The following is a 119,945-nucleotide window of genomic DNA, read 5'->3' as shown; positions in this document are numbered from 1 at the left end:
AGATCCCTCCGGATCCTTTCTGAGCCCAACCATGGACCCCCCACCCCACATGTTTCTGCTTATTCTCTTTATTATAAGTCTGAGTTACCAAAGATTTGAATGATTTTTTTTTTAGATAAGTGAATCATAAACATGAATTTCATCTGATTTTAATTCATATCCAACAAGACACAGTGGCAATCTTCATTTAGCCTTCTGTCCAACATCTGGTCATCAATTTAATATAACATTTAGATCCAAAACTTTGGAATGACTTGAATGAGTCGCTGAAGTCGACATTATCTTTTACCTCCTTCAGAAAGTTATTAAAGACATCTTATTCTGTCTTAACCTTCAATGGGCCCGATTTACTAAAGGTTTGCGTGTGTTAAAACGTGTGCAAACTTGACAGCACCCGCAAACCAAAGTGCCAGCTGATCTACTAACATCGTGCAAAGACGACTGCGTCTCTGAAATGAGCAAAATTGCACACGCAATTCAGTTAGTACTTTTGCCCTGATGAATAATCAATATGGGGCGTACCCGGCAGAAATCCTAAATACTGGGAGGGGAAGATGCAAATATGTCCATTTACCACGCGCAATGAGATTTACCAAGCCTGAAAGTAATTGCGCGTATTGTGATTGCGTCTGTATTTAATACGTTTGAAAGGAAGGTGCAAATCTGCTGCTGCTGTTATTGTGGCAAGGAGGCGACATCCAAAATCAAAGAATACGCAGAGAGAGAGTCTTTATTCTGCTGCATGCTATTTTAAAAATGGTTGCACAAGTTTTATTAAAGGCCACTTTTTCTTTAGTTCTTCGCCTTATATCTTGCCACCTTCTCTTAATGTGCCCCCCTCCACTCGCCCACAAGCAGGCCAAGCCTTTGTGCCAAAACTTTGTATTTTATTGATTACTTATCTTATTGAACGTGAAATCATCCTTCGTAAATTACATTTAATTAAAACCCGTGCTTATTAATCACAAAACACAGGTTAAACATCATGACCAAATCCGCTCCGACCCGCTGTGTCAGTGATCAGCGCAGACAGACTGCAGCTTCGCCTGAATTATGGTTCTGCGTTAAATCGACGGCGTTTATTTGCCTCTTCCACTAATATCTCTAACTCCAACTCGTTCAATTTCATTTTGCGCTTGTGACTTGTGACTGTGCATTCCATCCACTCTCCATGGCGCAGATCTGCGCTCGCAAACCTTAAGACACGCAACTCCTCATTTAAATACTGCTGTTTGCACCTGTTATCAATTGCGCAGGCAATCTTAGTTGATCACCCACAAACCACACAACAACAGCACGCGCAAACTTTTTCAGTGCACACGCAATTTAGTACTCTTTATTTAGGATCTTAGCAAATCGGGCCCAATGTCTTTATCTTTAATGTGATCCAGAACTTGTATCCATGTTGTCTTTTACGTTTATATTTATAATTTAAAAAGAAATGTGTGCTAAATAAATAAATGAAATGAATCCTAGTGAGGTTATTCACAATTGTTGACTTGCACTTTACACAACTTATACTGAAAATCTAAAAAGTCATTTTCTTATCAAATTATGTTTATTCAAAAACAAAACATATTAGTTACAACGACGTGAAACTGCTTCTAGTTTACAGGACGTGTGCAGATCTAGAAAAATGAAGAAACCGTTTCATACTTGTGTCACTTTGGTCCAAATGATTACTAATAAAACTAAAACCTTTATTTTCTAACAAAACAACAAAATCCCTTTGAGTTCCACATAAACAAAAGCACGCAGTAATATTCATAATTACAAAGTTTTCATGAAAAAGCATGTTTTACAGCATTTTACTGAAAAAAAGGGGGGGGGGGGTCAAAGGTATTTTCAACGTAGCCTTACAATAAGATGTTTTGTGTATAGTTTAAATAATATGTAATAGTATGTATTATTGAATAATACATTCAATTTATTTAAGGTGCCTTTCAGGCCACTCAAGGTTACTAGAGGAGCTAAATAACTGCTTTGTTAGCCCCAACAAACCTGAGCTCCTTCACTGGAAATTCTTCCCGTTTTTCTGTTTTAAAAGCGTGACCCCTCCGCCAGGATGTTTCAAGGTAGTACAGCATATTAGTGAAACAATACTTCACTTTGGTAAAAAAGCATAACATTTGGCACAGATTCTCTCCAAGGTCTACTCTTTTGGAAAAAGGCACATGCCACTCAAAATTCCAAGATGGCGGCCCCTAAAATCCAAGATGTCCACCCGAAAACGTGCTTTTTCCTTTATAACTCGAAATTCCTTAGTTTTAAGCCCCATAAATACATTAAAGTTTAATATAAAGTGGGGTGTTGTGGACATTTTGGTACCAAGTACATGTCTGTATCCAATACAGTTCTTGAGATATATACCCGGAAAGTGAGAATTTTGTAAGATTGATTGTTGTTACAAGAATATGGATTTATGCAAATGTTACTCTCATAACCTGATACTATGCACAAGGACTCCAAAATAATCCAAACACTAATCCAAATAATCCAAACACGCAGGTTTAACTAAGCCGGATAGGCAGACAAAGCAGCGCACTGGTCCAGGTTGAGGGTTGAAAAAAAGGCCGCCATCTTGAAATTTTGAGCGCCATGCACCTTTTCCCAAAAAGTAGCCCTTAGAGAGTATCTGTGCCAAATCTCATGCTTCTTTACCAAAGTGAAGTATCATTTCACTAATCTGCTGTACTAGTACTATACAACAATCAATCTTACAAAATTCTCACTTTTCCGGGTACAAGTTTCTATATGCTGTATCTCAAGAACTGTGTGCTGATTGCTGTTTATTGGTATCCCAGGTGTGTGGGCTGACGGTGGCGGCTGATGGAAGTGAAGATGATGCGATTCATTGCACAGCAAAATTACATTACATAAAAAACCATCGGCATCTGTAAATTGTTCAATTTGACTACATGAAACCTACTCTCGCACATTATGTTGTTTTTATTTTTATTTGTTTAATTTACATTCAACTGTCTTGTTCTTTATATATTATTTTGTTTATTTCTTTTCTATATGGGGCTCGAATGTCTGTGTTTGTATGTTACCCTTGTTCTTAATTTTACATTGTATTTTGAGATTTAAATAAAGAATTATAAAAAAAAAAAAAAAAGATGTCGCTGTTTGACTGAACCACGTGATCCGAAGCAGCGAGTCCGTGGAACGGATGGATGTTTGGTTTCCACATGTTTCTAAACTTTGTTCTAAACATGACAGATGTGGTTCTGACACTGCAAACTTATGAATAATTATCAGCAGAGATTCTACAGCAGAGCTACAACCAGGGACTTTCTGATGGAAATAAACAGTTAGGAGCAATGAACACACACGCACCAGCTATTTATGTTCAATCAATGTTTAGGCTACTAAAACTCAGTTTACAGAGTAAACATACATGTTTAAAATATCGGAATATCATTCATATAATAGTTTAAACATGTAATCATTCAAATTGTGTTATTATATTAGTAATATTTATATGATTACTTTATAATTATTCTCCTTTATGTCTTCAATGTCTGTAACATATTGAACATAAAAGTCATTTATTTGCCAAACAAAATAGGTCCAGTTTTCCTACAAATATCCATCCAGAAGTGCAGCTTGCTGAGCCCGAACAGAGAACCAGATGTTGTGGAGAAAAACACACGGAGGACAGAGATGAAACAAAGATGTGAGTGAAACAGTGGAATTAAAGAAGACAGTGAAAAGACCTCAGAGTTACATGAATATACAGTTAAATGACCCGACTGAAGACTTCACTAGACAACAGGGCGTCACAGAGTGGGAGAGAACTTCAGACCATTAAAAACTTAGTTACGCGGTCACTAATCCTAAAACAACACAAAGTCAGAGCAGTTCAGCACCACGGATAGCGACGGCATCATTTTGACACTCGCTTGAACTATTTCAGCTCAGTTTCTGCATCTGAATTTTTCCAGATAAAATGAAATAAAACCGTATTTATTTGTTTAATGACTGATGCAGGAGTCTCCAGTAGTTTGCAGAGGTGTCAAGTAACGAAGTACAAATACTTTGTTACCTTACTTAAGTAGAAATTTTGGTTATCTATACTTCACTGGAGTAATTATTTTTCAGACGACTTTATACTTTTACTCCTTACATTTTCACACAATTATCTGTACTTTTTACTCCTTACATTTTAAAAACAGCCTCGTTACTCTATTTCATTTGGGCCTTTAATAAAAACTATCCAGTTAAATTGCTCCATCCGGATAGAGTGAATTTGGTTGTGGTTGTTTCAGATGTTCTTGTCCAGTTTTGTTCTTACATCCGTTCCCTCAGATTCCTGCAACTAAACTTGGATGTACATTTCAATAAAGGTTAGGATAAATGATAACACGACTCTGAAGTTTGACTTTTTGCACCATTACAATACTTATAGGCAACTAGTCATCATATCTGCTGCTCTCTGAAACACATGTTAATGCTCAATAGTACACATATATGCTTCTTTAATATATTTGCATTATACTAAGATGCATTCATTTTCAATGGCTTTTGTCCTTAATGGCTTTTTCCCCCTTACATTACTTTTACTTTTATACTTTAAGTAGTTTTGAAACCAGTACTTTTATACTTTTACTTGAGTAAAAAACTTGAGTTGATACTTCAACTTCTGCAGGAGTATTTTTAAACTCTAGTATCTATACTTCTACCTGAGTAATGAATGTGAATACTGAAGACACCTCTGCTCCGTACCACCAAAAGATTCAGTGCCGGGAAAATAAACACACAAATTACTGACAATAATCTTCACATACAGCGGGTCTCAAACTCTCAACCTCGCACACCCAAGACTGCAACACTGACCACTCAGCCAGTTATAGATATTTATCACAAAGACACAGCTTAAGAAGTAATCTTCCATTTCAATGCACACATTGTAAGAGACATTTTGAGACATTTTACTCATCATCATCTCTTCTTTCATTTATGTGCCCAATGTTCTGAAAATTCAAAGACAGAGACTTGTTAACTGTTCAGCTGCTGATGACTTTAACTGTAAATTTATTCTAATTTGAAACAAAACAAATTATTATGATTTTGAAAGTTTTGTCAACATTTACAAAATATTCTTTGACAATTCTTGGTGCGGACTGGCCTTTATTTACACAATTTAAACAAATCATTTGCTATAGGCCTAAAAATTGAATGTATGTCCAGGGATGAAGAAGCTGGAGGTGGAGGAGAACAAGCCATGAAGGTTGGGCTCGTAGTACCAGCAAGAACTTTAATCTACTTTCACCCCTGGTTAGGACAAGGTGTGAGAGGTCAGACAGGGCTCTGATGAAACATTCTGCCTTCTCACCGTTGGATCTGTTGGTGAAAACATGCCCGTTCCTGGATAATATTTCTCCTAAAAAGTAAAAAGAAGTCATTAAACTTCCCCATGATGATGACAGAGTCTTCCTCTTGAGCAAACGTGAAGGACTTAACAATGTTTCTGCCTCGTTGTCCACGGCAGAAACCAGCAGCTCACTGGAACTTGTCCCTGGTCCTTGTGGAGTTTTGTTGTGACTCTATCGCTCTAATCCTCGTCTCCACTCGGGCCACTCCGTCCTAAAGTTTTACGGAGGGTTAAACTTCGGCATTTCTTTTCTTCTGTCCGTCTGTCTTCTTACTTTGTGTCTTGATCGTTGGTTGAACGACTTCTGACACCATGTAGAATGATCGAGGGTCGGCTTGATCCCTAATATTTATTTAATGACGAGCACAAAACATCTAGCTAACCGGCATAAAAAGAGCGTCTCAGTAACTAAGGCAACAAGACATTAACTACCACTCAAAACATTCTACGTTACTATTTAACAGTTACCGTGGAAACGTTAGTTCTGCTATATGACACAGTTGTTGGTTCTCTGTAAGTTGTGTTAAAAGTGGACACAAAAACAGTTTGTGCAGCGTCTGGGATCCTTCTTGGGACAATTGTGATAAGAAATACAACCAACACAGAACTGGACAAGCTTTTACATTTCATTTATTTGACATTGATTCATTCCAGACACGTCAATAAAAAATTGTATAGAGCATAACAACGTTTACGCTAGTATGACTCTATGTATCTATAGATAAATAGACATACAGGGGGGAGAAAAAGTATTCAGTCAGACACCAGTTGTGCAAGTTCTCCCACTTAAAAACATGAGAGAGGCCTGTCATTTCCATCATAGGAAACTTCAACTATGAAAGACAGAATGGAGGAAAAGAATCCAGGATTTGTTTTATTTTAGTTTACTTTAGTTTAGTTTAGTTTATTTTCGGTCATGACACGAAAAAAAAAAAAAAAAAAAAAAAAAAAAAACAAAGAATAAAAATGACAACAAGAAAACGAATACACTGTACAAAGAAAACATCACAAAAAAGTTTCCAATATACAAATAAACAATTCACATCTAGACTGAAAAAGGTGTAGGCTGAAGCAAAGCTTATTATTTGCCTACCCTCAAAAAGATGAATTACATTAATGAAATAAAAGCAAGAAGTAAGAGAAAGACTGCCAGTAAAACAAATTGCCTCCATGGGAATAACAAAAATTCCTCAAGAAACAAAAAAGATGTTTAAAATAAAGGTGCAGTCTACATGTTTCCTTCATCCTTAAAAAATCAAAGCAAATCACCAATTAAATAAATACCAAATCAACATAGCAAGCCACTCATTAATTTAATATAAGGAAATCATCCTTCTTTTCAATGTTCTTCTAAATAAGGTTAAGGATCTACATCATTTCAAATCTCTATCTAATTTATTCCAAACATCCACCGCTGCCGCTGTAGCATCTCAGTTTGGTGTTGGTTCTGAATTGTAGGATTTTTACTGAATTCATTGGTAAATTCCTGGGTAAAATAAGTATTTGGTTTCCTACAAACAAGCAAGGTTTCTGTCTTCCACAGACCTGTAAGTTCTTTAAGAGGCTCCTCTGTCCTCCACTGGTTACCTGGATTAATGGGGCCAGTATTAAGTGACCAGTCAGAGGGTTTTATTCCTTCTAAAAGATGCAGACGTTCTGACTCAGAGAAGAGTTTGATGTAAATGTCACTAAAACATGTCACTGATGCTTCTTTCACTCGGGATTAAAATGACCCTGGGATATTTATGTAGGGATCAAGTGAGTAGCTTCTAAGTTTGAATAGCTATATTGTTGAAGTTATCTCTATTTAAATAGTCATGTCCTTATGTTTCTGCTCTGTAGTTTCAGGAGTGCAGATGTTCCATGTTTCCACCACTAGCTGCTGCGTCTGGAGTCAAGCACAACTTGCTCTTTGTGTTTAATACACCTTTGAGCCGAGTTTATTCCTATTAAAATATGAGCGTGACAAAAGAGCTGTTAATAAGTAACCCAAAAGATAAGCTGCCGCGCCTCGCTTACTTTTTACAACATTAAGTGAGAAAACTCAGATACTTTAGTGAAGTTTCGTCTCACTTTCTCGTGGACGGGTTTCTGCGCGGGGAGCTCCGTGTGAAGGAGATCGGAGCAGTTTTTAAACTGCCAGCAGCTCCGTTTCTGGACAAAGATCATTCCCGTTAACGGAGTCACAGCTGGAACTGAAGGACGAAGGAGACGACGGTTCCACGTGTCCAGATGTTGGAGCGGAGTCGGTGGATGAGAGCAGAAGTTCAGGTACAAAAAATGGGAATATATATATATATATATATATATATATATATATATATATATATATATATATATATATATATATTAGGGCTGTCAAACGATTAATTTTTTTAATCGCGATTAATCGCAGAATTTCAAAAGTTAATCGCGATTAATCGCATTTTGAATTGCATGTTTAAAATTCTGTTATTTCGCATTTCAAGGCAGTTTTAAGCCCATAATGTAAATCATTTCTTACCATTGTGTCTTAATTGGGAATCAAATGAACACAAAGAAAGAATTTCCTTTTTGACCTTTTGTATTTTCTTTCAAAAAAGTGCCATGTAGACCAACTTAAAACACTGTCTACTTCAAATACAGTTTTTCAAATTAAACAAAGTGCCATATAGACAGGGCTGCACATAATTATTTTGGTCTGGTGCTCAGAGGAGCCCCTGGATATGTGACTTGGGCCTCCAAAAACGCAGTGACCCGTCTCGCCGGATCGATAAAAGAGGGATGCAGGAATAAGTTATAGGCAAAACGATATTTATTCACTTATAAAGATGAATGGCTCAATATGGTCCTTTACAAAGTTAATTTATTTCAATAATTCAACTAGAATATGGTGTAACAGTTAATTTATTTCAATAATTCAACTAGAATATGGTGTAAAAGTTAATTTATTTCAATAATTCAACTAGAATATGGTGTAAAAGTTAATCTATTTCAATAATTCAACTAGAATATGGTGTAAAAGTTAATTTATTTCAATAATTCAACTAGAATATGGTGTAAAAGTTAATCTATTTCAATAATTCAACTAGAATATGGTGTAAAAGTTAATTTATTTCAATAATTCAACTAGAATATGGTGTAAAAGTTAATCTATTTCAATAATTCAACTTAAAAGGTGAAACTAATATATTACCTAGTCTTATTACATTCAAAGCAAGATATGTTGAACCTTTATTTGTTATAATTTTGATGATGGAATTGTTTATTGATTTCATAAAATATTCTCTAATTTATTTTTTATTTGGGGTTTTCATAAACTTTGAGCCATAATCAGAGCAGCGTCTTGCTGGCGCAGGTAACTGCTGCACGCAGTGACGGACGCTGGCTGATTTATGGTTCCGCGTTGCACCAACGCAGAGCTTACGGGGTAGGATACGCGGGAGCGCGAACGTACGGTGCGCGTCGCCGCGTAACATCATGCAGCCACTTCTCGGCGAACACACGTTTTCTGTTTCTATCCACGGGTAGTGGTTCAGTTTGGCGTCTCTTTGTAGTTGGTGGTGGTGGAAGTTTACTTTAGGAAACAACAAACATGGCGCTACAGAGGAGTCTTCTTCTTCTTGAGGTTTATTGGCGGTTGGCATCCAGTTTTTTCCGGTGCATTACCGCCCTCTTTTGGATCATTACAGAAGAGTCGACTACGGGTGAGTAGAAGGGACAAAAAGGTTTGCGATTAAAATGCGATTAAAAAAAAATAACGCATTATGGATTGCATTAATCTAATCGCGATTAACGCGTTAACGCTGACAGCCCTAATATATATATAATTAAATATATTAAGTTAAAAGTTAAAAATACAAAAAGACATCGTAAAAGCAGCAATAGACAGCATAGAAAAGAAAAAGTAAATAAAACACTAAATAAATAAACTGGTGAGATTTATTGCATAATGTCCGGTCAGAGTGAATGGGCAAGTTTGAACAGGTGAGTTTTGAGTTGAGTTTTGAATGTGGTGATGGAGTGTATTTGTTTTATGTGTGGGGGGAGGGAGTTCCAGAGTCTGGGTGCCGAGCAGCTGAAAGCTCGGGCACCCATGGTGCTGAGGTGTGAGGTGGGAGTGTAAAGAAGTCCAGCAGAGGTTGAGTGGAGGGTGCAGGAGGGAGTGTATTCTTGTTAAGAAGTCCAGCAGAGGTTGAGCGGAGGGTGCAGGAGGGAGTGTATTCTTGTTAAGAAGTCCAGCAGAGGTTGAGCGGAGGGTGCAGGAGGGAGTGTAATCTTGTTAAGAAGTCCAGCAGAGGTTGAGCGGAGGGTGCAGGAGGGAGTGTATTCTTGTTAAGAAGTCCAGCAGAGGTTGAGCGGAGGGTGCAGGAGGGAGTGTATTCTTGTTAAGAAGTCCAGCAGAGGTTGAGCGGAGGGTGCAGGAGGGAGTGTATTCTTGTTAAGAAGTCCAGCAGAGGTTGAGCGGAGGGTGCAGGAGGGAGTGTATTCTTGTTAAGAAGTCCAGCAGAGGTTGAGCGGAGGGTGCAGGAGGGAATGTATTCTTGTTAAGAAGTCCAGCAGAGGTTGAGCGGAGGGTGCAGGAGGGAGTGTATTCTTGTTAAGAAGTCCAGCAGAGGTTGAGCGGAGGGTGCAGGAGGGAGTGTATTCTTGTTAAGAAGTCCAGCAGAGGTTGAGCGGAGGGTGCAGGAGGGAGTGTATTCTTGTTAAGAAGTCCAGCAGAGGTTGAGCGGAGGGTGCAGGAGGGAGTGTATTCTTGCAGAAGGTCACAGAGGTAAGTGGGGGCTAGGTTGTGAAGGGCTTTGTGGGTGAGGAGGAGGTTTTTGTAGATGATACGGTATTGGACTGGGAGCCAGTGGAGTTGGATAAGGACGGGGGTGATGTGGTCCGATGACTTGGTGCGGGTGATGATCCGGGCGGCCGAGTTCTGAATGAGTTGCAGTTTGTCGGTGAGTTTGGTTGGGAGGCCAGTGAGGAGGGCGTTGCAGTAATCGATACGGGATGTGACGAATGAGTGGACCAGGATTTCAGTGCTGGATTGGGACAGTGCTGGACAGAGTCTGGAGATGTTGCGGAGGTGGAAGAATGCAGTCCGGGTGATGTTGTGAATGTGAGGTGCAAATGAGAGTGTGCTGTCCAGAATGACGCCGAGGCTCTTGACGTGGGGGGAAAAGGAACCGGGAAGCTGTCGATGATGATGGGAGGAGCGGGAGAGGGTTGTGACTTGGTGAGGGTGGATTTGGAGCCGATGAGAAGAGCCTCAGTTTTATTGCCGTTGAGTTTTAGGAAGTTTTTGACCCTCCAGGTATTGATGTCGTGTAGGCAGGTGGTGAGGGAAGTGGGAGGAATGGCAGCGGTGGGTTTGGAGGAGATATAAATCTGTGTGTCATCAGCGTAGAAGTGAAAATGGACCCCATGATGACGGAGAATTGAACCCAGGGGTAGGAGGTAGATGGTGAAGAGAAGTGGACCCAACACTATATATATATATATATATATATATATATATATATATATATATATATATATATATATATATATATATATATATATATATATATATATTAATGAATACTTTATTACAGACTCAATAGGTTCCATATAAAATACATAAAAATTTCAGGTCACACATTAAAATACATGCAAACATCTGTTCCAATGTTTCCATAGTCCAGATGTGAACCTTGTATCACTCCGTTTGATGTTAGTGAGTGCAGTTATTAGACCATTTTCTGACTCATGGAGTGGACACATAAATGTAAACATCAAATTCCTCAGCAGAGCATGGAAGGCGGGGACATAACAATGAACAAATAAAGTGCTTGCACTTGTCCATGTTGGGAGCTGAAGGAGGATCCTGAACGCATCATTCTACGCTACCTGCAACTTGTTTAGCTTGGCTTTGGTGGTTTAATGACACCAAAGGTGAGCTGTGTAAAGAGGTGGACAACAGCTCTGAATAGATGTACTTTAACATCAGCTGTGCACATGTGGAATCTACGGGCAGCATGTTGGCCTGAGCAGAGAGCTGACAGCATCATCATCACAAACATCCTCATTTATCATGTCACCAAATACCCTACTCTCTTAACAACATCTAAGGCTCACACAGTAAGAATGGGGGAAACTGTTGTTTCTGATCCTCCTTAGCTTTAACAATCACAATATTAAACACCGTGTCATACTGGACTCCATAGCTAGAGCACTTTAAGCAGCTGCTGCAGCAGCACCGTATGGAGACATGACGACCATCAGCAGATATGAGGGGACGAATAACACTCTCACCATCATACATCCACTCTAGCACTGTATATATATATATATATATATATACAACGCTTCATATAATATTAGTTCACGGATCCACCAACATGCGTGAAATGCAGTGGAATTGAAGTAACCACTTATCCAGTCCTACCCCTGAATCTGACATACATTCTTACATAAAACAAGACGAGTTTCAATAACTGTTCAATACAGTGATAGAATACTCAATTATATGTAAATATAAATATAGTTAAAATCAAAGCAAATCAAGGCAAACAAAAGAAAACAAAACAAACACCAGCATTAAGTTGTTACTATGTATGTATTTAATAATAGAAGTAATTATAATGTATGGTATTACATTATCATTACTTTACTATAATACTATAATATAATAGAGAACAATAGACAGCAATGGTATAACAATATACTTGAATAACTATATAAGAATAGATATGCTATATATACACTGGTTCATATATTTACCTTCAATTATATACATAAAAATAACTATAAATGTATATATCGACATATCTACATATAACTAAAAATCAGTATATATTAATAGAGATATAGATATTTAAATACTGTACGTATAATACAACTCAATATATCCATATCCATACCTACATATAACATATCTATATCCATAATATACTTCTATGTATCTACATATATGAATAAATGTTGATACATGTAGATGTATAGATGTATATTATGGATATAGATATGTTATATCTCAGTATGTAAATGGATGAGCCGCTGCCCGGAGACGAGAAGGAGCTCAGTATCAGATCATGATTGTGTTTGTGGGGGAAGAAAGAGCTGCCGACCCCAATAGATCAGAAATCTGAGGAGACTAACGGTCCAAGTTCAGGTTCAGGCCTAAAAGGAGGAAATGAACGTGATCAGAAACTCCTCCTGGGCTCCATCTCGCTGGTTCCTGGGGCTTTCTTTTTTTTTTTTGTAATTTACTTTTTATTGGTTTTGATTTACATGTAAACAAACAAACAGTCAAACAATCACCATGAAGACGTATAAATCTGTACAAAAGTACAAAGGGGAAAGTAAAAGCTACATAAGGGGACTGGTAAACACCTCCAGAAAAAAAAAAAAAACTAAATACATAAAATAATATTCTGATATTCCAGTCTGAAGTCCAGTCTTATGGTAAGGACATATGTAATCTATTTTTGCAAATTATCAATAAATACCTCTTTTTGTGTTCTTAAATTAAAAGTAATTATTTCCATTAGATGATGCTGTAACAATATTCATCCATTCATCTACAGCAGGCTCCTCCCTCTTCAGACATTTCTTCCTTATTGATTTCTTACAAGCCACCAGTTAATATTCTCCATAAATATTTATCTTTGTTCCTCTATTCCAGTTCCTTTAGATACATCAAGTATTACAAATTAAAGCAGAAAGTTATTTTAGTTGAAAACACAGTCTCAAGAATGTGATGTACTCTCAACCAGAATGGGATCAACAGGACAACAGCAGAATATGTGATAGTGATTCACCTCTTTGCTTCCGCAACATCTCCAACATTCTGTCTGATTGGAATATGATCTCTCTTGATATGGAGGGAAAAAATAGCTGATGACATTTTTCCATGTACATTCTCTCCAGAGTGGATCATTTGTTCTGTTGCAGCAACACAGGGAAGTCGGTGCCTGGGGGGGCAGATTTGTGTGATGAGGGTCCGTTAAGGGGCCAGTCCTCTCTTTGTCCTACGAACTAACTGCTGTTGTCTTCAGTAGTTCCAAACACATGTATTGTAAATATCTCTTTCTGAACCGTGGTGAAGTGTGTTCTCAGAGTTCTGACCCCGGACCATAGCGGTTAACTAAAGGTGGTGGCTGCAGCTTCTGCCTACTGGCTGTTAAATATCCATCCATCCATTATCTATACCCGCTTTATCCTTTGCAGGGTCACGGGGAGTGTTAAATATTAATCTAATAAACAGCTTTACTGCAGTATGGAGGACAAAGTTCAGTGTTTCTGCAGTTGGAGACATTAGCGTACTTCATGACATCACAGCTCAGATTACAGACTAACTCTCATCCAGAAACATTATATTTAGTTAACATAAAATAAACCATCTGTACATTAATACAGCTCAGAATGGAGCGAGGACTCATCTGGATGAAATGTTTCTGACTGTGAGTTTTATTTCCCTTTTCCTACTTTTGAATGTCAGTAGTTTAATAACTGCTAAAACATCCATCATCTAAATTATGTTTAACATTGAAGATACAACCTTATTTTTTTACTCCTCTTTCGGTGTTTTGAACCAGACTGTACATTTTGAACAGGGAGGTCAGCGACCCAAGCACCCAAGCCTGCAGTGTTATAGATCTATGTGTTATAGATCCATGTGTTATAGATCCATGTGTTATAGATCCATGTGTTATAGATCCATGTGTTATAGATCCATGTGTTATAGATCCATGTGTTATAGATCCATGTGTTATAGATCTATGTGTTATAGATCCATGTGTTATAGATCCATGTGTTATAGATCCATGTACACCCAAGCCTGCAGTTATAGATCTATGTGTTATAGATCTATGTGTTATAGATCCATGAGTTATAGATCCATGTGTTATAGATCCATGTACACCCAAGCCGGTGTTCTGCAGGTTTCCTACCTCGGCAGAAAATATTACCGTACCATCCCTGTTTCTTTTATCTCAGTTTGTTTTCTTTCAAAGGCTTTTTCAGGCAAATAGACGATTTAACAGCAGGAAGTCAGAAAGTGCTTCACATAGATCTATGTGTACGACGCTTTGCGGGAGAAAATACCCCGTCAGATCACGCTTCCACATAGATAAATGTTGATGTCTATGTGGAAGCGTGATCTGACGGGGTATTTTCATCTGTCAATCATCCTACCGGCCCGGCGTGTCCGCGGTGCAGGACACGCCGGGCCGGTGTCGTGCCAAAAAGAGATTTCCTGCCAGAATCTGATTTCTCACCTGAAAATGGGTCTTTTTACCTGCCAAAAATTGATAGAAGTCCAAATACAGTTAATGAAAATTTGTTTCTGCCTAAATATGATTTTATCTGATTCTTGAGCTTCATAATCTGAAAATCTGACGTTTCAGCGCTGTCGCTCAACGGGCTGCTGTGCGCGCTTCCGCCTGCCAGAATGTGATTTCCGCGCCTGCCAGAAATCACATTCTGGCAGGCAATCACTTTTTACTACTGTGACCACAAAATAATATGGTTTTCCTGGTGGTTTTCCTGGTGGTTTTCCTGGTGGTTTTCTTGGTGGTTTTCCTGCTGGTTTTCCTGGTGTTTTTCCTGGTGGTTTCCCTGGTGGTTTTCCTGGTGGTTTTCCTGCTGGTTTTCCTGCTGGTTTTCCTGCTGGTTTTCCTGCTGGTTTTCCTGGTGTTTTTCCTGGTGGTTTTTCCTGCTGGTTTTCCTAGTGGTTTTCCTGCTGGTTTTCCTGCTGGTTTTCCTGCTGGTTTTTCCTGGTGGTTTTCCTGTCCTCCACCTCATCCACAACATCTCCATCTCAGTCTCCGTGAAATTTAGTGTCCCGGTGGCTCGACACGTCTCATTCATGGTGACGCAGCAGAAACAGACTGCAGGTGGCGCTGCACATGCTCAGCAGGATCATTCATATGCAAATACAGTCATGAACTACTTTGCATTGACCATTCTTGGTAAAAAGTGGGCGTGTAGAGGGCGGGATATGAGGAGAATTCACCTTCAACCTTCCAGCTGGACTGGGATTTATAGAGAGAACATTGCGTGCAAGTGTGTGTGCACACGGTTCTATAAATCAGGATTTTTTTTTGCTCACGCCATTTTCAGCTTTTGGGTTTACGTGCACTTTTAGTCTGAATCCTACACACTCTTTTATAAATGAGGCCCCAGTTCATTTACTCAATAATTTAATTGAAATTCATTCACAACCTTCAATATAAATGGTCACCTTCGTTTTTTAAATTCAGCCAGATTATTTATGAGACTCTTCCTCCTCCTCCTCTTCCTCCTCCTCCTCCTCCTCCTCCTCCTCCTCCTCCTCCTCCTCCTCCTCCTCCACCTCCTCCTCCTCCTCCTCCTCCTCCTCCTCTTCCTCCTCCTCCTCCTCCTCCTCCTCCTCCTCCTCCTCCTCCTCCTCCTCCTCCTCCAGCTCTGTCTCATTCCAGGATCAGTTCAGTTGCGTCTCAGTTGGTTTTTCTTCAGACTGCAGAATCTTCATCTTCAACTCTTCTGACTGTTTTTAGAAACTGTAAGTTTGAACTTTTTCTTCAGGAACTTTCCTGTTAGTTTCTGCTCCGTCGTGGTTGGAGAAGGTTTTCACTGCAGACTTTGGTCATTCTTGTGTCTGAAAACAAATCTACATGATTGTTAGATGACGATATTATTATTGTATTAATTCTTTATCTGTTGGAGCCGTTTTGCATCAATGTGATTTATGTTTAAGAGGATTAATAACTTTTGTAAGACTTTGGTTTTATATTTGTTCTAACCAGTGATTAGTCACAAAGCAGAATACTGCATTTCTATTGGCTGCTGTATGTAGAATAAATATACGGTAACTCAGTGAAAGTTTACAAGTCACTGGACCTTTGAGCGACACAGTCTTTAGACCAGCATACTTTATTTTATTCATAAACGTTAAGGATTTGGTTCTGTATTTAGTATGATTTTTCAGTTTTTGAAATAAACATAGAAAAGAAAATCAAGACACACCCAGCACTCTGGACTCTGAACTCTGTCAATCATCACACCTCATATTACATTTATTACTCGTTTGCACTGGATACAGCATGTTTATATCTCCTTATATTTGCACATTGAACCTTTGTCTCTGCAGATAAACCTCTGAGCTTCGTCACGTTTACAGTAACAAGATTTTCAAGTTTCTGTAGTAAAAACTCTGTTCACAGAATCACCTCATTGTTGTTTCACACTTGTTCCAGCTAGTTAGAGCATGATAGTCCTGGTGGAGGACAGGCTGATTACTTTGGGGCCCTTTCCAACATTTGGAGGATAAAGAAATAAAATTAATTACAGCTGCAAGCAGCGATGAACGGCCCTCCACCCTTGTGCACGTTCAGGCTGCAGTGGAAGCTTGTATGACTTGATGTAGATTCTTCAGAACTGGACATTTAGCGGATGAAACCACCCACGACTCTCTATGTCAAACCATTCAAAAGTTAAGGCAGAAAATAGGGACTATCATATATCGACCAATCAGAAGAAGGGGCGGGGCTAATTTGCACCAATTTTGTTCAAGAACTCAAAACTGAGTCCGATGACACCACCCACGACTCTTTATGTCAAACTATTCAAAAATTATGGCAGAAAGTAGGAACTATCAAATATGGACCAATCAGATGAAGCGCTGATGATTTTGCTGATGATGCTTTTTTGCGTCTAGTGTCGCCACAGTAATGCTTTTGACTGAGAAAAGTAAAGCTCGTCGTCGCAGGTTGGAGACGCACATTTTGATGTATAACACACCTGGGTGCACGTTTCGGTTCGGGCGAAGAAGCGGCTGAAGAAATGGCATAAATTGTGGCAAAATTACACAATTAATTGAAAATGGCCGACTTCCTGTCCGGTTTCGGCCATGGTGCCAAGAGACTTTTCTTTAAGTTGTGACATGATACATGTGTGTACAGTACGTGGATGTACGTCAAACCGTATTGTGGGGCTTGAGGCACAAAGTTTTCTAGGGGGCGCTGTTGAGCCGTTAGGCCACACCCATTAATACAAACCATTAAATATCACATTTTTCACCAGGCCTGGCTTGGTGCAAAATTTAGTGACTTTTGGGGCATGTTTTTCGTCTGAAAAATAAAAAAGAAAGAAAGAAAAAAAAAATCCTACAGATACAATAGGGCCTTTGCACTGTAAGTGCTCGGGCCCTAATGATAGAGCCAAGTGACGTCTACTGCTCAGTAGAAGCAAAAAACACAAAAGAGGAACAAACCAGAGCAGGATCAGCTGGTCTGTGTGCAGCACCAGTGATGTGTGTTTCCTCTGCAGATGAAGGTGTGTGTGTGAGCTGATGTGGACGTGAATTCAGCAGAATGGACCAGTGTGAGGACGGAGAGGACGGAGTCCTTCCCTCTAAAACCTCTCTGTGTGGGGAACATGAGAGTCGGAGCAAAGCTCAGAGGTGAGATGAGCATCTCTAACTGTCCCTGACTCTTCTGCATGTCAGAGCTCAAGACTCACATCACCAAACATCATTATTACAGGAACCAACCTGGACCTGGACCTGGACCTGGACCTGGACCTGGACCTGGACCTGGACCTGGACCTGGACCTGGACCAGGACCTGGACCTGGACCTGGACCTGGACCTGGACCTGGACCTGGACCTGGACCTGGACCTGGACCCAGCTGTGTGTCCTTGAAGAGCGACAAGTCAATGGAATATGTTATTACCTTCAAAGGAGACCAAGGTTCTGCTGTAATGAGGTAAGTATATCCAAACTCTACCAATGATTTATGTTTAATAATTTTTTAATAGACTAAATATTTGTATCTGTATAACTTATTTTTCATTTAAATAGAATATGTACATTTTGAACTTTTGTCTTCTATCAGGGTCCATCAGAAAGGAGACTCTCTTGAACATGAACCCAGCTGTTTGTCCTTGAAGAGCAACATGTCAAATGATAGATATATTGAATTTAAAGGAGACCAACAGTCTTCTTCAGAGAGGTGAGATTTATTTAAACACATTAAATGTATTTAAATCAGTCCTCATGTTAGGAAATGTCCACATGTCCTCTTACTGATCCTGGTGATGGTCCAGAGTTCCTCTTACTGATCCTGATGATGGTCCAGAGTTCCTCTTACTGATCCTGATGATGATCCAGAGTTCCTCTTACTGATCCTGATGATGGTCCAGAGTTCCTCTTACTGATGATGGTCCAGAGTTCCTCTTACTGATCCTGATGATGATCCAGAGTTCCTCTTACTGATCCTGATGATGATCCAGAGTTCCTCTTACTGATCCTGATGATGGTCCAGAGTTCCTCAGCTGCTTCATGTCTCCATCAGTTGTCCGTCTTCTTGATCTCGTAACTTTTCTCGGAGCAGAACTGGATCTTGTGAACGTGTGAATGAGCAGAGCTCTCACTGAGGTCACATGTTCTCGTTGGATCAGCAGGACTAGTAAACCTTCACCACCATCAGTCCTCTGGTGGACTGTCCTCATCCAAACAGGACTTCATGGACCTTCAGCTGCTGTTTGTCTCTGTGAGGACAGACATGATGTGAGCTAATTCTTCCTGGTTCCTCCACAGAGTGGACCAGCAGATCTCAGAGTCCCCCAGTGGTCCGTCTGTCCAGCAGCATCACACACAGCTGGACTCCGTCTTTCAGGTCTGTACATGAACAACAACTGCTGCTCCACCTGTTGTCCTGATGTCCATCTGCATTCTGGTCTCTGGAGACCAGTGTACTGTCCGTCTGTCCAACATGGACCTGATGTTTGTCTCCATGCTGGTCTCTGGAGACCAGTGGACTGTCAGTCTGTCCATCATGGACCTGATGTTTGTCTCCATGGTTTCAGTCTGATTGTGTCCTTCATGTGTTCTTCTGTTCCAGCTGCTGGAGGACAACATCGTCATGTTTGTGAAGAACGAGTTGAAGAAGATCCAGAGGGGTCTGAGTCCAGATTACCCAGAATCCCTAGAGCATGTGTTGCTTGGTGAGGATGAAGAGCAGAGGAGCATCAGAGATGCGTTTGTGAAGATCACAGTGAACTTCCTGAGGAGAATGAAGCAGGAGAAGCTGGCTGAGCGTCTGCAGAGCAGTAAGAGGATTTCTCTGAACATTTAAGCTGCTGGATAAATAATAACTAAACACAAAATTCCCTGGAAATTTTGAAGTGCCGCGGGACTACTGCCGGATGGTTGCGATTTTGATGATATTTCAAATGATATTTATTTATTTATTTTTTTTTTTATTTTTTTTTTTTAACCTTGTCTGCACACATATTATTGATTGATACCATGACGGTAGAAACCAAAAGTGTATATGTGTGCATTATTACTATATTTAATATATATACATATATATACGCACACATATGCGTACACATACATAAATATACACATACAAACCCAGTGTTTTTTTTTTTTTTTTGGGGGGGGGGTGACGACCTCCACTGCCAATCCAGGAAGCAGGAACACACGGAGACACATGTCAAGCACTGGAAATCTGCAACAAAAAACCACAAACAAAGCACGAAACCGGCACGGAGCCAACCAAAACAATAACAGCAATCGACCTAAATCTTGAGATCTGATCGCAGTCTGAGCTAAACTATCGCTACCGCTACCTAAACCCAAAAACTAGAGAGCCAGCATGCAGGTGAACAAGCCAGTGTGTATGTCTATGTGTGTGTGTGTGTGTGTGTGTGTGTGTGTGTGTATATGATCATGCGTGTGTGTGTGTGTGTGTGTGTGTGTGTGTGTGTGTGTGTGTGTGTGTGTGTGTGTGTGTGTGTGTGTGTGTATGCATGTGACTAAGTGACTATATGTGTGTATGTGTGTGTGTGTGTGTGTGTGTGTGTAATAAACCAAACAAAGCTCCACCTGAAGTGTATCTATAGTGGGGGAGGGGGGGGAGCAACCCCGCCACCCGCGAGACCAGAGGCCGACACGGAAGAGCCCGGGAACCCAGGCCACCGGCAACCCCACAGAGGGGAGAAGTAGGAGGGAGGCAACCCACCGCCTGCGAGCACCCCCCACCCCCCCCCCCCCCCCCCCCCCCCGGCGGCGGCCGAGGGGGCCCGAGGGGCGGCGGGGCCCGCGGGGCCCCCACGGCGCGGGAAGAAGCAGCCAGGGATCCCACGGCAGCGGACCGCGACCCAGGCAATCCCCGGCCACCCGGGCCGGACACGCGGCCAGGAGGCCCTCACCCTTCAGGCCAACGACCCCCACCCGGCAGGGGGCCAGCCTGCCCGGAGAGACAGAGCCGCCCCGGCCGCCGACGCGGGCAGGCGCACCCGTCCCCCACGAAAGTGGCCCTCCAAGACCAGAGGGGCGCCCCGCCGCAGAGGCAGCGGGGGGGACCGGAGACGGGGCCGGAGACAGGGAACCCCCCAACAAGGCGACACCCGTGCAGGCCCGACAACGGAGGGCCCCAGACCCAGGCATCCCATTCATTCATCCATTCACCTATCCGATACCTATACTAATAATAATATAATATACTATACATAATAATAATACTAATAATAATAATAATAATAATAATAATAATAATAATAATAATAATAATAATAATAATAATACTAATAACCATCTTTGTATAATATGATATTCATAAATTATTAGGTTTTGATGTCCTGCCAATGGAGGCTCAAATCCTCCATGGCAGGACCCTTCCATACCGCATTCTCACCGACACAGACATACAATCACGCACCGTTTCCCCCTCCCCGGGGGGGTCCAGCACCGCCAGAAGGCACCCCAGGCTGCACGGCGGGCCCCGCCAGGCCCGGGTAACCCGACCCACCTGTCCCAGGCCGGTGAGGGAACGCGGGTGATGTGGGACCCCCTCCCGCCCCTTGTGTTGAGTGCGTGTGATTAATGCCGGATGGTGCCAAATTGTCAATTGCTAATAAAAGTCATACAACTCGATTCACGCTTAAGGCGCACATTTCTACGTTTTTACATTTTGTGTTTTCTCAAAGCTGCAGGACTAGGCGCACTAATAATAATGACTTAGTTTTATAAAGCGCCCTTCAAGGCACCCAGAGCGCTTTACAGAGATCATTATTTCATTCATACACATTCTCACTGGTGGTGATAGCTACGTTTTGTAGCCACAGCTGCCCAGCAGACCGACGGAAGCGTGGCTGCCATATTGCGCCAAACGGCCCCTCCGACCACCACCAAACATTCATACACATTCACACACAGGGGCAAGGTGGGTAAGGTTTCATGCCCAAGGACACCACGACAGCGAACTGGGACGGAGCGGGATTCAAACCGCTCTACCACCTGAGCTACTTCCGTCCCAGTTGCACCCTCCCTGTACAGGACAGCATAAATATGTTTACAACCACAAGATAACTGGAAGATTGTAGTCCTGGTTTTCCTCTTCCAGAAATACTGTTGATTGGATCAGATCCTTTTCTGGTGTTTTCAAATGCTAAACCTGGAAAATCCACTTCACAGACACCACAACAAGAACACAACAACCCACAAACCCGCAACCCCCGTACTGCCAACATCCTGGTACTAGAAACCAGGACCCCAGATGTTCTTGTCACTTCCACGTCCTGAATGTTCAGAGGTGTTTTGGTGTTAAAAGTGATTCTACTCAATATAGGAAAGCTCATCGTAATGTTAGAGTCGATCAGTGTTGGTTCACATCCTGATTCTTTATGAGAAATAAGTTGAACTGTATAAAAACTAATTGCTTTCTTTTTTCCACTTTTATTAAGGTACTTTTGCTGAAGTTTGTAAAAAGCGGCTGAAGTCTAAGCTGAAGAAGAAGTCCCGGTGTGTGTTTGAGGGGATCATTAAAGCAGGAAACCCAACCCTTCTGGAGCAGATCTACACGGAGCTCTACATCACAGAGGGAGGGACCGGAGAGGTCAACGAAGAGCATGAAGTCAGACAGATTGAAGCAGCATCCAGGAAACCAGACAGAACAGAAACAGCCATCAGACAGGAAGACATCTTTAAACCCCCACCTGGAAGAGGAGGACCAATCAGAACGGTGATGACGAAGGGAGTGGCCGGCATCGGGAAAACAGTCCTAACACAGAAGTTCAGTCTGGACTGGGCTGAAGGCAGAACCAACCAGGAGATCCAGTTCCTGCTTCCATTCACCTTCAGACAGCTGAATGTGCTGAGAGAGGAGAAGTTCAGCTTGGTGGAACTAGTTTATCACTTCTTCAGTGAAACCAGAGAAATGTGCAGCTTTGAAGAGTTCCAGGTCACGTTCATCTTTGACGGTCTGGATGAGAGTCGACTTCCTCTGGACTTCCACAACAATGAGGACCTGACTGATGTTACAGAGTCCACCTCACTGGACGTGCTGCTGACAAACCTCATCAGGGGGAACCTGCTTCCTTCTGCTCGTCTCTGGATCACCACACGACCTGCAGCAGCCAATCAGATCCCTCCTGACTGTGTTGACATGGTGACAGAAGTCAGAGGGTTCACTGACCCACAGAAGGAGGAATACTTCAGGAAGAGGTTCAGAGAAGAGGAGCACACCAGGATCATCTCCCACATCAAGACATCACGGAGCCTCCACATCATGTGCCACATCCCAGTCTTCTGCTGGATCACTGCTACGGTCCTGGAGAACGTCCTGGAGAAAGTCCTGGAAGCCAGAGAGGGAGGGGAGCTGCCCAAGACCCTGACTGAGATGTACATCCACTTCTTGGTGGTCCAGGCCAAGCTGAAGAAGGTCAAGTATGATGGAGGAGCTGAGACAGATCCACACTGGAGTCCAGAGAGCAGGAAGATGGTGGAGTCTCTGGGAAAACTGGCTTTTGAGCAGCTGCAGAAAAGAAACCTGATCTTCTATGGACCAGACCTGAGAGAGTGTGGCATCAATGTCAGAGACGCTTCAGTGTACTCAGGAGTGTTCACCCAGATATTTAGAGAGGAGAGCAACCTGTACCAGGACCAGGTCTTCTGCTTCATCCATCTGAGTGTCCAGGAGTTTCTGGCTGCTCTTCATGTCCATCAGACCTTCATCAAGTCTGGAGACAACCTGCTGGAGGAACAAAGAAACACCTCCTGGTGGTTTAAAACAAGAGCCGTGACTGACCTCTATCAGAGTGCCGTGGAAAAGGCCTTACAGAGTCCAAACGGACACCTGGACTTGTTCCTGCGCTTCCTCCTGGGTCTTTCACTGGAGACCAATCAGAACCTCCTACGAGGTCTGATGACATCAAGCAAAAGAAGTTCACAGAACAATCAGGAAACAATCAAATACATCAAGGAGAAGATAAGTGAGTATCTGTCTGCAGAGAAAAGCATCAACCTGTTCCACTGTCTGAATGAACTGAACGATCGGTCTCTGGTGGAGGAGGTCCAAGAGTCCCTGAGGTCTGGACGTCTCTCCACAGATAAACTGTCTCCTGCTCAGTGGTCGGCTCTGGTCTTCATCTTACTGTCATCAGGAGATCTGGAAGTGTTTGACCTGAAGAAGTTCTCAGCTTCAGAGGAGGCTCTACGGAGGCTGCTGCCGGTGGTCAAAGCCTCCAAGAAAGTTCTGTAAGTACCAACAGACACATGTTGGACCTCTGGAGTGGAGGCTAGTTTCTGACTACGTCTGGTTTTACCTCCACATTTCATGTTTTCTTCACTTGTTTGGGGTCTTTTTTCATCACAACCTCACATTTGTGAGTTTACGCTGGTTCTTTCATTTCCAGAGACTTTAATGTCACATTGGACATAAAAGACCAACAGAACAGATGGAGACACAACTACATTTTCCTCCATGACAGTGAAATAACCTGGTTGTTCTTTTCTTCCGTCTGCAGACTGAGTGGCTGTCAACTCTCAGAGGACATCTGTCCACTTCTGTCCTCAGTTCTCAGCTCTCAGTCCTCCAGTCTGACAGAACTGGACCTGAGCAACAATCACCTGCAGGATTCTGGACTGGAGCAGCTGTGTCCTGGACTGGAGAGTCCACACTGTCACCTGGAGACTCTCAGGTCAGGATTCATTCAAGTCTTTTCCTGCTGACTCCCTTGCAGCAGATAATTCACTTCAGTCCAGTTTTACTGGTAGAACCCACTTCACTACAAACTCACCTCAACACTCCACACAGAAATCAAAGGTTTAAACCTCAGTGTGGTCTAATCAGTACCATATTATTGATTTTTGATTAATGTAACCTTGATTAAGTTATGGGAACGACACTTTCTCTCCATCTTTCTGGATGTCTGCTTTAAAACCTGCAGTTGTGAATTAAACCACGGGGCCGACCTGCTCTGACCTTTGACCTTCTGCTCCTGAGGGACGACACCGTCCAACGTTGTTGAAGCTGTAGTTCTGTCAACAACATCATCCAGCTGTGCAGCAGCAGGATTCAGGATTCCAGCAGAATATCTCCTTCCACATGTTGATTCCCTGGAGAAATCCAGGATTACTGCGTTTAGCGACGCTGGGTCACTACAACCCACTGATGACTGTTACCATGACGATGAGGGATGAGGGAGTGGTGGTGGATGACCATCAGCTGAACCGACTGTCCATCAGTCATGTTACAAATAGATGTAATGTTTTCTATAAACTCTCCTGACGTGACACATTCACCGTCCTCAGAGTTGTCGTGGACGTGAAATCAACCATGAGCTGGTTTTTGCAGCCTCTAGCGGCCAGTCGAGGAACTGCAGCGAGTCAGAGTTCCTCATGAGACCCGACCCAGAAGTGAGATGGTCGGCGCTTGGTCTCCACCTGGACAGCCAGCGGTGAAGGACGACATGCCGTCAAACATGTCACCGGTCAGATTTGAGGTCCAGAGAAAACTCTGGAGTCCCACATTGTTTTAATGATGAGACCAGAAATCTCTGTGTAGTCAGGGACTCAGACCTGAACCTCCAGAGACATTAAAACATGGACAAAGTCGTCATTCTTTCACCTGAATAACATCTCCAGGATCAAGGACTGATGTCTCTGCAGGACCTTGAAGAATTCATCCATGTTTATCTTCTGTGGACTTGATTACTGCAACGGCGTCTCCACAGGTCTGACTAGCTGTCAATCAGACAGCTGATCCAGAACGCTGCTGGTTCTCACCAGAACTACGAAGGTGGACACATCAGTCCAGTTCTGAGATCTTTACACGGGTTCCCTGGACCTCAGAGAATAGACTCTAAAATACTTCTGGTAGTTTGAAAATCACTGAATGGTTCAGGACCAAAATACATCAGAGACTTGTTACCATAGCAACCACCCAGACCTCTCAGGTGTCCTGGTTCAGGTCTGCTCTGTGTCCCCAGAACCAGAACCAAACATGGAGAAGCAGCATTCAGCTTCTATGCTCCACAGATCTGGAACAAACCTCCAGAAACCTGCAGGAACTGGAACCCTCACTTCCTTTGAATCAAGTTAAAACTTGTTACTTTACAGCTTTTGGTGGATTATTGGAACTATTCTGAATTTAACTTTAAACAATGATAATATTATTTCTTAATTGTAACTCTAGTTTAAGTCTAACCTTTGTTTATTCTGCAAACTGCACTAAAAATATGATTTTAATTTTTTCCTCTTTATTTTTCATGTTCTTCTCATGTAAAGCAGCTTGAATTGTTTGTTGCTTAAATGTGATTTAACACAAACTTTACTGAAGATACAACTACATTTTCTTCCATGACAGTGAAATAACCTGGTTGTTGTTCTTTTCTTCCGTCTGCAGACTGAGTGGCTGTAACCTCTCAGGGAACATCTGTCCACTTCTGTCCTCAGTTCTCAGCTCTCAGTCCTCCAGTTTGACAGAACTGGACCTGAGCAACAACCACCTGCAGGATTCTGGACTGGAGCAGCTGTGTCCTGGACTGGAGAGTCCACACTGTCACCTGGAGTCTCTCAGGTCAGGATTCACTCAAGTCTTTTCCTGCTGACTCCCTTGCAGCAGATAATTCACTTCAGTCCAGTTTTACTGGTAGAACCCACTTCACTACAAACTCACCTCAACACTCCACACAGAAATCAAAGGTTTAAACCTCAGTGTGGTCTAATCAGTACCATATTATTGATTCTTGATTAATGTAATCTTGATTAAGTTATGGGAACGACACTTTCTCTCCATCTTTCTGGATGTCTGCTTTAAAACCTGCAGTTGTGAATTAAACCACGGGGCCGACCTGCTCTGACCTTTGACCTTCTGTTCCTGAGGGACGACACCGTCCAACGTTGTTGACACTGAAGCTGTAGTTCTGTCAACAACATCATCCAGCTGTGCAGCAGCAGGATTCAGGATTCCAGCAGAATATCTCCTTCCACATGTTGATTCACTGGAGGAATCCAGGATTACTGCGTTTAGCGACGCTGGGTCACTACAACCCACTGATGACTGTTACCATGACGATGAGGGATGAGGGAGTGGTGCTGGATGACCATCAGCTGAGCCGACTGTCCATCAGTCATGTTACAAATAGATGTAAAGTTTTCTATAAACTCTCCTGACGTGACACATTCACCGTCCTCAGAGTTGTCGTGGACGTGAAATCAACCATGAGCTGGTTTTTGCAGCCTCTAGCGGCCAGTCGAGGAACTGCAGCGAGTCAGAGTTCCTCATGAGGAGTGAGATGGTCGGCGCTTGGTCTCCACCTGGACAGCCAGCGGTGAAGGACGACATGCCATCAAACATGTCACTGGTCAGATTTGAGGTCCAGAGAAAACTCTGGAGTCCCACATTGTTTTGGTAGAGTTACACAGCGGTAACACACTAACTTAGTGTTTTAGTGGCCAGGTGCGTACCCCCAGTTCACGGCGGTAAACATGTGGCCAAACCCAGAAATGGAGCGCTAATCAGTGATGCAGACAGGAGAGGCGCGCTACGACACACAGGCCGCAACAGGAAGTGATGCAGAACGCCCTGCAGCGTCATGAGGACGTGGTATCTGTCAGAAGCTGCATCAACATGACCGTCAGTTTTTATCCTCTGGCCAAAAGCAGAACGTGGAGAATCATCCAGAAACACTGGAGGAGGAACCAGGGGTTCTTCATCCCACATCCTCACACCTTGGAGGTGGAACCTCCGTCTGTACAGTTGTGTGTTACGCATATCCGTCCATCGAGGTGAACATTTCCTTTCTGGACCAGGATGAGCCGACGTCTTCCAGTCCGGTTTTCCTGCTCATCACAGTACTGAGACCGTCCTTGTCAAGGTGTTCAATGACATCCACATAAATGCAGACTGTGGAAGAACCACAGTGCCGGTACTATTGGACCTCAGCGCAGCAACTCCTACTGTTATAGTATTTTACTAGAGCCACTGGAGAACTGGGTCAGACTTTCTGGACCAATACTTGACTGGTTTGAGTCTCACTTAAAGGACAGGGATGACTTTGTGTCAACATGTAACTTTACATCAGAATCAACATAAATGAAATGAGGGGTTCCCCAAGGTTCTATCCTAGGACGCTCGTATTTAACATCTACAAGCTTCCGCTAGCTCAGGTAATAATAAACAACAAGATAAGTTACCATAACTACGCAGATGACACACAGCTTTACATTTCAATGTCACCAGGAGACAATGAGCCCATACAAGTGTTGAGTAGATGCAGAGAACAGATCAATACATGGATGTGGGATAATGTTCTAGTAGTTTTTAGACCAGAAGAAGAGCGTTTAAGAGTCGGCACACAGTTTCAGGTGTTGCAGCTACAAACCACTGATGAGACCTGAAATCACGGTGCAGTCATGGACTCAGACCTGAAATCTGGGTGTAGTCATGGACTCAGACCTGAAATCTGGGTGTAGTCATGGACTCAGACCTGAAATCTGGGTGTAGTCATGGACTCAGACCTGAACTTCCAGAGACATTAAAACATGGACAAAGTCGTCCTTCTGTCACCTGAAGAACATCTCCAGGATGAAGGACTGATGTCTCTGCAGGACCTTGAAGAACTCATCCATGTTTATCTTCAGTGGACTTGATTACTGCAACGGCGTCTTCACAGGTCTGACTAGCTGTCAATCACACAGCTGATCCAGAACGCTGCTGGTTCTCACCAGAACCAAGAAGGTGGACACATCAGTCCAGTTCTGAGGTCTTTAGACAGGTTCCCTGCACCTCAGAGAATAGACTCTAAAATACTTCTGGTAGTTTAAAAATCACTGAATGGTTCAGGACCAAAATACATCAGAGACTTGTTGCCATAGCAACCACCCAGACCTCTCAGGTGTCCTGGTCCAGGTCTGCTCTGTGTCCCCAGAACCAGAACCAAACATGGAGAAGCAGCCTTCAGCTTCTATGCTCCACAGATCTGGAACAAACCTCCAGAAACTTGCAGGAACTGGAACCCTCAGTTCCTTTGAATCAAGTTAAAACTCGTTAGTTTACAGCCTTTGGTGGATTATTGAAACTATTCTGAATTTAACTTTAAGCAATGATAATATTATTTCTTAATTGTAACTATAGTTTAAGTCCTTACCTTAAACTATAGTTACAACCTAAACTGACCTTTATTTAACCTAACCTTTATTTATTCTGCAAACTGCACTAAAACCCGTGATTTAAATTTTTTCCTCTTTATTTTTCATGTTTTTCTCATGTAAAGCAGCTTGAATTGTTTGTTGCTGAAATTTCATTTTAACAGAAACTTTACTGAAGACCAACAGAACAGTTGGAGACACAACTACATGTTCTTCCATGACAGGGAAATAACCAGGTTGTTGTTCTTTTCTTCCGTCTGCAGACTGAGTGGCTGTCACCTCTCAGGGAACATCTGTCCACTTCTGTCCTCAGTTCTCAGCTCTCAGTCCTCCAGTCTGACAGAACTGGACCTGAGCAACAACCACCTGCAGGATTCTGGACTGGAGCAGCTGTGTCCTGGACTGGAGAGTCCACACTGTCACCTGGAGACTCTCAGGTCAGGATTCATTCAAGTCTTTTCATGCTGACTCCCTTGCAGCAGATAATTCACTTCAGTCCAGTTTTACTGGTAGAACCCACTTCACTACAAACTCACCTCAACACTCCACACAGAAATCAAAGGTTTAAACCTCAGTGTGGTCTAATCAGTACCATATTATTGATTCTAGATTAATGTAATCTTGATTAAGTTATGGGAACGACACTTTCTCTCCATCTTTCTGGATGTCTGCTTTAAAACCTGCAGTTGTGAATTAAACCACGGGGCCGACCTGCTCTGACCTTTGACCTTCTGTTCCTGAGGGACGACACCGTCCAACGTTGTTGACACTGAAGCTGTAGTTCTGTCAACAACATCATCCAGCTGTGCAGCAGCAGGATTCAGGATTCCAGCAGAATATCTCCTTCCACATGTTGATTCCCTGGAGAAATCCAGGATTACTGCGTTTAGCGACGCTGGGTCACTACAACCCACTGATGACTGTTACCATGACGATGAGGGATGATTGAGTGGTGGTGGATGACCATCAGCTGAGCCGACTGTCCATCAGTCATGTTACAAATAGATGTAATGTTTTTTATAAACTCTCCTGACGTGACACATTCACCGTCCTCAGAGTTGTCGTGGACGTGAAATCAACCATGAGCTGGTTTTTGCAGCCTCTAGTGGCCAGTCGAGGAACTGCAGCGAGTCAGAGTTCCTCATGAGACCCGACCCAGAAGTGAGATGGTCGGCGCTTGGTCTCCACCTGGACAGCCAGCGGTGAAGGACGACATGCCGTCAAACATGTCACTGGTCAGATTTGAGGTCCAGAGAAACTCCGGAGTCCCACATTGTTTTGGTAGAGTTACACAGCGGTACCGCACTAACTTAGTGTTTTAGTGGCCAGGTGCGTACCCCCAGTTCACGGCGGTAAACATGTGGCCAAACCCAGAAATGGAGCGCTAATCAGTGATGCAGACAGGAGAGGCGCGCTACGACACACAGGCCGCAACAGGAAGTGATGCAGAACGCCCTGCAGCGTCATGAGGACGTGGTATCTGTCAGAAGCTGCATCAAAGTGACCGTCAGTTTTTATCCTCTGGCCAAAAGCAGAACGTGGAGAATCATCCAGAAACACTGGAGGAGGAACCAGGGGTTCTTCATCCCACATCCTCACACCTTTGAGGTGGAACCTCCGTCTGTACAGCTGTGTGTCCGCATATCCGTCCATCGAGGTGAACATTTCCTTTCTGGACCAGGATGAGCCGACGTCTTCCAGTCCGGTTTTCCTGCTCATCACAGTACTGAGACCGTCCTTGTCAAGGTGTTCAATGACATCCATATAAATGCAGACTGTGGAAGAACCACAGTGCCGGTACTATTGGACCTCAGCGCAGCAACTCCTACTGTTATAGTATTTTACTAGAGCCACTGGAGAACTGGGTCAGACTTTCTGGACCAATATTTGACTGGTTTGAGTCTCACTTAAAGGACAAGGACTACTTTGTGTCAACATGTAACTTTACATCAGAATCAACATAAATGAAATGAGGGGTTCCCCAAGGTTTTATCCTAGGACGCTCGTATTTAACATCTACAAGCTTCCGCTAGCTCAGGTAATAATAAACAACAAGATAAGTTACCATAACTACGCAGATGACACACAGCTGTACATTTCAGTGTCACCAGGAGACAATGAGCCCATACAAGTGTTGAGTAGATGCAGAGAACAGATCAATACATTGATGTGGGATAATGTTCTAGTAGTTTTTAGACCAGAAGAAGAGCGTTTAAGAGTCGGCACACAGTTTCAGGTGTTGCAGCTACAAACCACTGATGAGACCTGAAGTCTGGGTGTAGTCGTGGACTCAGACCTGAAATCTCAACCCAGTCTCACACAAAAACGTACCCTGCCTACGTTGGTCCAAAGTGCAAAAACGTAGAGGGGCTACAATATTAGCCCTTGAAATGTATAACTGTTACGTTTTTTTAGCCCTTAAAACGTATAACTGTTACATTTTTCTGCCGATTCGTTTTGCGCCCAAGTCACGTGACTTTTAAGATTCTGGCCGTGATACCAACAAACACGGTGGACATTTTTCATTTTTGAGTGAAGAAAATCAATATTTTGAGTTAGTTTCTGCATAGAAATGCGTTTTGATTACATTTCTAGCAATACATATTTCACTTTCATAATATTCACTCAGTAAATGTATATAATCTCTTGCTTGCTCGTGGTTGCAAGGTTTTTTCAGATCTCGTCAGAATAATGTAAATCTGGAACGTTTTAAAAACGTGAAATGGTTACATTTTTGGTTGCTGTACACGCTGTGAAGAAAATCCATATTTTGAGTTAGTTTCTGCATAGAAATGCGTTTTGATTACATTTCTAGCAATACATATTTCACTTTCATAATATTCACTCAGTAAATGTATATAATCTCTTGCTTGCTCGTGGTTGCAAGGTTTTTTCAGATCTCGTCAGAATAATGTAAATCTGGAACGTTTTAAAAACGTGAAATGGTTACATTTTTGGTTGCTGTACACGCTGTGAAGAAAATCAATATTTTGAGTTAGTTTCTGCATAGAAATGCGTTTTGATTACATTTCTAGCAATACATATTTCACTTTCATAATATTCACTCAGTAAATGTATATAATCTCTTGCTTGCTCGTGGTTGCAAGGTTTTTTCAGATCTCGTCAGAATAATGTAAATCTGGAACGTTTTAAAAACGTGAAATGGTTACATTTTTGGTTGCTGTACACGCTGTGAAGAAAATCCATATTTTGAGTTAGTTTCTGCATAGAAATGCGTTTTGATTACATTTCTAGCAATACATATTTCACTTTCATAATATTCACTCAGTAAATGTATATAATCTCTTGCTTGCTCGTGGTTGCAAGGTTTTTTCAGATCTCGTCAGAATAATGTAAATCTGGAACGTTTTAAAAACGTGAAATGGTTACATTTTTGGTTGCTGTACACGCTGTGAAGAAAATCAATATTTTGAGTTAGTTTCTGCATAGAAATGCGTTTTGATTACATTTCTAGCAATACATATTTCACTTTCATAATATTCACTCAGTAAATGTATATAATCTCTTGCTTGCTCGTGGTTGCAAGGTTTTTTCAGATCTCGTCAGAATAATGTAAATCTGGAACGTTTTAATAACATGAAATGGTTACATTTTTGGTTGCTGGACACGCTGTGGAAAAAATCAATATTTTGAGTTAGTTTCTGCATAGAAATGCGTTTTTATTACATTTCTAGCAATACATATTTCACTTTCATAATATTCACTCAGTAAATGTATATAATCTCTTGCTTGCTCGTGGTTGCAAGGTTTTTTCAGATCTCGTCAGAATAATGTAAATGTGGAACGTTTTAAAAACGTGAAATGGTTACATTTTTGGTTGCTGTACACGCTGTGAAGAAAATCAATATTTTGAGTTAGTTTCTGCATAGAAATGCGTTTTGATTACATTTCTAGCAATACATATTTCACTTTCATAATATTCACTCAGTAAATGTATATAATCTCTTGCTTGCTCGTGGTTGCAAGGTTTTTTCAGATCTCGTCAGAATAATGTAAATCTGGAACGTTTTAAAAACGTGAAATGGTTACATTTTTGGTTGCTGTACACGCTGTGAAGAAAATCAATATTTTGAGTTAGTTTCTGCATAGAAATGCGTTTTGATTACATTTCTAGCAATACATATTTCACTTTCATAATATTCACTCAGTAAATGTATACAATCTCTTGCTTGCTCGTGGTTGCAAGGTTTTTTCAGATCTCGTCAGAATAATGTAAATCTGGTACGTTTTAATAACATGAAATGGTTACATTTTTGGTTGCTGGACACGCTGTGGAAAAAATCAATATTTTGAGTTAGTTTCTGCATAGAAATGCGTTTTGATTACATTTCTAGCAATACATATTTCACTTTCATAATATTCACTGAATAAATGTACATAATCTCTTGCTTGCTCTGGTTGCAAGGTTTTTCAGATCTCGTCAGAATACCCTGGCTACGTTGGTCCAAATGCAAAAACGTAGAGGGGTTACAATATTAGCCCTTGAAATGTATAACTGTTACATTTTTCTAGCCCTTGAAATGTATAACTGTTACATTTTTCTGCCTATTCGTTTTGCGTCCAAGTCACGTGACTTTTAAGATTCTGGCCGTGATACCAACAAACATGGCTCATTCATTTTAATAGGTTTCGTTAGGTTTCGTTTCTGTAACGTGACTTTCAAGTTTTCGGCTGTGGAGGAAAAATAAAATTGCTGCCATTTCTTCGATTCTCGGTCTAAATTGCAATATTTTAAGATAGTTTCGCCATGAAAAGCAGATTTTATCATATTCATAGCAAGAAATATATTTTGGTTATTTTACCCTCATTTAATGGATCTTATTGACGGAAATGTATGAACCATGTGCTTGTTTTACTTCCTTTGAGTAATAAAACCACCAATTCTCTTGCATGGCCCCGTTATTAAAATATATGCCAGGCCCAGTGCTTAATTTCTAAAGTGGGAGGTCCCGGAGCGCAGACGATGAGTGGCTCCGGTGCGAGAGAAAAAAAATACACACACACACACACACACACACACACTGTTGAACTGTCCGTTTTGACGTTAACGGCGATTTTCACAATGATGTCTGCAACATTTCTTAAGGCAGAAACACCACTGTATCATTGTTAATTACACAACATTAGTGGCAGTGGACGACATCCACTGCCAATCCAGGAAGCAGGAACACACGGAGACACACGTCAAGCACTGGAAATCTGCAACAAAAAACCACAAACAAAGCACGAAACCGGCACGGAGCCAACCAAAACACGAACAGCAATCGACCTAAATCTTGAGATCTGATCGCAGTCTGAGCTAAGCTATCGCTACCGCTACCTAAACCCAAAAACTAGAGAGCCAGCATGCAGGTGAACAAGCCAGTGTGTATGTCTATGTGTGTGTGTGTGTGTATGTATATGATCATGCGTGTGTGTGTGTGTGTGTGTGTGTGTGTGTGTGTGTGTGTGCATGTGACTAAATGACTATATGTGTGTATGTGTGTGTGTGTGTGTGTGTGTGTGTGTGTGTGTGTGTGTGTGTGTAATAAACCAAACAAAGCTCCACCTGAAGTGTATCTATAGTGGGGGAGGGGGGGGAGCGACCCCGCCACCCGCGAGACCAGAGGCCGACACGGAAGAGCCCGGGAACCCAGGCCACCGGCAACCCCACAGAGGGGAGAAGTAGGAGGGAGGCAACCCACCGCCTGCGAGCACCCCCCCACCCCCCCCCCCCCCCCCCCCCCCCCCTGGCGGCGGCCGAGGGGCCCCCACGGCGCGGAAAGAAGCAGCCAGGGATCCCGCGGCGGCGGACCGCGACCCAGGCAATCCCCGGCCACCCGGTCCGGGCCGGACACGCGGCCAGGAGGCCCTCACCCTTCAGGCCAACGACCCCCACCCGGCAGGGGGCCAGCCTGCCCGGAGAGACAGAGCCGCCCCGGCCGCCGACGCGGGCAGGCGCACCCGTCCCCCACGAAAGTGGCCCTCCAAGACCAGAGGGGCGCCCCGCCGTAGAGGCAGCGGGGGGGACCGGAGACGGGCCCGGAGAGAGGGAACCCCCCAACAAGGCGACACCCGCGCAGGCCCGACAACGGAGGGCCCCAGACCCAGGCATCCCATTCATTCATCCATTCACCTATCCGATACCTATACTAATAATAATATAATATACTATACATAATAATAATAATAATAATAATAATACTAATAATAATAATAATAATAATAACCATCTTTGTATAATATAATATTGATAAATTATTAAGTTTTTGATGTCCTGCCAATGGAGGCTCAAATCCTCCATGGCAGGACCCTTCCATACCGCATTCTCACCGACACAGACATACAATCACGCACCGTTTCCCCCTCCCCGGGGGGGTCCAGCACCGCCAGAAGGCACCCCAGGCTGCACGGCGGGCCCCGCCAGGCCCGGGTAACCCGACCCACCCGTCCGAGGCCCAGGCCGGTGAGGGAACGCGGGTGATGTGGGACCCCCTCCCGCCCCTTGTGTTGAGTGCATGTGATTAATGCCATAAAAACAGGGAGGAGGGAGGGCCAAGTATCGATTGACACCGACCCCCCCCCCCCCTCCCGAACTACGTGTCCTTGTCAAGTGTATTTATAAAGTGTTGAATGTGCAGTGTCTAGTTTGCTGTTAAAACCGTGAGGCGGGGAGTGCCGGGCCACGCGGGACAGTGCCCCCCACGACCCGGACCCCCCGCCTTTCGCCTATGTGCGTATGAATCGTGTAGGGGCCAAGTATCGATTGACACCGACCCCCCCCCCCCCTCCCGAACTACGTGTCCTTGTCAAGTGTATTTATAAAGTGTTGAATGTGCAGTGTCTAGTTTGCTGTTAAAACCGTGAGGCGGGGAGTGCCGGGCCACGCGGGACAGTGCCCCCCACGACCCGGACCCCCCGCCTTTCGCCTATGTGCGTATGAATCGTGTAGGGGGGGCAAGAGGGGGAGCGGAGGCCGAAGCCAGGAGGCAGGACCAGCAAAGCTGGCCCTGATAAGACACCCGCGTCCCCCCACCGGCCATCCAGTAGACGGGGGCCGGCCCCCCGAGCCGGGCCAGGGCCCCACCGTACCTCCACGGGCGCCCCCGGAGCCGCCGGAGCCCCCAGACGGAGGGGGAAACGGTCCAACATCCTCCCATTCATACTGACAACATAAGACATAGATACCTGGGAATGGCGCCACCCCGCCGCCGTGCCCGCCCGTGCACCCCCCGGTCAGGGGAGGCCCGATCTCCGGACCCGGCCCCACCCCCCCCCGAGGCCACCCCGGCGGACACCCCAAGGGTCACGGAGTCCCCACATCCGCAGGGGCACTTGGCCCCCGCCCAGCGACGGAGGACCAAGGCAGCAATGCCCCCCCAGCGCAGACAGCCACCCCCCACCCAGGCAGGACCGGGCCCTCCGGGTGGGACCCCCACGTCCACGGCCCAGCCCCCCCCAGGAGGCCCGGAGACGCCCAAGCCACCGCCCCCCGCCCGAGCCCTCCCCAGCCACCCCCCCCACCGCCATGAGGTACCCCCCCCCACAGGCCCCCAAGGCCCCCACCGGCCAGGGACAGGACCCCGCGGCCCCACCCACCGCCCCCCAGGGGCCACCAGAGGCCCGCGCCCCAGACCCTGTGTGTTTTTTGAATAATTCACTAACGCTTTGAGCTGGGAGGCTGATTTTTGACTATGTTGCAATGCAGAAGGCCCTTTGCTAGGATCTTTTGGTCTTGTGGCTGTACGACTTCCACAGAGCTAGTTGGCATTGCAGAGGGTTTACAGAGTTGAGACTTGGCAAGCCCAATTTAAGCCCCATATGGAGGCCACAGGTCAAGTTTTACTTGGTTTGGTAAAATATTGTGGCAACGGTGTCCGTTCGAATGTTGGAAAAGGTGACGTTTCAAAGCCCCGCCCATCGAAAAGTACAGGTCTGATCTGCACCAAACTAACGTCTGTCTGATCAGGGGATGCCCCCGAACAGCCGAAAACTTGAAAGTCACGTGACAGAAACGAAACCTAACGAAACCTAATAAAATGAATGAGCCACGGAACGGTTTCACATCTCACGTTTTAGGAGGGCAAATCGTAACATTGGCCACGTTTTGCAATGTGGACCAACGTAGCCTGTACCACGTTTTCCTGTGAGACTGGGTTGAATATTGTAACCCCTCTACGTTTTTGCACTTTGGACCACCGTAGCCAGGGTATTCTGACGAAATCTGAAAAAACCTTGCAACCAGAGCAAGCAAGAGATTATGTACATTTATTGAGTGAATATTATGAAATTGAAATATGTATTGCTAGAAATGTAATCAAAACGCATTTCTATGCAGAAACTAACTCAAGATATTTTTTTTTTTCACAGCACTGTCCAGCAACAAAAACGTAACGATTTCACGTTATTAAAAAGTTCCAGTTTTACATTATTCTGACGAGATCTGAAAAAACCTTGCAACCAGAGCAAGCAAGAGATTATCTACATTTATATATTGCTATAAATGTAATCAAATCGCATTTCTATGCAGAAACTAACTCAAAATATAGATTTTTTTCACTCAAAACTGAAAAATGTCCACCGTGTTTGTTAACTCAAAATATAGATTTTTTTCACTAAAAAATCAAAAATGTCCACCATGTTTGTTGGTATCACGGCCAGAATCTTAAAAGTCACGTGACTTGGACGCAAAACGAATAGGCAGAAAAATGTAACAGTTATACATTTCAAGGGCTAGAAAAATGTAACAGTTATACATTTCAAGGGCTAATATTGTAACCCCTCTACGTTTTTGCATTTGGACCAACGTAGCCAGGGTATTCTGACGAGATCTGAAAAACCTTGCAACCAGAGCAAGCAAGAGATTATGTACATTTATTCAGTGAATATTATGAAAGTGAAATATGTATTGCTAGAAATGTAATCAAAACGCATTTCTATGCAGAAACAAACTCAAAATATTGATTTTTTTCCACAGCGTGTCCAGCAACCAAAAATGTAACAATTTCACGTTATTAAAACGTTCCAGATTTACATTATTCTGACGAGATCTGAAAAAACCTTGCAACCACGAGCAAGCAAGAGATTATATACATTTACTGAGTGAATATTATGAAAGTGAAATATGTATTGCTAGAAATGTAATCAAAACGCATTTCTATGCAGAAACTAACTCAAAATATTGATTTTCTTCACAGCGTGTACAGCAACCAAAAGTGTAACCATTTCACGTTTTTAAAACGTTCCAGATTTACATTATTCTGACGAGATCTGAAAAAACCTTGCAACCACAAGCAAGCAAGAGATTATATACATTTACTGAGTGAATATTATGAAAGTGAAATATGTATTGCTAGAAATGTAATTAAAACGCATTTCTATGCAGAAACTAACTCAAAATATTGATTTTCTTCACAGCGTGTACAGCAACCAAAAATGTAACCATTTCACGTTTTTAAAACGTTCCAGATTTACATTATTCTGACGAGATCTGAAAAAACCTTGCAACCACGAGCAAGCAAGAGATTATATACATTTACTGAGTGAATATTATGAAAGTGAAATATGTATTGCTAGAAATGTAATCAAAACGCATTTCTATGCAGAAACTAACTCAAAATATTGATTTTCTTCACAGCGTGTACAGCAACCAAAAATGTAACCATTTCACGTTTTTAAAACGTTCCAGATTTACATTATTCTGACGAGATCTGAAAAAACCTTGCAACCACGAGCAAGCAAGAGATTATATACATTTACTGAGTGAATATTATGAAAGTGAAATATGTATTGCTAGAAATGTAATCAAAACGCATTTCTATGCAGAAACTAACTCAAAATATTGATTTTCTTCACAGCGTGTACAGCAACCAAAAAATTTAACCATTTCACGTTTTTAAAACGTTCCAGATTTACATTATTCTGACGAGATCTGAAAAAACCTTGCAACCAGAGCAAGCAAGAGATTATGTACATTTATTCAGTGAATATTATGAAAATGAAATATGTATTGCTAGAAATGTAATCAAAACGCATTTCTATGCAGAAACTAACTCAAAATATTGATTTTCTTCACAGCGTGTACAGCAACCAAAAATGTAACCATTTCACGCTTTTAAAACCTTACAGATTTACATTATTCTGACGAGATCTGAAAAAACCTTGCAACCACGAGCAAGCAAGAGATTATATACATTTACTGAGTGAATATTATGAAAGTGAAATATGTATTGCTAGAAATGTAATCAAAACGCATTTCTATGCAGAAACTAACTCAAAATATTGATTTTCTTCACAGCGTGTACAGCAACCAAAAATGTAACCATTTCACGTTTTTAAAACGTTCCAGATTTACATTATTCTGACGAGATCTGGAGATCTGAAAAAACCTTGCAACCACGAGCAAGCAAGAGATTATATACATTTACTGAGTGAATATTATGAAAGTGAAATATGTATTGCTAGAAATGTAATCAAAACGCATTTCTATGCAGAAACTAACTCAAAATATTGATTTTCTTCACAGCGTGTACAGCAACCAAAAATGTAACCATTTCACGTTTTTAAAACGTTCCAGATTTACATTATTCTGACGAGATCTGAAAAAACCTTGCAACCACGAGCAAGCAAGAGATTATATACATTTACTGAGTGAATATTATGAAAGTGAAATATGTATTGCTAGAAATGTAATCAAAACGCATTTCTATGCAGAAACTAACTCAAAATATTGATTTTCTTCACAGCGTGTACAGCAACCAAAAATGTAACCATTTCACGTTTTTAAAACGTTCCAGATTTACATTATTCTGACGAGATCTGAAAAAACCTTGCAACCACGAGCAAGCAAGAGATTATATACATTTACTGAGTGAATATTATGAAAGTGAAATATGTATTGCTAGAAATGTAATCAAAACGCATTTCTATGCAGAAACTAACTCAAAATATTGATTTTCTTCACAGCGTGTACAGCAACCAAAAATGTAACCATTTCACGTTTTTAAAACGTTCCAGATTTACATTATTCTGACGAGATCTGGAGATCTGAAAAAACCTTGCAACCACGAGCAAGCAAGAGATTATATACATTTACTGAGTGAATATTATGAAAGTGAAATATGTATTGCTAGAAATGTAATCAAAACGCATTTCTATGCAGAAACTAACTCAAAATATTGATTTTCTTCACAGCGTGTACAGCAACCAAAAATGTAACCATTTCACGTTTTTAAAACGTTCCAGATTTACATTATTCTGACGAGATCTGAAAAAACCTTGCAACCACGAGCAAGCAAGAGATTATATACATTTACTGAGTGAATATTATGAAAGTGAAATATGTATTGCTAGAAATGTAATCAAAACGCATTTCTATGCAGAAACTAACTCAAAATATTGATTTTCTTCACAGCGTGTACAGCAACCAAAAATGTAACCATTTCACGTTTTTAAAACGTTCCAGATTTACATTATTCTGACGAGATCTGGAGATCTGAAAAAACCTTGCAACCACGAGCAAGCAAGAGATTATATACATTTACTGAGTGAATATTATGAAAGTGAAATATGTATTGCTAGAAATGTAATCAAAACGCATTTCTATGCAGAAACTAACTCAAAATATTGATTTTCTTCACAGCGTGTACAGCAACCAAAAATGTAACCATTTCACGTTTTTAAAACGTTCCAGATTTACATTATTCTGACGAGATCTGAAAAAACCTTGCAACCACGAGCAAGCAAGAGATTATATACATTTACTGAGTGAATATTATGAAAGTGAAATATGTATTGCTAGAAATGTAATCAAAACGCATTTCTATGCAGAAACTAACTCAAAATATTGATTTTCTTCACTCAAAAATGAAAAATGTCCACCGTGTTTGTTGGTATCACGGCCAGAATCTTAAAAGTCACGTGACTTGGGCGCAAAACGAATCGGCAGAAAAATGTAACAGTTATACGTTTTAAGGGCTAAAAAACGTAACAGTTATACATTTCAAGGGCTAATATTGTAGCCCCTCTACGTTTTTGTACTTTGGACCAACGTAGGCAGGGTACGTTTTTGTGTGAGACTGGGTTGGAAATCTGGGTGTAGTTGTGGACTCAGACCTGAAATCTGGGTGTAGTCGTGGACTCAGACCTGAAATCTGGGTGTAGTCGTGGACTCAGACCTGGACCTCAACAGACATTAAAACATGGACAAAGTCGTCCTTCTATCACCTGAAGAACATCTCCAGGATTAAGCACTGATGTCTCTGCAGGACCTTGAAGAACTCATCCATGTTTATCTTCAGTGGACTTGATTACTGCAACGGCGTCTTCACAGGTCTGACTAGCTGTCAATCACACAGCTGATCCAGAACGCTGCTGGTTCTCACCAGAACTAAGAAGGTGGACACATCAGTCCAGTTCTGAGGTCTTTAGACCGGTTCCCTGGACCTCAGAGAATAGACTCTAAAATACTTCTGGTAGTTTAAAAATCACTGAATGGTTCAGGACCAAAATACATCAGAGACTTGTTGCCATAGCAACCATCCAGACCTCTCAGGTGTCCTGGTCCAGGTCTGCTCTGTGTCCCCAGAACCAGAACCAAACATGGATGAGCAGCTTTCAGCTTCTATGCTCCACAGATCTGGAACAAACCTCCAGAAACTTGCAGGAACTGGAACCCTCAGTTCCTTTGAATCAAGTTAAAACTCGTTAGTTTACAGCCTTTGGTGGATTATTGAAACTATTCTGAATTTAACTTTAAGCAATGATAATATTATTTCTTAATTGTAACTATAGTTTAAGTCCTTACCTTAAACTATAGTTACAACCTAAACTGACCTTTATTTAACCTAACCTTTATTTATTCTGCAAACTGCACTAAAACCCGTGATTTCAATTTTTTCCTCTTTATTTTTCATGTTTTTCTCATGTAAAGCAGCTTGAATTGTTTGTTGCTGAAATTTCATTTAACAGAAACTTTACTGAAGACCAACAGAACAGTTGGAGACACAACTACATGTTCTTCCATGACAGTGAAATAACCTGGTTGTTGTTCTTTTCTTCCGTCTGCAGACTGAGTGGCTGTCACCTCTCAGAGGACACCTGTCCACTTCTGTCCTCAGTTCTCAGCTCTCAGTCCTCCAGTCTGACAGAACTGGACCTGAGCAACAACCACCTGCAGGATTCTGGACTGGAGCAGCTCTGTCCTGGACTGGAGAGTCCACACTGTCACCTGGAGTCTCTCAGGTCAGGATTCATTCAAGTCTTTTCCTGCTGACTCCCTTGCAGCAGATAATTCACTTCAGTCCAGTTTTACTGGTAGAACCCACTTCACTACAAACTCACCTCAACACTCCACACAGAAATCAAAGGTTTAAACCTCAGTGTGGTCTAATCATTACCATATTATTGATTCTAGATTAATGTAATCTTGATTAAGTTATGGGAACGACACTTTCTCTCCATCTTTCTGGATGTCTGCTTTAAAACCTGCAGTTGTGAATTAAACCACGGGGCCGACCTGCTCTGACCTTTGACCTTCTGTTCCTGAGGGACGACACCGTCCAACGTTGTTGACACTGAAGCTGTAGTTCTGTCAACAACATCATCCAGCTGTGCAGCAGCAGGATTCAGGATTCCAGCAGAATATCTCCTTCCACATGTTGATTCCCTGGAGAAATCCAGGATTACTGCGTTTAGCGACGCTGGGTCACTACAACCCACTGATGACTGTTACCATGACAATGAGGGATGAGGAAGTGGTGCTGGATGACCATCAGCTGAGCCGACTGTCCATCAGTCATGTTACAAATAGATGTAATGTTTTCTATAAACTCTCCTGACGTGACACATTCACCTTCCTCAGAGTTGTCGTGGACGTGAAATCAACCATGAGCTGTTTTTTGCAGCCTCTAGCGGACAGTCAAGGAACTGCAGCGAGTCAGAGTTCCTCATGAGACCCGACCCAGAAGTGAGATGGTCGGCGCTTGGTCTCCACCTGGACAGCCAGCGATGAAGGACGACATGCCGTCAAACATGTCACTGGTCAGATTTGAGGTCCAGAGAAAACTCTGGACTCCCACATTGTTTTGGTAGAGTTACACAGCGGTACCGCACTAACTTAGTGTTTTAGTGGCCAGGTGCGTACCCCCAGTTCACGGCGGTAAACATGTGGCCAAACCCAGAAATGGAGCGCTAATCAGTGATGCAGACAGGAGAGGCGCGCTACGACACACAGGCCGCAACAGGAAGTGATGCAGAACGCCCTGCAGCGTCATGAGGACGTGGTATCTGTCAGAAGCTGCAGCAACGTGACCGTCAGTTTTTATCCTCTGGCCAAAAGCAGAACGTGGAGAATCATCCAGAAACACTGGAGGAGGAACCAGGGGTTCTTCATCCCACATCCTCACACCTTGGAGGTGGAACCTCCGTCTGTACCGCTGTGTGTCCGCATATCCGTCTGTCCAGGTGAACATTTCCTTTCTGGACCAGGATGAGCCGACGTCTTCCAGTCCGGTTTTCCTGCTCATCACAATACTGAGACCATCCTTGTCAAGGTGTTCAATGACATCCACATAAATGCAGACTGTGGAAGAACCACAGTGCCGGTACTATTGGACCTCAGCGCAGCATCTGCTACCGTTGTTATAGTATTTTACTAGAGCCACTGGAGAACTGGGTCAGACTTTCTGGACCAATATTTGACTGGTTTGAGTCTCACTTAAAGGACAGGGACTACTTTGTGTCAACATGTAACTTTACATCAGAATCAACATAAATTAAATGAGGGGTTCCCCAAGGTTCTATCCTAGGACGCTCGTATTTAACATCTACAAGCTTCCGCTAGCTCAGGTAATAATAAACAACAAGATAAGTTACCATAACTACGCAGATGACACACAGCTGTACATTTCAGTGTCACCAGGAGACAATGAGCCCATACAAGTGTTGAGTAGATGCAGAGAACAGATCAATACATTGATGTGGGATAATGTTCTTCAGGTGAACGCAAACAAAACGGAACTAGTAGTTTTTGGACCAGAAGAGGAGCGTTTAAGAGTCAATTCTTTTGAATCAAGTTAAAACTCGTTAGTTTACAGCCTTTGGTGGATTATTGAAACTATTCTGAATTTAACTTTAAACAATGACAGTATTATTAGGGCCCGAGCACCTTCAGAGCGAAGGCCCTATTGTATTTGCAGGAATTTTTATTAGGGCCCGAGCACTTGCAGTGCGAAGGCCCTATTGTATTTGCAGGAATTTTTATTATTAGGGCCCGAGCACTTGCAGTGCGAAGGCCCTATTGTATTTGCAGGAATTTTTATTATTATTATTAGGGCCCGAGCACTTGCAGTGCGAAGGCCCTATTGTATTTGCAGGAATTTTTATTAGGGCCCGAGCACTTGCAGTGCGAAGGCCCTATTGTATTTGCAGGAATTTTTATTAGGGCCCGAGCACCTTCAGTGCGAAGGCCCTATTGTATCTGTAGGAATTCTTCGCGTTATTATTAGGGCCCGAGCACCTTCAGTGCGAAGGCCCTATTGTATCTGTAGGAATTTTTCTTTCTTTCTTTCTTCTGACGAAAGGAGGGCCTTTTTGCCCCCCTAAACGTGCCCAAAAAGTCACCAAATTTTGCATGCAAGTCAGGCCTGGCGAAAAATTTGATATTTAATGGTTTACATTAATGGGCGTGGCAAAATGGCTCAACAGCGCCCCCTTGAAAACTTTGTGCCTCAAGCCCCACGATACGGTTTGACGTACATGCACGGAAATCGCTACACACCTGTATCAGTACACAACTTAAAGAAAAGTCTCTTGGCAACATGGCCGAAACCGAACAGGAAGTCAGCCATTTTGAATTAATCGTGTCACTTTGGCGCAATTTATGCCATTCCTTCGGCAGTTAATACGGCCCGAACCGTAACGTGCACCCAGGTGTGTTATACATCAAAATGTGCGTCTCCATCCTGCGACAACACGCATTACTTTTGTCTTTCAAAAGCGTTACCGTGGCGACGCTAGACGCCCAAAAGCGCGCCCACCCTTCATCTGGTTGGTTCAGACAGAAAAAACTTTGCGCCTCAAGCCCCATAATACGGTTTGACGTACATGAACGAAAATCGGTACACTTCTTTATCATGTCTTTACTTAAAGAAAAGTCTCTTGGCGCCATGGCCGAAACCGAACAGGAAGTCGGCCATTTTGAACATTCTGAATTAATCGCGTTATTTTGGAGCAATATGAGCCATTCCTTCGAGAATTAATACGGCCCGAACCGTAATGTGCACCCAGGTGTGTTATACATCAAAATGTGCGTCTCCATCCTGCGACTACACGCATTACTTTTCTCTTTCAAAAGTGTTACCGTGGCGACACTAGACGCCAAAAAGCGCACCCCCCCCTTCATCTGATTGGTCCATATTTGATAGTTCCCCAAAAGTCACCAAATTTTGCATGCAAGCCAGGCCTGGCGATAAATTTGATATTTCATGGTTTGTATTAATGGGCGTGGCCTAACGGCTCAACAGCGCCCCCCGGAAAACTTTGTGCCTCAAGCCCCACAATACGGTTTGACGTACATGCACGAAAATCGGTACACACCTGTATCATGTCGCAACTTAAAGAAAAGTCTCTTGGCGCCATGGCCAAAACCGAACAGGAAGTCGGCCATTTTGAATTAATTGTGTAATTTTGATGCAATTTATGCCATTCTTTCGGCAATTAATACGGCCCGAACCGTAACGTGCACCCAGGTGTGTTATACATCAAAATGTGCGTCTTCATCTTGCGACTACGCGCATTACTTTTCTCTTTCAAAAGTGTTACCGTGGCGACGCTAGACGCCAAAAAGCGTGCCCCCCTTCATCTGATTGGTCCATATTTGATAGTTCTCCAAAAGTCAACAAATTTTGCATGCAAGCCAGGCTTGGGGATAAATTTGATATTTCATGGTTTGCATTAATGGGCGTGGCCTAACGGCTCAACAGCGCCCCCTAGAATACTTTTCTCTGCCATAACTTTTGAATGGTTTGACATAAAGACTCGTGGGTGGTGTCATGGGACTCGGTATTGAGTCCTTAACCATAATTGGTGCAAATTAGCCCCGCCCCTTCTTCGGATTGGTTGTCCCGATTTTCTGCTATAACTTTTGAATGGTTTGACATAGAGAGTCGTGGGTGGTATCATCAGATTCTGTATTGAGTCCTTGAGCTTCTTTAGCCTGAATTAGCCCCGCCCCTTCTTCTGATTGGTTGTCCCTTTTTTCTGCTATATCTTTTGAATGGTTTGACATCGAGTCGTGGGTGGTGTCATTTCTGATATGCTTATGGGGGGCGGTGGCCGTGAGTGCGAGGGCCCGTTCATCGCTGCTTGCAGCTTTAATTATTAGGGCCCGAGCACTTGCAGTGCGAAGGCCCTATTGTATTTGCAGGAATTATTCTTTTTCTTCTTCTTCTTCTTATTGTTCTGACAAAAGGAAGGCCTTTTTGCCCCCCTAAACGTGCCCAAAAAGTCACCAAATTTTGCATGCAAGTCAGGCCTGGCGAAAAATTTGATATTTTTTGGTTTGCATTCATGGGCGTGGCAAAATGGCTCAACAGCGCCCCCTTGAAAACTTTGTGCCTCAAGCCCCACGATGCGGTTTGACGTACATGCACGAAAATCGGTACACACCTGTATCATGGCGCAACTTAAAGAAAAGTCTCTTGGGGTCATGCCTGAAACCGAACAGGAAGTCGGCCATTTTGAATTAATTGTGTAATTTTGGCGCAATTTATGCCATTCCTTCGGCAGTTAATACGGCCCGAACCGTAACGTGCCCCCAAGTGTGTTATACATCAAAATGTGCGTCTGCATCCTCCGACACCACGCATTACTTTTCTCTTTCAAAAGCGTTACCGTGGCGACGCTAGACGCCAAAAAGCGCGCCCACCCTTCATCTGATTGGTTCAGACAGAAAAAACTTTGTGCCTCAAGCCCCATAATACGGTGTGACGTACATGAACGAAAATCGGTACACACCTGTATCATGTCGCTACTTAAAGAAAAGTCTCTTGGCGCCATGGCCGAAACCAAACAGGAAGTCAGCCATTTTGAACATTCTGAATTAATCGCGTAATTTTGGAGCAATATATGCCATTCCTTCGAGAATTAATACGGCCCGAACCGTATCGTGAACCCAGATGTGTTATACATCAAAATGTGCGTCTCTATCCTGCGACTACACGCATTACTTTTCTCTTTCAAAAGTGTTACCGTGGCGACGCTAGATGCCATAAGGCGCGCCCCCCTTCATCTGATTGGTCCATATTTGATAGTTCCCCAAAAGTCACCAAATTTTGCATGCAAGGCAGGCCTGGCGATAAATTTGATATTTCATGGTTTGTATTAATGGCCGTGGCAAAATGGCTCAACAGCGCCCCCCGGAAAACTTTGTGCCTCAAGCCCCACAATACGGTTTGACGTATATGCACGAAAATCGGTACACACCTGTATCATGTCGCAACTTAAAGAAAAGTCTCATGGCGCCATGGCCGAATCCGAACAGGAAGTCGGCCATTTTGAATTAATTGTGTAATTTTGGCGCAATTTATGCCTTTCCTTCGGCAATTAATACGGCCCGAACGGTAACGTGCACCCAGGTGTGTTATACATCAAAATGTGCGTCTCCATCTTGCGACTACACGCATTACTTTTCTCTTTCAAAAGTGTTACCGTGGCGACGCTAGACGGCAAAAAGCGCACCCCCCCTTCATCTGATTGGTCCATATTTGATAGTTCTCCAAAAGTCACCAAATTTTGCATGCAAGCCAGGCCTGGCGATAAATTTGATATTTCATGTTTTGCATTAAGGGGCGTGGCAAAATGGCTCAACAGCGCCCCACGGAAAACTTTTCTCTGTCATAACTTTTGAATGGTTTGACATAAAGAGTCGTGGGTGGTGTCATGGGACTCTGTATTGAGTCCTTGACCATAATTGGTGAAAATTAGCCCCGCCCCTTCTTCTGATTGGTTGTCCCTATTTTCTGCTATAACTTTTGAATAGTTTGACATAAAGAGTCGTGGGTGGTGTCATCGGACTACGTATTGAGTCCTTGACCTTTATTGGACTGAATTAGCCTCGCCCCATCTTCTGATTGGTTGTCCCTTTTTTCTGCTATAACTTTTGAATGGTTTGACATAGGAAGTCGTGGGTGGTGTCATTTCTGATACTTATGGGGGGCGGTGGCCGTGAGTGCGAGGGCCCGTTCATCGCTGCTTGCAGCTTTAATTATTATTATTATTTTTCTGACGAAAGGAGGGCCTTTTTGCCCCCCTAAACGTGCCCAAAAAGTCACCAAATTTTGCATGCAAGGCAGGCCTGGCGAAAAATTTGATATTTAATGGTTTGCATTAATGGGCGTGGCAAAATGGCTCAACAGCGCCCCCTTGAAAACTTTGTGCCTCAAGCCCCACGATACGGTTTGACGTACATGCATGAAAATCGCTACACACCTGTATCATGGCACAACTTCAAGAAAAGTCTCTTGGAGCCATGCCCGAAACCGAACAGGAAGTCGGCCATTTTGAAATAATTGTGTAATTTTGGCGCAATTTATGCCCTTCCTTCGGCAATTAATACGGCCCGAACTGTAACGTGCACCCAGGTGTGTTATACATCAAAATGTGCGTCTCCATCCTCCGACACCACGCATTACTTTTCTCTTTCAAAAGCGTTACCGTGGCGACGCTAGACGACAAAAAGCGCGCCCACCCTTCATCTGATTGGTTCAGACCGAAAAAACTTTGCGCCTCAAGCCCCATAATACGCTTTGACGTACATGAACGAAAATCGGTACACACCTGTATCATGTCGCAACTTAAAGAAAAGTCTCTTGGCGCCATGGCCGAAACCGAACAGGAAGTCGGCCATTTTGAACATTCTGAATTAATCGCGTAATTTTGGAGCAATATATGCCATTCCTTCGAGAATTAATACGGCCCGAACCGTATCGTGCACCCAGATGTGTTATACATCAAAATGTGCGTCTCGCTCCTGCGACTACACGCATTACTTTTCTCTTTCAAAAGTGTTACCGTGGCGACGCTAGACGCCAACAAGCGCACCCCCCCTTCATCTGATTGGTCCATATTTGATAGTTCCCCAAAAGGCACCAAATTTGGCATGCAAGCCAGGCCTGGCGGTAAATTTGATATTTTATGGTTTACATTAATGGGCGTGGCAAAATGGCTCAACAGCGCCCCCCGGAAAACTTTGTGCCTCAAGCCCCACGATACAGTTTGACGTACATGCACGAAAATCGCTACACACCTGTATCATGGCACAACTTCAAGAAAAGTCTCTTGGAGCCATGGCCGAAACCGAACAGGAAGTCGGCCATTTTGAATTAAATGTGTAATTTTGGCGCAATTTATGCCATTCCTTCGGCAATTAATACGGCCCGAACCGTAATGTGCACCCAGGTGTGTTATACATCAAAATGTGCGTCTCCATTCTGGGACTACACGCATTACTTTTCTCTTTCAAAAGTGTTACCGTGGCGACGCTAGACGCCAAAAGGCGCGCCCCCCCTTCATCTGATTGGTCCATATTTGATAGTTCTCCAAAAGTAATCAAATTTTGCATGCAAGTCAGACTTGGCGATACATTTGATATTTCATGGTTTGCATTAATGGGCGTGGCCTAACGGCTCAACAGCGCCCCCTAGAATACTTTTATCTGCCATAACTTTTGAATGGTTTGACATAGGAAGTTGTGGGTGGTGTCATGGGACTCAGTAATGAGTCCTTAAGCTTCGTTGGCCTTAATTAGCCCCGCCCCTTCTTCTGATTGGTTGTCCCTTTTTTCTGCTATAACTTTTTAATGGTTTGACTCCCGCTTCCTGATTCAAACATCTGCTGGCCCCGCCCCCCGACCAATCAGTGGCGAGTAGGGTGATGACGGCCCTGCCCCCCGACCAATCAGTGGCGAGTAGGGTGATGACGGCCCCGCCCCCCGACCAATCAGCTGTTTTAATGTGGTGACGTTAGAAATAGTCCCGTGCTCAGCCCGGTTAGAACCGCGATAGAATGGTTACAGAAAAAGTAATAATAAAATAGTAGTGTTTTACTAATATTTATACCTTACAAATATTTAAAAAAATAGGAAAAAAAAGTTCCAGACATTATATCGCTATCTTGGTCTCTCCTAAGCCAGTAAGTCAAAGTGAGGTATCAGCTGAGATATAGCTCAACCAGATCATTGCGATCTTTGGTGCCGGTGGTTGGGAGTTTGAGCCTGGCAGGATGCTGAAATTTTTGTAAGCAAATTTTGTGTTTTTTTTACATCAAGATGTGCGTCTCTTTCCTGCGACGACGCACATTACTTTTCTCTTTCAAAAGTGTTACCGTGGCGACGCTAGACGTGAAAAAGCGCTCGTCCCCTTCATCTGATTGGTCCATATTTGATAGTTCTCCAAAAGTCACCAAATTTTGCATGCAAGCCAGGCCTGGTGATACATTTGATATTTAATGGTTTGCATTAATGGGCGTGGCCTAACGGCTCAACAGCGCCCCCTAGAATACTCTTCTCTGCCATAACTTTTGAAAGGTTTGACATAAAGAGTCGTGGGTGGTGTCATGGGACTCTGTATTGAGTCCTTGACCATAATTGGTGAAAATTAACCCCGCCCCTTCTTCTGATTGGTTGTCCCGATTTTCTGCTATAACTTTTGAATGGTTTGACATAGAGAGTCGTGGGTGGTGTCATCAGATGCTGTATGGAGTCCTTGACTTTCATTGGCCTGAATTAGCCCCGCCACTTCTTCTGATTGGTTGTCCCGATTTTCTGCTATAACTTTAGAATGGTTTGAAATAGAGAGTCGTGGGTGGTGTCATCAGATTCTGTATGGAGTCCTTGACCTTCATTGGCCTGACTTAGCCCCGCCCCTTCTTCTGATTGGTTGTCCCGATTTTCTGCTATAACTTTTGAATGGTTTGACATAGGAAGTCGTGGGTGGTGTCATTTCTGATATGCTTATGGGGGCGGTGGCCGTGAGTGCGAGGGCCCGTTCATCGCTGCTTGCAGCTTTAATTAGGGCCCGAGCACTTGCAGTGCGAAGGCCCTATTGTATCTGTAGGAATTTTTTTTTTTTTTCTTTTTCTTTCTTTTTTCTTCTGACGAAAGGAGGGCCTTTTTGCCCCCCTAAACGTCCCCAAAAAGTCACCAAATTTTGCATGCAAGTCAGGCCTGGCGAAAAATTTGATATTTAATGGTTTGCATTAATGGGCGTGGCAAAATGGCTCAACAGCGCCCCCTTGAAAACTTTGTGCCTCAAGCCCCACAATATGGTTTGTCGTACATGCACGAAAATCGGTACACACCTGTATCATGGCACAACTTAAACAAAAGTCTCTTGGGGTCATGCCCGAAACCGAACAGGATGTCGGCCATTTTGAATTAAACGTGTCATTTTGGCGAAATGTATGCCATTCCTTTGGCAGTTAATTCAGCCCGAACCGTAACGTGCACCCAGGTGTGTTATACATAAAAATGTGCGTCTCCATCCTCCGACACCACGCATTACTTTTCTCTTTCAAAAGCGTTACCGTGGAGACGCTAGACGCCAAAAAGCGCGGCCTCCCTTCATCTGATTGGTTCAGACAGAAAAAAATTTGCGCCTCAAGCCCCATAATACGGTTTGACGTACATGAACGAAAATTGGTACACTCCTGTATCATGTCGCAACTAAAAGAAAAGTCTCTTGGCGCCATGGCCGAAACCGAACAGGAAGTCGGCCATTTTGAAGAATCTGAATTAATTGCGTAATTTTGGAGCAATATATGCCATTCCTTCGGCAGTTAATTCAGCCCGAACCGTAATGTGCCCCCAGGTGTGTTATACATCAAAATGTGCGTCTACATCCTGCGACCACACGCATTACTTTTCTCTTTCAAAAGTGTTACCGTGGCGACGCTAGACGCCAAAAGGCACGCCCCCCCCTTCATGTGATTGGTCCATATTTTATAGTTCTCCAAAAGTCACAAAATTTTGCATGCAAGCCAGACTTGGCGATAAATTTGATATTTCATGGTTTGCATTAATGGGCGTGGCCTAACGGCTCAACAGCGCCCCCTAGAATACTTTTATCTGCCATAACTTTTGAATGGTTTGACATAGGAAGTTGTGGGTGGTGTCATGGGACTCTGTAATGAGTCCTTAAGCTTCGTTGGCCTTAATTAGCCCCGCCCCTTCTTCTGATTGGTTGTCCCGATTTTCTGCTATAACTTTGGAATGGTTTGACATAGGGAGTCGTGGGTGGTGTCATGGGAATCTGTAATGAGTTCTTAAGCTTTGTTGGCCTTAATTAGCCCCGCCCCTTCTTCTGATTGGTTGTTCCGATTTTCTGCTATAACTTTGGAATGGTTTGACATAGAGAGTCCTGGGTGGTGTCATCAGATTCTGTATGGAGTCCTTGACCTTCATTGGCCTGAATTAGCCCCGCCCCTTCTTCTAATTGGTTGTTCCTTTTTTCTGCTATAACTTTTGAATGGTTTGACATAGGGAGTCGTGGGTGGTGTCATGGGACTCTGTAATGAGTTCTTAAGCTTCGTTGGCCTTAATTAGCCCCGCCCCTTCTTCTGATTGGTTGTCCCGATTTTCTGCTATAACTTTGGAATGGTTTGACATAGGGAGTCGTGGGTGGTGTCATGGGAATCTGTAATGAGTTCTTAAGCTTTGTTGGCCTTAATTAGCCCCGCCCCTTCTTCTGATTGGTTGTTCCGATTTTCTGCTATAACTTTGGAATGGTTTGACATAGAGAGTCCTGGGTGGTGTCATCAGATTCTGTATGGAGTCCTTGACCTTCATTGGCCTGAATTAGCCCCGCCCCTTCTTCTAATTGGTTGTTCCTTTTTTCTGCTATAACTTTTGAATGGTTTGACATAGGGAGTCGTGGGTGGTGTCATGGGACTCTGTAATGAGTTCTTAAGCTTCGTTGGCCTTAATTAGCCCCGCCCCTTCTTCTGATTGGTTGTCCCGATTTTCTGCTATAACTTTGGAATGGTTTGACATAGGGAGTCGTGGGTGGTGTCATGGGAATCTGTAATGAGTTCTTAAGCTTTGTTGGCCTTAATTAGCCCCGCCCCTTCTTCTGATTGGTTGTTCCGATTTTCTGCTATAACTTTGGAATGGTTTGACATAGAGAGTCCTGGGTGGTGTCATCAGATTCTGTATGGAGTCCTTGACCTTCATTGGCCTGAATTAGCCCCGCCCCTTCTTCTAATTGGTTGTTCTTTTTTTCTGCTATAACTTTTGAATGGTTTGACATAGGAAGTCGTGGGTGGTATCGTTTCTGATATGCTTATGGGGGGCGGTGGCCGTGAGTGCGAGGGCCCGTTCATCGCTGCTTGCAGCTTTAATTATTATTATTATTATTATTTTTTTTTTCTTCTGACAAAGTGATGGCCTTTTTGCCCCCCTTAACATGCCCAAAAAGTCACCAAATTTTGCACCCAAGTCAGGCCTGGCGAAAAATTTGATATTTAATGGTTTGCATTAATGGGCGTGGTAAAATGGCTCAACAGCGCCCCCTTGAAAACTTTGTGCCTCAAGCCCCACGATACGGTTTGACGTACATGCACGAAAATAGGTACACACCTGTATCATGGGACAACTTAAAGAAAAGTCTCTTGGCGTCATGCCCGAAACCGAACAGGAAGTCGGCCATTTTGAATTAATCGTGTCACTTTGGCGCAATTTATGCCATTCCTTCGGCAGTTAATTCAGCCCGAACCGTAACGTGCACCCAGGTGTGTTATACATCAAAATGTGCGTCTCCATCCTGCGACTACACGCATTACTTTTCTCTTTCAAAAGTGTTACCGTGGCGACGCTAGACGCCAACAAGCGCACCCCCCTTCATCTGATTGGTCCATATTTGATAGTTCCCCAAAAGGCACCAAATTTGGCATGCAAGCCAGGCCTGGCGATAAATTTGATATTTCATGGTTTGCATTAATGGGCGTGGAAAAATGCGTGGAAAAATGGCTCAACAGCGCCCCCCAGAAAACTTTGTGCCTCAAGCCCCACAATACGGTTTGACGTACATGCACGAAAATCGCTACACACCTGTAGCGATTTTCGGGGCGGCAGTAGCTCAGGTGGTAGAGCGGGTCGTCCAATGATCCGAAGGTCGGCGGTTCGAATCCCGCTCTGTCCCAGTTTGCTGTCGTAGTGTCCTTGGGCAAGACACCTTACCCACCTTGCCTCGTGTGAATGTGTGTGAATGTGTGTGAATGTGTATGAATGTTGGTGGTGGTCGGAGGGGCCGTTTGGCGCGATATGGCAGCCACGCTTCCGTCAGTCTGCCCCAGGGCAGCTGTGGCTACAATGTAGCTTACCACCACCAGAGAGGATGTGTATGAATGAATAATGATTTCTGTAAAGCGCTCTGGGTGCCTTGAAGGGCGCTATATAAATCCAAGTCATTATTATTATTATTCTTACTGTATCATGGCACAACTTAAAGAAAAGTCTCTTGGAGCCATGGCCGAAACCGAACAGGATGTCGGCCATTTTGAATAAATTGTGTCATTTTGGCGAAATTTATGCCATTCCTTCGGCAGTTAATTCAGCCCGAACCGTAATGTGCACCCAGGTGTGTTATACATCAAAATGTGCGTCTCCGTCCTGCGACTACACGCATTACTTTTCTCTTTCAAATGTGTTACCGTGGCGACGCTAGACGCCAAAAGGCGGGCCCCCCCTTCATGTGATTGGTCCATATTTGATAGTTCTCCAAAAGTCACCAAATTTTGCATGCAAGCCAGTCTTGGCAATAAATTTGATATTTCATGGTTTGCATTAATGGGCGTCAACAGCGCCCCCTAGAATACTTTTATCTGCCATAACTTTTGAATGGTTTGACATAGGAAGTTGTGGGTGGTGTCATGGGACTCTGTAATGAGCCCTTAAGCTTCGATGGCATTAATTAGCCCCGCCCCTTCTTCTGATTGGTTGTCCCGATTTTCTGCTATAACATTGGAATGGTTTGACATAGGAAGTCGTGGGTGGTGTCATGGGACTCTGTAATGAGTTCTTAAGCTTCGTTGGCCTTAATTAGCCCCGTCCCTTCTTCTGATTGGTTGTCCCGATTTTCTGCTATAACTTTGGAAGGGTTTGACATAGAGAGTCGTGGGTGGTGTCATCAGATTCTGTATGGAGTCCTTGACCTTCATTGGCCTGAATTAGCCCCGCCCCTTCTTCTGATTGGTTGTCCCTTTTTTCTGCTATAACTTTTGAATGGTTTGACATAGGAAGTCGTGGGTGGTGTCATGTCTGATATGCTTATGGGGGGGGGTGGCCGTGAGTGCGAGGGCCCGTTCATCGCTGCTTGCAGCTTTAATTATTATTATTATTTTCCTGACAAAAGGAAGGCCCTTTTGCCCCCCTAAACGTGCCCAAAAAGTCACCAAATTTTGCATGCAAGTCAGGCCTGGTGAAAAATTTGATATTTAATGGTTTACATTAATGGGCGTGGCAAAATGGCTCAACAGCGCCCCCTTGAAAACTTTGTGCCTCAAGCTCCACGATACGGTTTGACGTACATGCACGAAAATCGGTACACACCTGTATCATGGGACAACTTAAAGAAAAGTCTCATGGCGTCATGTCGAGAAACCGAACAGGAAGTCGGCCATTTTGAATTAATCGTGTCATTTTGGCGAAATTTATGCCTTCCTTCGGCAGTTAATTCAGCCCGAACCGTAACGCTCCCCCAAGTGTGTTATACATCAAAATGTGCGTCTCCATCCTCCGACCCCACGCATTACTTTTCTCTTTCGAAAGCGTTACTGGGGCGACGCTAGACGCCAAAAAGCGTGCCCATCCTTCATCTGATTGGTTCAGACAGAAAAAACTTTGCGCCTCAAGCCCCATAATACGCTTTGACGTACATGAACGAAAATCGGTACACACCTGTATCATGTCGAAACTAAAAGAAAAGTCTCTTGGCGCCATGGCCGAAACCGAACAGGAAGTCGGCCATTTTGAACATTCTGCATTAATCACGTAATTTTGGAGCAATATATGCCATTCCTTCGAGAATTAATTCAGCCCGAACCGTATCGTGAACCCAGATGTGTTATACATCAAAATGTGCGTCTCCATCCTGCGACTACACGCATTACTTTTCTCTTTCCAAAGTGTTACCGTGGCGACGCTAGACGCCAACAAGCGCACCCCCCTTCATGTGATTGGTCCATATTTGATAGTTCCCCAAAAGGCACCAAATTTTGCACCCAAGCCAGGCCTGGCGAAAAATTTGGTATTTAATGGTTTGCATTAATGGGCGTGGCAAAATGGCTCAACAGCGCCCCCTTGAAAACTTTGTGCCTCAAGCCCCACAATACTGTTAGACGTACATGCACGGAAATCGGTACACACCTGTATCATGGCACAACTTAAACAAAAGTCTCTTGGGGTCATGCCCGAAACCGAACAGGATGTCGGCCATTTTGAATTAATCGTGTCATTTTGGCGAAATTTATGCCATTCCTTCGGCAGTTAATTCAGCCCGAACCGTAACGTGTCCCCAAGTGTGTTATACATCAAAATGTGCGTCTCCATCCTGCGACTACGCGCATTACTTTTCTCTTTGAAAAGTGTTACCGTGGCGACGCTAGACGCCAAAAGGCGCGCCCACCCTTCATCTGATTGGTCCATATTTGATAGTTCTCCAAAAGTCACCAAATTTTACATGCAAGCCAGGCCTGGTGATACATTTGATATTTCATGGTTTGCATTAATGGGCGTGGCCTAACGGCTCAACAGCGCCCCCTAGAATACTTTTCTCTGCCAAAACTTTTGAATGGTTTGACATAGAGAGTCGTCGGTGGTGTCATGGGACTCTGTAATGAGTCCTCAAGCTTCGTTGGCCTTAATTAGCCCCGCCCCTTCTTCTGATTGGTTGTCCCGATTTTCTGCTATAACTTTGGAATGGTTTGACATAGAGAGTCGTGGGTGGTGTCATCAGATTATTTATGGAGCCCTTGACCTTCATTGGCCTGAATTAGCCCCGCCCCTTCTTCTGATTGGTTGTCCCTTTTTTCTGCTATAACTTTTGAATGGTTTGACATAGGAAGTCGTGGGTGGTGTCATGGGACTCTGTAATGAGTTCTTAAGCTTCGTTGGCCTTAATTAGCCCCGCCCCTTATTCTGATTGGTTGTCCCGATTTTCTGCTATAACTTTGGAATGGTTTGACATAGAGAGTCGTGGGTGGTGTCATTAGATTCTGTATGGAGTCCTTGACCTTCATTGGCCTGAATTAGCCCCGCCCCTTCTTCTGATTGGTTGTCCCTTTTTTCTGCTATAACTTTTGAATGGTTTGACATAAAGAGTCGTGGGTGGTGTCATTTCTGATATGCTTATGGGGGGCGGTGGCCGTGAGTGCGAGGGCCCGTTCATTGCTGCTTGCAGCTTTAATTTCTTAATTGTAACTCTAGTTTAAGTCTAACTTTTGTTTATTCTGCAAACTGCACTAACTCATGATTTAATTTTTTTCCTCTTTATTTTTCATGTTTTTCTCATGTAAAGCAGCTTGAATTGTTTGTTGCTGAAATGTAATTTAACAGAAACTTTACTGAAGACCAGCAGAACAGTTGGAGACACAACTACATTTTCTTCAACAACAGTGAAATAACCTGGTTGTTGTTCTTTTCTTCCGTCTGCAGACTGAGTGGCTGTCACCTCTCAGAGGACATCTGTCCACTTCTGTCCTCAGTTCTCAGCTCTCAGTCCTCTAGTCTGACAGAACTGGACCTGAGCAACAACGACCTGCAGGATTCTGGACTGGAGCAGCTGTGTCCTGGACTGGAGAGTCCACACTGCCACCTGGAGTCTCTCAGGTCAGGATTCATTCAAGTCTTTTCCAGTTCCAGTGAACCTGCTGCTAAACGTGTCTGCAGCAGGACACTTGAGCAGAGAACATGCAGCAGACCTGTGTTGTGTGTCTGCAGGCTGTCAGGCTGTCTGATCTCAGAGGAAGGAAGTTCTTCTCTGGTCTCAGCTCAGACCTCCAACCCCTCCCACCTGAGAGAGCTGGACCTGAGCTACAACCATCCAGGGGAGTCAGGAGGGAAGCTTCTGTCTAGACTGGAGGATCCCCACTGGAGACTGGACACTCTCAGGTAGGACACTCTCTGGTAGGGCACTCTCTGGTAGGACACTCTCAGGTAGGACACTCTCTGGTAGGACACTCTCAGGTAGGACACTCTCAGGTAGGACACACTCAGATAGGACTCTCTCAGGTAGGACACATTCAGGTAGGAGAATCTCAAGTAGGAAACTCTCAGGTAGGACACGCTCAGGTAGGACACTCTCAGGTAGGACACACTCAAGCTGGACACTCTCAGGTAGGACACTCTCAGGTAGGACACTCTCAGGTAGGACACTAGGGCTGCAGCTATTGAATATTTTAGTAATCGAGTATTCTACTGAAAATTCCATCGATTAATTGAGTAATTGGATAAAAATATATTTTTGTTTAGTTAAAGAGCAATTATAAATATACATTAAAGCTGCAAGCAGCGATAAACGGGCCCTCGCCCTTGTGCACGTTCAGGCTGCAGTGGAAGCTTGTATGACTTGACATGTAGATTCTTCAGGTCTAGACATTTAGCAGATGACACCACCCACGACTGTCCATATTAAACCATTCAAATGTTATGGCAGAAAATAGGGACAATCAAATATTGACCAATCAGAAAAAAAGGCGGGGCTAATTTGCACCAATTATGTTCAAGGACTCAAAACCGAGTCCGATGACACCACCCACGAGTCTTTATGTCAAACCATTCAAAAGTTATGGCAGAAAGTAAGAACTATCAAATATGGACCAATCAGACGAAGGGGGGGTGTGCGTTTTGGTGTCTATCGTCGCCACGGTAATGGTTTTCACTGAGAAAAGTAAGGGGCGTCGTCGCAGGATGGAGACGCACATTTTGATGTATAACACACCTGGGTGCACGTTACGGTTCGTGCCGCATTAATGGCCGAAGGAATGGCATAGATTGCGCCAAAATTACACAATTAATTCAAAATAGCCGACTCACTGTTCGGTTTGGGCCATGGCGCCAAGAGACTTTTCTTTAAATTGCAACATGATACAGGTGTGTACCGATTTTCGTGCATATACATCGAACTGTATTGTGGGGCTTGAGGCACAAAGTTTTTTAGGGGGCGCTGTTGAGCTATTAGGCCATGCCCATTAATGCAAACCATTAAATATCACATTTTTCGCCAGGCCTGGCCTGGTGCAAAATTTGGTGACTTTGGAGGCGCTTTTAGGGGGAAGGCCCTCATTTCGTCGGAGGAAGGAAAAAAAAAACAGAACATTTCCTACAGATACAATAGGGCCTTCACACTGTAAGTGCTCGGGCCCTAATAGGATGTTAGATGTTAATTGACATTACTAAAACTAAATTATATAATCCAGTAGGTTCATGGCTGTGCATTTAAAAACCCTGAACTTACACCAGTTGACCAAATTCACTGCCTTCCATCAAAAAAGTATGGATCTTACCAAGAATTGTTCTTATTTCTAACCTAAGAAATGCCATTACACCTGATAACACACATCACTTAAAAGGTTATTCCCACGTGTTTCAATTGAACTTTCATTTGTGTCAAGAAAATTTTAAGTTCTAGTTAAGTTTCAAGTTAAAGTCTTGATAAGATTTTGAGTTTTGGCAGTGTTAAAAAAAAAATGATGAGCCCTGCTGTATTGGAGCACATTAGCCACCAGCGCTACTTGATGTTTTATCCATCAATGACTACAGAGATAAAACTGAAAACTACCCAGTTAGCTTTATTACGTTTTTATTATTCACCCTCATCTCTCTACAGCTCTGTGTTTTTACAGATTAAATGCGTTAGACGCATCGACAGTCGTCATAATTAATAGAAACCCGGCCCTCCACAAGGCTAACGTTATGTTAGCAAGGTACCGTAACGTTAATCTCATTAATTAGCGCTACGTTAACTTAATTTTACCGTGTCTGGGTGACGGTCCTCCCTCTGGGAGTAACAGGGTGTTGGTGGAGAAGCTGCAGGATTGAGGACGTAATGTTGTGTATCAGGTCTGTCTTACAGTCAGTACTGGAGTTGAGGGGGGATGAGGGGAGATGGCATCCCCCCTGAAATAAAAACGGTCCAAATCATCCCCCCCTGAAATAAAAACGGTCCAAATCATCCCCCCTGCAATAAAAACGGTCCAAATCATCCCCCCTGAAATAAAAACGGTCCAAACCCCCCCTGAAATAAAAACAGTCCAAATCATCCCCCCTGAAATAAAAACGGTCCAAATCATCCCCCCTGCAATAAAAACGGTCCAAATCATCCCCCCCTGAAATAAAAACGGTCCAAATCATCCACCCTGAAATAAAAACGGTCCAAATCATCCCCCCTGAAGAAAAAACGGTCCAAACCCCCCCCCCCCCCCCGAAATAAAAACGGTCCAAATCATCCCCCCCTGAAACAAAAACAGTCAAAATCATCCCCCCTGAAATAAAAACGGTCCAAATCATCCCCCCCTGAAATAAAAACGGTCCAAATCATCCCCCCTGAAATAAAAACGGTCCAAATCATCCCCCCTGAAGAAAAAACGGTCCAACCCCCCCCCCCTGAAATAAAAACGGTCCAAATCATCCCCCCTGAAATAAAAACGGTCAAAATCACCCCCCCCTAAAATAAAAACGGTCCAAATCATCCCCCCTGAAGAAAAAACGGTCCAACCCCCCCCACCCTGAAATAAAAACGGTCCAAATCCTCCCCCCTGAAATAAAAACGGTCCAAATCATCCCCCCTGAAGAAAAAACGGTCCAAATCATCCCCCCTGAAATAAAAACGGTCCAAATCATCCCCCCTGAAGAAAAAACGGTCCAAATCATCCCCCCTGAAATAAAAAAGGTCCAAATCATCCCCCCTGAAGAAAAAACGGTCCAAACCCCCCCCCCCCCCTGAAATAAAAACGGTCCGAATCATCCCCCCCTGAAATAAAAACAGTCCAAACCATCCCCCCTGAAATAAAAAAGGTCCAAATCATCTCCCCTGAAATAAAAACGGTCCAAATCATCCCCCCTGAAGAAAAAACGGTCCAAACCCCCCCCCCCTGAAATAAAAACGGTCCAAATCATCCCCCCTGAAGAAAAAACGGTCCAAACCCCTCCCCCCGAAATAAAAACGGTCCAAATCATCCCCCCCTGAAATAAAAACAGTCAAAATCATCCCCCCTGAAATAAAAACGGTCCAAATCATCCCCCCCTGAAATAAAAACGGTCCAAATCATCCCCCCTGAAATAAAAACGGTCCAAATCATCCCCCCTGAAGAAAAAACGGTCCAACCCCCCCCCCCCTGAAATAAAAACGGTCCAAATCATCCCCCCTGAAATAAAAACGGTCAAAATCATCCCCCCCTAAAATAAAAACGGTCCAAATCATCCCCCCTGAAGAAAAAACGGTCCAAACCCCCCCACCCTGAAATAAAAACGGTCCAAATCCTCCCCCCTGTAATAAAAACGGTCCAAATCATCCCCCCTGAAGAAAAAACGGTCCAAATCATCCCCCCTGAAATAAAAACGGTCCAAATCATCCCCCCTGAAGAAAAAACGGTCCAAATCCTCCCCCCTGAAATAAAAACGGTCCAAATCATCCCCCCTGAAGAAAAAACGGTCCAAACCCCCCCCCCCCCCTGAAATAAAAACCGTCCGAATCATCCCCCCCTGAAATAAAAACAGTCCAAATCATCCCCCCTGAAATAAAAACGGTCCAAATCATCTCCCCTGAAATAAAAACGGTCCAAATCATCCCCCCCTGAAATAAAAACGGTCCAAATCATCCCCCCTGAAGAAAAAACGGTCCAAACCCCCCCCCCCCCCGAAATAAAAACGGTCCAAATCATCCCCCCCTGAAATAAAAACAGTCAAAATCATCCCCCCTGAAATAAAAACGGTCCAAATCATCCCCCCTGAAATAAAAACGGTCCAAATCATCCCCCCTGAAGAAAAAACGGTCCAAATCATCCCCCCCTGAAATAAAAACGGTCCAAATCATCCCCCCTGAAGAAAAAACGGTCCAAATCATCCCCCCCTGAAATAAAAACGGTCCAAATCATCCCCCCTGAAGAAAAAGCGGTCCAAATCATCCCCCCTGAAATAAAAACGGTCCAAATCATCCCCCCTGAAGAAAAAACGGTCCAAACCCCCCCCCCCCCCCCTGAAATAAAAACGGTCCGAATCATCCCCCCCTGAAATAAAAACAGTCCAAATCATCCCCCCTGAAATAAAAACAGTCCAAATCATCTCCCCTGAAATAAAAACGGTCCAAATAATCCCCCCTGAAATAAAAACGGTCCAAATCATCCCCCCTGAAATAAAAACGGTCCAAACCCCCCCTGAAATAAAAACAGTCCAAATCATCCCCCCTGAAATAAAAACAGTCCAAATCATCTCCCCTGAAATAAAAACGGTCCAAATCATCCCCCCTGAAATAAAAAAGGTCCAAATCATCTCCCCTGAAATAAAAACGGTCCAAATCATCCCCCCTGAAGAAAAAACGGTCCAAACCCCCCCCCCCCCTGAAATAAAAACGGTCCAAATCATCCCCCCTGAAGAAAAAACGGTCCAAACCCCTCCCCCCGAAATAAAAACGGTCCAAATCATCCCCCCCTGAAATAAAAACAGTCAAAATCATCCCCCCTGAAATAAAAACGGTCCAAATCATCCCCCCCTGAAATAAAAACGGTCCAAATCATCCCCCCTGAAATAAAAACGGTCCAAATCATCCCCCCTGAAGAAAAAACGGTCCAACCCCCCCCCCCCCCTGAAATAAAAACGGTCCAAATCATCCCCCCTGAAATAAAAACGGTCAAAATCATCCCCCCCTAAAATAAAAACGGTCCAAATCATCCCCCCTGAAGAAAAAACGGTCCAAACCCCCCCACCCTGAAATAAAAACGGTCCAAATCCTCCCCCCTGTAATAAAAACGGTCCAAATCATCCCCCCTGAAGAAAAAACGGTCCAAATCATCCCCCCTGAAATAAAAACGGTCCAAATCATCCCCCCTGAAGAAAAAACGGTCCAAATCCTCCCCCCTGAAATAAAAACGGTCCAAATCATCCCCCCTGAAGAAAAAACGGTCCAAACCCCCCCCCCCCCCTGAAATAAAAACCGTCCGAATCATCCCCCCCTGAAATAAAAACAGTCCAAATCATCCCCCCTGAAATAAAAACGGTCCAAATCATCTCCCCTGAAATAAAAACGGTCCAAATCATCCCCCCCTGAAATAAAAACGGTCCAAATCATCCCCCCTGAAGAAAAAACGGTCCAAACCCCCCCCCCCCCGAAATAAAAACGGTCCAAATCATCCCCCCCTGAAATAAAAACAGTCAAAATCATCCCCCCTGAAATAAAAACGGTCCAAATCATCCCCCCTGAAATAAAAACGGTCCAAATCATCCCCCCTGAAGAAAAAACGGTCCAAATCATCCCCCCCTGAAATAAAAACGGTCCAAATCATCCCCCCTGAAGAAAAAACGGTCCAAATCATCCCCCCCTGAAATAAAAACGGTCCAAATCATCCCCCCTGAAGAAAAAACGGTCCAAATCATCCCCCCTGAAATAAAAACGGTCCAAATCATCCCCCCTGAAGAAAAAACGGTCCAAACCCCCCCCCCCCCTGAAATAAAAACGGTCCGAATCATCCCCCCCTGAAATAAAAACAGTCCAAATCATCCCCCCTGAAATAAAAACAGTCCAAATCATCTCCCCTGAAATAAAAACGGTCCAAATAATCCCCCCTGAAATAAAAACGGTCCAAATCATCCCCCCTGAAATAAAAACGGTCCAAACCCCCCCTGAAATAAAAACAGTCCAAATCATCCCCCCTGAAGAAAAAACGGTCCAAATCATCCCCCCCTGAAATAAAAACGGTCCAAATCATCCCCCCTGAAATAAAAACGGTCCAAATCATCCCCCCTGAAATAAAAACGGTCCAAACCCCCCCTGAAATAAAAACAGTCCAAATCATCCCCCCTGAAGAAAAAACGGTCCAAATCATCCCCCCCTGAAATAAAAACGGTCCAAATCATCCCCCCTGAAATAAAAACGGTCCAAATCATCCCCCCCTGAAATAAAAACGGTCCAAATCATCCCCCCTGAAGAAAAAACGGTCCAAATCATCCCCCCCTGAAATAAAAACGGTCCAAATCATCCCCCCTGAAGAAAAAACGGTCCAAACCCCCCCCCCCCCCGAAATAAAAACGGTCCAAATCATCCCCCCCTGAAATAAAAACAGTCAAAATCATCCCCCCTGAAATAAAAACGGTCCAAATCATCCCCCCTGAAATAAAAACGGTCCAAATCATCCCCCCTGAAGAAAAAACGGTCCAAATCATCCCCCCCTGAAATAAAAACGGTCCAAATCATCCCCCCTGAAGAAAAAACGGTCCAAATCATCCCCCCCTGAAATAAAAACGGTCCAAATCATCCCCCCTGAAGAAAAAACGGTCCAAATCATCCCCCCCTGAAGAAAAAACGGTCCAAATCAGCCCCCCTGAAATAAAAACGGTCCAAATCATCCCCCCAGAAGAAAAAACGGTCCAAACCCCCCCCTGAAATAAAAACGGTCCAAATCATCCCCCCCTGAAATAAAAACGGTCCAAATCATCCCCCCCCTGAAATAAAAACGGTCCAAATCATCCCCCCTGAAATAAAAACGGTCCAAATCATCCCCCCTGAAATAAAAACGGTCCAAATCATCCCCCCTGAAATAAAAACGGTCCAAATCATCCCCCCTGAAATAAAAACGGTCAAAATCATCCCCCCCTGCAATAAAAACGGTCCAAATCTTCCCCCCTGCAATAAATACGGTCCAAATCATCCCCCCTGAAATAAAAACGGTCCAAATCATCCCCCCTGAAATAAAAACGGTCCAAATCATCCCCCCTGAAGAAAAAACGGTCCAAACCCCCCCCCCCCTGAAATAAAAACGGTCCAAATCATCCCCCCTGAAGAAAAAACGGTCCACCCCCCCCCCCCCCCCCGAAATAAAAACGGTCCAAATCATCCCCCCCTGAAATAAAAACAGTCAAAATCATCCCCCCTGAAATAAAAACGGTCCAAATCATCCCCCCCCTGAAATAAAAACGGTCCAAATCATCCCCCCTGAAATAAAAACGGTCCAAATCATCCCCGCTGAAGAAAAAACGGTCCAAACCCCCCCCCCTGAAATAAAAACGGTCCAAATCATCCCCCCTGAAATAAAAACGGTCAAAATCATCCCCCCCTAAAATAAAAACGGTCCAAATCATCCCCCCTGAAGAAAAACGGTCCAAACCCCCCCACCCTGAAATAAAAACGGTCCAAATCCTCCCCCCTGAAATAAAAACGGTCCAAATCATCCCCCCTGAAGAAAAAACGGTCCAAATCATCCCCCCCTGAAATAAAAACGGTCCAAATCATCCCCCCTGAAGAAAAAACGGTCCAAATCATCCCCCCTGAAATAAAAACGGTCCGAATCATCCCCCCCTGAAATAAAAACAGTCCAAATCATCCCCCCTGAAATAAAAACAGTCCAAATCATCTCCCCTGAAATAAAAACGGTCCAAATCATCCCCCCTGAAATAAAAACGGTCCAAATCATCCCCCCTGAAATAAAAACGGTCCAAACCCCCCCTGAAATAAAAACAGTCCAAATCATCCCCCCTGAAGAAAAAACGGTCCAAATCATCCCCCCCTGAAATAAAAACGGTCCAAATCATCCCCCCTGAAATAAAAACGGTCCAAATCATCCCCCCCTGAAATAAAAACGGTCCAAATCATCCCCCCTGAAGAAAAAACGGTCCAAATCATCCCCCCCTGAAATAAAAACGGTCCAAATCATCCCCCTGAAGAAAAAACGGTCCAAACCCCCCCCCCCCCGAAATAAAAACGGTCCGAATCATCCCCCCCTGAAATAAAAACAGTCCAAATCATCCCCCCTGAAATAAAAACGGTCCAAATCATCTCCCCTGAAATAAAAACGGTCCAAATCATCCCCCCCTGAAATAAAAACGGTCCAAATCATCCCCCTGAAATAAAAACGGTCCAAATCATCCCCCCTGAAATAAAAACGGTCCAAATCATCCCCCCCTGAAATAAAAACGGTCCAAATCATCCCCCCTGAAGAAAAAACGGTCCAAATCATCCCCCCTGAAATAAAAAAGGTCCAAATCATCCCCCCTGAAGAAAAAACGGTCCAAACCCCCCCCCCCCTGAAATAAAAACGGTCCAAATCATCCCCCCCCTGAAATAAAAACGGTCCAAATCATCCCCCCTGAAATAAAAACGGTCCAAATCATCCCCCCCCTGAAATAAAAACGGTCCAAATCATCCCCCCTGAAATAAAAACGGTCCAAATCATCCCCCCTGTAAAACTTCAAGTAAATTTTCACTTGAAATAAGTAGAAAAATCTGCCAGTGGAACAAGATTTATCTTTTCATTACTAGCAAAATAATATTGTTCCACTGGCAGATTTTCTACTTATTTCAAGTGAAAATCTACTTGAAACAGGTGAAAATTGTTGTTTTTTCCAGTTATGACTCTTGTTTTAAGTGTAATGAGATTTTTTTTTACTAAAATGAGACACTTTAACAAGAAATAAGACAAACATTCTTGTTAAGATTTTGAGTTTTTGCAGTGATCCATGTTACTTATCCTGTGAAGGACAGAGTCATATTGATAAGTTCAGAAAAGTGTTTTTTATTGTTGTGTTTTGATGTATTTGATGTAAGCCCAGTGGATATTTAAAGCTTACAGAAGGCTGCATTTAACTGCTGCTATGTCATTCCTGCAGTATTTCTGCAGCTGTTTTGGTCACTGCTATTATTTGTAATATATTATATTATTTGTAATCAGCACAAATTATCTGTCCCCATATGATAAAATCCACCATCCCCCCTGATTTCTTTTTACAACTCCAGTACTAATTACAGTGAAACATGCAACAGTGTTGCCTTGGTGTCCAGCTGGAAATGACCCACACTTTTGACATTTTCTGCCTTTTCTTTTGCTTTAAAGGAGCTTGAGGCAGGAAACGTTTTAAGTTTTCTAGTAATAATGTCAGATGAAGTGTTCCAAATCAAAAAGAATGAGCCCTTTAGTGTATCTCTCCGTTGCCTTGAACAGGCTGTTGCTGCAAAATGTGCTGCAGTGCTGGGGCCGATTTTCCCGCGCTGGGCTGCAGATGTGACGTCACATGACGCTGCATGCACGTTCTCCCCGTTCTCCAGTGCCGGCTTCACTGTTGGCTGCAGTACCCCCGACGGCCGTTGTGGCAAAGGGTGGCGCTAGAGAGTCTCATTTCTTAAAAGGAGCCTCATGCTCCTTTAAACAAAACATATCCTCCTCTTTCTTCTTCCTTTACATGCGCGGCGTCAGCATGTTGTGTTGCATTAAACCAGGGGTGCCCATTACGTCGATCGCGATCGACTGGTCGATCGCAAAGGCATTGTGGGTAGATCGCATGGCATTCAAACGTCGTCATGAAAATTGTTATTTTCTGGCAGGTGTTGGACTGGATGGATGTTATTTTAACTGCAGTTACAGCATTGCGCCGCTGTGGGGGCGCTGTATCAACGACAGAGCAGAAGAAGAAGACAAAATCTCCTGAATTATTTTCCGTGTTTCCGCTATTCGTTGTATTAAAAATCGGCGTCCTGGTTTTTCCCTGGCTGTTCAAACAGGTAAATATTGTTTCTTTTGCATCCGAGCATGTCTTGTTTATTCATCTTATATTCGATACAGTACTTTAAAAAGCGACCTCGCGACCAGGAGAAGTGCAGGTGAAACGGTGCAGACAACTAACGTTACAGGCAGTTCAAAAGTAATACATCATGTTACTGACGAGATGCGGCAATTTTGTCAGGGCTGAAAGTAGTAACAAATATGCATGAAAGGTGACAGCGAGAGTCAGAGTGCAGGACGGGACGAGCTGGCGAGGCGAGGGGAACGTTAAGCCTGACTTATGGTTCTGCGTTAAATCGACGCAGAGCCTACGGAGTAGGGTACGCGGCGACGTGCACCGTACGGTGTGCATCGCCGCGTCACATGACCACAATACGGACTCGCGTCACACCAACGCAGAACCGACGGCGTAGGGTACGCGGCGACGCACACCGCACCGCGACCCTACGCGTCGGCCCCGCCGTCGATTTAACGCAGAACCATAATTCAGGCGAAGCTGCAGTCTCTGCGCTGATCCTGACACAGCGGGACTGAGCGGATTTGGTCATGATGTTTAACCTGTGTTTTGTGATTAATAAGCACGGGTTTTAATTAAATGTAATTTACGAAGGATGATTTCACGTTCAATAAGATAAGTAATCAATAAAATACAAAGTTTTGGCACAAAAGCTTGGCCTGCTTGTGGGCGAGTGGAGGGGGGCACAATAAGAGAAGGTGGCAAAGATATAAGGCGAAGAACTAAAGAAAAAGTGGCCTTTAATAAAACTTGTGCAACCATTTTTAAAATAGCATGCAGCAGAATAAAGACTCTCTCTCTGCGTATTCTTTGATTTTGGATGTCGCCTCCTTGCCACAATAACGGCAGCAGCAGATTTGCACCTTCCTTTCGAACGTATTAAATACAGACGCAATCCCAATACGCGCAATTACTTTCAGGCTTGGTAAATCTCATTGCGCGTGGTAAATGGAGCAATTTGCATCTTCCCCTCCCAGTATTTAGCGCGTTCTGGCAGGTACGCCCCATATTGATTATTCATCAGGGCAAAAGTACTAACTGAATTGCATGTGCAATTTTGCGCATTTCAGAGACGCAGTCGTCTTTGCACGCTGTTAGTAAATCAGCTGGCACTTTGGTTTGCGGGTGCTGTCAAGTTTGCACACGTTTTAACACACGCAAACCTTTAGTAAATCGGGCCCTAATACCGCAAAATAATAAAAAGTAATGCGTTAGAGTAGGCTATCTAACGCATTACTTTTTAAATTCAGTCACGCAATTACCGCTACCAAACGGTGCATTACTCCTTTATTTCTGGCTACAGTGAGGCTTTTTTTCCCCACACGCAGAGACCGGGAGGGAACGTGGTGGGCGTGTGTGTGCGTTCAAAAACATGAGCCGTCATGAGCCAAGAGAAGGCGAGTTTCGCAAATCGCAACGTGGAATTACAGCAATCCCTGGTTTTTCGCAGGGGTTATGTTCCAAAAAGAACCCGTGATAAGTGAAATTCTTTTTACAATTATAGAGGGCTTCTAATTGCGGAGATCAGCACCGCCTCGCACGTATTCCACTGCTCTTCTGAGCTGCTGCATCCCGACTCGCGCTGTAGCGTCTTTTTATCCTAAACCCCGCGGTGCAGGTGGGTTTTTTCAAGAGAAGAAAATAGTTATGGGTCGTTGTCTTCGCTCTTTTTTCTTCTGGGCAAAAAGATTCTTTAATATAAACCGACACCATTGATTATATTTGAGACTGTAATGAACGATTCATCAAAGGATCCCGTTCTTCAGCTGCTGCTTCCCTGTCATCACATGTAGGTGCTCGGGCTCGGGCTCGGGCAGGAGGATCGGTGTCCCGGCTGCCTGGACAGCCCGGTCCGACAGCACGTCCAGGGGACTGAAGTGCTGACGCACCAATGCGTTCATAAAAACAGTTCTGCTTCACGCACGGCGACGTGGTTGATTTGCAGCGAGAACATGCTGTATAGCAGCCAAATTATCAAATAAATGATATTCATGATGATCGTTTTATTTGTGTGTAATGCATAAAGCATATACAAGAACACACTTGTTATTCCTTATTTTTCTTTTTTTCCCCCTTTGCTGTCACCAATAAATGCAAAACAATATAAATCTAAAGTATAAAATAGATCAAAATTTGTGCGGGTGCATTGTTTTAATATCTCATTGCTTGGTGTGATATTGATTTGCCTGACGCGGCTGGATCTGTGAGTCTTTGTTCACTAAGATGGTTGTAAAGACTGGGTCAGCAGCATCTTTCATTTCCTTCTTAATGAAAGAGATACTTAAGCTAAGAGCGACTCTGGGAAACGCGATTTTCTTTCACAGGCTCCTTAAGAAGGTTTGAAAGAAGTCTTTCGCTGTTAAGAACTACTTAACTGATCTGGGAAACCCGGCAACATCTGTTGTATTAGACGCTATATAAATAAAGTTCAATTGAATTGAATTGAATTGAATTGAATTGACCCTCCTCCTCCTCCTTCCAGGGTGGAGCCTGCTGGACAACGATGGCTGACACCAGGTCTGAGGAAGTGTAAGTGTGTTTTTATTCAACCATCTTCACTCCTTCATGAGTCCATCAGTGATCAATAACTGATCAATAATAACTGCAGCTGCTTGTTTGTTCTCTCCATCAGATTCCTGTCAACTCACCGTCGACACAAACACAGTCCAGAACAACATCAAACTGTCTGACAACAACAGGAAGATGATGTTTGTGGAGGAGGATCAGTCATATCCTGATCATCCAGACAGGTTTGATGTCTGGCCTCAGCTGCTGTGTAGAGAAGTTCTGACGGGTCGCTGTTACTGGGAGTTCCAGAGGAGCGGAGCTGTTTCTGTATCAGTGAGTTACAGAAGAATCAGCAGGAAAGGAGGCTCTGATGACTGTAGGTTTGGAGGAAACGATCATTCCTGGAGTCTGTTCTGTTCTCCAGGTGATCGGTACCATGTCCTTCACAATAACAGAGTAACATCCACCACCTCCTCATCTCCATGTCCAGACTCTGGCAGAGCAGCAGTTTACGTGGACGTTCCTGCTGGAACTCTGACCTTCTATAAAGTCGTCTCTGACAGACTGATCCACCTCCACACCTTCAACACCAGCTTCTCTGAACCTCTTTATCCTGGATTTGGACTCTACTGGTCCAGTTCTGGTTCTGATTCCTCAGTGTCTCTGTGTCCAGTTTAGTCTCCAGAGTCTCCGGTCAGAGAAACTGTCTCTGTTGGATCCTGGACTTGGACTCTGGTTCTGGTTCCTCAGAGTCTCCATGATGAAGATGATGAAGATGATGATGGTGATGATGATGATGATGATGATGATGATGATGATGATGATGATGATGATGATGATGATGATTCTAGTAAATTGGAAAAATTGTCCCCGGTCCCCCCCGGGGACCGGGATCCTTTATGACTGTTCTTACATAATTCTTGCACACGTATACTTTTAGCATGAATCCTACGCACTCTTTTATAAATGAGGCCCCGTCTGCAGAGGAAAAGATAATCAGGACCGGCTTTGTCCCATCAGAGAAACTGCAGACATTATCCAGATCCCTCCGGATCCTTTCTGAGCCCAACCATGGACCCCCCACCCCACATGTTTCTGCTTATTCTCTTTATTATAAGTCTGAGTTACCAAAGATTTGAATGATTTTTTTTTAGATAAGTGAATCATAAACATGAATTTCATCTGATTTTAATTCATATCCAACTAGACACAGTGGCAATCTTCATTTAGCCTTCTGTCCAACATCTGGTCATCAATTTAATATAACATTTACCGGTAGATCCAAAACTCTGGAATGACTTGAATGAGTCGCTGAAGTCGACATTATCTTTTACCTCCTTCAGAAAGTTATTAAAGACATCTTATTCTGTCTTAACCTTCAATGGGCCCGATTTACTAAAGGTTTGCGTGCGTAAAAACGTGTGCAAACTTGACAGCACCCACAAACCAAAGTGCCAGCTGATCTACTAACAGCGTGCAAAGACGACTGCGTCTCTGAAATGCGCAAAATAGCACACGCAATTCATTTAGTACTTTTGCCCTGATGAATAATCAATATGGGGCGTACCCGGCAGAAATCCTAAATACTGGGAGGGGGAGATGCAAATTGCTCCATTTACCACGCGCAATGAGATTTACCAAGCCTGAAAGTAATTGCGCGTATTGTGATTGCGTCTGTATTTAATACGTTCGAAAGGAAGGTGCTAATCTGCTGCTGCTGTTATTGTGGCAAGGAGGCGACATCCAAAATCAAAGAATATGCAGAGAGAGAGTCTTTATTCTGCTGCATGCTATTTTAAAAATGGTTGCACAAGTTTTATTAAAGGCCACTTTTTCTTTAGTTCTTCACCTTATATCTTCTTTTAATGTGCCCCCCTCCACTCGCCCACAAGCAGGCCAAGCCTTTGTGCCAAACTTTGTATTTTATTGATTACTTATCTTATTGAACGTGAAATCATCCTTCGTAAATTACATTTAATTAAAACCCCTGCTTATTAATCACAAAACACAGGTTAAACATCATGACCAAATCCGCTCCGACCCACTGTGTCAGTGATCAGCGCAGACAGACTGCAGCTTCGCCTGAATTATGGTTCTGCGTTAAATCGACGGCGTTTATTTGCCTCTTCCACTAATATCTCTAACTCCAACTCGTTCAATTTCATTTTGCGCTTGTGACTTGTGACTGTGCATTCCATCCACTCTCCATGGCGCAGAGTTTGCGCTCGCAAACCTTAAGACACGCAACTCCTCATTTAAATACTGCGGTTTGCACCTGTTATCAATTGCGCACGCAATCTTAGTTGATCACCCGCAAACCACACGCAAACAGCACGCGCAAACTTTTTCAGTGCACACGCAATTTAGTACTCTTTATTTAGGATCTTAGTAAATCGGGCCCAATGTCTTTATCTTTAATGTGATCCAGAACTTGTATCCGTGTTGTCTTTTACGTTTATATTTATAATTTAAAAAGAAATGTGTGCTAAATAAATAAATGAAATGAATCCCACATCAAAAACCTAGTGAGGTTATTCACAATTGTTGACTTGCACTTTACACAACTTATACTGAAAATCTAAAAAGTAATTTTCTTATCAAATTATGTTTATTCAAAAACAAAACATATTAGTTACAACGACGTGAAACTGCTTCTAGTTTACAGGACGTGTGCAGATCTAGAAAAATGAAGAAACCGTTTCGTACTTGTGTCACTTTGGTCCAAATGATTAATAATAAAACTAAAACCTTTATTTTCTAACAAAACAACAAAATCCCTTTGAGTTCCACATAAACAAAAGCACGCAGTAATATTCATAATTACAAAGTTTTCATGAAAAAGCATGTTTTACAGCATTTTACTGAAAAAAAGGGGGGGGGTCAAAGGTATTTTCAACGTAGCCTTACAATAAGATGTCTTGTGTATAGTTTGAATAATATGTAATAGAATGTATATACTTCACTTTGGTAAAGAAGCATAACATTTGGCACAGATTCTCTCCAAGGTCTAACTCTTTTGGAAAAAGGCACATGCCACTCAAAAATCCAAGATGGCGGCCCCTAAAATCCAATATGTCCACCCGAAAATGTGCTATTTCCTTTATAACTCGAAATGCCTCATAAAAGCCCCATAAATATATCAAAGTTTAATATAAAGTTGGGTATTGTGGACATTTTGGTACCAAGTACATGTCTATATCCAATACAGTTCTTGAGATATATACCCGGAAAGTGAGAATTTTTTAAAGATTGATTGTTGTTACGAGAATATGGATTTATGAAAATGTTACTCTCATAACCTGATACTTTGCACAAGGACTCCAAAATAATAATATATATAATAATATATATATATATATATAATAATAAACACTAATCCAAATAATCCAAACACGCAGGTTTAACTAAGCCGGATAGGCAGACAAAGCAGCGCACTGGTCCAGGTTGAGGGTTGAAAAAAAGGCCCCATCTTGAAATTTTGAGCGCCATGCACCTTTTTCCCAAAAAGTAGCCCTTAGAGAGTATCTGTGCCAAATCTCATGCTTCTTTACCAAAGTGAAGTATCATTTCACTAATCTGCTGTACTAGTATTATACAACAATCAATCTTACAAAATTCTCACTTTTCCGGGTACAAGTTTCTATATGCTGTATCTCAAGAACTGTATTGGATACAGACATGTACTTGGTACCAAAATGTCCACAATACCCATCTTTATATTCAGCTTAAATATATTTATGGGGCTTAAAACCAAGGCATTTCGAGTTATAAAGGAAAAAGCACGTTTTTGGGTCGGACATTTTGGGGCCGCCATCTTGGAATTTTGAGTGGCATGTGCCTTTTCCCTAAAGAGTAGACCTTGGACAGTATCTGTGCCAAATGTTATGCTTCTTTACCAAAGTGAAGTATTGTCTTGAAACAATGAGTTAACCTGCTGCACTAAGGAAACTGGGAGGGAGAGGAAGACGGGGAGAAACTGTCGAAGGGGACGACGGAGGAGGAAGCTGGAGGGACGACGGAGGAAGAAGCTGGAGCGTCGTTGCTGAGAAGCTGGTGGCCCCAGGCGTCGTCCAGGTTTATCTCCACAAACGGGTCGCTGGAACAAACCGCTGCCAAAACAAACAAAATACCTCAGAAATACGTGGAAACTGCGTTTATTCTTCACGTGTCATTTAATGAGTAAATTAGAGGACCCTGTTCCCACTCCTGTAAAAGTCGTCCAAAACGCCTATTCAAATTATACCCAAAGTAAATTGAAAGCTGTTCTTGAACCGTTTGAAGTAGATGGATGGTTCTGGTCTCTTTGGAAAGGTAACACTCTGAAGTTTTTCCCCCAACTGTCAGAATCACTGTAACTACTACTATTATTCAGTAATCTCAGTTTGAACACACTGAAATAGAAGGTTTTAATTTCAGCCGGAAATTTGTTTTGTAATCAGATGTCTGCAGATGAGAGAATCTGTTACTTATTAGCTGGAAAACACACTGAGACACAGCCTGAAGTCTTATCTAGTGCAAGTTCAAATTTGATAACAATACCACAAAAAATGAGTATTTTACACATGTTTTTGAAAGAATATGTCTTACAAAGAATTTTATCATAACAATTATGTCCCATGGGCATAACTTTTGAACCGTTGAATTTACCACGTACATATATATATTGTTGTGTTCAGCATTTCATTGCCTATACAATTTCACCATCTTCTGGGCGAATGCTGCAATTGCCTAAGTTTTTCTCATGACAAAAGCCGGACGTGCTCGTCCCGCCCCAACACAGGCACTCATTCGCTATCAGGGGACAGGAAGCTCTTGTATGGCCGGATGACCTGTCAATCAATGTAGAGTGTACGCTCCATTTTACCATCGCGGTCTCCCGTCTGAAAACGTGCAGGACGGAGGAGTTACCGAGTGTAAACAAATAATAACATGTGCTTCTCCGACGACGGTCGAGATGAAGAGCGGCTGTTTGTGGATATTTACTGGTATAATAATGTATTTTGGACTAAATACTTTACTGGATAGGATCTAATGGACCTTTTCTGAGTGTAATCAGACGATTTTTGTGGGAATATTTTTACCTGGACTGTTCCAGAAGCCTCAAAGGGTAAGTTGCATCATCTGCGCAAATCTTTCTTTGTTTGTTTGTTGTGTCGATATGTACCAGCTGCTATGATTATAACCTGAAATGGTTTATATTGCTGGAATCACAAGAATCTTAGCTTTCTAAGCAAGATTTGTAAGGTTTGTACAAGATTTGTAAGACTTGTAAATGACCTAGTTTTGTACATTTTGGAGTGAGTGTGCACCGGGTATGGGCTGGATGGAGCGGCAACAGTTTGTGGGAGAAAAATAAAAATAATATTTGAGAGGAGGAGGAAGACTTTTTTTCATTATGCACTTTGAGAAAAAAGTCGAAATGTCGAGAATTATGTTGAAGTACAATTGCGAGAAAAAAGTCGAAATGTATTTCAACTTTATTCTCGAAATTTTGACTTTATTCACGAATTTTCGACTTTATTCTTGAAATTGTATTTCAACATTATTCTCGACATCTCAACTTTATTCTCGAAATTGTATTTCAAGATTATTCACAACATTTTGACTTTTTCCTCGACATTTCGACTTTTTTCTCGAAGTGCACAATAAAAAAAAATCTTCCCCATATTTTTTCTCCTGCATGGCCCTGATACTCTTCCCTAATCCTGTTCTTCATGACTGCATGACTTTTTCACTTTTTCATTTGCGCTTGTTTTCAGTTTAATGTCAGCCCGCGGGGGAAAATCCCCCCAGTTTACTATTTTTTTTGTTATGATTCAAAGCTGGACTGAATTGAGGGCATGTGACCTCTGAAATTAAATATGACGTGATGTTTTCTGATAATGTTCCAGTGGCAAAACTATCGAATGACTGGAAACACTGACAGAAATCTCAGATTATAAATCAAAACTGCAAGCAGCTTTTGGTCGGGCCCTCGCCCTCAGATTCCACCACATTCTTGGTCAATATCACTACAAAGTACCTTTGGTGTTCCCATCAAAGTCCCACATTTATCATGAACATAGAAAAATAACAAAATTCTGAGGTTCTGGTATCACTGATCAAACATTGTTTATATGTGGTTTTGTGTAGTTAACTATTAAACAGATCAACTGATGTAATTAGTGACATCATCAACATCATGTTGTCTTTCTTAACTGGGAGTTGGGTCAACTGCTACAAATACATCCAATTCCTGCCTTATATTTTGCAATTTTCATCATTAGGGCCTTCACACTATCAGTGCTCGGGCCCTATTGTATCTGTAGGAATTTTTCTCGTTTTTATTTTTATTTTTCCGACGAAATGAGAGCCTTTTTTCCCCCTAAATGTGACCCAAAAGTCACCAAATTTTGCACGCAAGCCAGTCCTGGTAAGAAATGTGATATTTAATGGTTTGCATTAATGGGCGTGGCCTAACGGCTCAACAGCGCCCCCTAGAAAACTTTGTGCCTCAAGCCCCACAATACGGTTTGACGTACATGCACGAAAATCGGTACACACCTGTATCATGTCACAACTTAAAGAAAAGTCTCTTGGCGCCATGGCCCAAACCCAACAGGAAGTCGGCCATTTTTAATTAATCGTGTAATTTTGGCGCAATTTATGCCATTCCTTCGGCAATTAATACGGTCCGAACCGTAACGTACACCCAGGTGTGTTATACATCAAAATGTGCGTCTCCATCCTGCGACAACGCGCATTACTTTTCTCTTTCAAAAGTGTTACCTTGGCGACGCTAGACACCAAAAAGCGCACCTCCCCTTTATCTGATTGGTCCATATTTGATAGTTCCTACTTTCTGCCATAACTTTTGAATGGTTTAATATTAATACTCGTGGGTGGGGTCATCGGTTTTGACTCCTTCACCTTAATTGGTGCAAATTAGTCCTGCCCCTGCTTCTGATTGTTCGATATCTGATAGTTCCTACTTTCTGCCATAACATTTGAATGGTTTGATATAGAGAGTCTTGGGTGGTTTCATCCACTAAATGTCCAGGCCTGAAGAATCTACATGCAAGTCATACAAGCTTCCACTGCAGCCTGAATGTGCATAAGGGTGGAGGGCCTGTTCATCGCTGCTTGCAGCGTTAATATTTGTTTGTAGTTGGGTGTGTTCAAGCTTAACGTGTCCAGACTCTCATTTATTATTTTTAGACTAATCAGAAATTCAAAATATATTTGATAATCAGTATACAGTCACCTTCAACACTCAATCCCTTTGCTAGCCGAAGACCCAATATGTGCATATTAGAAGCTAAAAGTAGCAATAAACATCCACCCTGTCATCGATGTTTCCACTATGGGATGGACCATGACAGGGTTGGAACATCTACATTTTTTCAACATTGTGATATATTTACACATATTAGAACAGTGTTACACATATAACACATGACAGGAAATGGTTAACTGATCTGTAGCAGAAGTTTGGAATATTTACCTTTTAGGTTTTTTAGAAAATCTGAGGTCTCTAAGACGATGCAAACCATAATAAAAAGCTGTTGTGTTTCCTGTTGCAGGTGGCGCTACAAATGTTCCTAAACATTACACTGCTGGTGTGTTCAGACTTGGACATATGCACCAACTTTTGGTTTTGTAATTTGTGCACTTTTCTTGGTGTATCTGGTAGGCCTTTGTTGAAAAAATAAATTTTCCATTTCTAAATCGATTCTCATATTAATTCCTAAAAATCGATTTGTATGTCTAAAGATCGATTGTTTTTAATCATTACATTACAACTTTTGGTATTTTGTTTATGCCCAAAAAAAGGAATGTTTTGTTGGACACAAGAATAACTGGTGCCATGTTTTTGCCTTTAAATATGTTTAATTGTATAAATTGTCTTTATTTCATTACTTTATATACTGTCTTGGGGTTACATTTGCATAAAATACAAAAAATCTAATTCTCAAAAATTAAAAACCGAAATACACGGAATAAAATGGAATGTAAGAAAAACTAAAAGCGATTTCATCCGACTCTGTTTCCTCCCTGGATCTGTTTGGTAATTCTGCCCCACGATGTTTCTGTTTCAGTTCTATCAACATTCTGGGACGTGATTGGTCCTTACAGCATCATTAGCTGCAATACTTGCTGTTTAATCTCAATATAATACTAGTAGTAATATGTTGCAGGACTACAGTCATATAATTCATGCAGCAGCTCAAAAAACAGTTTTAATAACACTAACCCAAATCAATATTGGATTGAATCAAATCAAATCGAATCAAATCTTGATAATCAATTTTGAATGTTAAGAATCAGAATCGAATTGATTCTTGACATTCTGGCTTTAAGATCCACACCTGCTTCAAAACAGCCTGCAGCAAATCACTGGGTAAACATAAGTAACAATACAGTTTATTTCTCCTCCTTCAACACCTGACGTTCAGCTGCTCAACGAGGGAGAGCCAGCGTGTGGGACTGTTATCTACGTTTTAAGGAATGTGCCGTTGTGATCTTACATGGGTTGTTGTTGTTTTCATTCTGCTGTTCCTCCGGAGCATCAAAAAACCAGTTGGCACTACTCGGAGGGTCAATGATGCCGTCAGCTTGGTCGGAGTCTGGCTGCTCCTCAGGAGCTGCTGAAAAAACAGAAGAGAACAGAAGACAATTTTAACTTGTATCACGCGTGAAACAAGTTCAAATTGTTTTGAGGGCAAACCTGGCCGAGGCAGGACTAGCCAAAATCTCGTTGTCGTGATATATACACGGATTATTACATTATTATTATGTATATATTACTCTTCATTATAGTGGCTAAGTTTTGAGTTTTTGAGGCGCAAGTTACTGTTTGTTACTGTCAGTTTGTAAAAACATGTTTTTAACGCTGTTTTAACACTATTTTGACGGCAAGTATTTAACCGTGTTTTCTAGTATTTAATGTAAATTTCAGTATTTAACCATGTTGTTTGCTGTCGCCATGACGACAGAGGTGGTGTAAGGGATGTGAAATTATTATTTTTAGCAAAAACCACAAGCGTTTCCTACTTACCAATCACAAGTGGTGCATTAACCTAACCAGACCTTAACCAGAGCATCGTCCTGCCACAAAATATCATTTTTAATTGCTTTAATTTCAGAAAGACTGAGTGTCAGAAAGACTGAGTGTCAGAAAGACTGAGTGGCAGAAAGACTGAGTGTCGGCGTAAACTTTCAGTTTGAGCAACTGGAAAACATCTAAAATGGGAAAGAGCTGTTGTGCGATCGACTGTACTCATAGATTTAGCAAGAAATCAGAGTTATAGTTTTACAGACTGCCAAAAAATAAGCTTAAGAGAGACAAATGGATTTCTGCAATTCACAGAAACAACTGGATTCCAGACACCGAAACGTGGATTTACGGTTCCCATTTTGTATCAGGTAATGTTGGATTTTTGGGTAGCTAACGTTAAACGGTCAAATCATAAAGTTCGGTGTCCTCATCACTTTCATTTCTACAACAAATCCTGCCTTGAAGTCGGACCAAGCGTCAAGACTTTTGTATCTTCAAGCTTTTCTTCGTGTATTTCACTGGCGTAGAAATTAAGTACATATAAATATCAGGAAACTGGATTGGTGGACAAATATTAATGTCCATGGACCACTGGTTCTTGGGGTAACTGTACCAAATATTAATGTCCATGGACCACTGGTTCTTGGTAACTGTACCAAATATTAATGTCCATGGACCACTGGTTCTTGGTAACTGTACCAAATATTAACGTCCATGGACCACTGGTTCTTGGTAAATGTACCAAATATGAATGTCCATGGACCACTGGTTCTTGGTAACTGTACCAAATATTAATGTCCATGGACCACTGGTTCTTGGTAACTGTACCAAATATTAATGTCCATGGATCACTGGTTCTTGGTAACTGTACCAAATATTAATGTCCATGGACCGCTGGTTCTTGGGGTAACTGTACCAAATATTAATGTCCATGGACCACTGGTTCTTGGTAACTGTACCAAATATTAATGTCCATGGACCACTGGTTCTTGGTAACTGTACCAAATATTAATGTACATGGACCACTGGTTCTTGGTAACTGTACCAAATATTAATGTCCATGGACCACTGGTTCTTGGTAACTGTACCAAATATTAATGTCCATGGACCGCTGGTTCTTGGGGTAACTGTACCAAATATTAATGTCCATGGACCACTGGTTCTTGGTAACTGCACCAAATATTAATGTCCATGGACCACTGGTTCTTGGTAACTGTACCAAATATTAATGTCCATGGACCACTGGTTCTTGGTAACTGTACCAAATATTAATGTCCATGGACCACTCGTTCTTGGTAACTGTACCAAATATTAATGTCCATGGACCACTGGTTCTTGGTAACTGTACCAAATATTAATGTACATGGACCACTGGTTCTTGGTAACTGTACCAAATATTAATGTCCATGGACCACTGGTTCTTGGTAACTGTACCAAATATTAATGTCCATGGACCGCTGGTTCTTGGGGTAACTGTACCAAATATTAATGTCCATGGACCACTGGTTCTTGGTAACTGTACCAAATATTAATGTCCATGGACCGCTGGTTCTTGGGGTAACTGTACCAAATATTAATGTCTAGGGACCACTGGTTCTTGGTATAATCGTCTGTTATTCCGTCTTCTCCACTAGTTGTAGCTGTTTTTGCTTATGTTTTGCCACTCAGTGCAGGTAAGGGGGCGTAGTCCAGAGTAAAGTCCAGTCCAGTGGGGAAGTGACGTCACTGCAGACCCTCTATTAGAGCAAATACCTTGTTGTTGCTTCAACTTTCACACAAACGCAGCAACGTAACTGACGTTTCAGAGACGTAATGACTTAGCTCCCCTTAGCACCCGAGCTGTGGAAAAACAAACCAGTTCTCAGCTGGTTCCAAATTGAACGAGTTGTGAACTAGAACCAGCCCTGGAACCGGTTTGGTGGAAAAGGGGTAATAGTGGCAGGTAAATGGGGAATAATCCAACTCACCTACACGACATAAACCACGAGCACAATCTGACCAACCCTTATAAGATCGCTCATAACCATCAAACACAAGGAAAAAAAAGGGCTTTTCACCGGTTTCTTCACTGAGAACATTTTCTTCTGATGGCAGACTGGAACCGTTGGCAACTGGAGGGGGTGAACCCTCCACTGTCATCACGTCTTTAAGGCCCGGGTGGTCTGAGATAGGAAAAACAAATCACTCTTGTCAGGATCACCTCGTACAACGACAAGACGCGTTAAATATTACCCAAACACAAACCCACCCAGGTCGTCCAGGTAAACGGGCTCGAAGGTGCCGGTGGGCTCGCTGTGGCGGCTCATGGGACTCGGACGGTGGAGATCGAACGAGTACGTCTGGGAAGAAATCACAAACAAGTCGGACGCTGGAGACCCAAACACAAAATCCAGTGGGTAACATGAGACAAGGCAAGTAAAACATCCGTAGTTATGACGTTTGTTACCCTGGAAGCTTTCCTGAGGAAATACAGAACCACACACAGGACGATGATCACCAGGATTATAAACGCCAGGGCCACAAAACCTGCAGAGAGAGAAACAAGACCGATTATATCTCAAGATATATAAATATTTAATGATTAAAGTACGGAAGAGTATCAGGGCCAGGCAGGAGAAAAATAAAAATAATATTTTAGAGATATTTTTTCTCCTGCCTGGCCCTGATTCTCTTCCGTATTAATGAGTCTTGGCTCATTTATTGTAATATTTTTAACATGTAATTAGCATTGCCACCACTAGAGGGCAATATTATTCCTTTAAACTCAGATTTTTTTCATATTTCTTATATTTTCTACACATCTGATCCTATTCAGCTAAAAAGCAGAAGCAGCAACGAGTGATCTCTTTGATTCCACTTTGTTGTAGTGCCAGACACTCCAACACGACGTCAGAGTCGTGACGGTGAATGAACGAGAACTTCACACATTTGGTGCAAAACAAAACAACAGTTATGAAAATTTTTGTGCCAAAATTAAATTAATAAATACATCATTAATTAATTAAAATGGGAATGAAATATATCATTCATTAATTAAAGGTGTCATTAATTAATTAAAATTTGAATTAAATATGTAATTAATAAATTAATCTGGTAACTGTACCAAATATCAACCTGCTTTCAACGCGAGCGACAGGAAGAAATTAGAAGCAGGGCGTCCGACTAATGTTCAACTCTAAACGGCGCTGCGTCGCTGCGTTGCTGCGTCCAGTTAGGACAGTCCAATAGAAAATAAAGACATGGAATTGCTTTTTTCGCTGACGCTCGCTCGCATCACATGAAGTTAGGACACGGTGTATATATTAAAAAATGCAACTTCATGATTTTTAGTAACAAAAACAAAACATTTCCCAAAGAAAAACCTAGAATTATAATCAATGGTCTCTGAAATTGTCCAGGTTACTCATACCAAATTCTTGGGTGTCGTTATCGATGATTGTTTAAATTGGAAACAACATATTGATACTGTACGCATGAAATCTATGAAGATGCTTGGTATTTTGAGAAAAGTTTCTCCTTTTGTTCTTCCTTCCTCTCATTTAACTCTCTATTTTAGCTTAATCTTCCCTCATCTTAATTACTGCAACATTGTTTGGGCTTCGACACATTCAACATATATTAATAAATTACTGATAATTCAAAAAAGATTTCTCAGAATGTTATCACATGCAAACAGATATGAGCCATCTGCTCCCCTTTTCATTAAATATTCATTATTATCCGTAAATAAAATTAACATTTTTCAAACATGTTTATTTATGTTCAAATTTAAAAAAAATGATATACAAGATCTTCCTTCTTCTTTTCATAATTTCTTTTGTGTTAATTCCGATATTCATTCTTATGCCACAAGGCACAAAGATGATTTTAATTTACTCTTTTTTTTGGAGAACATGGAAATATCAACTTGTGGAATTCACTAAATAAATCTCTAGAATCATCACCATCCTTGCCATTATTAAAAAAACATTTAAAGAACTTTCTTATTGTTTCATCTTTGTAGTGTTTATTATTTAATCTGAGTTACATTTTCTTTTGTGTTTTTTACGCCCCCTTGTGTAGCTTTTGTTGTGTTTTTATTCATATAAGGAAAGGATTCTCTATTCATCGATTTCATGTGACGTCACACAGTACTCGCAGCGCCATCTTTAGGACCGACTTTCAGCATGCCGTCTATCTGTTGTGCCGTGGGATGCGACAATAATAAGTCTAAAAAAACGGGATTGACCTTTTATCAGTGCTTTAAGTGGGCCGTGGGATATTGTGATGTTTAAATGTTCTTTTATTTTCTTCCTTTCACTCGTGTTGAAAGCCGGTTGAAAGCGCTGTAGGAAACAGTCATGATGAGGAACGGCTGATCCAGTTAGTTGAAATGAGAAGTTATCTATGATTCCTCCTCATTTCACCACAAAAACCACAATAAAGTGGCAGAAATAAATAATATCCTATTATTATATAGGTCCCAGAACATCGGACGGGAGGGAGAGAAAAGGTCCTGTAAGTGGGGGGGGGGGGGGGGGGGGGGGGAACAATTAATAACTGCGTGTGGTGACGCAATCAAACAGCGAACAGCGTGGAATGAGCGGCGTGTTCGTGGTGTTAAATGCAGCCAGCATGTCAGATCATTACTGAGATGTGGGAAAAAAGCAGAGGACACGAGATCCAGGCTGAGTTGGATTTGGGAGAGCCGCTTGGTGATGGAGACGTCACGGGACGCACCGCGCAGGAGATCGGGAGCGCAAGATGAACATTTGCATTAATAATATAATAAATCATATTTTATATTTTATGTTTTAATAAAGTTTTATGGCGACATGATGATATGCTTTTACTTTCTAGAGTAGTAACGTTACTGAAAAAGTGAACTGCCTTCTTACTTTTCATTACATAAACGTATCCTGTGCAGGCAATTCAATGCTGATGCTATTCATCACCAGACTGTCACTTACCTTTCCTGTTACCACCAACATTTTTTTGGCCTCCACATGATGAAGTTTGGCATCTTTAACCCATCATGATGTGAAGTAGCGGTAAGCTTTGGTACTTTAAAAGCTTTGAGAGCTTTGCCGGTGTATGGAGAAGGATTGTGGACCAGGTAGATATGTCCGCAAACGACAAATCTGGCAGGTTTTTGGCAGACTGGAGTGGAGTCAGTAATTGATTAGATATTAGATACGGATCGAAACCTAAAGTGTCAATTTTCTGTAGATACCGTTGCTGTTCTTCGGGAGTTAAGTGAGTTATTAGGTGAGACGTCATATTGGCTGCGCGACGGAAAGGTCCTCGGTCGGTCCTCAAGATGGCGCTGACAACAAAAAATGTCACGTGACTGAAACCCATGAATAAGCTCCCCCACTGTCATCGACACCTTCACCTCCAGCTCCACCTCCACCCACCCCCCCCACCCCCCCTCCACCCCACACACAACAAAGCTCATCACACAGCCGACCCCCCGCTGTTCCTGCACTCTGCTCTACCCCCCCACCCCCCTCCACTACCTCTGATACACCCCCCCCCCCCTGCTCCAGCTTGTCCCTCACAACCCTCCAGGTGAGGAATCAGCTCAGGAAGATGAACGCGAGGAAGGCTGCGGGTCCAGACGGCATTAGCTCCAGGCTCCTGAAGTCCTGTGCAGACCAGCTGTGCGGGATTGTTGGACACCTGTTCAACCTGAGCCTGAGGCTGGGGAGGGTACCACCACTATGGAAGACATCCTGCGTGGTACCTGTGCCCAAGAACCCGCACCCCAAGGACCTCAGCAGCTTCAGGCCGGTGGCTCTGACATCCCACCTGATGAAGGCCCTGGAGCGGCTGCTCCTCCAACATCTCCGCCCCATGGTGAGCCCAGCGATGGACCCACTACAGTTTGCATACCAACCTGGCATTGGGGTGGATGATGCCGTCATCTTCATGCTACATCGTGCCCTGTCTCACCTGGAGAAACCTGGGAGCACTGTGAGGATCATGTTCTTTGATTTCTCCAGTGCGTTCAACACCATCCAGCCGGCACTTCTGGGAGACAAGCTGGAGAATGCAGGGGTTGACAGTCACCTCACATCCTGGATTCTGGATTACCTCACCAACCGTCCACAGTATGTGAGGACACGGGACCACACATCAGACATGGTCGTCTGCAGTATGGGGGCCCCACAGGGAACGGTCCTGGCGCCGTTCCTCTTCACTCTTTACACTGCTGACTTCTCCTACAACTCACCGACCTGTCACCTACAAAAGTTCTCTGACGACTCTCAGGACTTTGTGGACTGGTGCCTGCAGAATCACCTCCAGATCAACGCGGGGAAAACCAAAGAACTGGTGGTGGATTTCCGCAGGTGTAATAAATCCCCCCGACACCGGTGAACATCCAGGGAACGGACATTGAGATGGTGACATCTTATACGTATCTGGGTGTTCACCTCAACAATAAACTGGACTGGACTACTTATTCCTCTGCACTCCACAAAAAAGGCCAGAGCAGACTCTATCTGCTCAGGAGACTGAGGGCTTTTGGTGTGCAGGAAACACTCCTGAAAACATTTTACGACACTGTGGTGGCATCAGCCATTTTTTACGGAGTGGTCTGCTGGGGCAGCAACATCACAGCTGCAGACAGAAGGAGGCTGGACAAAACCATCGAACGGGCCGGCTCTGTTGTGGGCTGCTCTCTGGACACAGTGCAGGTGGTGGGAGAGAGGAGGATGATGGCTAAGCTGTCATGCATGATGGAGAAGGACTCCCACCCCATGAAGGACCTTCAGAGCGCTGGAGAGCTCCTTCAGCGACAGGCTCCTTCACCCTAGGTGTCTGAAGGAGCTACAGAAGGTCCTTCCTCCCTGCAGCTGTGAGACTACACAACCAGCACCAGCACAGTAGACCACAAACAACCTGACAATAAATATACAAACCGGAAAAATAATGTGCAATATCATTCTCTGCAACGTGCAATTCTGTAAATAACATCTGTAAATATCCATCTGTTATTTTTTACATACTAGTATTTCTTTATTTATTTATTTGTATTCTCCTTCTTCTTATTATTATTATTGTATATACTGTTTATAGCGTTTTATTATTACTGTGTGATATTGATGCCTCTTGTTTTTTGCACTATCCCCTTTGCTGCTGTAATCTGCAAATTTCCCCTCTGTGGGACTATTAAAGGATTTCTTATCTTATCTTATCTTAAAGGAGCCGTCTGTAAGAAATGTCCAAAACTGGTACTGCAGTCACTTTCAAAATACTGTTGAGCGGCGTGTACCCTCCCCCTCCTCCCCCCGACCAGAGGTTGCCAGGTAGGCTGCAGAATGCAGCAGGAACGTAGGCTGCCATGGCTGCGATAATTAGAGCCGAGCTGGCAACCCGGATGCCGAAACAATACTGACTTGGTGATTGGGAGATAGGTGGAGGGTGGAGCTTCAGAAACAATACTGACTTGGTGATTGGGAGATAGGTGGAGGGTGGAGCTTCAGAAACAATACTGACTTGGTGATTGGGAGATAGGTGGAGGGTGGAGCTTCAGAAACAATACTGACTTGGTGATTGGGAGATAGGTGGAGGGTGGAGCTTCAGAAACAATACTGACTTGATGATTGGGAGATAGGTGGAGGGTGGAGCTTCAGAAACAATACTGACTTGGTGATTGGGAGATAGGTGGACGGTGGAGTTTCAGAAACAATACTGACTTGGTGATTGGGAGATAGGTGGAGGGTGGAGCTTCAGAAACAATACTGACTTGGTGATTGGGAGATAGGTGGAGGGTGGAGCTTCAGAAACAATACTGACTTGGTGATTGGGAGATATGTGGAGGGTGGAGCTTCAGGCCAAAACAAAAAATGACAACATAAACATCAGTTGAGGGCTGCAACTCCTCTTTTTAAACTGGAATATCCTGGCTTGAGTGCTGTTGTCAGTGACATAAGTATTTGAAATGAACATGATTTTTAAATGTCTGTTGACATATCGGGGTCATTTTATGATTCGTTTTATTATTGCTCTTACATACAGCTCCTTTAAATAAACTAAACTAAAGTCAAACTGCTCCGTACCTGGTGTGGATGAGGCAGATTGTGGTAATTGTGTCGTCACGTCAGCGTTTCCCAGGGTTTCTTTAGCGACCGTAGCGAGGGTTGTGGCGTGGGTCGTTGGGTCTTCATCCTCGTCTTCCGAGCCAAACACTCCGACCGTTGTCCCGTTTTCACTGCTCTGTTAGTCACACAAAGGTCACAGTTTAAAGTCTTAACGTTTCACATCATTGACTACATTTACATGCAGTCAAAATTCGGGTTATTGCTTTTTTTTTTTTTTTTATTAACATAGAGTGCAAACAACGACAAAAGACAACATCAGTGTGTGTGTGTGTGTGTGTGTGTGTGTGTGTGTGTGTGTGTGTGTGTGTGTGTGTGTGTGTGTGTGTGTGTGTGTGTGTGTGTGTGTGTGTGTGTGTGTGTGTAAATAAGGTGATGAAAGTAGATACATAGATTGAGAAAATTAATTCGAGACCATGTAAATGAATGTTGAAATACAATTGCAAGAATGAAGTCGAAATTTCGTGAATAAAGTTTAAATTTCGAGCATAAAGTTGAAATACAATTACGAACGAACGAACGAACGAACGAACGAACGAACGAACGAACTAACGAACTAACGAACTAACGAACTAACGAACTAACTAACGAACTAACTAACTAACTAACTAACTAACTAACTAACTAACGAACTAACGAACTAACGAACTAGCTAGCTAGCTCACAAACTAACTAACTAACTAACTAACTAACTAACTAACTATGTACATCAAACCGTATTGTGGGGCTTGAGGAACAAAGTTTTCTAGGGGGCGCTGTTGAACTAGGCCACGCCCATTAATGCAAACTATTAAATATCACATTTTTCGCCAGGCCTGGCTTGGTGAAAATTTTGTGACTTTTGGGGCACGTTTAGGGGGAAAAAAGACCCTCATTTCGTCAGAAGAAAAATAAAAATTCCTTCAGATACATTAGGGCCTTCGCACTGAGTGCTCGGGCCTAATAAGAGCAGGCGTTACCGTGTTTGCTGTTCTAAACGGTGCCGCCGGTGCCGTCGGGGAAGAGGACGGAGTTGGAGCTTCTGTTTCTCTTTCAGCCGTCGGCGTGATTGTTGGAACGTCAGGACTTTCTGTATCTGACATGAAGGAGAAGCACGGAATCAGTCAGCTAAACAAGGACTAAACCATGTTAAATCAGACTTTACACATAAAACATGTTGTGTTTTCTACTCCAGCTTCTATGACGACCATCATTTTATTATTGTAACCTCCATTTAACCAGGACAAAAAAAGTCTCGTTGAGAATAAAAATCTGTTTTACAAGAGAGTCCTGGCCAAGACGGGCAGCAGCACAACCCACAGTTCAAAACAGTTCAGAAATCTAGATCACAGACTGAACCAGCAGTGGAAACTTCTACAGCCAGTTGAACTTCCAGGTCTTTCAGAAGAAGCTTAAAGGCGTGAAGCAGCTAGGATTACTTTAAATTGTTCACTGCATGCAAATATCTTAAAAATGCATCAGCATTTATCAGCTGTTGGTCGTAGACAGATTACAATTAACTCTCCTTACTTTCATGAGGAATTTGATTAATAGTAAAAACCACAATATTTGGCAGATCAGATAATTTCACTAGAAATGTCAATAAATATCCAACCAGACAATCATGTTATAATTTTACTTTTGATATAGCTTATTTTGTGACAAATTGACTTGAATGTTTTATTTGAGATTTGCACAAATGTTTTGTTATTTGCACAACTGTCAACCTCAGTGGAAAAGTCTGCCTGTTACTGTCTACATTGTATTAATTGCACAGTGTATTTTAATTTAATTGTTATGCAGGAAAGGGATATTTGTTTTATTTTATTCAAGAAGCATTTTTATTCTATATATGCAGGCAGTTTATTTTTATTTCATTTGTTTTATGCATGTTGATATTGTGCAGACCTCTGTTAATAAAGGAACCTGTGTGACATTTGGCACGAGGCTTTGTATTAAAACTGACTGTTTTTTTAAGGGTTTGATCAGAAAAAAAATGATGCTAACAGAGATGCTAACAGAGATGCTAACAGAGATGCTATGCTATAATGCTTTGGGGGAAACCCCAATTATGGCACAGAAAAAATATCGATATATATCGAGTATCAACATTTAGCTAGAAAATATCGAGATATGACTTTTGGTCCATATCGCCCAGCCCTGACTAATAATATCCAAAATATTACATCAAAATACAGTTTTAAAAAGGTAGCAAAAGAATATTTACATCAAATTCAATGAGTAAGAAATATATCACGTGCTATCATTTATTACAGGAATGTATTTGTGGGTTCTACTTTGTGGTTTTGTAATGACTGTATGATGCATTCTTTGTACCAATAATGTATTTTAGACAGAACGTTTGCTGTTTGTGTTTTACAGTGATCTGTAACAGCGATAAATGTGTGTATGTTTGGACTTTTATGTTCTTTAAATTGTATTGGGGACCCCAGGAAGAATGGAATGGGGATTCTGTAAATAAACAAATAAATAAAACAAAGTGACACCAGATTATTTAGTTTTAAGATTTTCTGCAGCTCATTCCAGCAGAGCTGGAAGCTGCTAGCTGCTAGCTGCTAGCTGCTAGCTGGTCCAGGGACAGTCAGTAAAAATAAATCCTGCCTAATCCCATTACTACGACGCAGTATTAGGGCCAAACTAAGACGAAAAAATTGGAAATTATGAGAATAAAGTCGTAAAATTATGAGAATAAAGTCAAAACCTAATGTTGCGAGAATATAGTCGTAATATTACGTGAATAAAGTCGTAATATTATGAGAATAAAGTCGTAATATTATGAGAATAAAGTCGTAATATTATGAGAATAAAATCGTAATATTACGTGAATAAATTTGTAATATGAGAATAAAGTCGTAATATTACGAGAATAAAGTCGTAATATTATGAGAATAAAGTTGTAATATTATGAGAATAAAATCGTAATATTATGAGAATAAAGTTGTAATATTACGTGAATAAAATCGTAAAATTATGAGAATAAAATCGTAATATTATGAGAATAAAGTTGTAATATTACGTGAATAAAATCGTAATATTACGAGAATAAAGTTGTAATATTACGAGAATAAAATCGTAATATTATGAGAATAAAGTCATAATGTTGCGAGAATATAGTCGTAATATTACGAGAATAAAATCATAATATTACGAGAATAAAGTTGTAATATTATGAGAATAAAATCGTAATATTATGAGAATAAAATCGTAATATTACTAGAATAAAGTCGTAATATTACGAGAATAAAATCGTAATATTATGAGAATAAAGTCATAAAATTACGAGAATAAAGTCGTAATATTATGAGAATAAAGTCGTAATATTATGAGAATAAAATCGTAATATTATGAGAATAAAATCGTAATATGATGAGAATATAGTCGTAATATTACGAGAATAAAGTTGTAATATTACGAGAATAAAGTCATAAAATTACGAGAATAAATTCGTAATATTACGAGAATAAAATCGTAATATTATGAGAATAAAGTCATAATGTTGCGAGAATATAGTCGTAATATTACGAGAATAAAGTTGTAATATTATGAGAATAAAATCGTAATATAACATGAATAAAGTCGTAATATTATGAGAATAAAGTCGTAATATTATGAGAATAAAGTTGTAATATTAAGAGAATAAAGTCGTTATATTACAAGAATAAAATCGTAATATTACGAGAATAAAGTCGTAACATTACGAGAATAAAATCGTAATATTATGAGAATAAAGTCATAATATTACGAGAATAAAGTCGTAATATTATGAGAATAAAGTTGTAATATTATGAGAATAAAGTCGTAATATTACGAGAATAAAGTTGTAATATTAAGAGAATAAAGTCGTTATATTACAAGAATAAAATCGTAATATTACGAGAATAAAGTCGTAACATTACGAGAATAAAATCGTAATATTATGAGAATAAAGTTGTAATATTATGAGAATAAAGTCATAATATTACGAGAATAAAGTCGTAATATTATGAGAATAAAGTTGTAATATTATGAGAATAAAGTCATAATATTACGAGAATAAAGTTGTAATATTACGAGAATAAAATTGTAATATTATGAGAATAAAACTTAGTGAAATGTGGGGACTTTGCTTTGCTTATGCAGAGAAAGTTCCCAGTTACACCGGAATAAGATTCCACTTTATTTTTATTCACCTTTTGTCGTTTATTTATTTATTTCTATTTTGACCTGAAAAGTGAGGTTATTGTCACTGTAATATGTGAAATATGGCCAAGCCCACTGTCGTTTTTTTTTTTTTTTTTTGGCTCTTATGTTACTGTTGCACTTTATCATTGTCAATTTGTGTATTAAAAATCAATAAACAAAGTTTATAAAAAATAAAAATAATAATAATAAGTCCTGCGACCGAAGATTCTGCCTCCCAGAATTTAATTATTCCGAATTAAAATATTCAGAATTAAACTATTTTCCTTTGAGTTTACAGGGAAATAGTAATTCTGAATTGAGGTTTCCATGGAAACACGTTTGATGGTCTTTCTCCAATTCCTCTCCAGGTCTGGGGGTTGGGAAGGTTCTGATTGGATAGGGGGGGGACCGGAAGTTAAACTACCGGAAGAAAAACTAACTTAGCCGTCAGGTAAAGGTCTGGCAGGAAGTGTGTCGTCAGGTAAAGGTCCGACAGGAAGTTTGTCGTCACCTGTTCCGTCCTCGCCGCCGGCTGTGCCGTTCCGTCCTCGTGCAGCGGAGCAAGATGCAAGAACTGAAAAAGAAACAGGGCGTTAAAGGAATATTAAAGGAATTCCTTTTTAATCTCAACATTTCGATTTTTTTTCCTGAATTTTTGACTTTTTTCTCGACATTTCAACTTTTTTCTCACCATTTTGACTTTTTTTCTTGACATTTCCACTTTTTTCTCGAAGTGCATAATGAAAAAATAAACCTCCCCCAGTTCTAACTAATATAGAAACATGCAGCATGTGTTTCTTCATTCTAAGGCTGATACAAGACTTTTCATTTTTTGCGGCTCCAGACATAGTTTTTTTGTGTTTTTGGTCCAATATGGATCTAAAACATGTTGGGTTTCCGACCCCTGCTGCAGACGCCCAGAGACGCCGGCGGGGGAAACGTACGGGGGTTCAAAGACGTAGTTTGATGAGGAAATAAACCCGACAGGAAACAGCGATTCACACTTTGCTGTGATCTCTCCTCTTGCTGCTGCAGGTCGGCCGAGCAAAACCATCTGTAACAGTTTTATCATCATAATCTAAAAGGCATCTGTAACAGTTTTATCTGTAACAGTTTTATCTGTAACAGTTTTATCTGTAACAGTTTTATGATCATAATCTAAAAGGCATCTGTAACAGTTTTATCTGTAACAGTTTTATGATCTTAATCTAAAAGGCATCTGTAACAGTTTTATCTGTAACAGTTTTATCTGTAACAGTTTTATGATCATAATCTAAAAGGCATCTGTAACAGTTTTATCTGTAACAGTTTTATGATCTTAATCTAAAAGGCATCTGTAACAGTTTTATCTGTAACAGTTTTATGATCTTAATCTAAAAGGCATCTGTAACAGTTTTATCATCTGTAACAGTTTTATCATCTGTAACAGTTTTACCATCTGTAACAGTTTTATCATTTGTAACAGTTTTACCATCTGTAATAGTTTTATCATCTGTAACAGTTTTATGATCTTAATCTAAAAGGCATCTGTAACAGTTTTATCTGTAACAGTTTTATCTGTAACAGTTTTATCATCTTAATTTAAAAGGCATCTGTAACAGTTTTATCTGTAACAGTTTTATCATCTTAATCCAAAACCATCTGTAACAGTTTTACCATCTGTAACAGTGTTATCATCTGTAACAGTTTTACCATCTGTAACAGTTTTACCATCTGTAACAATTTTATCATCTGTAACAGTTTTACCATCCAATTAATCGTGTTATTTTGGCGAAGTTTATGCCATTCACGGCCTGAACCGTAACGTGCACCCAGGTGTGTTAAACATCAAAATGTGCGTCTCCATCCTGCGACGACGCACATTACTTTTCTCTTTCAAAAGCGTTACCGTGGCGACGATAGACACCAAAAAGCCCGCCCTCCCTTCATCTGATTGGTCGATTTTTGATAGTTCCTATTGGGATAGTTCCCATTAATGCAAACCATTAAATATCAAATTTTTCGCCAGGCCTGGCTTGGTGCAAAATTTGGTGACTTTTCGGTTACGTTTAGGGGGAAAAAGACAGTCATTTCGTCAGAAGGAAAAAAGAATAAGAAAAAAATTCCTACAGATACAGTAGGGCCCTAGCACTGTCAATGCTTGGGCCCTAATTAGTTTACAAAACTGTAGATTAACCAGAGGAAGATGCTGGTACCAGATTCGGTCACCTCAGTTATCTGACACCTGGAGAACCACAAGTCTATCAAATTGCCGCCTTGGATGGTTCTCATTCTCATTTTAGAGGCAGATAGAGAAGGAGCAGGCTCTTTTTGGTCTTCGATAACTTCCTGTGTGTCACATGACCCTCAAGGTGATTCAAATCCATGAAAATGTAGATTTGAGACTAAACCCAGGCCTATCAATTTAACAGAATCATGTCTCTCTTTAAATACATTTAAGATTACATTTAAAAAATCCTTACAGATGTTCTAATCACTTTTGTATCATTGGGTATTGTATATGTATCTCTATTTTTTATTATTATTTTTATATATATATTTCTCCTTTCTTTCAAAATGTTATGTTACTATTGTTCTCTGCTGTATAAAATACTTCTTTGTATATGATTATGGTTAATTATAATTATTGTAGGTTTAAGAGGCTTATAAGCCCTTCATGATCTTTCCTGCACATTTTAACTTTGTTTTATTACTGCTTTTTTTCGATGCTCATATGTTTGTAAGTGCAAACAAATAAAATAAAAATAAATAAATAAATACATTTTAAAAAATCACTAAAAAACTGCTCCACGAGGATGATGACGTGGAGTAAAACCAGGACTTTAGTGTTGCAGGTTCTGGATCAGAACCCGAGCAGATGATTTTAAACCATGAAAAGGAACAAATGCATGAGAGAAGAGAAGAAGGTGTCCGAAGAAACTCACTCAGGAAGACGAGGTGCCAGATCTTCATCCTGCCGGCGGCTTTTCTTTCCCTTTTCTCTCACTAACTTTCTTCTCTTTTATTTATTTTAATCCGTTCCTTTTAACCCGCTGCTTCTCCCGTGTCTCCGTCCTGCAGGACCCGGGTCTGGTTGATGGAGAGCTGGACCCGGGAGGATGTTTGACCCCGTCAAGGCTGCAGGTCCAGGTCCAGGTCCTGAAGCCTGATAGAGGGATGCTATTTCTGCGTTTAGTCAGCTTGGATTTGCCGTCCGCCGTTGTTCTTTACTATCTTCCTTTTTTTAAATTTGATTCTACCTTTTCTTCTGCCCGCCTCATTTCCTCAGAAACCCACCTCCTTCCTGCACTCGGCTCGGCCTCTTTGGCCTCTCAATCTTTCTCGGTTTCACTCAGTTTTCAGGAACTGAGTCATCAACCGCGGCATCAACGCTGCCTCCACACAGGAAGCTGCAAAAGCTGCAGGAGCTGCAGAAGCTGCAGGAGCTGCAGGAGCTGCAGAAGCTGCAGAAGCTGCAGGAGCTGCAGAAGCTGCAGAAGCTGCAGAAGCTGCAGGAGCTGCAGAAGCTGCAGAAGTTGCAGGAGCTGCAGGAGCTGCAGGAAAGCATCTCCCCACCTGAAAATTATCCCCCCCCCCCCTCTGGTTTTTTCACAAATCGCACCCTGTGTATGTGTATATGTTACGTTTAACTGATTCTGACTGTTTCCTCTGCAGGGTGGCTGGACGCTCCCTTAGAGATGAGTTTCCTCCCTTAGAGATGAGTTTCCTCCACTGGGTGGCTGGACGCTCCCTTAGAGATAGGGTGAGGAGTTCAGTCACCCGGGAGGAGCTCGGAGTCGAGCCGCTGCTCCTTCACATTGAGAGGAGTCAGCTGAGGTGGCTTGGGCATCTGTACCGGATCCTCCTGGATCCTCCCTAGGGAGGTGTTCCAGGCATGTCCCTCCTCCTTAGGGAGGAGTTCCAGGCATGTCCCTCCTCCCTAGGGAGGTGTTCCAGGCATGTCCCTCCTCCCTAGGGAGGTGTTCCAGGCATGTCCCTCCTCCCTAGGGAGGTGTTCCAGGCATGTCCCTCCTCCCTAGGGAGGTGTTCCAGGCATGTCCCTCCTCCCTAGGGAGGTGTTCCAGGCATGTCCCTCCTCCCTAGGGAGGTGTTCCAGGCATGTCCCTCTTGCCTAGGGAGGTGTTCCAGGCATGTCCCTCTTGCCTAGGGAGGTGTTCCAGGAATGTCCCTCCTCCCTAGGGAGGTGTTCCAGGCATGTCCCTCCTCCCTAGGGAGGTGTTCCAGGCATGTCCCTCCTCCCTAGGGAGGTGTTCCAGGCATGTCCCTCCTCCCTAGGGAGGTGTTCCAGGCATGTCCCTCTTGCCTAGGGAGGTGTTCCAGGCATGTCCCTCTTGCCTAGGGAGGTGTTCCAGGCATGTCCCTCCTCCCTAGGGAGGTGTTCCAGGCATGTCCCTCCTCCCTAGGGAGGTGTTCCAGGCATGTCCCTCTTGCCTAGGGAGGTGTTCCAGGCATGTCCCTCTTGCCTAGGGAGGTGTTCCAGGCATGTCCCTCCTCCCTAGGGAGGTGTTCCAGGCATGTCCCTCCTCCCTAGGGAGGTGTTCCAGGCATGTCCCTCTTGCCTAGGGAGGTGTTCCAGGCATGTCCCTCTTGCCTAGGGAGGTGTTCCAGGCATGTCCCTCCTCCCTAGGGAGGTGTTCCAGGCATGTCCCTCCTCCCTAGGGAGGTGTTCCAGGCATGTCCGTCCTCCCTAGGGAGGTGTTCCAGGCATGTCCCTCCTCCCTAGGGAGGTGTTCCAGGCATGTCCCTCCTCCCTAGGGAGGTGTTCCAGGCATGTCCCTCCTCCCTAGGGAGGTGTTCCAGGCATGCCCCTCCTCCCTAGGGAGGTGTTCCAGGCATGCCCCTCCTCCCTAGGGAGGTGTTCCAGGCATGTCCCTCCTCCCTAGGGAGGTGTTCCAGGCATGTCCCTCCTCCCTAGGGAGGTGTTCCAGGCATGTCCCTCCTCCCTAGGGAGGTGTTCCAGGCATGTCCCTCCTCCCTAGGGAGGTGTTCCAGGCATGCCCCTCCTCCCTAGGGAGGTGTTCCAGGCATGTCCCTCCTCCCTAGGGAGGTGTTCCAGGCAGGTCCCTCCTCCCTAGGGAGGTGTTCCAGGCATGCCCCTCCTCCCTAGGGAGGTGTTCCAGGCATGTCCCTCCTCCCTAGGGAGGTGTTCCAGGCATGTCCGTCCTCCCTAGGGAGGTGTTCCAGGCATGTCCCTCCTCCCTAGGGAGGTGTTCCAGGCATGTCCCTCCTCCCTAGGGAGGTGTTCCAGGCATGTCCCTCCTCCCTAGGGAGGTGTTCCAGGCATGCCCCTCCTCCCTAGGGAGGTGTTCCAGGCATGTCCCTCCTCCCTAGGGAGGTGTTCCAGGCATGTCCCTCCTCCCTAGGGAGGTGTTCCAGGCATGTCCCACCGGGAGGAGACCCCGGGGAAGACCCAGGACACGCTGGAGAGACTATGTCTCTCGGCTGGCCTGGGAACGCCTCGGACTCCCCTGGAATAGCTGGAGGAAGAGATGGAGGAAGAGCTGGAGGAAGAGGTGGAGGAAGAGCTGGAGGAAGAGATGGAGGAAGAGGAGGAGGAAGAGCTGGAGGAAGAGTTGGAGGAAATGTCGGGGGTGAAAGAAGTCTGGGCAAGTGCAGCCCCCGCGACCCGGGAACGGATAAGCGGCGGAAAATGGATGGATGTATATATATATATATATATATATATATATATATATATATATATATATATATATATATATATATACATACACACATATCAAAAGGAAATATAACAAAAACAAAAAATACCCTTATTCGTAATAATCTGTAGGATCGAAATAAACTCAACCAATGAACTCAACAAATTTATTATCATAAAGAAAACACGTTACAATTCAATTAAAACTGGGAGGTTGGTCTCCTCTGCAGACCAGAGCATCCATGGTAACACATGCAGGCCTACAAACAAACCTACAACTCAAATGTCTGCATTTTTATGGCCCGTTTTCATCCCAGCACCAGCAGAGCTGAGAGGGCAGACAGCAGCCCGACGGCGGCCACGTTCTCCGGATCAGCAACGCTCAGGGAAACAGCCACTGTGGACGAGGAGAGAGGAGGAAACCATTAAAACACTCAGACACGTGACCAGGAGCCCAATATCAATACTCCCCCTACTTTTCTTCACTCGCCCTTCTTTTCTTCCCTACCCCCTAAAAAAGAAGGGGGAGATTTTAGGGCACTTGAGATCTAGGGCACTTGGCCCAGGTGCCTGTCCCATTTCTCCTACTCCCCCTCGTTTCCATCCCTACCCTGATCAGGAAGCTGAGAGCCAAAAGCTGTTTTAATTTCAGCTGTAGCGCTGTTAATATGGCACTTTATTATGTTTTAATATTTTTTCAGGCGTAAAAGTAACCGTTAAGATCCCCAACCGGGGCTCAGTTTATCCAAATAACGGCTGTTAGGAAATTTGACTCGACATTTTCGGAGATGAGAAGAGCCGCTGGCCCCGAGGAGCAGCAGCAGCTGTTACCATGGTAACAGCAGCAGCAGCCCGAGAACAGACGTGTCCGCCGGGTCAACCCAGCGCCGTCGTCCCGGGAGAGAAACCTGCAGCTCTGTTGAGAATTACCACTGGCTGAAATAAATCATTTAGGAAGATGTTGGTTTAATAGATGAAATCTAACAGTTGTAGCTACGCCTGTTAGCTTATGGGTCCGCGTTGAATCGACGCAGAGACTACAGCATAGGTTACGCGGTGTACGGCGCTCGTCGCCGCGTAACCTACGCCGTAGACTCTGCGTCGATTTAACGCGGAACCATAAATCAGCTCCGCTATCTTCACTTCAGCTTTATCTGAAAGTGTGTAAATTACCCAGATAACAGCTTTGTGGTTTCTGAAAACTATTATATCAGAAACATCCAAAACAAATCTGACGAGTCACAGGATTATTTCTCTCTATTTCCCACAAAAAAATGCTTACTCCCTGGGTCACAATCTGAGACGAGTCTGCAAATGATGTTTGTCCTCGGTCGGCGGTCAAATCGACGCAGAGCCTACGGCGTAGGTTACGTAGCCTACGGCGTAACCTAACAGCCTGGCGCGATTCTTCGCGAACAACGGACAAAAAAGTGATTATGTACATTCACTGAGTGAATATTATGAAAGTAAAATGTATATTTCTCGCTAGAAATGTAATCAAAATGCATTTTTATGCAGAAACTAACTCAAAATATTGATTTATTCACTAAGAAATGTCTGTGATTCAGTCCGCAAATGACGACGAAAAGCATTCTGGGAAATTTTTATAACCCCTCGCTGGCGAAGTCAGCATGTGAAATCCCTCCCTGTGAAGGGGCTATTCTCAGCCCCTAGCCCTCGTTATGCCCCCTCCCCCTAGGTGAAAAGAGGAATTGGGAGACCACTACCCTCACGGGAACGCGCAAAATTTAGGGGTAGGGAAGAAAACGAGGGCGAGGGGGAGAATTGGGACGGGGCCTTAGACACGTGACCAGGAGAGAGGAGGAAACCATTAAAACCAACCTGATCTCACAAAAATCCGTGAAATGCCCACGACCTCTCACCACTATTTTCCGTGGCACCAACATGGAAATGGTATAATTCCGTGTGAGCTCCACGGATATAGTACTATGCGAAGTCAATGGGATCCGTTGTCGTAATATATACACGGATTATTACATCAGTCAGTTACATGATGTTAAATAAAGTATCCTAAATAAACAAACATATTTACAATTCCTTAACATACATCATCTCTATAAAATGTAGTTACTATTTCAGATGCACTACATAATAGATATATTCAATTGATATATGTTTTTTAAAACGTTAATCATCAAAACACCATAAAAACACTGTTAAAACAGCGTTAAAAACTTGCTTTTACAAACTGACAGTAACAAACAGTAACTTGCGCATCACAAACTCATAACTTAGCCACTATAATAAAGAATAATATATACAAAATAATAATGTAATAATCTGTGTATATAACACGACAACGGATCCTATTGACTTCGCATACATAACAATATCCGTGGAGCTCACACGGAATTTTACCATTTCCGTGGTGGTGCCACGGAAAATAGTGGTGAGAGGTCGTGGGCATTTAACGGATTTTTGTGAGATCAGGTTGGAAACACACTTAATAAAAATGTGGATTTCAAATCTTCTCTTCTTAGGGCCCGATTTACTAAGATCCTAAATAAAGAGTACTAAATTGCGTGTGCACTGAAAAAGTTTGCACGTGCTGTTGTTTTGTGTTTTGCGGGTGATCAACTAAGATTGCGTGCGCAATTGATAACAGGTGCAGTGGCGAAACTACCATATATGCAGACAATGCGACTGCATAGGGGCCCGCACGTGTCCAGGGCCCGCACGCGCAGGACCTGGGGAGATTACGGCGAAGGGTACGCGGCGACACGCGCCGTACTACGCCGTACCCTACGGCGTCGATTTAACGCGGAACCATAAATCAGGCTTGAGAGTTGATCTGTTGTCAGGAATTAATTAATGACTTTGCCCAGCGGAAGGCCCGGAAAGTCAAACTGTAATTGTAAGTAATGACCCATTATTATTAATATTTGTTATAGTGATAGTCTATCACTAGTTTGTTTGTGTTTATGTGTTTATGATGTTTTCATTTGTGGTGTGCCGCCGTGCCACCAAATTTCAGTCTGTGCGCTGTGTGGGTTTATTCTCAGCTGTTGGCACAGCCGGTGTTCTGTCGCACACCGGCGCACCATGTGCGTTATGCTGTTGGTTATATGTGCTATATATATGGGATTTTTTTTTAAACATATCTATCTGCGCTGTGGTTGTGTTAAGGGTTAAAGCTGTCAGTAGTGGCCGTTGTCATTTGAATGGTGATGCATCTGCTGTGAGATTGCGTCAATCACAGCGTGTCTGTTTTGCATTGTGATGGGCAGGGCCCGGTTTAATGATCTTGCATCGGGGCCCGGTGCTGAGTTGTTTCACCACTGAACAGGTGCAAACAGCAGTATTTAAATGAGGTGTTGCGCGTCTTACGGTTTGCGGCGCAAACTTTGCGCCATGGAGAGTGGATGGAAAGAAGGATATAGTCGCAAGCGCAAAATGAAATTTGACGAGTTGGAGTTAGAGATATTAGTGGAAGAGGCAAATTGTTGTGCCGTATTCAGCACCCCTGCCGTGAAAAGCACCCCCTCGTATATTCAATGATAAGTAGACCAAGAAAAAAAACAACACACTGACACTTCAATATATTTATATATACACACTCACACAAACACATTCTTAGGAGTTTATATTATATATATTTAATATTATGGAAGACAACACAGTAAGCAGGCTATTAATTAATGACATCAATAACCATTTACCCCATTTTTGTTATCTGTGACTGTGATTGTGGGAAAGTATGACTATTGTGGAATCCATGAGCGCATTTAAACATGAATCATTAACACAAAACTGGACGCTAAACAGAACCTGACACGGAATGAGAATATAATTTTTGTCAGACGAGGGGGTGCTTTTCACGGCAGGGGTGCTGAATACGGCACGACACCGGGGTATGACTGCAGAACAAGTATAGGCGCACAATGAGAAACACTTTTTTCTCCATGAAAACACGTGATTTATTTATTTTCACAAATAAAAAAATGAATGTGCCTCCTGTGGCAACCTTTTGCTGAATAATACTCGATTTAACATTCAAATAAAATATTTCTCCTTTTACAGGTGGAGAGGCACCAAAAAGCATCCCTGCGTAATGCTGGGCAGATTAGCACCTTCCTTTCGAACGTATTAAATACAGATGCAATCACAATCCCCGCAAAAACTTTCAGGCTTGGTAAATCTCATTGCGCTTGGTAAATGGACCAATTTGCATCTTCCCCTCCCAGTATTTAGCGATTTCTGCCGGGTACGCCCCATATTGATTATTCATCAGGGCAAAAGTACTAAATGCATAGCGTGTGCTATTTTGCGCATTTGAGAGACGCAGTCGTCTTTGCACGCTGTTAGTAGATCAGCTGGCACTTTGGTTTGCGGGTGATGTCAAGTTTGCACACGTTTTTACACACGCAAACCTTTAGTAAATCAGGCCCTTAGTGTATTCAATTGATTAGTCATGCACTGCAATTTTGTAATGTCCTAGAATTCTAATTCTTTATTTGGGGACCTTTAACAAATATAATTTGTAATAATTATAATGCGATTAATTAGATTAATTAATTATAAATCCTGTAATTAATTAGTTTAATTTATTTTAATCACCTGACAGGACTAATATACATACATGTGTTTTCTGGGAACGGCAGCAACGTTCAAGTTCTGCCAACATTAAAGAGTTAAAGTTTGGTTGGACGACCCGTCGGGTTACCTGAGGATAACATGAAGGGGTTTGGTTGGACGACCCGTCGGGTTATCTGAGGATAACATGGGGGGGTTTGGTTGGACGACCCGTTGGGTTACCTGAGGATAACATGAAGGGGTTTGGTTGGACGACCCGTCGGGTTACCTGAGGATAACATGGGGGGGTTTGGTTGGACGACCCGTTGGGTTACCTGAGGATAACATGAAGGGGTTTGGTTGGACGACCCGTCGGGTTACCTGAGGATAACATGGAGGGGATTTCTCCATCCAGCCGTGGAGCTTGGAGAGGGTCCGGTTCATCGGCTGATGGATCGGTTTGGTCCCCGCTGGATGAATAATCTTCATAATTGTAATCAGAATCAGCATCAGCACCTTGCGATACCACGACCTCAGCCCCTGCTGGAATGGGGAAAACATTTTATTCGTTCCTTCATTTTACCTTTTCATTGCAACGCTTCCAAAAGGTTCAGTACGGAAACAAAAGTACTTCTACAGCTCGTTAAGATGAAGCAGTTCACAGCGGTTCAATGACTACGTTTACATGCAGTCAAAGTTGGGGTTATTGCTAATATTCCTGTTACTGAAACATTGGGAATATTCCGTTTCCATGGTAATTAATCATTCGGGATATCTGGATCAAACCAGCGACGCACGGAGAACGTGATGACGATATTATCATCATTTCTGCTTCTTCTTCCTGTATCCAAATTCAAAACAAATGCTGCTTCGCTCTACTTTTCTCTCACCTTCTTGTAAATCTTCTATCCCGGTACTTTGTACCGTCTACAAATGCAGAAATGTTCATATCCTTCATTACATTTATGAAGTGATTAGTCTCCTCCTGGTCTTGGTTTCTCCGTGTTTATAAGAACTTGCTGAAAAAAGGGAAAAAAAGAGGAAAAAAAGAGAAAAAAGAGGAAAAAAAGAAATGAAAAAAGGGAAAAAAAGAGATGAAAAAAGGAAAAAAGAAAGAGGGAAAAAAGGAAAAAAAGAGGGAAAAAAGGAAAAAAAAGGAAAAAAGAGGAAAAAGATCAAAAAAGAGGGAGAAAGAGGAAAAAAAGAGGAAAAAAGACAGAGGAAAAAAAGAGGAAGAAAAGAAGAAAGATGAAAAAAAGAGAAAAAAGAGAAAAAAATGATGAAAAAAGAGGAAAAAAGAGAAAAGAGATTAAAAAAGGAACAAAGTGATGAAAAAAATAAAAAAGGGAAAATGATAAAGAGGAAAAAAAGAAAGGAAAAAAGAGGAAAAAATATGAAAAAAGAGAAAAAGAAATCTCTGTGTTTATAAGAACTTCCTGGACTCAAAAGACCAGCCTCATTTATCAACAGTGCGTAGAAAAGGTCCTAAATTCTGTCGTAGGAGTGAAATTTAGAATGTGTGTAAGTACAAAAAAATCCGGATTTATCAAACGTGCGGACGCTGGTCGTACGCACATCAGTGATGATAAATCCCACCTGTTCTAAACTGCCGTGCTCGTGCATGGTTACCGTCATTTGCATTCAGAAACGCCTCCAATTGACCATATATGGAGCAACAACAGCTCCCGCTTGGAGGTTTACAAACTTTATTGAACAAAATTCTGTAGTTTACAACAAAAGGCAAACGAAACAAAATAATCAATTATCTACAAATATTCAACATTTGGGGGGGTTGAGAGCAAAAAAAAAAAAAAGATACATTTACTGACAAGCTATGGGAAGTGTATTAATAAAAATGAAGAAACAAAGACATCGTTTCATATAAGCTTTTGGCAATATCGTTTTTTTCACGGATTAGTTTTAGAGACGCTTCTCAACCCTGGTCCTCGTGGGACCCTGTCCTGCATGTTTTAGATGTTTCCCTGCACCAACACACCTGATTCTAATTAATGGTCCTAATTAGCTTGTCACCAATGTCTGCACAGCTCTGTTGATGACACAGGTACTTTTATCACGGTGCGCTGAAGCAGGGTAGCATCTAAAACATGCAGGACAGGGGCCCATGAGGAACAGGATTGAGAAACACTGGCCGCTAAGTACAGTTTACATTCATTTTTCAGATGTACAATGGAGGGTTTTTCTGTTATTCCATTTGCATTTATGTATGTGATATTTACCTAGTAAAATAATTATGTTGACCATGTTTGATATATTTCTTGGAAGATTATCCATAAATTAAGATTTGGTTGGAGTCAAAAGCTCCTGCTTGGAGGTGCAAACACCAACCGAGCTGTTCTGCAGAATAAATGAGTGTTGCGTTCCTCCAGGCCACCGGGCAACGACGGGCAACAGAGACATAGTTGCATCGCAGATTATTTGTGCATTGATTGAATGAAATCCTTTCATGTCCACGTAACTGAATTCATTATGTGATGGTGCTTTTATGGCAATGTGGGTGCAATCTAGCTCCAATTATGTTTGGGAATCCGGCGATCGCATGAAATCCTCGTTTAATTTCGATTTGGTGATGTGTGTATGGAAACTGGGTGTAAATTATGGCCAGAGAAATTATTGCATCCAACACTGCCGGCATGATTTTGCTTAGTGTCGGCTGCGAAATGCCGCATATGTCAAAATGTTCCGGTGGCAAAAAATCCCAGGGTGGACAGGAGCTGGATGTGACTGGGATGGCTTGCGTTTTGTCTCTCGCTCCATTATAGGTTGTAAATCACGGCATAAATCCCTCAGAATGTTTTTGGGGAAGCGGTACCTGCTGAGCAGCTGCTCCGTCTCTCACAGATCAACAGATCAGTGCGCTCTTTGAAAACGCGCTCCCTCGGAGCGCAAATCCTCCAACACTGCAAGATAAGCCATGGTACTTGTATTTTCTTTTCAGGTCGTCCTGCCAAAGCTGTCTTTTATAGCTTGTCACACCAATTATTCAAAATGTCTGATGTCTTATGGATAATTTTTATTAATTGGAGGAAACGGGGAACATGTGCACATGTTCCCCGTTCAGTCACAGTTCAGCGATCTCAAACTTCACATGTAAAGTTTGAGACTCTTTTAATGGGTTCTATTTGTAGTTTTACTGTTCTACCACTAGGTTTTGTGCGTACGCATGGTCGGAGCTGTGCGTATATTTACACGTGTTTCTGCGCACAGATACATGTTGATAAATACCATACTTTGCGTGGGAATGCTCGTACGCACGCTTTACGCACATATCTGTGCGTACGAACGGTTGATAAATGAGGGCCCAGGATTCCTTGTGGACAGAGCATGTGCAGAAAACTAATTCCTGTTCCGTTTGATGGGGATATTCCGTCTGGTGTTTTCATGACCCAATATTCAGGTTTTAAAAGGAGTAACCCAGGGCTCATATTGGGGTTTTTTAAAACCTGAATATGAGCAAATTCGGGTTATTCAAAGGGGTTATTGGTGTTTACATGGCCGTGCTAATTCGGGTTATTGCCAATATTCGTGTTTTAAAAGGGTTATTGATGCTGGAAACGCAGTCATTGTCATTCGTAGGCTGTAGATGCTGTAAATTGACCATTTCTCACCAAATACACAATAAACTCTTAAACACGAACAGTCCGGGCTTTTCTTCCACTCACCGATGGCCCATATCAGAAAGAAGACCTTCGTCACCGCCACCATCACGTCTAACTCCAGCTGTGGGTTTTTGAACAGACGTACAGAGAATCAGATGAATGTATTCTCTGATCAGAGGAACTCTGCTGCTCTGAAGCCGTGCCAGACATCCACACACAGATAACCAAACCTAGACACAGGAACCGCCCTGAGAAAGGAGGATCTTCATTCTCTTTCTCTCAATGGGTTCTTATCAGTAGCTGCAACTTTCCTTCGAGGACCAACGGACGGTTGGTCCTCGTTGGGAAGCATTCTAGCTGAGCACCGTGGAGATAAACCCGCTACTCCTTATCTGCACTTCTACACCAGCAGTTCCTCGGCTGCCAGTCCAACCTCAGATAACAAAAACAAAGCGCGACTATTGCCGCTTTTCCACCAGTACCTACTTAACTCAGCCCGACGCGGTTTGGTTCTTCTCCACCAGGGTCTAACTAGAGTAAATACTTCTCTGTAACTATTCTGCCGAGGTTCTAAGCAGATGATTCGGGCTGTGATGTCATCACACTACAGGCCACCGATTGGTCGGGGGGTTGGAGACAGACGTCTGAGTCAGGATGTGACATCAGAGAAAGAGACTCTGACGGAGCTTCTTGTTCATTTTATTCCACCAGCAACGGCAGCAGAAGTCTGTTTGGTGATCCAACTCTGAGGTGCAGATGTTCATAAACCTGGTGCTGGGGAGAGAATTAAAAAGATCTAGATGGAGATAAGGAACCACCAGATCCAGTGTTGTGCATGAACGCGTTCAAATGAACGCGTTCATTGAACACGTTCATTTCTGTGAGAACGTTGAACTGAACGCAACATATTTACACATAAAGAACTTGAACGTGAACTTGTTCATTCTGCAGATCATGAACTGGAATTTGAACCGTTCAGATTATGTGAGTTGCAGCTTCAGTGTTTAGGTCCAATTATTACGGAATAATCCTTCTTATTTCACCAGCGGGCGGCGCGCACATTTAAAATACTCGACGAGCACGGTGCAGTCTTTACGAATGTAGGCGGATTTATGGTTCCGCGTTACACCAACGCAGAACCTACGGTGTAGGGTACGCGGCGTGCGGACCGTATGGTTCGCGTCGCCGCGTGCCTTACGCCGTAGTCTTCGCCGTCGATTTAACGCGGAACCACAAATCAGCCTTGACGGGTGAAGAGACGTTGCAGACGCAGCGTCAGCGAGCCGTCAGATGATGATCCTTATCATTATCTGCAGGAATTTTACACATCGTCTCCCAAAGACCTAACCTTTCTGTGCAAATTATGTCCCCCTGCGCTGAGAAAACAAGTCAGAACGTCTGCCTCGTCAACTTCAAATTTGAAACGTCATGTGGAGTTAAAGCATCCGTCCAGTGTGAGAAAATATCTGCGAGTCCTTAACAATAAAAAAAGTTCCCAGAAAGACCAAGAGGTCTGATTTCCCAGTAACAGGTAGACAAATTGATAATCCACTACAGTGTTGGAGATTTACAGCCTCTGAATAAAGTTGAAACGCCACTAGGACAATATAGTCTAGACGGATTTCAGAAAAAAGGCCTTTTATAAGAAGTAAGGAGCATTTATGGGTACAAGTCGGGAACCGGCCTACCTTACATATTTCAAGGATGCTGAGTCCAAAAAAACCGGTACCCGAGTGAAATTTTTGTTTTTTGACCTTCTAATTTGCATATTAAAATGGCCACCAAATTGCCCATCTTGCACAGTTATTGGACCATTTACTCCTATTATTTTTTGTAAGTACGCAATCAAGATGAGGAAATTAAGTTTCTAGATCGATAGTCAAGGGTCAAACAAGGATATAGTGGACGCTCAGTGCCTTTTTTATGTATATATATATATATATATATATGCAAAATACCACTACCATGATGAGAAGAAGAAAAACAAGGACCGTTACGTCGCCCGGATCGGCGTCACCGGGGCCCCGCCCTGGAGCCAGGCCTGGGGTTGGGGCTCGTAGGCGAGCGCCTGGTGGCCGGGTCTTTGCCCGTGGGACCCGGCCGGGCTCAGCCCGAAACGGCGACGTGGGCCCGCCTTCCTGTAGGCCCACCACCCGCAGGAAGGTCCATGAAAGGCCGGTGGAATGTGGGCTGGGTAGCAGTCGTGGCGGGGTGCCTCGGCGACCCAATCCCTGGACCAAAACCCTCACAGTGGGGACATGGAATGTCACCTCGCTGGGGGGGAAGGAGCCGGAGCTTGTGCGTGAGGTTGAGAGATACCGGCTAGAGATAGTCGGGCTCACCTCCACACATAGCTTGGGCTCTGGAACCCACCTGCAACCACCTATAGCCACCTATAGTCACCTGCAGCCACCTATAGTCACCTGCAGCCACCTATAGCCACCTGCAGCCACCTATAGCCACCTGCAGCCACCTGCAACCACCTATAGCCACCTATAGCCACTTATAGCCACCTGCAGCCACCTATAGCCACTTATAGCCACTTATAGCCACCTGCAGCCACCTATAGCCACCTACAGCCACTTATAGCCACCTGCAGCCACCTATAGCCACTTATAGCCACTTATAGCCACCTGCAGCCACCTATAGCCACCTGCAGCCACCTATAGCCACCTGCAGCCACCTATAGCCACCTGCAGCCACCTATAGCCACTTATAGCCACTTATAGCCACCTGCAGCCACCTATAGCCACTTATAGCCACCTGCAGCCACCTATAGCCACCTGCAGCCACCTATAGCCACTTATAGCCACTTATAGCCACCTGCAGCCACCTATAGCCACTTATAGCCACCTGCAGCCACCTATAGCCACTTATAGCCACTTATAGCCACCTGCAGCCACCTATAGCCACCTATAGCCACCTACAGCCACCTGCAGCCACCTATAGCCACCTGCAGCCACCTATAGCCACTTATAGCCACCTGCAGCCACCTATAGCCACCTGCAGCCACCTATAGCCACCTGCAGCTACCTATAGCCACCCGCAGCTACCTATAGCCACCCATAGCCACCTGCATCCACCTATAGCCACCTGCAGCCACCCATAGCCACCTGCAGCCACCCATAGCCACCTGCAGCCACCTATAGCCACCTATAGCCACCCATAGCCACCTGCAGCCACCTATAGCCACCTGTAGCCACCTATAGCCACCTGCAGCCACCTATAGCCACCTGCAGCCACCTATAGCCACCCATAGCCACCCATAGCCACCTGCAGCCACCTATAGCCACCTGCAGCCACCTGCAGCCACCCATAGCCACCTGCAGCCACCTATAGCCACTTATAGCCACCCATAGCCACCTGCAGCCACCTATAGCCATCTGCAGCCACCTATAGCCACCTGCAGCCACCTATAGCCACTTATAGCCAAATGCTGAAAATCGGGGCTGTTATGCACTGCAATGTGTACATGTCAGAGTGATGACCAATGTCCTCGTTTAAATGTGGAGTTGTAGTCCTCAAGCCTACCAAGGCAATGGGTAACCAAAGAACTTGGAAAAGGACTGCAGAAAGAAATACTAATCAAAATGAAATTCCAAAGACAAATGGCACACAAGCAAACTAGAAAGGTATAAAAACAATTTACCAAAACAATTGACCTATATGGAACTATATGGAATTGAACTATATGGAAAAATGTTAATGGAACTATGGAACTACGAAATCTGTAGAACTGTTCAAGGGAAGTTTCATGTTTTTTTTTTCCCCTATTCACTTGGGTTTTTCGATGTTTGAATTAAGAGCATTATGCTTTGTTTGCATAAAAAAAATGAATTCTCAGACAACTTGCAATGGTGTTATTCTTAGTTATTATGTAATATGGAATACATCACATATCATATATACACTGGGAACATTTAAGATTGATATTGACTGAATATTTATGTCGGCCTTAAAAAATGATAAAAATAATGCTTAATTTCACCTTAAAAGTTGGTATTTTGCATATAAAAGGCTCTGAGCCTCCACTATATCCTTGTTTGACCCTAGACTATAGATCTAGACACTTAATTCATCATCTTTGAATGCCTACTTACAAAAAAACTTGGGGAAAATGGTCCAACGACTGAAAAAGACAGGCAGTTTGGCGGCCATTTTTATATGCAAATTAGAAGGTCAAAAACTCAAAATTTTGCTCGGGTACCGTTTTTTTTGGATTCAGCACCCTTGAAATATATAAAGTAGGCCGGTTCCCGACTTGTACCCATAAATGCTCCTTACATTCACTTTTTGGGACATCCCGTCTAGACTAATACATGATTGTACACAGCGGGGTCTCCAACCCTGTCCTGCATTTTTTACATGTTTTCTTGCATCATCACACCTGATTCTAATTAATGGCTGTTATCAGCTTGTCATCCAGGTCTGCACAAGTCTGTTAATGACAGTCATTTATATCAGGGTTCTGAGGGGAAATATCTAAAACATGCAGGACAGGGTCCTGAGGACCAGGGTTGAAGACCACTGGTATACGGTGGGGGGCGTTTCATTCGTACTTTTCACCTAAAAATATTGAAATGAACTGAATTTGAACTAGTTCAAAATGAAAATGGTGAACTATGAACGTGAATGATTCATTTTTAAACTATGTGAACTGAACTTTGAACTAGTTCATGAGAAGTAGGAACTTGCACAACACTGACCAGATCCAGATAAGGAACCAGGAGCTCTGTCACTTCATAGCTGCTCATTCCTCCGAGCTGACTTTTCAGCAGCACCGAGACAAAAAGCGTCACCACTTGAAGCTTCTCTCTCTCTCATTTTTTAACTTGATATCAAACACAAGCCACAGATCCAGCAGCACATCTATCATCTCCTCCAGGTTCTACATCTTTAGTGTTGTTGTCTTCTTCCGTTAGATACACAATCAAATACGTCACAGCAGCTTCTCAACCTCCTACTTCTGCTCCAGGAGCTGATTGTAGTGGAATAGAAACCAGGCCGAGTTGAGATTACCAGAGCACACTAGGTGCTGGTGGAAAAGTGCCATAAGCCTCCGTCTTGGTAGTCTGGTCGGTGCCGGTCCTGGGGACCCCCCCCTGTGTACGTCCTGCACAGGTACCTGGGGTACGTCGGTCCGCTCTGGGCCGCCCTGGTGCAGGGGGGGGGTTCCTGGGGGTGGGGATGTGTGTCGGCGGCCTGGCTCCTCGCTACGCCAATATACCCGCCAAGCCTGATCTACCCCCCCGTCCATCCCCTGCCTACACCATGCCAACCCACAATCACGGAGGGGGGTTCATGTTAGGACCTCTGCCTACCCCGCGTTCTTCTTAATAAATTCACTCACAACACTTAAGATCAGCGCTCACCTTGGCTCCATGTCATTGACAGCTACAAATCACGCCGAAAATCTTGGTGAAATCTGGTGTTACTGGATCTGAGTGCTCAACACAGTTGATCATAACATTCTTCTCAGCAGACTGGAAAAGTGGCCGGGACTTACCGGCACTGTGCTTCAATGGTTCCAATCTTACTTGCAAGATAGGGCCTTTTTTGTGTCAATTGGAAACTCTGAGAGAACTGTGGGGTTCCTCAAGGGTCCGTTCTCGGACCACTTCTATTCAACATCTATATGCTACTAGCTCAGATTATGGAACATCACAACATTGACTACAGTCCCCTACTCTCATTGAGTAACTGTATTCACCAAATCAATCTGTTTCCCTGTGTTTCTCTCATTTCAGACTGGCAGCGGATGTTTAAACCCCCCGTGGTACTTTTGTATCATTGTGCTGTTTGGAAAAACGACTTCTTAAATATCGCTAGCTCCTGCGCTAGCATCGCTAGCTCAGGGAGCTAAACTATCATATTTAATGAGAGACAGAGTTTATGATGAATCTGATGTTGGAACATTGATCTGATAAGCTGTTCATTTAGATAGCCTACTTAGTGGATTGAAAGGAGCTTCTTTCAGGTCCGTCCCTTACTGTTGTCATGGTGACCACAGGTTTTTCAAACCTCATGTCTGAATAATGAGGATTTTTTTCTGGCCAGCAGTTTTTATGTATTTGCTGTGTAACATTACCAGCGTTGACCACATGGGGGCAGCAGATCCCACGAGGTTCATGTGTCATCATCCTGGTGCACAAGACTACGGAGTGCACTATTAGTGACACCAGTCGGTATTACATTTAGCTCAATACCTACTTACCTACTGGGGTCTTATCAAGATGACGGGACTTTTTCTTGGTCCTCAGGTTCCTCTGATTCCAGTCGACAAAGTCTTCTTTGTTGAAGTTAAGCCAATAACAAGTCTAACATCTTTGATGCCATCGCCATGTCAGTCAGTGTTATGACGTCTTAACGTGAAGGTTTGGGTTTGAACATACATTGGCCACGCTTACATGATGTTTTTTTAATTTGGAATTAATTATTCCGAATTAAATAATTCAGAATTAAACTATTTTCCTTGGAGTTTACATGGAAATAGTAATTCTGAATTGAGGTTTCCATGGAAACACGTTTGATGGTCTTTCTCCAATTCCTCTCCAGGGCTGGGGGTTGGGAAGGTTCTGATTGGATAGGGGGGGGACCGGAAGTTAAACTACCGGGAGAAAAACTAACTTAGCCGCTACAACTTTGAAAAGATCACCATTTTGATGTTTCCTGTTTCCATCTGTTCTTTTAATGATTTCTATTTATTAAATAAATGGTCTCTGCTCTTGACCAGCGTTTACTGCTGCTGCATCTTGAAACTTTGTTTGGAAAACGAGCCCAGCGGAATATAAGCGTCATGGAGACAGACGGGGGAGGGAACAAGCAGAAAGATCGGAATTAATTTAAAGAGGAATGAGTGGATACATGATCTGGAATTATTCTATTGGGATTTAAAATCAGAATAAACCAGCCACTTATTTCAGAATTAAGTTTAATTCGGAATGGTCATTTTCATTCGGAATTAGGTGTTTACATGGTAATTTTTACTCATTTTAAATTGGATTGAATTTAAATTCTGAATTAAACTTCCCATGTAAACACACTGAATATTTAATATTTACAATATTTCGAACATACATCCTGGCGGATTGGCCGCTGGGGCGAGTCCGCCGGGGTGAGTCCGCCGGGGCGGTGGTCTCTGTGAGGTCACGGCCTGAGCAGGAGACTGCTGGTGTTGAAAACACGTTGAAAACAAGTGGTTGTTGATCAAAACAGACCGAAGTGACAGAATCCAGGAAGGTTTTTATTGTCATCTAAATCTGCAGGGATAGAAACGTACAGCGTTCATCCCGAGACAGTTCGGTTGGAAACAGCAGCTGATTGAGGTGCAACCAAGTCTACAACCTCTTTACTTCCAAAACAACAACTTAGTGCAAAGACTTTAGAAAACATAGGAAACTATTTGCACAGATCCCACAAATACATAGAAAAATTCCTGTTGGCTCGAAAATAATCTCCTTCAAAACATTTTTATAAATAATCTCTTGTCACACGAGGAACCTCCGGGAACTTCAAGAGACGTTCATGGGCGCGTGTTTTGTGACGACCGGGATGCGATTCCCGTCAGCAGCAGAGACGGTCCCGTCACTCCTTCCACCCGTGGTCCGGGGCGATGCCGTGCTCCTGGACGATGTCGTGCTCCTGGGCAATGCCGTGCTCCTGGGCGATGCTGCGGTCAGGGGGGATGCTGTGCTCCTGGGCGATGCTCTGCTCCTGGGTGGTGCTGTGCTCCTGGGCGATGCCGTGCTCCTGGGCGATGCCCTGCTCCTGGGCGATGCCGTGCTCCTGGGCGATGCCCTGCTCCTGGGCGATGCTGTGCTCCTGGACGATGCTGTGCTCCTGGGCGATGCTGTGCTCCTGGGCGATGCTGTGTTCCTGGGCGATGCTGTGCTCCTGGGCGATGCTGTGCTCCTGGGCGATGGCCGCCAGCTCCTTCAGGAACTCGGCGTACAGGATGATGGCGAACACTCGACTTTTGGCCTGAGGGGGGATGGCGGGGCAGGGGGGCAAGACACTGAGAGGAGGCAAAGGCAGGGCGTTGTTCACCGAGCCGTTGGGAAGAGACGGGTCCAGGATGATGTCGCCGCCCTGAGACTCCAGGCACTCTGAGGAAACACGGGATGAGACGAAAACAACCTGAGGACATGTTTCCAGCAACATTCTCGCTTATTTAGTGGATATTAATGTAGGCAATTAAAACTTCACATCACAAAGCAATTACAACAATTATTTGGTTGGGAATACTAAGCAACCCCTTTCCTCATCCGTAGGATTCAAGCTGCAGTTGATGCCAAACATCAGTCTTTGATGAACTGATCGCTGACATTTGTAGACGTCTATGAAGGTCCAGTTTGCTGGTCTGGAGCATTTCAGTGTCTGCTAACCCAATACGGAGAGGGAAAGACATAAGCAATGTCCTTAGAGGTGCCATTCTTGCTGCACACCAAGGTCAAAGGATCAAACTGGAGTCAAAGACGCTATGACGTCACAGATGCGAATTCACAGCGGGTTTCGCCCACTATGTGGCAGAACGACTCAGTGGCAGTGTAAACTTTCAGTTTGAGCAACTGGAAAACTTCTAAAATGGGAAAGAGCTGTTGTGCGTTCGACTGTACTCATAGATTTAGCAAGAAATCAGAGTTATCGTTTTACAGACTGCCGAAAAATAAGCTTAAGAGAGACAAATGGATCGCTGCAATTCACAGAAACAACTGGATTCCAGACACAGAAACGTGGATTTGTGGTTCCCATTTTGTATCAGGTAATGTTGGATTTTTGGGTAGCTAACGTTAAACGGTCAAATCATAAAGTTCGGTGTCCTCATCACTTTCATTTCTACAACAAATCCTGCCTTGAAGTCGGATCAAGCTCAAGACTTTTGTAAGCCTTCAAGCTTTGCTTCGTGTATTTCCCCGGCGTAGAAATTAAGTCCATAAATATCAGAAAACTCGTTTCGTGGCCAAATATTAATGTCCATGGACCACTGGTTCTTGGTAACTGTACCAAATATTAATGTCCATGAATGTCCATGGACCACTGGTTCTTGGGGTATCTGTACCAAATATTAATGTCCATGGACCACTGGTTCTTGGTAACTGTACCAAATATTAATGTCCATGGACCACTGGTTCTTGGTAACTGTACCAAATATTAATGTCCATGGACCACTGGTTCTTGGTAACTGTACCAAATATTAATGTCCATGGACCACTGGTTCTTGGTAACTGTACCAAATATTAATGTCCATGGACCACTGGTTCTTGGAAACTGTACCAAATATTAATGTCCATGAATGTCCATGGACCACTGGTTCTTGGGGTAACTGTACCAAATATTAATGTCCATGGACCACTGGTTCTTGGGGTAACTGTAGCAAATATTAATGTCCATGGACCACTGGTTCTTGGTAACTGTACCAAATATTAATGTCCATGGACCACTGGTTCTTGGTAACTGTACCAAATATTAATGTCCATGGACCACTGGTTCTTGGTAACTGTACCAAATATTAATGTCCATGGACCACTGGTTCTTGGGGTAACTGTACCAAATATTAATGTCCATGGACCACTGGTTCTTGGTAACTGTACCAAATATTAATGTCCATGGACCACTGGTTCTTGGTAACTGTACCAAATATTAATGTCCATGGACCACTGGTTCTTGGTAACTGTACCAAATATTAATGTCCATGAACCACTGGTTCTTGGGGTAACTGTACCAAATATTAATGTCCATGGACCACTGGTTCTTGGTAATTGTACCAAATATTAATGTCCATGGACTGGACCACTGGTTCTTGGGGTAACTGTCAAGTCCAACTGACGCTAATTTAAGCCGATAATCAGCTGTTATCCCGTCGTCTCCACTAGTTGCATCTGTTTTTGCCACTCAGTGCCAGTAAAGGGGCCTGGTCCCGAGTAAGGGGGCGTGGTCCAGTGGGGAAGTGACGTCAATGCATGCCCTCTATAGAGAGAAGGATTATTCACACGTGTCAAACATTCAGCAGCAAGTCTCCAGGAACCGCGCTTGGAGGAAATCTAAATCAGTATTTATAAGCACATCTCACTCCCACTGCTGAGCATGGAGGTGGAAAAGCGATGATGTGGAGACCAGAGCTTTCTAGAGACCACACAGCTGAAAGCTGAAAATCTGAAGCGGACCAGCAGATCTACGGAACAATAGTCAAGGTTTTAGATCGACCGGGCCAAAGTCCAGACCCCAACTCGGTCGAAACGCTGTGGCCGGACCTTCAGAGAGCAGTAGGGACCGAATGAACGAAGAACCCAACAACCTGGAGCAACATTGTCAAGAGCAACGGAGAAGGATTCCTCCACATCCATGTGAGAGGTTGTTGAAGTCGGACGGGAAACGACCGATTCATTGTGTTCCTGCTAAAAGTTCAACAGAGCCGTGTGTTGCTCTGCGTTTACTGACCTCTGAACTTGCTGTCCTGATCTTTGACCAGCAGGAATCTCCAGGCCTGCGTCACCAGGGCGGGATAGTCCGGCCTGGCTGCCAGGTGACGCTCAACCTGGGCGTTGACCGACGCCAGCACCTGTAACGCCAGTCAGAGTGTCAACATCCTCATCAGGGAGTCTGAAGCGACTGGTGCGCGGGCGGGGGAGTGTCCGGGGGGTCACCTGGTAGAGAGTGCGTACGCTGGACTGGCTCCGAGAGTCCGTGTTCAGCAGGAAGGAACTGAGGAGAGGCTGCGGGTACGACGCCAGCTGGGCCAGGATCCCCGTCACCAGCAGGTTGACGGCAATGGAGTTTTCCAGAAGGTTCTCCAGCCGCGACAGCAGGACGCTGATGAACGGACCTGCAGCGTGTTGGCACAGTTTGGGTTAGTAGGGAGGACAAATACTTCACTAATACCCCTTATCCACCAAACCGGTTCCAACCTCAGCACTGGCCCAGAACCAGCCGTGGAACTGGTTTGGTGGAAAAGGGTTACAAGCCCACGTGGGAGTCATCAGGGTCAACACCAGGACCTTCGGCTGAAACCAGTTAACCAGAAAAGTCAGAAAAGTCATCAGAGATGTTTTTGGGGTCGTCAAGCTTTTAGAAATCAACCATTACTCCACATTGTGAACTTGAAAGTCGTCGCTCTATAATATTTTCTTTTCCAACCCGATTATTTTAATGGGAGATTATTTCCACCAGAGTATGTGAATCCCTTGAACTAACTGGACTCCTGCATCTATTTCCTCATCTAAGTCACAATAGTCAAACATGCGCCTAAGTTGCCACCAGACGGGCGGGGGTAGGGTAGGGGTAGGGTAGGGTACCTATCCAACTACCGTGGCTGCTCGTCTGGGGAGTCCATCATCGGGTTCAGGTGACGACACCAAGGCACAAAGCAGAATCCTCAGCTGCAACTGACGAACGACTTCTAAATTAGACAGCTGGTGGTCTCCGAAAGGTCAAACTGACATTTGCTGAAGTGAAAAGCGCAGCGACGATGCGGCTGATGGATAAACAGTAGGGATGGGCGATATTTTACCGTTCGTGAGATACAAATTCTTACTGTGGTGAATTTTTTTGACGGTATATCGTGAACGGTAAAATATCACCCATTCCTAATGGACATAACGTAAATATAAGGACGACGCGGGGGCAAACTGGTTCACGCCCCCGCGTCGTCCATATATTTATGTTAATGTCCACCCCGTCGGGCGTTATCCCTTACTTAGTCAAGGACTGATAACTTCACGATAGATGCGTAAAACACCCTGAAGACGGGACGTCTCTGCTCCTCTTTATGAAGGCATCAAGGTAGTTCTGTAACAACAAAGCTCCTTACTGACTGTAATCATGCGGAGATGGACCTGTAAATGGGATTCCTCGTCTACTGCTGCCTCTCTTGGTGCTGCTCCTCCTGCCCTCCTCTTCCTCCTTCTCCTCCTCCTCCTCCATGGCCTCTCCTTCCTCCTCGACATCGTCCGACAGGCAGCCGACCGCAAAGTCAGAGCAGCACTCGTTCCCCCCGTCCTCCTCTTTCAGCTTGCGCCTCAGCTCGCGGACGCGGCTCCTGAAGGCGTCCATGTCGTCCGCCGGGTCGTCGCAGTCTGGCTCCGCCCCCAACGACAGCATGAGCTCGTAGTACTGGGACAGGAAGCTGTTGCTGCTGTTGGCCACTCTGCTGTCCGGCGGGGTTGGGGACTTGGCGTGGGTTGAAGACTAGGGGTGGGCAAAAATATCGATATGGCAATATATCGCGATACTTTTCCAGCTGAATATTGATATTCAAAATTTGAATATCGATTTTTTTTTTCATATATATATATTTATATTTTTTTATATTTTTATTTTTAATAGAAGGGAGGAAAGAAGTAAGGAAGGAAAGAAGGGAGGAAGGAAGGAAGGAAGGAAGGAAGGAAGGAAGGAAGGAAGGAAGGAAGGAAGGAAGGAAGGAAGGAAGGAAGGAAGGAAGGAAGGAAGGAAGGAAGGAAGGAAGGAAGGAAGGAAGGGAGAAAAGAAGGAAGGAAGTGAGGAAGGAAGGAAGGAAGGAAGGAAGGAAGGAAGGAAGGAAGGAAGGAAGGAAGGAAGGAAGGAAGGAAGGAAGGAAGGAAGGAAGGAAGGAAGGAAAATAGGAAGCAAGGAAGGAAAGAAGGATATCTATTTTTCATTGAAGTACCATCTTTCTTGTGTTTATTATCATTTGCCACATAATTAAAGCAACCTCATACTAAATGTAATGTTAATTTCATATGATGAGGAATAATGTGAAAAACATATACAAATATGTTGTAACTTTAGCTTTTATAGTTATAATAAAACATTGTTTTGACTCAGTTTGTCCCATGAATTGTCACTATAATCTGATGAACGTGCAACTCGGATTTTAAGATCCATAAAGCTTTTTACAGTTTTCAGCAAACTTTATATATCGCAATATATCGTAAAATTTGGATATCGCAATATCGTATTGTATCGTGACTCAGGTATCGTGATGTGTATTGTATCGTGAGCTCCTTGGCAATACCCACCCCTATTGAAGACACACGGAGGTGTTGTGGCTCGGGTTGGTGAAGTCCGTTGGGTAGCGGTTGTGCGTCCGAAGGTTGTGTGTTGATGCTGATGTGCTGGTGTGTTGTGTGTGTGTGGTTGATACAATCTTCAAAGTCATTCAGGTTGTAGCTTTGCTCGTCATCTTCGTCAAAGTCATCAAATTTGTCGTCGATGTGATCTTCAACGTTGAAGCCGTTGATGAACAGAAGTGGCTCTCCTTGTCGGACGATCCTCTTCATTGGATCGTCTCCTTCCTCCCTCGTTCTCTTCAGCTCCTTCCCACAGTCCTCGCTCCTCCTCCTCCTCGCCTCCTTGGCGTACGCCTCACTCCTCCTCCTGTCCTCGTTCCCTACATCCTCGCTCCGCCGCCGCGTCGACATGATGCTGTTGACGGTCTCGACCACCGTCCTCCCCGTCGTGGTGAACAGGGTGGATATCGTGGTCGTCATCACCACCGGCGTCGACGCTCGCGGCCCCTTGGAGATGCTTCCGCGGGACCGGCGGTTCGCCGCCTTGATCCGCTCCAGAATGGCTCCCTTCGTGTCTTTTTGGGCCACGAGATCGTAGACCAGAACGTCGTCCTGGAACTCGGACTCCTCTACGTACGAACCCCGGACCAGCTTGGTCGCGCTGCGTCGCATCTCCTGGATGTGTCGAGGCGGCATCGGTGTCGGAGAGAGGCTGCATCCGGCGCCGTTCGATAACGTCAGGTTAAACCCCGACAGAGAGAAATCCTCGTCCGCAAAGATGTCGTCCCACTCCAGGTCCAGGGCGGAGCCGGCTCTGCCCGCCTGGTTGCCCGTGGAGACGTTATCGCAGGACGACGGCGTGGGCGAGAGGGCCGGGGGAGGAGGGGTGATGCCCAGAGAGCAGATGGAGTCGCTCTCCACTCGCCGTACCAGCTCGTCCTCGTCTTCCGCGTCGTGTCCTGGCGTGTCGGATCGGTACTCTTGAGGCGGCGGGTCGATTCCGTCGTACGGAGCCGACCAGTGCAGACAGCCCCTGCAGACACGAGGAAAACCAGTTAGAGTTCAAGGTTCATGGGCGGATAAATCTGTTACATTAGAAATATGGTAGGAAGGAAGGAAGGAAGGAAGGAAGGAAGGAAGGAAGGAAGGAAGGAAGGAAGGAAGGAAGGAAGGAAGGAAGGAAGGAAGGAAAATAGGAAGGAATGAAGGAAGGAAGGAAGGAAGGAAAATAGGAAGGAAGGAAGGAAGGAAGGAAGGAAGGAAGGAAGGAAGGAAGGAAAATAGGAAGGAAGGAAGGAAGGAAGGAAGGAAGGAAGGAAAGAAGGACAGGAGGATGGAAGGAAGGAAGGGAGGAAGGAAGGAAGGAAGGAAGGAAGGAAGGAAGGAAGGAAGGAAGGAAGGAAGGAAGGAAGGAAGGAAGGAAGGAAGGAAAATAGGAAGGAATGAAGGAAGGAAGGAAGGAAGGAAAATAGGAAGGAAGGAAGGAAGGAAGGAAGGAAGGAAGGAAGGAAGGAAAATAGGAAGGAAGGAAGGAAGGAAGGAAGGAAGGAAGGAAGGAAGGAAGGAAGGAAGGAAGGAAGGAAGGAAAATAGGAAGGAATGAAGGAAGGAAGGAAGGAAGGAAAATAGGAAGGAAGGAAGGAAGGAAGGAAGGAAGGAAGGAAGGAAGGAAGGAAGGAAGGAAGGAAAATAGGAAGGAAGGAAGGAAGGAAGGAAGGAAGGAAGGAAAGAAGGACAGGAGGATGGAAGGAAGGAAGGGAGGAAGGAAGGAAGGAAGGAAGGAAGGAAGGAAGGAAGGAAGGAAGGAAGGAAGGAAGGAAAATAGGAAGGAATGAAGGAAGGA

The 119,945-nt window shown here is 43.3% G+C and overlaps 3 protein-coding genes and 1 long non-coding RNA gene across 8 annotated transcripts in view; 1 reads left to right on the top strand and 3 right to left on the bottom strand.

The window, feature by feature from the left end:
- The first annotated feature begins 7,450 nt into the window (after window positions 1-7,450).
- Window positions 7,451-72,924, top strand: LOC133420932 (protein NLRC3-like). The gene is made up of 17 exons (XM_061710812.1): window positions 7,451-7,648; window positions 17,639-17,771; window positions 17,854-18,075; window positions 18,205-18,321; window positions 18,909-18,987; window positions 19,213-19,420; window positions 22,064-23,855; window positions 24,125-24,298; window positions 26,005-26,178; window positions 26,800-26,965; window positions 27,264-27,455; window positions 29,808-29,953; window positions 30,381-30,474; window positions 57,476-57,630; window positions 57,742-57,912; window positions 70,004-70,050; window positions 70,154-72,924. Exons 2-17 carry the CDS (start codon window positions 17,683-17,685, stop codon window positions 70,705-70,707), a joined length of 4,380 nt encoding a protein of 1,459 aa, XP_061566796.1. The 5' UTR covers window positions 7,451-7,648; window positions 17,639-17,682; the 3' UTR covers window positions 70,708-72,924.
- Window positions 72,619-94,587, bottom strand: LOC133420143 (uncharacterized). 3 transcript variants are annotated; one of them, XM_061709737.1, is made up of 9 exons: window positions 94,236-94,587; window positions 91,823-91,885; window positions 88,110-88,225; window positions 87,112-87,268; window positions 81,513-81,592; window positions 81,315-81,405; window positions 81,124-81,228; window positions 78,537-78,656; window positions 72,619-74,138 (listed from the first exon to the last, which is right to left on the bottom strand). In XM_061709737.1, exons 1-9 carry the CDS (start codon window positions 94,261-94,263, stop codon window positions 73,969-73,971), a joined length of 930 nt encoding a protein of 309 aa, XP_061565721.1. In that variant the 5' UTR covers window positions 94,264-94,587; the 3' UTR covers window positions 72,619-73,968. The 3 variants fall into 3 exon arrangements, with proteins under 3 accessions (XP_061565721.1, XP_061565722.1, XP_061565723.1); XM_061709738.1 differs by having other exon boundaries at window positions 78,537-78,653; XM_061709739.1 differs by having other exon boundaries at window positions 88,110-88,219.
- Window positions 94,588-97,123: 2,536 nt separating this feature from the next.
- On the bottom strand, window positions 97,124-102,012 carry LOC133420149 (uncharacterized). Its single transcript, XR_009770582.1, has 2 exons — window positions 101,885-102,012; window positions 97,124-97,367 (listed from the first exon to the last, which is right to left on the bottom strand). It is a non-coding gene; the product is annotated as an uncharacterized LOC133420149 (long non-coding RNA).
- Window positions 102,013-112,218: 10,206 nt separating this feature from the next.
- Window positions 112,219-119,945, bottom strand: part of LOC133420128 (FHF complex subunit HOOK-interacting protein 1A-like) — a 49,518-nt gene continuing 41,791 nt past the window's right edge. For 2 of the 3 annotated variants that reach the window (XM_061709713.1, XM_061709714.1), the window contains 5 exons: window positions 118,113-119,136; window positions 116,952-117,303; window positions 115,764-115,942; window positions 115,558-115,678; window positions 112,219-113,225 (listed from right to left, as the gene is read on the bottom strand). In XM_061709713.1, the coding sequence (XP_061565697.1) occupies window positions 112,705-113,225; window positions 115,558-115,678; window positions 115,764-115,942; window positions 116,952-117,303; window positions 118,113-119,136 (2,197 nt within the window). In that variant the 3' untranslated portion in view covers window positions 112,219-112,704. Of the gene's footprint in view, window positions 113,226-115,557; window positions 115,679-115,763; window positions 115,943-116,926; window positions 117,304-118,112; window positions 119,137-119,945 lie in introns of all 3 variants that reach the window. The other variant, XR_009770580.1, reaches the window with a different exon arrangement.

This window comes from Cololabis saira, chromosome 20, assembly GCF_033807715.1.
Source record: "Cololabis saira isolate AMF1-May2022 chromosome 20, fColSai1.1, whole genome shotgun sequence".
Classification (NCBI taxonomy): Eukaryota; Metazoa; Chordata; class Actinopteri; order Beloniformes; family Belonidae; genus Cololabis; species Cololabis saira.
Note: the sequence above shows the minus strand (reverse complement) of the source record. Positions and strands in the feature narration are given on the sequence as shown.

Bases quoted from the DNA above. Each gene is read 5' to 3' on its own strand.
- LOC133420932 (XM_061710812.1), top strand. From the start codon at position 17,683: ATGGACCAGTGTGAGGACGGAGAGGACGGAGTCCTTCCCTCTAAAACC. The intron at 18,076-18,204 runs GTAAGTATATCC...GTCTTCTATCAG, and splicing joins CAAGGTTCTGCTGTAATGAG to GGTCCATCAGAAAGGAGACT. The intron at 29,954-30,380 runs GTGAAGGACGAC...CCGTCTGTACAG, and splicing joins CTCCACCTGGACAGCCAGCG to CTGTGTGTCCGCATATCCGT.
- LOC133420143 (XM_061709737.1), bottom strand. From the start codon at position 94,263: ATGAAGATCTGGCACCTCGTCTTCCTGA. The intron at 88,226-91,822 runs GTGACGACAAAC...CCTTCATGTCAG, and splicing joins CGGCGGCGAGGACGGAACAG to ATACAGAAAGTCCTGACGTT. The intron at 87,269-88,109 runs GTAACGCCTGCT...TGTGACTAACAG, and splicing joins CGTTTAGAACAGCAAACACG to AGCAGTGAAAACGGGACAAC.